The following is a 144,179-nucleotide window of genomic DNA, read 5'->3' as shown; positions in this document are numbered from 1 at the left end:
ACGCGAGCCTCCTCCCACCCCTCTTCATCTAACCCTATCAGCGTAACAAATCTGAGGATTTCCGTAGCGGTGAGGGAGAGGTAGAGACAGAGGTGGGCACTATTTTGGGGATGGAAGAAAGCATGGTTTCAGCTGCCAGTTGGATAGATTCCAAAGCAGTGGAACAGAGGTGTTGCTGGAAGGCAAAGTGGCTGGTTTAAATTTTACTGATATTAAACATGAAGAAATTATGACTCACCCAGAGCTTAATCTTGGAAAGGGTGGCAGAATGGTAGGTGAAATCCCTTCTGTTTCCTCCCTACATTTGCTTCCAATTGGTAATCGTCATACAATTCCTACAGTGAGCTATAAACAAGGTGTGATCGGGAAATTCTGCTACTTACAACCTTAAGAGCTAATGTTTGCTGTATTACCCAGTTCTGTAATGTGGTGGGAGTCCTATTGTGTAAACGGGGTGGTAGCAATTCCTTTTGAATGGAGCAAGAAGGTTAGCAGATAATATTTCCACAGTAACTCCCCACCATAGCACATTTAAAACCTAGAGCAGCAACTTGCATTTATATAGTACCTTTAATGTAGTAAAAACATCACAAGGCGATTCAGAGGAGGCAACAGAGAAAAGGAGAGAGAAGGCCATGCAGGGATTTAAACACGAGGACCAGAATTTTAAAAATGGGGCAGGGGACCATTGTAGGTCAGAGAGGACAGGGGTGATGAGCGCCCGGGACTCCGTGCAGGATAGGATGCAGACAGCGGAGTTTCAGGTGAGCCCAAGTTTACGGAGAGCGAAGGATGGGAAACCGGCCCGGAGAGCATTTGAGTCATCGAGTCTAGTGGTGACAGAGGCAAAAATGAGGATTTCAGTGACCAAATGAGCTGAGATAGGAGCAGAGGTGGGTGATGTTATGGAGGTGGATGTAGGCATTCATTTTGTGATTGAAAGATTATGGGGCCAGAAGCTCAATTGAGGTAGCGAAGTGTTGGCTTCAGCTTGAGACTGGCCGGGAGGGAGATTAAGTTAATGGGGAGAGCTCGTAGTTTGTGGCAGGGCAAAGACGATGGCTTTGGTCTTCCTGATGTTCGACTGGAGGAAATTGCGGCTCTTGCAAGACTGGATGTCAGGCAAGTGGTCTCACAGCACAGAGGTAGCAGAGGGTTTGAGAAAGGTGGTGGTGACTTGAGCTGAGCGGCTTCAGCCTACAAGACGACAGTGTGGGGAGTGGGAAGAAAAGCCATTGCTATGATCAGCTAGGTCAGAGTGGAATCAAGCTGAAGAATGGTTGGAGAAGGAATAATATGGTTGATAATGTCAGAGGCCACGGGGAGGTTGAGGGGATGACTAGAGATAATGTACCATGTCACAGTCATAGAATTATGACATAAATTTTGTTTTATATATTGTATTTCCAGATTAAGAGCGTTGTACTGGTGTAATCCTGGCATACAAGCTGATACAATCTTCTCCATTGAAGTAAAATGCAATAACTTGCACTTCATTGTATTGTGGTTAATGATAGCGAAAGGGTCATTGGCATGGTTTGTTCTGTAACTGTTGAGTGGTCTGCCAATTCTGCACGCCTCATAGTGATAATGTCGAGCATCCCCTCACCATCACTGCGCTTAACAACCTTTTTCCTTTTGCTGTAAAGAAATGTAAGTGAGAAGGGATCATTTGGTGGAATGCAAAACTTTCACTTTGGTGCTATTTAATATTGGACTTCTTGTGGAAACGGTATCACATTTTCACACTACAGGAAACTCTTTTAACCAGCACCTAAATAACCGGAAATCTCTGAACCGGCAAAATTCAGGAGTCGGTTCAGGTAAGTTTTACTTCATATTAGTGGCAGTTCCTGGATCTGTGGCTGTGTAACTGGGGTTCGTGCACTTGTTGCAAAGCAACAGGGACGCTTGGTCTGTGGCCGGAGTTCCTGCACATGTTGCTAAGCAACAGGGAAGCCTGGATTTGTTGCTGTGTACGGAGCTCTCGTACCTTTTAAACTATACCTCTCTGTAATCCGGACTTCTTGATAAACCGGCACCACGCCGGTCCCGTTGGTGCCGGATAGTAGAGTTTCCTGTAAATGACTGTAGATAAAACAGCTTTGAAACGTGATGCAATTTCTACAGCAACCAACTGAATAACACATTATTACATAAGAACATAAGAAGTAGGAGCAGGAGTAGGCCATACGGCCCCTCGGGCCTGCTCCGCCATTCAATAGGATCATGGCTGATCCGAACTTAGACTCACGTCCACTTCCCTGCCCTTTCCCCGTAACCCCTTATTCCCTTATCAGCTAGGAAACTGTCTACCTCCGTTTTAAATTTATTTAATGTTGCAACTTCCACAGCTCTGAGGTAGCAAATTCCATAGATTTACCACCCTCTGAGTGAAGAAGTTTCTCCTCCTCTCAGTTTTGAAAGGGCAGCCCCTTATTCTAAGATTATGCCCCCTAGTTCTAGTCTCACCCATCAGTGGAAACATCCTCACCGCATCCACCTGATCAAGCCCCCTCACAATCTTATATGTTTCGATAAGATCACCTCTCATTCTTCTGAATTCCAATGAGTAGAGGCCCAACCTACTCAACCTTTCCTCATACGTCAACCCCCTCATCTCCGGAATCAACCGAGTGAACCTTCTCTGAACTGCCTCGAGAGCAAGTATATCTTTTCTTAAATATGGAAACCAAAACTGTACGCAGTATTCCAGGTGTGGCCTCACCAGTACCCTGTATAACTGCAACAAGACTTCCCTGCTTTTATACTCCATCCCCCTTGCAATAAAAGCCAAGATTCCATTGGCCTTCCTGATCACCTGCTGTACTTGCATACTAACCCCCTGTGTTTCATGCACCAGGACCCCCAGATCCCTTTGTACTGTAGTACTTTGCAGTTTCTCTCCATTTAGATAATAACTTGCTCTTTGATTTTTTTTCTGCCAAAGTGCATAATCTCACACTTTCCAACATTATATTCCATCTGCCAAATTTTTGTCCACTCACTTAGCCTGTCTATGTCCTTTTGCATGTTTTTTATGTCCTCCTCACTCACTGCTTTCCCTCCCATCTTTGTATCGTCGGCAAACTTGGATACGTTGCACTCGGTCCCTTCCTCCAAATCGTTAATATAGATTGTAAAGAGTTGGGGTCCCAGCACTGACCCCTGCGGAACACCACCAGTTACTGATTGCCAACCCGAGAATGAACCATTTATCCCAACTTTGTTTTCTGTTAGATAGCCAATCTTCCACCCATGCCAGTATATTGCCCCCAATCCTGTGATTTTTTTTATCTTGTGCAGTAATCTTTTGTGTGGCACCTTGTCAAATGCCTTTTGGAACTCCAAATACACTACATCCACTGGTTCCCCTTTATCCACCCTGTTTGTTACGTCCTCAAAGAATTCGAGCAAATTTGTCAAACATGACTTCCCCTTCCATGCTGACTCTGTCCGATTAAATTATGCTTATCCAAATGTCCTGTTACTGCTTCCTTAATAATGGACTCCAACATTTTACCAACCACAGATGTTAGGCTAACTGGTCTATAGTTTCCAGCCTTTTGTCTGCCTCCCTTTTTAAATAAGGGAGGCAGACAAAGACATTAGCAGTTTTCCAATCTGCTGGGACCTTTCCTGAATCCAGGGAGTTTTGGAAAATTACCACCAATGCATCCACAATCCCTACCGCTACTTCTCTCGACCCTAGGATGTAAGCCATCAGGTCCAGGGGATTTATCCGCCTTTAGTCCCATTATCTTACCGAGTACCACCTCCTTAGTGATTTTAATCGTGTTTAGCTCCTCCCCCCCCCCCCCCCCCCCCCATAGCCCCCTGTTTGTCCAGTGCTGGGATATTTTTAGTGTCCTCTACTGTAAAGACTGATACAAAATATTTGTTCAGCGTTTTTGCCATCTCCATGTTCCCCACCACTAATTTCCCGGTCTCGTCCTCTAAGGGACCAACATTCACTTTAGCTACCCTTTTTCTTTTTATATAACTGTAGAAACTCTTGCTATCTGTTTTTATATTTTTTGCTAGTTTACTTTCATAATCTATCTTCCCTTTCTTAATTAATCTTTTAGTTATTCTTTGCTGGCTTTTAAATGCTTCCCTATCTTCTATCCTCCCACTAGATTTGGCTACTTTATATGCCCTTGTTTTCAGTCGGATACTATCCTTTATTACTTTATACTTAGCCACAGATGGCTGTCTTTTCTTTTACGCCCCTTTTTCCTCACTGGAATATAATTTTTCTTAAGTTGTGAAATATCTCCTTGAATGTACACCACTGCTCATGTACCGTCTTACACTTTAATCTATTTTCCCAGTCCACTTTAGTCAACTCTGCTCTCATACCTTCATAGTCTCCTTTATTTAAGCTTAGTACGCTGGTTTGAGATCCAACTCTCTCACCCTCCAACTGAATTTGGAATTCAACCATGTTGTGGTCACTCATTCCAAGGGGATCCTTTACTAGGACATTTTTTATTAATCCTGTCTCATTACACAGGACTAGATCTAAGATTGCCTGCCCCCTGGTTGGTTCAGTTACATACTGCTCAAGGAACCTGTCCCTAATACACTCTATGAACTCTTCCTCAAGTCTGCCCTGCCCAATTTGATTTGTCTAGTCAATATGAAAGTTAAAATCCCCCATGATTATAGCTGTTCCCTTATTACAAGCCCCAACTATTTCCTGATTTGTACTCCGACCAACAGAGTTGCAACTGTTAGGAGGCCTGTAGACTACGCCCACTAGTGACTTTTTCCCCTTATTATTCCTTATCTCCACCCAAACTGTTTCACTATCCTGATCCTTTGACCCAATATCATTTCTTACTATTGCAGTGATTCCATCCTTTTATTAACATAGCCACCCCACCTCCCTTTCCTTCCTGTCTGTCCTTCCTAATTGTCAAATACCCCTGGATGTTTAGTTCCCAGTCATGGTCACCTTGCAGCCATGTTTCTGTAATGGCCACCAGATCATACTCGTGTAGTTATTTGTACCGTCAACTCGTCTATTTTGTTACGAATGCTGCGTGCATTCAGATAAAGAACTTTTAAATATGTTTTGTGACAATTTATTCCTGCTTTTACCCCCTTACTCTACCTTTATCTTTATACATTCTGTCCCTTCCTGACACTCTGGTTTTTAATTCCCCCACTGCTACCTTGCTCTATTGCCTTCTCTGCTGACATTTTTATTTTTCGCTCTCTTGAAACCTCCCCCCCACTAATTAGTTTAAAGCCCTCTCTACAGCCCTAGTTATTCGATTCGCCAGGATTCTAGTCCCAGCACTGACCAAGTGAAGTCCGTCCCAACGGAACAGCTCTCTCCCGTCCCAGTACTGGTGCCAGTGTCCCAAGAAGCAAAACCCATTTCTCCCACACCAGTCTTTGAGCCATGCATTTAACTCTCTGATTTTATTTGCCCTAGCCAAATTTGCTTGTGGCTCAGGTAGTAATCCAGAGATTATTACCCTTGTGGTTCTGCTTTTTAATTTGGCCCCTAGCTGCTCATATTCCCTCAGCAGAACCTCTTTCCTTGTCCTATCTATGTCGTTGGTACCAACATGAACCACGACAACTGGATCCTCCCCCTCCAAGTTTCTCTCCAGCCCAGAAGAGATGTCCTTAACCCTGGCACTGGGCAGGCAACACAGCCTTCGGGTCTCTCGCTCTCGGCTGCAAAGAACCCTATCTATCCCCCTAATGATACTATCCCCTACCACTACAACATTTCTTTTTACTCCCCCCCCACTTGAATGGCCCCTCGTTCCACGGTGCTGTGGCCAGGTTGCTCATCCTCCCTGCAGTCCCTGTTCCTGTCCTCGCAGAGTAAGAGCCTCGAACCTGTTGGACAAGAGCAAGGGCTGCGGCTCCTCCAACACTACCTCCTGGATCCCCGTACCTGCCTCACTCATAGTCACACCCTCCTGTCCCTGACCACGGAATACATCTGAATTAGTTAATCTAATTGGTGTGACTACTTCCTGGAACACAGGGTCCAGGTAACACTCCCCCTCCGATGTGTCGCAGTGTTTGAAGCTCGGACTCCAGCTCATCAACACGGAGCCGGAGTTCCTCGAGCAGCCAACACTTACTGCAAATGTGATCACCGTGAACATCAATGGTGTCCACCAGCTCCCACATATTGCAGCAGTAACACATCACCTGCTCTGCCATTCTATGTAATTAATTAAATTTATTATTTTTAAATACCCTCTGCCCCGATTCTAGATGATGAATATCACACCTCTATTTAATTGAACTTACCAACTTATAAAGGTTTAAAAGGGAAGGAAAAGTACTCACCAACCAGCCAATCACCTACCAGCTTGGCTGTGATGTCACTTTTGAATTCTGACCTCCCTTTGGAATGTTGCCTGTTTAGGCTGCCTCGCCTCGCTGCTCCGGCTCGACACCCCCGGCTGCCTCAACTGGGCCTCGCCTCGCTGCTCCGCCTCCGCGATGTCTGCTAATCCTGAGACTGGCAGGAAAAACAAAACAAAAACTGCACCTCACACCCCACTTACCCTAACTCTCTCATTTACCCAAACTCTCAAAAGGCACTCTATTGCCTGGCTGGAGGCTTTATGTTTGGCTTCACTGTTTTTATAGGTATTTGTGACTAAATAGCTCAATCATTGATATGCCTGTTGTATTTTAACAAACACAAAAGTTCCTTGTGAAACTGAATTCAAGTAGGAATGCTGTACAGTTAGCCGTGCCTGTATAGTATGTGTATTTTCATTCAAGATGCAATTTACTGATACAATCAGAGCTGAATTTACAAGGAGAGAAAGATGCAAAAAAGGCCAAATGTTGAGAAAAGGCATTTGGGCTTTTCACAACTTGTCCTTCTAATACTCCAATCCACCCAATCTCTCATCCAGCTGCTACATTATTCCAAATGTTCATTACCTTTAAAACAAATATTCAATTTGCTTTTGACTCATTTTAAATTCATGGTCTCCGGTCTGACTTGAAGCAATACACTGGGTTCACCTTGAACTATCCATCCCTCCCTCTTTCCCTGAATGAAGCTTTTCACTCCATGTCTGGCTGAATCAGGCAGTGAGTAATCTTGGCACCATGTTTGTTCCTAAGTTGAGATTTCAAGAACACATTCTCCTGTCTCCTGTAATTTGCCTGCTTATCTTTATCTCTCTTTCTTCCCCCTTCCACTGCCACACTGCTGCTGAAATCCAAATTCATGCCTTCATCTTCTGAATTGAAAGAGTCTCAAATGCACCTCTCCACTTCCAGCCTTTATAAACTACAGCTAATACAGAACTCTGGCTGGTATCCTACAGCCAAAATGAAAAGTGAGGAACTTGCATTTATATAGTGCCAACTCGCGTCTCTTGAGGAGCATCACAAAGCACTGCATGTACAGGGAGTTACTTTGAAGTAGGATGACTGTTCTGTATTCAGCAAAATCCCACCAACAGCAACAAGATGAGCAGTTATTTTCTTGTGGTATTGGTTAACGGTTGGCATTCCAAGCTCCTCTTTGAATAGTGCCGTGCGATCGTTGTCCAGCACAACAGATCGAAAGAACCTTGGTTTAGCATCTTATTCGAATCATGGTACCTCCAACAATGCAACAGTGTCAGCCTACATCCTTAAGTGAGGCAGTGGGACTTGAGCCAATAGCCCTCTGACTCGGGTGAGAGTGCTACCAACTGAGCCAAGCTGACACTTGCCAAACTTCTCTGGCTCCTTGTGCCCCAGCAAATCCACTACTGAGATCCAAGTCTTCAAACCCCGCAATGTCCCCACTCCATAATATGAATGATTTTTCTTCCGCCATGGGCTGTTCTCTGTTTCCCCTGCTCCTTTGACCAGATTATTGCTTGTTTTTGCTTCCTCTAGTCCATCATTGGAGTCCTGCCCTCTGGAATTCTCTCCCAAAATCACTTCACTTCTATACTGCCATTTCTGTCTTCAGAAACCTTCGATAAACCCTTCTGATTGACCATGCCTTCAAAAGGGGGGTCTATTTTTTTCCCCTTTCCTCCCCCCCCCCCCCCCCCCCAAAAAAAAATGCCTTCCTTATTGCCCTTGTTAAGCACTCTCCAGTATTTCCCTTTCTGTGAAGAGTGCCATGGCACTTAAGTAGAATATTGATTCTTCCTTATTAGTTTAGTTGCATGGAGTAGTAGGAAGACAAGGTGTCCCTTTAAAGCTTTGCTATTCTACACCATGCTGTCAAATCAATATGTAGCGTAAAAATTCAAACTTAATTGAATGAAACTGCTAAGTATCATGCTCTTGAACTACTGCAAACACTATATTAAGTCCTAACGGTTAAATATTCTTCCTTTTGTGTCAGTAATGGGAATGGTGACTTGCATCAAGTTCTGATGGCAAGCAGTCGAGTAGCACAACTTGGAGACCACTAAGTACAATAACCTGTTTTTAAAAAAATGCATTTTGAAAAATGTAAATGCACAGCTTGACTGAAGATGAATTTAAAATGAGGCACCCCGGGGGAATCATGAGCACAGCAGTGATTTAAAAAAAATGTAGATCTGGCAACACTCATTTTCAGACTATTCTGTGAGGACATTACAGGCATTCGTTGCCGTACATACAACAAGTAAAAGCCAGAATCTGCTGCACAGCATTCAAAATGATTCAGAACATCCATTTTAAGAGTTTCTGTCGCAAATGTGTGGATTTACATGCTGCTTTTTAATTAAAGAGCAGGCGGTGCCTATTGATACAAAGATGAAAATCGGATGTTGTGTCATCTCGAGCATGATTGGAAGTTTTCTTCGCTCCACCATTGGCGGCCATGCCTTCTGTTGCCTAGGCCTTAAGCTCTGGAATTCCCTGCCTAAACCGAATTCCCTCGCTACCTCTCCTCCTTTCTCCTCTTCTTCTTGGGCAGTCCCTCGGAACCGAGGATGACTTGCTTCCACATTAAAAATGAGTTCTCAGGTGACAGATTAGTCCAATGCGAGACCTACAGTCTCTGTCACAGGTGGGGCAGACGGTGGTTGAAGGGGCGAGCGGGTGGGGTGCTTGGGTTGATGTGCGCTCCTTGCGCTTGGCTTCTGCTTGCTCCCGGCGAAGAGACTTGAGGTGTTCGGCGCCTTCCCGGATGCTTCTCCTCCACTTTGTGCGTGATATACCTATCAATTCAGTTCATGAAAAGCGACGAGTTAAGTTAGTAACTATAGGTTTTTATTGGCTAAATAACAGAGCCCACCCTCGTGGGTGATCGGATCCAACAAGGAGGAATACCAGCCAGTCGACCACCTTTATACCTGGGCAAGCAGGCGGAGCCATGGGCGGAGTCAGCTGTGGTCAGCCCAGGTATAACAGCGTGACAAGAGGTGACCTTGTGTAGTGATACAACAGTGTAAACAGTGATAACCATAGTGTAACGATATAAACAGTGATAACCATAGTGTAACGATAGTGAACGATAAAAGTGGTTTACCACAGTGCGGTTCTGGGCCAGGGATTCCCAGGTGTCGGTGGGGATGTTGCACTTTTTCAAGGAGGCTCTGAGGGTGTCCTTGAAGCGTTTCCTCTGCCCACCTGGGGCTCTTTTGCCGTGTCAGAGCTCCGAGTAGAGCGCTTGTTTTGGGAGTCTCGTATCGGGCATGGCGGACGATGTGACCCACCCATCGGAGCTGATCGAGCGTGGTCAAAGCTTCGATGCTGGGGATGTTGGCCTTTACAACGCTCCTTAAAACCTACCTCTTTGACCAAGCTTTTGGTCACCTGTCCTAATGTTTCCTTTTGTGGCTCGGTGTCAAATTTTGTTCCTCTGAAGTACCTTGGGATGTTTTACTAAATTAAAGGCACTATATAAATGCATGGTGGTGGTGTTTGCAGACAGGGATGATTTTAACCCCGGAAGACTTGCCCGTCAATGTCCCGCAGTCTTCATTTTTAAACAATGAAGAGCTGCTTCTGGTGCATTGTAACAAATTACTGTGCACCAGAAGCAGCTCTGTGGTCCAACTTCTGCTTTGAGAAATCAGCAGTAATTCAAACATCCCGCACTGTGCTGACACGGCCCTGTGCGAGGCTGCATCCATTTATACTTTTTCTTTGAAATTAAACTTGCATTTGCTCTGTTTTCACCCTTCCCCTAGCCCACCAAATGCCCCAGCCATCCCCATGCCCAAGCCTTGAACCCTTGTCTCCCTAGTTTTTCTCCCATTGCTCCTCATGTCCTCTCCGAGTCCATCTCCTCAATGACAGCCACCTCTTGTTTCCTTGATCTCATTTCCACTAAATTGCTGACTACCCAACTTCCCTTCCTGCCCCCCCCCCCCATGCTACTTGACATTCTATATGGTTCCCTCTCTCTTCAGGTACTGTACCCCTCCCTTTTAAAATCAACATCATCCCCTTCCTCAAAACATTTTCTTGAAAAAAACTTGGTCTGTCTCATCCAGTTGGACTGAAATCACAAGAGTTTATTTTTGTTAAAACAATGAGGAACTCGAGTGATTTGAAGGGTGTGACCTTACCTCAACAGCCAGAAGATGGTTAGAAACTCTTACTATTTGCTATTGTGTATGATGATGGATTTTTCTAATACTTTTTAGTACAGTATTTGACATTGCAATGAATAGAAATTACATAACTTGTCAATGAAACTTTGTCATTGACAATTTAGCGTGGGAATTTACTGTGCTTTTTGTTTACATTGTGCTGTGAACTTGCTATTTGATTCAGACACCATCATGCTTTTGTTTAACAGGTTTTAATCCGGATTTTATGTTGAGAATCACAGTGAGGCCATCAGCGCTCACTTATTATAGAGTAAATTGGACAGCAACTTCCGGAGTCCACACATGCGCAGTTAAACGTAGAAATTCGGAAGTTGCTGTCCGAGTTACACTGCTCCTCCAAGGGCTGCGCTATAACAGTACCTCGCCGATAGACGTGGCATTGAAATCAATGCAAGGGCATGACATTGCGGTACGTACCCACTAAAATGTTAAGGCTGGTGCAGTCAGGTGTAAGGGATAAGTCATAATTACTGCCAAACAACCTCTCCGGCCCTGAAAATGTAATTTTACAAGTGCGGCGTCTCCGTTCTTCAGAATTTAATTAGTGTTGGAGATTTTTTACTTTTTCTGTCTATCTCTTTTATCTCTCTCCCTTAATCCCATCTTTCTTTCCCAGTCTTTATTTTGCTTTGGGTACATGATTTAAATATCGTTGAAAATTCCTGGTTTAGACTCTGCCCACTTCCTGATGGGCTAATCTTCTTGGTTGAAGAGCTTTGCTGTTGCTTGTCCTGCTAACACACGCCACAGATCCCCTGTAGAGGGCGCCATGCTGGAACAGATGCCTGATGACAGCAAGTTTACGCTCAAAGGCCTGCGAAAGCTGTGTTTAGTTGTCAGCGTAGTGAACGGCACGTGCCATTCCTTCCGCTGACCGCAAAATCCGGGCCATTGACTTTACTTTTAACAACTTCTAACTCTTGTCCTCCTCAGTCGGAACTGGATGGTTTTAATTTTAACTTAACTTGTACAAACCCTGTTAAACTTTTCCTCGTTCCCTTGTTCAGAACCTTCAACTGTACTAATTCTACAAAGCAATGTTTCTCTTTTTTAAACCTATTTGCATTCTAGTCCAAAGGGTTCACTATTTGGAGAGACCTTACTCACAACAATGTATTAAATGATTGATTCTCTTTGTTCTGCAGTTGCAGCTGCATCCTAAAGGAGCATGTTGCTAGTGACATATGGCAACAAATAACCAGAATGAAAGGCTGTCAACTGAACAGCAACTGCAGTAATTTAACAAATTGACAAGTAATGGAGCCCTTATTTAAAACCTTCTCATGTTTAGAATCCTACACTTTTATTTTGCCAAATTGATGTTTGCCAGGTGCTCTCATGACCTACCCGAATAGCTGAACCACACAGACCGGGAATGTTCCGGGTCTGTGCTGAGTGAATCGATCCATGGCTACAGGGAAGCGTGTGCTAGGGGAGTGGGGCTAATTGGAGAGCTCTTTCAAAGAGCCGGCACAGGCACGGTGGGCTGAATGGCCTCCTTCTGTGCTGTATGATTCCATCTCTGCCAGGGCAGCAGTGTGTCGGGGTCTTGTCAGTATTCCCGCATCCTGATGGGCATCCAATCACCTCTGCTGAAGTGTGCATGTATGGATGTCATACGAGGAGCATGTGTTATTGTGATCCCCCCCCCCCCCCCCGCCCATGGTTGAACAGCCCGCTGACACTCCCAGTCACAGCTCACATGTCCAGTTGCAGTTTGGGCAAGCTGTGTTTTGGCGCCCTTGAAACCGTCCCCCAACAAAGTGGCTGTATTTAGACGAAGGGCGAGGATAACAATGGGAAAAGTACCGTCACCCTTGCTTTCAGTGGATGCATTCTGGATGTCAGTGATTGAATCTCAACTTTACATTTATTCAATTTACAACCTCATCCAGCGGAACATGTGAAAAATGCACAACAACATAATCAGCATTGTGCGTCAAGTTATGATTAAACAGATTTTTTTTCAGCTTTTGGAATGGGGAAGACATTTGGTCAGAATTGTGATTTTATTTTTGCCATAAATTAGTGTAAAGGTTATGTCTGCATTATGAGGAAGCGAATTGGGCAAAATTTACCACAGTTGCGATTTACCTTGAATTTACAACACAGAAACAGGACATTCGGCCCAACAGGTCTGTGCCAGTGTTTATGCTCCACCTGAGCCTCCTCCCACCCCTCTTCATCTCACCCTATCAGCATATCCTTCTATTCCTTTCTCCCTCGTTTATCTAGCTTCCCCTTTCATGTCGTCACTGTCTTTGAAGGCCACATTGTATGGTTTTTGTCTTAAGTTACCAGTTTAAAAAAAAAAATCATCAAATTGCTGCACTCTGTTCGGATAAGTGTTCCCGATCTTGTTTGTGGTTTTGGGAGAAGCTGAGTATAGGTTGGGTATTGCCTGATCATGGGGGCAGGCAAAATGAAAGCACAAGTAATCCTGACTGCTCTTGAGCAACTCCTGAGCTGGCTCCAAAGCAAGAGGTTCTGCAGAGCAGCTTGACGGTTCTCTCGTCAGCCAGGTAATGATGCGTGAGTTATGGAGGGACCTCTTGAATTTTTCATGATGTGCGTAATGCAGTGTCATTGGTTTGGTTTCATTTCGGTAAGACATCACATCATAGTTTTTGTCAAAAGGTTGCATTTCTTAGAGGGTAAAACGTGCTTACTGAGAGAACAAACTATTGCTTATAAAACACAGGTCAAGTAACCCTCTTGTCTTTGTTGCAGGTTAGTGAACTAGAGCAGGCCTGCTTTGCTTCTAACTGCAGGGAGTGTGATCAAAAGACGGTATCCCTCGACAGGTGTGTGACAGCAGGTCCCTACGCACAGTCCGACCATGCTGGAAGAGGATATCGAAGTGGCCATCAAGGTGGTGGTTGTTGGCAATGGGGCTGTTGGTAAATCAAGCATGATACAGCGGTACTGCAAGGGTATTTTCACCAAGGACTACAAGAAAACCATTGGAGTGGATTTCCTGGAAAGACAGATTCAGTGAGTAAAGACCTCTACTGTACTGTAATGCATTTAGGATCGATCTGTTCTTTCTGAGGCACTTGATTAGGGGGGGGCAATAGAAAAGCAATGGAAAACTTAGCATCATAGAATCTTATAGCACAGAAGAGGCCTTTCAGCCCATCGTGTCTGTGCCGGCTCTTTGAAAGCGTTTTCCAATTAGTCCCACTCCCCCGCTCTTTCCCCATAGCCCTGTAGTTTTTTCACCTTCAAGTATGTATCCAGTTCCCTTTCGAAAGTTACCATTGAATCTGCTTCCACCACCCTTTTCAAGCAGTGTATTCCAGATCATTACAACTCGCTGTGTTACTTAAAAAAAAAAATTAAAAAAAAATTTTTTTTTAATTAAAAAATTTGTCCTCTCGCCTCTGGTTCCTTTGCCAAATATCTTAAAACTTCTCTCAATGGCACAACTGGTTAAGCCAGTGAACAGCTGAGCCATATACACTTGCTAAGTCCCAGCTTTGATCCCCAGTCTTGACTGAGTTAGCTGGTTTGGGCATGCCTAGGTTAGGAAAGGGAAAGGTGGCCAGGCTTCCCACTCTGACTGACGAGCCTCCGAGCCCTCCTGCTGAAAGGGAACATCTGGCCCAGAGAGAGCAAGATCGAGCTTAGCCGTGATTGCACCTCGTTAAATAGTCTGCCGACACTCGCAGTCTAGGCTTATACATGAAGAAATCTAATTTAGCCCACATACTGGAGGGTGACCCACAACTGTGGAAGCGCACTCTAAGAATGTGTCGATGCTTTCAGGACAGGGCCGGGGTTGGGGGGGGGGGGAAAGAGGAGAAAATGTCCCTGGAAAGAAAGGGGGCAATTTCAGGAGAGGAAGGGGAGTAAATGTCGCTGGAAAGAAGGGGGCAGTTTCAGGAGAGGTGGGGGTAGGGAAGGGGAGAAAATGTCCCTGGAAAGAAAGGGGGGGAATTTCAGGAGGAGGGAATAGGGATGGGGAAAAAATGCCCCTGGAAAGAAAGGGGAATTTCAGGAGAGGAGTGGGGTAGAGAAAGGAAAAAATGCCCCTGGAAAGAAAGGGGAATCTCAGGAGAGGAGTGGGGTAGAGAAAGGAGAAAATGTCCCTGGAAAGAAAGGGGGGAATTTCAGGAGAGGAGCAGGTAGGGAAGGGGAGAAAATGTCCCTGGAAATAAAGAGGATAATTTCAGGAGAGGAGGGGATAGGGAAGATGAGTAAATTGCTCAGGAAAGTAGGGGAAATAATGTAAAAGCTAAGAAAGGTGGTAGTGGGTTCTGAAAGTTGGAGTTGGTTGACTGAATTTTGTTTTCCTTGGATTCCTCAATTTAAATTCAGACTAAAAGGACGTGAGTCTCCTCTTTCTGCCACTTGTAAGACGATCCTGTCTGCAATTATTTCAGCAAGCCTCTACTCAGTTCCTAATGGATGCTGGCCCACAATATAGAAATGGCAACATGTTGGCAGGAAGTTAACATTCTCACTACAGGAAATTTCAGGAGCGGAGCAGGTAGGGAAGGGGAGAAAATTTCTCTGGAAAGCAGGGAGGAATTATCAGGGTGTTTGGTGTGAATTTCACAGTGGTGCAGAAGAGAGCATACTGGTGAGTTTGGGTTTAAAACAATGTTGGAACAGAGGAGCGCTACTTTATAATCTGCACCTGGCCTTTGATAACAAGAATTCGGAGCAGGAGTAGGCCATGATGACACTCGAGCCTGCTCCGCCATTCAATAAGAATCTTTGACCTCCACTCCACTTTCCCGCCCAATCTCCATACGTAATGTAACTGATTTAATAATACTTTGAGTTGACACTGGTAGTAAAACTGAAACATCTGCCCCATAGACTGACATACAAATCTTCCGGAGCACAAAAATGCACTAAAAGTTATAGTTTTAAAAATAAACTAACACAAGTTCATTTTTATTTGTTTTAAAAATGGCTTGCATTTATATTCCTCAGAACATCCCAAAATGCTTCTCGCTCACTGAATTACTGTTTAAGTTGTGTGAGGAAAATGCGGCAACAGTGTATGCACAGCAAGATCCCACTGCCGCAAATTAGATGCTCGACTAGTTAGTTATTTTTGCTGGTGTAGGTTGAGGAAGAACAGCTGCCTCGGGCACCTGGACAACTCCTTGCTCTTTGAGCAGTGCCACTGTACTTCTTTTGAATTCAACCTGGGCCTCAGTTTTTCAGTACCTGACCTGAAAGATGGCACCTCTGACAGTGCAACAATCCTTCGGTACGGCACTGAAGAGTTGGCCTAAATTAGATGCTCTAGCCCCTGGAGTGGGGCTTCAGCCCACCACCTTGTGGTTCAGAAGTTGAGAGTGCTCCTCACTGAGCCAAGCTGACCTGGGTAGTAAAATCTTCATGTGGTAATAATGGTAGTGCTACATGTTGGCGTTTTAACAAGTTACCTTGTGGCGAGAGGGAATATGTATTCCTCATATAAGGAGATCCCTCACCTGGATTACGAGGGACAGTTGAAGGATTGTTCACTTGGGTTGCTCTTGCACATCTCCCAGTAGCTGGCAGTGAGTTTATTTCTCCCTACCCTCTGAATGAAAGAGCAATTCTGCGGAGAGATCTTGCAATAAAGTGGTTGAGGAGAACAAACTGCGTTTCATAAACAACCCTATAATAAAGCATCAGCTACTAATTGAATAGATATGTTCCTTTTATTGGTAATTACTTTGAGCCTGATTAAGCACAAGGGTTCTCAATCCATTATCCTTTGAAAGTAGCCTCTGTAATAAGCAAGCAAATTGGTGTATAATATTGAAGCAAACTATAGAAGGCAGTCGTAAAATACCAGTCTGAGCATGTGATGTGGTGATTGTTCTTGTTGATGCCAAACAGCTGTGGTCTTGAGATCAGAGCTGGTTGGATGTGGCGAGCTGTCTGTAATTAAGCACGGTTAGACTAAATAAACGCTCCATTAAATGTTCCGCACGGACAGCAGTTACAAGCTAATTTTGGGGTTTCGAAGACAAAAGATTTCATCTCAAGTGTTGCATTTATCTTTCAGAGTTAATGATGAGGATGTCAGATTAATGTTATGGGATACAGCAGGCCAAGAGGAGTTTGATGCTATAACGAAGGCATATTACAGAGGTGAGTCTAGTTAGTCTTAATAGGATACATTTGTAAGAGGATGCCTGTTTGAGTTCTCCTCTGGTCTGTCTTTTAACCCGAGTATTCATCTGTTATAGAATCCTGGGAAAAAATAACTTTTGTAAAAATGTTTTTTGACTGTATCTTCTCTTTCACAGGGCATTTTATAACTTGCGCTTTTATAGGGTGAAATAGCATATTGCCCGTAACTGGCACACACAGGTCAACAATTTATCATAACAAATAAGAGCAGGAGTTGGTCATTCGACCATTCTGTTAGTGCAGCAGATGGGGGCTTAAGAATCAATCCATTGCACACTATATGTAGGGTAGATTCAATAATACGTGCCGAAAATCAGAATTTTAAGTACAGCATCAATCTCTGAAAACTGCTTCTTTCACTTATTTCAGCAAATGGGTGCTTTAAATCCGCCATCTCTCATCCCTGCCATTGAAAGGAGTGTCACTTAGTCGAGATATATAGACTTGACTTCATGGAGCAATCTAGTGAGTTTTTCCTGTTCCTGTGTGAAACGTTGTGCAAACCCAATACTAAGCTGAGGTTAGTAAATTGTGCTCGAGCATGTTGCAATGTAGCCGAGCAAGACTTTCAAGGAAAAAGTTGGTGCTGTTTCTAGTTGTGCAGTGAACGTTTCCTGTACCAATGTGTGGAGGATTCCTTGAAGGTATCTGGAGCAGTTCGCGTACTTTCACCAAGTATTATTCTCCTGGCCCAAGGAGGTGATTGCTTTGGTGATGCAATGCAATTCATCAAGTAATATTGTGCAAATTTATATTGTTGAACATTTTCAGTGGGACAATTCAAATTGCTACAGTTATATGTTGCAACACTCATCAGAGGTCAGTCGCAATTCTAATGTGATGGTTTTGGTGTTTTATCACAGGTGCTCAGGCATGTGTGCTGGTGTTCTCCACCATCGACAGAGAGTCTTTTGAGGCTATCCCAAGTTGGAAGGAGAAAGTCGAGGCTGAAGTCGGAGATATCCCTACGGTCCTGGTACAGAACAAAATTGACCTCCTGGATGAAACTGTACTTAAAAAGTATGTAGATAATAGTTTTATTCAATTTAAGTTGACTGGTGTTATAAATTGTTGGTTAGACTCACTCAAAATATATACAACAACTTGCATTTATATAGTGCATTTAACATAATAAAACATCCCATAGCGCTTCATAGGAGCACTTTCAAACAAAATTTTACACCGAGCCGCATAAGGGGACAGGTGATCAAAAGCTTTGTCGAAGAGGGAGGTTTTAAGCAACATCTTAAAGGAGGAGAGAGGTGGCGAGGTTTTGGGAGGAATTCCAGAGCTTAGGGCCTGGGCAGCTGAAGGCACAACTGCCAAAAGTGGAGCGAAGGAAATCGGTGATGTGCAAGAGGCTAGAATTGGAGGAGCGCAGAGATTTTAGGTACAAAATGCCACGAGGACATTTCTGCAGAGTTATTAATCTGTAACCTGAGACCTGAGTGGTGTGGCAGAGGGGAAAAGAGAGGCATTCGAAAGGTGAATGGAAAAACACAATACTGCAGAGCTACAGGTAACGTCAACCGGGATAATTTGCACATAGACCAAGAGCATTTCTCGGCACCAGGAGAATATTGTCAATGCATTAGCTGGGCTTCTTACACTGTGATGGTTTTGCTTTGCACCACTGCCACAGTTAAAAGTGTAAATGCAGTCTGAACCAGTCCCTCGAGGAGGGAGTCTCTGTGGAACTTCACTGATGCAGATAAGGAGACTGAAATTTGTGTAACAAATCCGCTTGCAGTTGTAAAATTGGAAAGGTTATAATAGTAGGAGTTGGAAGTCTTGATCATGATTTGTAAAATGTTGCCTTCATTTTCGAAAGGTATTTTGGATCCAGCAAGAAGTAGCAAGTTTTGGTTTAAGCCATTTGCTGCACGAGCCAAATAAATAAGATTCACTCTTTATCACAATTCCATTCTCGCTTGTCGCTCATTTTCCCAACACTCGCTGAGGGAGAGATTTGAGCTTGATTGACAATGAATGATTAAAATCGAAGTCTAAGAATCAGGAGGGAGGGCAGAAGAGATTGCTAAGTACCTGGACACCATTGATAGCTCAGTACGTTATGTGAAAGACCATGGCATCCCATTCAAAAGAACCAAAAACAAGTTCAGCATTGACCAGAAAGTGAATGGGAGGGCAGAATTTTAGACAGTGGAGACAAAGAATTTGCACACTGAAAAGCTCATTTTTATTAACAATTTGGATAGAATTTATCCAGGATAAGCCAAAGGTGCAAAGGGGGGAAATCAAATATCGGGACACCAACATAGGAACAGGAGTAAGCCATTCAGCCCCTCGAGCCTATTCCACCATTCAATTAGATCATGGCTGATCTGTGTCTTAACTCCATCTACCCGCCTTGGTAGCATAACCCTTAATACCATTGCCTAACAAGAATCGACCAACCTCCGTTTTGACATTTTCAATTGACCTCCAGCCTCAACAGCTTTTTGGGGAAGAGAGTTCCAGATTCCCATTACCCTTGGTGTGAAGAAGTGCTTCCTGATATCAGCACCTCAGCAGTGCAAAGGCAACAATTGATGCAGAGGAAGGGGAAGGCTTGCATTTGTGGACTGTTAAATTTACAGAACCAGTGTAAATCGATGCACATTAATGTAGGAACTGTGGTAACTTGTAACCTGAAAACTGCTAAAGTATATCTTCAAAAAAAGAATGTGCTAATCTTTGTGTTTTTCTTTGTTTTGAAATGTAGTGAAGAGGCAGAGGGTCTAGCTAAAAAACTGAAGCTAAGGTTTTATCGGGCTTCTGTGAAGGAGGATCTGAATGTGAACGAAGGTGAGTACCTAGTGGCTCTTTCCTGTCTAATCTTGCATTTTGTCATTACTTTATTAGTCATTTTTTTTGCAATTGAAAACCTTGCCTTGGTAATATTGGAGCTGTACCACAATTTGCTTACATTAATTATAGATTACCTCATAGAAATTTGGACAACGCTGGCATAGTGGTTATGTTACTGGACTAGTAATCCAGAGGCCTGGACTAATAATTCTGGGACCATGAGTTCAAATCCCACTTTGGCAGTTTGAGAATTTTAATCCAATTGAAACAAAATCTGGAAATAAAAAGTTATTGGCCCTGAATTTGCAGTTGGCGGCTTCCCACGGGGAAATGACCCCGATCCGCAAATAAAATGCCCACATACCTGGGGCCTCGGGATCCACAGAGACTCACGGTCCTGGGCCTCCCCGGGTACCCGCAGGCAGAGGCCCACGTGTCCCAGGGACCAATGTTCCCTGTAAGCTGCACAGCCGCGGAGCACTCCAGGGGTCCATGTTTGTACCCTGATCGGTGAAATGCTCAGATGATATTTTCATGGTTCCAGGAAAGTTGAAACCCATACAGTATTTAACCATGTAACCTCTGTTTATTTAATAATCAGTGCTTATTCCTTTAGTCTGCAATCGTAGAAATTTGTACACCTTTTCTAAAATTGTTTTTGGAAACTTCGTCATTGTGCATTTTATTTACAGCGGTATAGAATCGTAGAGCACAAAAGGAGGGCATTCGGCCCGTTGTGCATATTTAGAGCTCTCTGAAAGAGCTATACAATCAGTCCTACTCCCCTGCTCTTTGCCCATAGACCTGCACATTTTTCCTTTTGTTAGTAACATTTAATTTAAATACAGAGATGAGCCTATTTGGATAGTATGCATTACAGCTATTGAGACAGCTGATAATGGCACTGGGACTGAGGGTATGTGGTCCTTCCAATATTGTTTTTGGGTGGACAGTGTCTGGTGTTGCAGCTTTTACTTGCTGTTTGAGGATTCATTGAAGCTTTCATGGGGGAGAATTGGCTGTTTTGGATGGCCGTGGTGGTCAGTCCCAATAATGAGGTCAGTAGAGGCTGTGTATCACCTGGACGATCAGAGAGAGGGGAGTACTAAGGGTGGTCATATCTGCTCCTTAGTTGGACGGGGAACTGTGGCTGTTGGTACCTAATGGTGGCGAGTTAGGATTTTGATCTGATTCCTGAATGGTCTTGGGTGACACATTCTCAAAAGCACAGACAAGAGGAAGATCCATTTGATCAGCTGTGCATCATATCTCGTAAGAGCATCAGGGTAGGGGTGTTTGAGCTGTTGCATTGAGTAGTGGTATCCCGAGTAATGACGGTGCGTTTACCCAATTGGTTTGGGTGTACCTAGCCCACAGATGTTTTGCTGCCATTCATTGAGAGTGACTATTCCTCACAGCATGGATGCTACCAAGTCTTCAGGGGACCACTGGAGGGCAGAATCCCAGCCAGTATTTTCATGCCATTATTCATATGGGAAATATATACATTGGGGGTCTTTGGCATTATGCATCAGCATAGCTGGAGCTGCATTGAATAGGTTTGGGAGAGCACAACACAATTGAGGAGTTTGAGCAGCAGCAACTTCAGCTTGGAAACTAGGGCTTTGTAGAAACCAGCGAGAAACCCAACGTCCGTGCTCCTTGGATCTTGTTGACGGTGGTTGGATTGTCCAGTGTCTGAGCCTGCCTGAGACAGCTGGAGGAAAGAGTGGTGTGCTAATTGTACGGCTTTAAAATAAAATCACACTGCTGTATTTTAAGGCATATGTCAAGCATTTTGTACTTGGTAAATACCAGGTGATTTATAGTGTGAATATATTAACATTTATTTTGGGTTCATGTTTGATGCTTTTGGGTTAAGTGTATATATTGATAGGAAAATTAACAAAACATGAATTTTGTACTAATGGGTGCACTGCAAATTTCAATAGGGAGCATCACTTCTTTCAGAATGCTTTTGCAGTTTCCTTTTTTGGATGTATTAACTTTTCAAGTCTGCTGAACTCATCTATTCTTGAAATTAATATGATGTTTTCACACTGTCAAAATAAATCATTGTTTCAGTATCTCTAGGAGACGGGGTTTTCAACAAAATAGTCTTCGACAAGTTAGATACAGTGTATTCAATAATGACTTTAGAAAACATAGACAGAAGTTCCAAGTTCAAGTTATTTTGTCTTCACAGTTTTCAAGTATCTGGCTGAGAAGTACCTTCAGCGACTCAAACAGCAAACCACTGAAGAACAGGAACAAGTGCACACGACAAGCAACCGCATAGGTACCTTGTGCCTCACTAGCTCATTAAAAAACTACCTCCGAGTTGTGATTTTAAACGTTTCTGATAACCTCAAGTGCTGTATTCATCTGAGCTGTCAAAGGGTTTCAATGTTAAAGGGAACTATCTGAGACCAGGTGATGAGATAGGCTAGACAAAAACCTTACATCTGGAACTTAATTCAGATCGAGGGATGAAAGTCTGCTCGAGCTGTTGATTGTAAAGGTCCTATACAAAACAAACCAGTTTCTTGTGGGCAGCCCCTCTGCCAACCCTCCACCCCAGGAAATATTGAACCCACAGCTTCCTCTCCCTTGGCCCTCTCTGCACCATGACACGATTGCATTTGTTGACCAACTCAACAGCTCCATTGCCTCTGCCTTTGATGCCCTCATTCCCTCCAAGTCCCTCAGTCGCACATCTCCACTGTTAGCCTGGTACAACTCTCACCTCTGCAGCTGGTGGCCTGGCTGTTCACTGCCAGATCGGAATGATTCACCTCAAGCAATAGAAAGACTTAAATTTATATTGTGCCTTTCACAACCTCAGGACGTCCCAAAGCGCTGTACAGACAATGAAGTACTTTTGAAGTGTCATTGTTGTAATGTAAGAAACACAGCCGCCAATTTGCGCACAGCAAGCTCCCAATAACAGCAATGTGATAATGACCAGATGATCTGTTTCGTGATGTTGATGGAGGGATAAATATTGGCCAGGACACTGGGGAGGATTCCTCTGCTCCTCTTCAAAACAGTGCCTTGGGATCTTTTTACTTCCACCTGAGACAGCAGATAGAACCTCAGTTTAACCTCTCATCCGAAAGGTGGCACTTCCGACAGTGCAGGACTCCCTCAGTACTGCACTGGGCATGTCAGCCTAGATTTTTCTGTTCAAGGGTATAACTTGAACCCACAACCGTCTGACTCCGGCGAGAGTGCTATCCACAGCTGACACTATCAATCCTCTTCCCTCTACAGCCAAATCCTCCAACTCTAGATCATCTAGAAAATGTCAACACTGAGATTGATAGATTTTTGTTAGCAAGTGTATTCAGGGTTATGGAACCAAGGCGGGTAGATGGAGTTAAGATACATTCAGCCTTGATCTCATTGAATGGCAGGTCATTGTCGAGGGGCTGAATGGCCAACTCCTGTTCCTATTTAATATAAACTAAGCTGGCTGTCATGTTCCATCAACAAGGAGTAGGAGCAGGAAGCTTCACAAGGAAAGATGCGTGTGATACACACACAATTACAATGTTTGGCTGTAAGGCAGGACTTTGTTCCTCCTCCTTTTCACTCCACGCACTGTTTTTGTACATCCTCAGGATGAAGGACAAGCCCAGACTCCTCCTCTTTGATGTCACACCACTGCCTCCCATTTCTGCCCTCGCCTCCAGTCGATTGTGAGGAGCTGGTGATTTGTTTTTTGTCGAAGGCAAATACTTTTTGATAGGCTCCCTCAGCCTGCTTCCAACCCCCTCCAGTTCCTTATATCTCTCCTGCCGATGCATACAGAGTCACAGAATCATACAGCACAGAAGGCAGCCATTCGGCCCATTGCACCTATGAACATAAGTAGGCCATTCAGCCCTTCGAGTCTGCTCCGCTATTCAATGAGATCATGGTTGATCTGCGACCTAACTCCATATACCTGCCTTTGGCCCACATACCTTAATACCTTTGGTTAACTGAAAGCTATCAATCTCCGATTTAAAATTAACACTTGATCCAGCATCAATTGCCGTTTGTGGAAGAGAGTTCCAAACTTCTCCCACCCTTTGTGTGTAGAAGTGTTTGCTAATTTCACTCCTGAAAGGTCTGGCTCTAATTTTTAGACTATGCCCCCTAGTCCTAGAATTCCCAACCAGCGGAAATAGTTTCTCTCTATCGACCCTATCTGTTCCCCTTAATATCTTGAAAACTGCAATCAGATCACCCCTTAACCATCTAGAAGCAAGGGAATACAATCCTAATTTGTGTAATCTCGCCTCGTAACTTAACCCTTGAAGTTCGGGTATCATTCTGGTTCTGTGCCAATTCTTTGAAAGAGCTATCCAATAATTCCATTCACCTGCTCTTTCCCCATAGCCATGTAAATTTCTCCTTTCTTTCAAGTATTTCTCCGATTCCCTTTTGAAAGTTACTATTGAATCTGCTTCCACCAGCCTTCCAGGCAGTGCGTTCCAGATCACAACTCGCTGACTTAAAAAAAAGTTTCCTCATGTCACCTCTGGTTCTTTTGCCAATTACCTTAAATCTGTGTCCTCTGGTTACTGACCCTTCCGTCACTGGAAACAGTTTCTCCTTATCAAAACATTCATGATTTTTGAACACCTCTAACAAATCCCCTCTTAACCTTATCTGCTCGAAGGAGAACAACCCCGGCTTCTGTAGTCTGTCCACATAACTGAAGTCACTCATCCCTGGTACCATTCTGGTAAATCTCTTCTGGATTGTATGAGGATCAATCTTGGGGCCTCCTGCCATTCTCCCTTTGGAGAAAGGACAGCCCAGATCCCAGTCCCAGGAGCCAATGCAAATCAACCCAATTAGAGCAGTCCTTCTGGAAAGCAGAGCTGCTCCACAGGGTATATCTTGACCTCTACTCAATTCTGTGCACACCGTTGAACAGTATTGAGTAGAGGCGGAGGTATACCCTGTGGTGCAGCTCTGCTTTGCAGAAGGTCTGCTCTGATTGGGTTGATTTGCATTAGATTTTAGATCATCGAGGGAAAAAAGAAAGTGCTGTGGGATCTTTTACAGCCACCTGCGAGGGCAGACAGGGCCACAGTTCAACGTCTCATCCAAAAGACAGCTCCTCCGACAGTGCAGCATTCCCTCAGTACTGCACTGGAGTGTCAGCCTAGATTTTTGTGTTCAAGTCTCTGGAGTGGGACTTGAACCCGCAGCCTTCTGACTCGGAGGCGAGAGTGCTACCTACTGAGCCACGGCTGATACTGTGGCCCTAGTAAAGTGGCGGACCTTATGACAGTAGAAGTAGTCGTGTTGGACGCTGTGAAATTTGTCGAGCAGTTGCTGGAAGAACATGATTTGAATCTGGTGGCACAGCTTGTCCAAACCAGTGATGCTCTTTTCCTGCCACACGTATTGAAGCTGTCTCAGAAATCCTCTGGGAATTTGCTGCTGTGCCAAAGCAGGGAGAGAGCCAACAGGCAACTTCAGTCTGGTGCAGACTTCCCGGCAAATCGTCAGGGTGAGATACACTATGGGGAGATTCAAGGCACCTGCTTGCACTTTCTGCTGAGGGGAGTTTGGGGGGGGCGGGGGCAGGGAACAGGTTAGCATTTTGCTCCCATTTGGTGGGGCGGGGGGGGGCCATCTGGGAGGCAATAAATGCATTGAAGCTAGGCTGCCAGTAATAACCATTAACGTTTGAGGAAACACCATCCAATCTCTCTTGGGCAGCTGACAAGAGATTAATTGTGTTGATGGCTAAGTTGCACAAGTTATTTTAAAAAAAAAACAGCTGTAGTTGCAGCTGTTTTATGAAAGGGTAAACCTTAATGCAAGATTGTGCATGACCAGTTTTAGAATAGATTTGAGACCAAGGCAGAGGATCAGTGAAGGAGAGGAATTATTTCTAGCGCGATCATTCTTCAGTAGTAAATGTTCATTTTATACCTGGTTAATTATAAAAAGGTTTCCTCCTTCGACATGCATGAACAGTGAGAACTGTCGTACAATGCAGTTAGTCGTGACTGTACTTAACTTGTATTGCATTACATCACTGAAATTCCTCTCTTCTCCCAGGAGTATTTAACACGGCTGGCGGCAGTCACTGTGGCCAGAATTCCAGCACGATCAATGGCGGCGAGGTTATCAGTCTTAGGCCAAACAAGCAGAGGACCAAGAAGAGCAGAAGCCTCATGGGCCGCTGCGGAAAACTCTAGCCGTTCCATTGCACTACAGAATCCACGTGTACCGGCTGTACAACTGTTCAGATCAGTAAGGGTTTTTAATTTAGATATTCTGACACTTCAGTGGTAGGTTATAATTATGGACACTGCAGTACTTGGCTAACCCAGAGCTCTGCTAGTGCGGAGGCATCGGAAAACAAATCACTCGGTCCGAATTTGGTTGAGGGTGGTGATAGTTTAAAAGGAGAGCCATGCCCGGCTGTAAACGGAACGATCACTGGCTTGTCTGATTGCTGCGGCTTTGTATGGATTGGTTGAGATTTTAGATTTGTTTACAAGTTAGTCGCCTGCTATATTCCGAAAATCAATGTGCTCAAGTTGTGCTACATTTCTGCATCCAGCCAGATCTACCGTGTTATCTAAAAGGAAACCAGTAATGAATGCAGTGTGATTGATACGTGAAAGCACTTCCTTCAAGTGAGAGAGTAGTCCAGTTACCGGGACCAAGAATCACCAGACCAAGCTTATAATACTTTCCTTTAGGGAATTTACTAAAAACCCTTTTTTTTAAAGAAAAAAAGTTGTAATGAATTATGAAATTCTATTATCATTTTAACAGATGTAACGAACGCATTGCCATTTGTGCTTTACATTTGTGATTGTTAATTGACGGAACTAACTCTTATGAATTGTGCAATATTTCAGTGTTGAATGCAGCCTGAAGCAAGATATTTTGCTACTAGGAGTAGTTTTTTCATATTCAGATGGTTTGAGTTGATTGTACTGTTTAGATATTTTATGTGTAAAAAAAGAAATTGCCATTTGATATTTTAATGTTTGTAGTCATAAATTTCTGTTTGTATGCTTAAGACATTTTTCTATTGAATGTAATCATGTCTGTGGATTGTGTGCATGCAAACTTTGGATAATTTCCTTCACGGGCTTTATTATTCAGAGCAAGAGATTTGCTCGAGTGCCAAGTCAGTACTGCAATTATTGCCTTTGCCTTTGCCTTTCATTGTTTCTAACAAGTATATAAGAAATTCCATACCAGGGTCCTGAATGACATGCTAAGTCCAACCTGCAGCAGGGGCCTGTATCTGGATTTGCTTTACCTGATCGCTGAAAACACTACAATCATTCTACCACTCTGCATATCTCGTGACTGCATGATTTTTTATTTACGTCGATTAAAACTTGCTATACATCCCCGCCCAGGCTTTTTGGCAGGTTTGTTGTGTTCGGTCCGCAGTTAGCCATATTTCCCAAGCGACTGCAGTCAGTGCAGTTAATGGATGACACTATAAATTTGCAGGGTTTTGTGAATTTTGACACAATCTGAACTTTCACTGCCCGCATAGCCTAACTAGCATGTATGGAATTGACGGGCAGGAAAAGGCCAGCTGGTCCGGCGAGCCTGTCCCACCCTCATGATGGACAGATCATCATGACACAACACTTCTTCCCTCCACCCCCCCCCTGCCCCCCGCAGCCATGTAGTCTCTTGGGAGAGGCAGAAGAAACCCAGGGCTAATGAGGGGAAAATTCCTCTCCAACCCCATCAGGTGATCGAAACCAGTCCGGGAGATCTCGCAGACTGGTATTATTTCTCAGCCACCCTCAAGTTTCAGATTTTTAAACCTGCTGTTCGAATCACTGCCAGGAAACGGGCACCTTGCGTAGAATCGCCCCCTACGCTGATGTCAGGAGCATAAAACTGATGCTACCGCCCATTCATGTCACTACAGAGGAAGTTTTGCACTGCGTTTTTCCGTCCTGCTTCTAGCCAGGAGTGTTCAAGGTTAAAAGACTGAAATAAGAGCACCAGCTAATTATTCAGCCATTCACAAGAACATGGGACCACCCCTTAAAGTTGCTCATAATTTGTCTGTATATATGAGGAGTCGGATGTTTTTCCTGGGCTATGTAGTTCAGTGTGAATTTTAATCTAAATATAAGAGCATTTAAGAAGTTCATTTGGCCTATCAGGCGCACTATTTCCCACAGATGATGTACAATCCTCGATCATAAACTCTATCCAATGCCTTTGATCTCTGGAGGAAAGGTTCCCTCCTGTTCCCTTGAAGACAATCTGTACTGACAGTATCTGTTATTTAGCCAATGATGTTTGGGAGGGGACCCTCAGATTATTTTTTTTGCTAGGTTCTGGGACAGTATTCTCTCCTGACTAGAATATATGGGATTCTAGGCTCCTGAGGACTTTATGGTCTGATGAGACTGGAGGTTATTAACTGAGACCTAACAAGTGCTACAGATCTAATAGTTTGCAGGAACATTCATTTGTTGATTCTTCTGGTAAATTATGGTGCCCATCAGATTTTTAACTTGTACCACAACTTAAATTCCTCCAGTAGATTTAAAGCATTCCACGTTAGTCAGTGAAAGATGGTTTCCTCCCCATTTTAGTCTTTTAAAGAAAAGTATCCCCCTGTTGGGGGTTAAACTCGCAATTATTTGACTGAGTTTACATTTTCAGATTCTGTGAATGAAGGGGATGTTTATCCCTTTATGGACTGCAATAGTTTTAATGCACCAAAATTTAAAAAGCAAAATCTTCACAGTTCAAGTTTTAAAAAAATTTTTAAAAAATGCATATGTTACAAATCTAAAATAAGAAAAGCTGGATATGCGCTGCAAGTGGCTCAGGTTCTGAGGGAGAAAGATGGGTTTAACTTTTTGAAGTTCCGATGAGTTGCACTGAAAAGCAGACTTAAATTTCTCCAGCCCAAGCTGACTGATCACCTGTGCTTTTCCTGTATTTTCTTTTCCTCCTTATTTTGAGTAAATACCTGGTAAGATGTCCTTGGGTTCTGTGCGCATTTCTTTGCAAGAAAATAACGCTCACCATCAGGCCAAAACCAAAGAGATATGCATTTGGAAAGCTGGATGTCTCTTGTGTCCAGATGGTTAAATATAAAACATTTGGCTGCCATTTTCATCGCATTACATGGAACGTACAGCACAGGAACAGGCCACTTGGCCCAACTGCTCCGTGCTGGTGTTTCGGCTCCACTCGAGCATAAACACACTGCGAGAATTACCATTCACTGCTGAAGATTTTTTTTAGTAACAGATCTTTATAACAAAGCTATTGTATATTATATATATTACATATATATAGGTTGAGATTTGATGCAAGTAGTTTTAAAACCAACCTTGTGCATAGGCCCACAATGTGGGCTTATTGCAGCTTCGACATTCCTACCTGTGCTTCAGGTAAAGGGTTTAGTTGGGGTCCCTATCTACTGTCACTAGACGACCAATGGTACAGGGTAGTAATGAGAAGGGACAAAATGCAAATGCTCGAAATCTGAAATCAAAAGAGATACGCAACTGGTCAATTGAGGATTGGAAGAGGAGGAGGGTAGAGACTTGGGCTTTTTGGATGAAATCCTGCTTGAAAGCTTTAGCTAATCTTTCTCTACGCTGATCGGTCTGCTGTACGTTTCCACGTTATTCTGGTTTGGTTTTATGAGGGCTGGCTCAACTCAATGCACACTCCTTGACACACAGCTTTGCACATGAATTTTAATGGACAGAAATCATGAGCATGTCCACGATCTCCCAGTGATTGAGACACCGTGCTTGGGAGTGCGCATTGATAAAACCAGCCCCGTAGCAGCAACCTCTAGTTTCCTTGATGTTGCTGCTATGACATTTTGTACAGTTTGTCATCTTCACTGCTGCATATCTATAGAATATGTAATTTTCTCATTACCCACAGCTGTGACTTCCGAGGGCTTGCGTTACAGAATCATCGAATAATACAGCGCAGAAGGAGGCCATTCGGCCCATTACATCTGTGCTGGCTCTTTGACAGCGCTGTCCAATTAGTTCCACTACCCCTGCTCGTTCCCCGTAGCCCTGCAATTTTTTTCCCCTTAGATATGCCTCTTTTCTCATTGCGTGCTGCAAAAGCTGCTGTCACATTCACAAGACATACGGTGGACTTGGCACCTGCTGGCAGCCAGTCTGAATGTTGAGTTCTGGAGAATGAATACCGCAGCACCTATAGAATAAGTCGATTGGAGTGAGTTATAAGTAACAACCTCCAGAGTTCTGATCGCTGTACAAGAATTATACAAGAATGATTTTTGTACATTGAATAAAGTATTCCCCATTCCTATCCCCTGCATTCTGCATCACTGCTCGAGCACGAGGACTGTATGGCCTGGTTTTTGAATTCTATTCTTGCTATTCCCCACTCATCTCTGCTGTTATAAGTCCCATGAAGACTGGACATTCATTAGCCCAGTAATTCCGGGCACAGCGCGTGAGTACGGACGGGGTACTCACGCGTGTGACCGGAGGAATTGACGGTTTTCAGCATGCGCTGAAAACCGGCATTTCCTGTCCTCTGACCCAAGGGGTTAAGAGGCAGAACGCGCGCGACTGCACAGGCAACGCGTGCGCAGTGAAATTCCTTTTTTTTTTCCCCCCAGAGTTGCACGCATGTAAAGGCCTCCGGTCTTTACGCATTCAAAAACCACACGTAAGTACTTAGTTTTTCAGGTAAGTGGGCTTTTAGTACAATTGAGAAAAAAATTTTCCACAGGTTTGTTATTTTTAAAGAATTTACAGTAAGGTAAGTTTAGTTTTAGCCCCGATTTTTTTTTATATAATTTTTATTTTCAAATTTTAAAATTATTGTTTAAATTAGTTTTTCAGAGTTCTTTATTGTTCATTTAAGTAGTGCAATGTTTTTTTAAATTTTCTTTCAGGTTTAAGTAGTGTTTTGGGGCCAGGAGTTTTCATGAGTTTGACAGCTCTTACTGTCAAACTCATGAATGAGTTTCCCCTCCCCTGATTGGCTGCACAGTGCTCACCTGATCCCAGTCGGCACATCGCACTAAGTACGCCGCTGGATCAGGTAAGCACATCGCACCAACATCTGAACCGGGCCAGTGACAGGAAATGCAAGCAGGCCCGGGCTTCAGATGTTGGCGCGCAGGGTGAGTGCACATCGGGGGCTTGCATGCGCGGCAAGCTCCCGATCCTAATTTCAGGGCCAATATGTGGAAAACCCAGGGGCAGATCACCATTTGTTTGAGTATATCGATGCACCTTGGGGGCAGTTGCTGGTCAGCATTTTCAGATGCAAAATATAGGGGGAGAAATTCCCCATGAGGGCCATTTGAGGCACTAAGTCAAAAAAAATTTGAAAAGTTAGCACCAGGTGCTAACCTTTTCAAACATTTAAGAAATTCCCATTTTTTGCTCCAAGAGGGAAGTGGAACGCTAAATCAAGCACTCCACTTGTATCTTGGAGTGTAAGAGGTGGGAATGTCCCGATCCGGGGCGATGTGCTCATGGTGCTGCCGCGTTGCAGGGGCTCTTCCCTCAATTAAAGGGAAGGGCTCCCCGCTGCGAGCTCTGCATTTTTTATTGGCATCTGCTGGAGCACCGGGGAACGGGCTGACCGATCGTGGCACTTAACCCACATCCGGTGCTCAGAAAAAATTTTCAACAAAAATCGGCGGTATTTTTTCATGTTGACCGGCCACCGCGCCTTTAAATGGCGCCCTGCGAGCGGCTGGCCTCACTGTTCGCGACCCCTGCAGTGGTCAGTAATATCGCCCGGCACTCCCACGGGACACGAGGGGGAATTTTTCTCCCAGGCGCTGCACCCAGAGATGACGTCATGACGTCCAGGCGCAGAAAATTGGGGCGATACTCAGTAGCGCCGCCGCTAACATGTAGAATTTCGCAGGAGGCGCGCGCGGTTAGTGCCTCGGGGGGCGAAAAGCATGAAGGGAAGTAACAGGTAAAAGTCACAAGTCCATTATGCAACCTGCTAGTACAAAAGAGCAGTTAATGGGATCAGAAGTGTGAAACCTATAGTTATTTCCCTCCTCCCCCATAGATTTGATCCAGTTGTAGTGTTTACACTCCTGCTCCAGTTGTAGTGTTCACACTACACTGCTGCTCCAGTTGCGGTGTCCGCGCTACGCTCCTGCTCCAGTTGCGGTGTCCGCGCTGCGCTCCTGCTCCAGTTGCGGCGTCCGCGCCGCGCTCCTGCTCCAGTTGCGGCGTCCGCGCCGCGCTCCTGCTCCAGTTGCGGCGTCCGCGCCGCGCTCCTGCTCCAGTTGCGGCGTCCGCGCCGCGCTCCTGCTCCAGTTGCGGCGTCCGCGCTCCTGCTCCAGTTGCGGCCTCCGCGCCGCGCTCCTGCTCCAGTTGCGGCCTCCGCGCCGCGCTCCTGCTCCAGTTGCGGCCTCCGCGCCGCGCTCCTGCTCCAGTTGCGGCCTCCGCGCCGCGCTCCTGCTCCAGTTGCGGCGTCCGCGCCGCGCTCCTGCTCCAGCTGCGGCGTCCGCGCCGCGCTCCAGCTGCGGCGTCCGCGCCGCGCTCCAGCTGCGGCGTCCGCGCCGCGCTCCAGCTGCGGCCGCCGCGCCGCGCTCCAGCTGCGGCGTCCGCGCCGCGCTCCTGCTCCAGCTGCGGCGTCCGCGCCGCGCTCCTGCTCCAGCTGCGGCGTCCGCGCTCCTGCTCCAGCTGCGGCGTCCCTGCTCCAGCTGCGGCGTCCGCGCCGCGCTCCAGCTGCGGCGTCCGCGCCGCGCTCCTGCTCCAGCTGCGGCGTCCGCGCCGCGCTCCTGCTCCAGCTGCGGCGTCCGCGCCGCGCTCCTGCTCCAGCTGCGGCGTCCGCGCCGCGCTCCTGCTCCAGCTGACATCAGCACAAACAATCAATCCTGGCATTTTTCTGGTTTGTATGACATCAGATGTTGCACTTTCTTGCTGAACCACGAAGTGCACTCATCCTTTCAGGATCTAATCCACAACTTAAACCTCTTCAGACTACAGGGATGGTTTTCTGATGTCAACCTCCCAGCAAGCAGCCTTGCCCATTGGAGGTGCCTATTGGAATTTATCGGGAAATGCAATGCCTCTGGTTTTCAAGTGATTTCAATTAATGGCCATTGTGCATCAGAATTTCCAATGTGCAGACAGGAAGCATCAAGTCCCTGAAATACTCCCTTGGTTTAAACTACTCTTGCTAATACAAGTCAGAAAATCGTGTTTAATTTTGGTTTTAAAATAGACTGCCTCTATACACACACAGCATACTTTCTCAAAGCAGGAAATAGTTTGGTATATACGAATAGAATCCCAATAAATAAATGGAACAGAATTGCTGCTGTATACTTTTTGCTAACTAAATCCAATTATACAAGCACTGTGTATTGCCTTGGTTTATTTTTTCTGAAGGTGTGGACTCTTGGTTTCTATGTGCTCCCAATTTTGCTGAGATGTGATCAGGTACGGTTATGCTCTGCATAGTAAACGCCTCCTTTTGCAGACAGACCACTGTTAGCATTTTCAGAATGGGCTGTTCCACATTCAATGGAGCCAATTCACTTTTGCATCATGACTGTACTGGTGTCATTGTTCAAACATGCATGGATTGACTTACCACCCTTCCACTGATGCATACCGAGATCTCCCAGCATACCAGTCATACTGAATTTGTTACTGGGTTTGTACTTTAAGGTGTGTAATAAATCTGTTTTGTGACTGTAGCTGGTAAGATTTATTTAGTAAGTGTTCCTTATTTGTTACTCCCAACTGCTGATATGCATGTATCGATGTTACATAGTGCCACACTAAAACTAATCACACTACAATTTTAGCACAGTTTTTTTTATTGTCATATCTGTAACAATCTTAATAAAAATAAAAAACCCACCAAGTTCTTTGACTTGTGAATTCTTTGCTGTTTTCTTCTGTCAAACACATTCAGGCTCAGGAGCCAAGGCATTCGCTCTGACTGGTAACACACAGCCTGTGGTTTCTATACTCAGCAAAGTAAAGGTGCCTCACACACACACTTTTTGACTATTAATCCTTGCTGGCCATTTCCCCCCTGCTGTTACCCTTTGCACTTTGTAAGTCGCATCGACTTCACCCTATGGTTCTCATGGGACAGATCTCTAGTTATATGATGCTGTAAGTCTTGCTGGTTCAAGACAAGCTAAAACGGTTCACCAATTTTTTTCTAAAAACACATTTACATTTTTTTTCTATCTTGTCTGTTGAACATTTTACGCAGTTTGATAACTGGCAAGAAGCAGTTAGTCATTCCTACAGTGGGAGTTGGGGTGGGGAAAGAGCTGAATAGATGCATTTGAATTGACAGCATTTGCTCCAGAGTCAGGCCAGTCCTTAACTACAGTCGCACGATACAAGTTTAGCACAGAATCCGTGTCATACCAGTGCTAAACTTGTACTGTAAATATGCCCTATTAGGTTCTGTAAACAGACCACAGTGTTTCTAAGCAATAAATGGTAGTGTACCACTTTCTTCGCTGGAGTCATGCTGTGGCCTGTACCTTTTCCTGGTAATGATCCTAGATCAGTATAAAGTGAAGTGTAAAGATTGAAATTCTCTGCTGTTACATGATAATTTTTAAGATATTAAGCACATTAGCCTTGGCCTTAGAAACACATGCTTGAGTGGTCACAGTTGCTTGGTGCTTTAGGGAAGAGCAGGAAACTTTTGTAGCAAAAAATGGAAATAGCCAAGTAGTGTACCATCAAAACTAATTCCCAGCTCGACAGCTGCTCTGGAATCTCTCCAATGCTGCTCCCCAGCTCGCAGCCGGAAGGCGTGCGAGTGGCCTGAGGTCACCAGTCCTTTGATTTTTTTTCTTTGGCCTACGCTTGGCAGCTCGCCAGGGCAGAATGGTTGAGATCAGCAAGTCACCATGTCAGGGATCACTGACACGAACACACTCCCTGTGGCAACCACTCGCAATTCATTCTTTGTCAACAAAGTATTAAATCGCAAAGTAATTTTTGTTCTGGATATTTTGAATGGATTGAAAGCTGTCAAGGGGGTGCCAACCCTCCAGGATTGACCTGGAGTCTCCAGGGATGAAAGATTCATCTCCATGACACTGCTGCGAGCAACACCCAGGAGAAAAATCATAGGATGAATTTCAAAAAATGTCTTTTTATTTTCTTTTGAGCACTGTCATTTATTAGTTGCAAATATATTGGGAGTAGGGAAAGTGGGCTGTTTGACTGACAATCAAGAACCATCCAATCGAGTAACAACGAATCTTCACTTTACACATGGTGTGGGAAGGCGGGGCTCCACAAGGATGGAAGTGTTTGGTGACCAATGGCGGGAAACATAAACATAGAGGGGCAGCACGGTGGCATAGTGGTTAGCACTGTTGCCTCACAGCGCCAGGGACCCGGGTTCGAATCCAGCCTCGGGCGACTGTCTGTGTGGAGTTTGCACATTCTCCCTGTGTTTGCGTGGGTTTCCTCCAGGTGCTCCGGTTTCCTCCCACAGTCCAAAGATGTGCGGGTTAGGTTGATTGGTTATGATAAATTGACCCTCAGTGTTAGGGGGATTAAATACGTGGGGTTACGGGGATAGGGTGGGATATGTGTTGGTGTAGGGGTTATGGGGATCGGGTGGGATATGTGTCGGTGCAGGCTCGATGGGCCGAAATGGCCTCTATCTGCATTGTGGGGTTTCTGTGATTCTGTGAAGATAGGAGCAGGAGTAGGCCATTCGGCCCCTCGAGCCTGCTCCGCCATTCAATGAGATCATGGCTGATCATCCAAATTCAGTACCCTGTCCCTGCCTTCTCCCCATATCCCTTGATCCCTTTAGCCTTAAGAAATATATCTAACTCCTTCTTGAATATATTTAATGAATTGGCCTCAACTGCCTTGTGTGGTAGAGAATTCCACAGGTTCACCACTCTCTGGGTGAAGAAATTCCTCCTCATCTCAGTCCTAAATGGCTTACCCCTTATCCTTAGACTGTGACCCCTGGTTCTGGACTCCCCTGCCATCGGGAACACCCTTCCTGCATCTAGTCTGTCTAGTCCTGTTAGAATTTTATAAGTTTCAATGAGATCCCCTCTCATTCTTCTAAACTCCAGTGAGTATAAGCCTAGTCGACCCAATCTCTCCTCATACGTCATTCCTGCCATCCCAGGTATCAGCCTGGTGAATCTTCGCTGCACTCCCTCCATGGCAAGAACATCCTTCCTCAGATAAGGCGACCAAAACTGCACACAATACTCCAGATGTGGTTTCACCAAGGCCCTGTACAACTGCAGCAGGATATCCTTGCTCCTGTACTCAAACCCTTTCGCTATGAAGGCCAACATACCATTTGCCTTCTTCACCGCCTGCTGCACCTGCATGCTTACCTTCAGCGACTGGTGCACAAGGACACCCAGGTCTCGTTGCACTTCCCCTTCTCCCAATCTATTGCCATTCAGATAATAATCTGCCTTCCTGTTTTTGACACCAAAGTGGATAACCTCGCATTTACTCACGTTATAGTGCATCTGCCATGCTTCTGCACAATCACCCAACCTGTCCAAATCATACTGGAGTTTCTCGGCATCCTCCTCACAGCACAGCTTTGTGTCTTCTGCAAACTTGGAGATATTACATCTAGTTCTCTCATCTAGATCATTAATATATATTGTGAATAGCTGGGGTCCAAGGACCAATCCCTGCGGTACCCCACTAGTCACTGCCTGCCACTTGGAAAAAGACCCATTTATTCCAACTCTTTGCTTTCTGTCTGCCAACCAGTTCTCTATCCAAGTCAATACCTTGCCCCCAATCCCATGTGCCTTAACTTTACAAGCTAATTTCTTATGCGGGACCTTAACGAACGCCTTTTGAAAGTCCAAATACACCACATCCACTGGTTCTCCCTTATCTATTTTACCAGTTACATCCTCAAAAAATTCCAGTAGATTAGTCAAGCACGATTTACCCTTTGTAAATCCATGTTGACTTTGTCCGATCCTGTCACTGTTTTCCAAGTGCTCTGCTATTACATCTTTTATAATGGGCTCTAGCATTTTCCCCACTACCGATGTCAGGCTTACCGGTCTGTAATTCCCCGTTTTCTCTCTACCACCTTTTTTGAATAGTGGGGTAACATTAGCTACCTCCAATCCATGGGAACTGTTCCAGAGTCTATTGAATTTTGGAAGATGACCAGCAATGCATCTACTATTTCTAGGGCCACTTCCTTAATACCCTAGTATGTAGATTATCAGGCTCTGGGGATTTATCGGCCTTCAATCCCGTCAATTTCCCTAACACCATTTCCCTACAAATTCTGATTTCTTTCAGTTCCTCCCTTTCATTAGACCCTATGTTCCCCGACATCTCTGGGAGGTTATTTGTGTCCTCCTTTGTGTAGACAGAACCAAAGTATGTATTTAATTGGTCTGCCATTTCTTTGTTCCCCATTATAAATTCCCGATTCTGACTGCAAGGGACCTACGCTTGACTTCACCAATCCTTTTCTCTTCACATATCTATAAAAGCTTTTACAGTCAGTTTTTATGTTCCCTGAAAGCTTACTCTCATACTCTATTTTCCCCCTCTTAATTAATCCCTTTGTCCTTCTTTGTTGAATCCTAAACTGCTCCCAATCCTCAGGTTTACTGCTTTTTCTGGCCAATTTATATGTCCTCTCCTTGGATCTTATGCTATCCCTAATTTCCCTTGTTCGCCATGGTTGAGTCACCTTTTTTGTTTTATTTTTATGTCAAACTGGGATGAACAAATTCTGTAGTTCATCCATGCAATCTTTGAATGTTTGCCATTGCCTATCCACCGTCAACCCTTTGAGTGACATTCCCCAATCAATCCTACCCAACTCGCACCTCATACCATCGTAGTTTCCTTTATTTAAAATCAGGACCCCAGTCTCTGAGTCAACTACTTCACTCTCCATCTTAATGAAGAATTCTATCATATTATGATCGCTCCGACCCAAGGGGCCTCGCACAACAAGATTACTAATTAATCCTTTCTCATTACATAATACCCAGTCCAAGATGGCCTGATCTCTAGTTGGTTCCTTGACATATTGGTCCAGGAAACCATCCCGTAACCACTCCAGGAATTCCTCCTCCACAGTATTGTTACTAATTTGGTTAGCCCAATCTATATGTAGATTAAAGTCACCCATGATAACTGCTGTGTCCTTATTGCACGCTTCTCTAATTTCCCTTTTAATGCCATCCCCAACCTCCACATTACTGTTTGGAGGTCTATATACCACTCCCACTAATGTTTTCTGCCCCTTGGTATTTCTCAGTTCTACCCATACAGATTCCACATCATCAGAGCTAATATCCTTCCTTACAATTGTGTTAATTGTGGGAGTATTGGGGCCGGGCACTTAGAGCTGAGACGTGATGAAACCTCCAGGAGTACATCAAACCAGAACTGGCAACACTAAAAGCTATCCCATCACCTCGGTGTCCAGCTGAAGAAAGCCCATTCACTTCCATCCTTCCAGTATACCAAACCTGACTGTCACATTACCACATCTAGCTGGGGTATTTTTAACGGCTTCGACCAGTCTACCTGGCAGCCTATTCTATTTCGATAGCAAAATACTGCAGATGTTGGAAATCCGAAATAACGAGTTCAACAATTTCAGATCATAACCTCAGCCCCTATTACATTTTTTCTTGTAATTTTTCCACTCCTTTCCCCCCCCTTTCCTTTTGTTTCTCTCTCACACCTGGCAGCTATCTCTTGCCCTGCCAGTACACTTTACACCTAATCTCAGCCTATTACCATCTCGTCTAGCTTCTAATACCTTTTATTGTCTCTTTTACTTCTTTTGTTTCTTTCACTTCTTTTGTCCAATCGCAGCCCTGCCTTCGATCTATTTTCTTTTCTTTCCAGATTTGAAGAAGCGCTCGACCCGAAACGTCAACTCAAATTTCTCTCCACGGATGTTGCCTGACCTGCTGAGTTTTTCCAGCATTTTCTGTTGTTATTTAGCCTATTCTATTTGTTGATTTCACCTCTGGAAAGAAGTGCTTTCTGATACCTGTCCTGAACTAGCCCCTCACAATCCTGATCCAGTACACAATCCCGAGCCACTACAAAATCCTGAGCCTTTTTTTATTCGTTCCTGGGATGTGGGCGTCGCAGGCAAGGCCAGCATTTATTGCCCATCTCTAATTGCCCTTGAGAAGGTGGTGGTGAGCCGCCCCCTTGAACCGCTGCAGCCCGTGTGGTGAAGGTACTCCCATAGTGCAGTTAGGCAGGGAGTTCCAGGATTTTGACTCAGCGACGATGAAGGAATGGCGATATATTTCCAAGTCAAGATGGTGTGTGACTTGGAGGGGAACTTGGAGGTTATGGTGTTCCCATGCGCTTGCTGCCCTTGTCTTTCTCAGTGGTAGTGGTCGCGAGTTTGAGAGGTGCTGCCGAAGGAACCTTGGCGAGTTGCTGCAGTGCATTTTGTAGATGGTACACACTGCAGCCACGGTACGCCGGTGGTGGAGGGGGTGAATGTTTAAGGTGGTGGATGGGGTGCCGATCAAGTAGGCTGCTTTGTACTGGATGGTGTTGAGTTTCTTGAGTGTTGTTGGAGCTGCACTCATCCAGGCAAGTGGAGAGTATTCCATCACACTCCTGACTTGTGCCTTGTAGATGGTGGAAAGGTTTTGGTAAGTCAGGAGGTGAGACACTCACACAGAATACCCAGCCTCTGACCTGCTCTTGTTGCCACAGTATTTATGTGGCTGATCCAGTTAGGTTTCTGGACAATGGTAACCCCCAGGATGTTGGTGTGGGAATCGGCGATGGTAATGCCATTAAATGTCAAGGAGCGGTGTTAGACTCTCTTTTGTTGGAGATAGTCATTGCCTGGTACTTGTGTGACGTAAATGTTAGTTACCACTTATCAGCCCAAGCTTGAATGTCGTCCAGGTCTTGTTGCATGCAAGCATAGACTGCTTCATTATCTGAGGAGTTGCGAATGGAACTGAACACTGTACAGTCATCAGTGAACATCCCCACTTCTGACCTTATGATGGAGGGAAAGTCATTGATGAAGCAACAACAACTTGAATTTATATAGTGCCTTTAATGTGGTAAAACATCCAAAGGCGCTGCACAGGAGTATTTTAAGACAAAGAAAAATTTGACACTGATCCACATAAGGAGAAATTAGGGCAGGTGACCAAAAGCTTGATCAAAGAGGTAGGTTTTAAGGAGCGTCTTAAAGGAGGAAAGAGAGGTAGCGAGGCGGAGAGGTTTAGGCAGGGAATTCCAGAGCTTGGGGCCAAGGCAACAGAAGGCACGGTCACCAAAGGTTGAGCGATTATAATCAGGGATCCTCAAGAGCGCAGAATTAGAGGAGCGCAGATATCTCGGGGGGGGGGGTGGTGTTGTGGGGCTGAAGGAGATTGCAGAGATAGGAAGGGGCGAGGCCATGGAGGGATTTGAAAACAAGGATGAGACTTTTGAAATCGAGGCGCTGCTTAACCAGGAGCCAATGTAGGTCAGCGAGCACAGGTGATGGGTGAACGGGACTTGGCGCAAGTTAGGACACGGGCAGCCGAGTTTTGGATGACCTCAAGTTTACATAGTATGGAATGTGGGAGGCCAGCCAGGAGTGCGTTGGAATAGTCAAGTGTACAGGTAACAAAGGCATGGATGAGGGTTTCAGCAGCGGATGAGCTGAGGCAAGGGCGGAGATGGGCAATGTTACAGAGGTGGAAGTAGGCGGTCTTTGTTATGCTGCAGATGTGTGGTCGGAAGCTCATTTCAGGGTCAAATATGACACTGTGGGGGACTACGGTCTCCCGCGTAAAGAAATAGGCAACACAGCGAGCTACAAGAAATAGGTCTTTACTCCAACTCTCACAATACAGTACTGAATTCGTGAAGCCCGCGAACCTGTGATGACTCACGGATTGGCCACCTGCTGGAACCTGATTGGTTTTCCTTCTCTCAGCAGCAGGCAAGTCTGAACGTGCCTTATTCCTCTCAGCTTGCAACTGTCTTGCGGGGGAGGGGAATACAGCAGTTAAAAGGGGATTATACAGGTTTATCTACATACACACAGTGTTTCCCCAATGTGGCAACGCCACATACGCCCCCCCAGAATCCTCGCTAACTGTAAAAGTCAGTCTCTGCGGAGGTTTGACCAAGCGGCTGTAGTAGCCATCTGGCGTGTGAGGAGGGCTGTCTGGGAGGTCGGCCGGTTGGTTCGTCGGCTGGTCTGCCGGTGGGCTGGCTGGACGGGCTGCCGACGAAGGTGGGGCGGCGGCCGGGAAGTAAGGTTCTGGCGTGTCTTGGTCCTCTTGTGGGGCCGCCGCCAACGCGGGAGGTCTGCCCCGCCGTGGGGGAAGAGCCGGCCGAAACGGGACGCTGAGGTCCAAGTGCGCCGGTTTGAGGCGGTCTACTGAAATAAGGTCCGGCTTCCCGCCGACGTCGATAAGAAAAGCTTTGTCCCCTGTCTCCAATACTGGGAAGGGGCCGGTGTATGGTGCCTGCAGCAGGCCTCTGTGCGCGTCCCGGCGCACGAAGACGAACTCCGCATGTCGTAAGTCTCGAGGCATGTAGGACGGCTGCGGGCCGTGTTGCGAAGTGGGCACTGGACGGAATTGCTGGGCCGCGTCCTGGTGCAGGGAAAGCTGTCTGGCGGCCGACCATGGCTCCGTTGTCAGGGGGAGGAAGTCGCCTGGTACTCTGAGCGGTTGGCCGTAGACCATCTCGGCCGCGGAGGTCCTCTTTGGGCGCGGTGCGCAATCCCAGGAGAACCCAGGGTAGTTTGTCGATCCAGCTGGTGTCGGCCAGGCTGGCGCGGAGGGAGGCTTTCAAAGAACGATGAAAGCGCTCGCAGAGCCCGTTGGCCTGCGGGTGGTAGGCTGTTGTCCTGTGCAACTTGGTGCCGAGGCCGGCGGTGATGGCATTCCACAAGTGGGAGGTGAACTGGGGGCCTCTGTCCGAGGATATGTCGGTCGGCACGCCGAACCGGGCCACCCATGTCGAGACGAATGCTCGGGCGACGTCGGTCATGGTGGTGGAGGTGAGGGGAACCACCTCGGGCCATCTGGTGGTGCGGTCGACGATCGTGAGCAGGTGTGTAAAACCGTGCGACAGCGGCAAGGGGCCTACCAGATCGACGTGGTCGAAACACATCTCGGGCACCGGGAAACACTCCAATGGCGCCTTGGTGTGCTGCTGGACCTTAGCGTGCTGACACGCCACGCATGTGTTGGTCCAGTCTCTCACATCCTTGTGGAGTCCAGGCCAGATGAACTTGGCGGACATAAGTTTCTGAGACGTACGCATCCCTGGATGTGAGAGGCCGTGGATGATGTCGAAAACTCGCTTGCGGCAGGCGGATGGGATGACCGGCCTAGGCGAGGGGACTGAGACGTCGCACAGGAGGGTTGTGCCGGCTGCGTGGAAGTGGATGTCGGCCAGGGTGAGGCTGGTAGTTGACGTCCTGAGGGCCTGGATCTCCGCGTCGGCGGCCTGGTCTCTCGCCATGCTGGCGTAGTAAACGCCCAGGTGCACTGCGTGGAGCGAGGGTCTTGAGAGGCAGTCGGCCACCAAATTGTCCTTGCCGGCGACGTGGCGGATGTCCGTGGTGAACTCCGAGATGAAGTTGAGTTGGCGCTGTTGGCGCGCGGACCAGGGTTCGGTTACTTTGGCCATGGCGAAAGTGAGCAGCTTGTGGTCCACGAATGCGGTGAACGGCCGGCCTTCCAGGAGGAAACGGAAGTGCCGGATTGCCAGGAACAGGGCCAGGAGCTCTCTGTCGAACGTGCTGTAGGCCTGCTCGTTCTTGCACAGCTGTCGGCTGAAAAATGCTAGTGGCTGCCACGCGCCTTCGACCCACTGTTGCTGGACGGCGCCGACGGCATAATCCGAGGCGTCCGTGGTGAGGGCAGTCTTGGCGCCCGGGATGGGGTGGGCCAGTAGTGTGGCGTTGGCCAAGGCGCTTTTGGTCTGGTGGAAGGCTGTCGCCATCTCGCTGGACCAGGTGAGTTGCTCTTTACCGGTTTTGCCCCTGGTGGCTTCGTAGAGGGGGCGCATGAGTGCGGCGGCCTTGGGCACGAACCGGTGATAGAAATTGACCATCCCCAAAAATTCCTGCAGCGCCTTGACCGAGGTGGGCTGGGGAAAGTCCGCCACCGCCTGCACCTTGGAAGGTAGGGGAATGGCTCCCCTTGGCGAGATTCTGTGGCCGAGAAAGTCAATTTGGGCTGCTCCGAACTGGCATTTGGCCGGGTTGATGATTAGCCTGTGTTGGCTGAGGCGCTGGAAAAGGGAGCGCAAATGCGCGATGTGCTCGGCCTTGCTGGTGCTGGCCACGAGGATATCGTCCAGATAGACGAACAGGAAGCTCAGGTCCCGTAGGACGGAGTCCATGAGCCGTTGGAAGGCCTGTGCGGCGTTCTTAAGCCCGAAGGGCATGCGCAGGAACTCGAACAGTCTGAAGGGGGTGATGACCGCCGTCTTCTGAACGTCTGCGTGGTGGACGGGGACCTGATGGTAGCCGCGAATCAGGTCGACCTTGGAAAAGACGGACTTTCCTGCTAGGTGTGCCGCGAAGTCTTGGATGTGCGGAATGGGGTATCTATCGGGTGTGGTGGCGTCGTTGAGCCGTCTGTAGTCGCCGCAGGGGCGCCAGCCACCGCCCGGCTTGGGCACAATATGGAGGGGGGACAACCAAGGGCTGCTCGAGCGGCGGATGATGCCCAGTTTTTCCATCGTGGCGAATTCTTCCTTGGCCACCGCCATCTTGGCTGGGTCCAGGCGTCTGGCTCAAGCGAACACTGGTGTTCCCGTAGTGGCGATGTGGTGCTCGACCCCATGCTTGGCTGCCGCGGCTGAGAAAGTCGGTTGTGTGAGCCTCGGGAAATCTGCGAGTAGGCGGGCGTAGTCGTCATGCGCCGGGGCGGAGCAGGACCCAACGAGGGCCGGGCTGTTGCTCTGCTGGCAGGCCAGTGAAGCGAAAGTTGCTGCGTCGATCAGGCGCCTGTCGCGGACGTCGACCAGGAGTCCGTGGGCGCAAAGAAAATCGGCGCCCAGCAAGGGATGTGCCACCAAGGCTGTCACGAAATCCCACGTAAATCGCTGGCCGTTGAAACAAACCTCGGCCCGTCGCTTTCCGAAAGTAGCGATGGCTGTGCCATTTGCCGCCACGAGGGGTGGGCCGCTGCGGCCTGCCTGGATGTCGAGCTGGGAGGCAGGAATTATGCTGCATTGGGCTCCGGTGTCGCAAAGGAATCTGCGCCCTGAAAGAGAGTCGGTTATGTACAGCAGTTTACCTGCGGTGCCGATGGCCATCGTGGCGGCGGGGGTGCGGTCGAGCGGGCCTAGGCGGCGGCGCGGGGCTGGTGCGTTGGTCCGGGCGGCCATCTTGGTTTGATCGAAAGAGCAGGGCGCTCTGCAGCGTTGGGCCTTGTGGCCGAAACGCGCGTGGTAGTAGCATAGTTCTGCGGCCTGGCGTGGCGGCGCGCGCTCGGTGGTGTCGGGGAGCCTCGCGGCTGCACAGCCGAGTTGGGCGATGGCGAAGACTTTGTCCGCGGCGGCTGCCAGTTGTACGCAGTCCGTGATCGGGGACCCCGCGAGGGCAGTCTGTACCTGCTGAGGAAACAGGCTGAGGAAAAGGGCCCGAAACAAGAAGCACTGCGGTTCAGAGCCCAGGAGCGCAAGCATCCGGCTCATCAACTGGGTCGGGGTAGAATCGCCGAGGCCTGGTAGTGAGAGAAGCCTGCGGGCCCTCTCCTCCCCGGACAGGCCGTAAGCCTGCAGCAAGCGGCCCTTAATGGTCGAGTACTTGCCGGTCTGTGGTGGGTTCCCCAGCAGGTCGAGAACTTCAGCGGCGGTAGAGCTTGCTAGTGCTGAGACTACGTGGAGGTACCTTTCTTCATCGTCTTGAACCCTGCGAAGGGTGAATTGGGCCTCCGAGTGCGCGAACCAAGCTGGTGCTTGGTGTTCCCAGAAGGTGGGGAGCTTCAAGGACGCGGCGCCGGCCGACATCAGGCTGCTGCTGGTTGCCATCGGGTCGTTGCTGGCCTCTGTAGGGCTGCGTGAGTCGGGGGCTTCGGCCGCCGTCATTCGGGGTCACCAATGTGGGGGACTATGGTCTCCCGTGTAAAGAAATAGGCAACACAGCGAGCTACAAGAAATAGGTCTTTACTCCAACTCTCACAATACAGTACTGAATTCGTGAAGCCCGCGAACCTGTCATGACTCACGGATTGGTCACCTGCTGGAACCTGATTGGTTTTCCTTCTCTCAGCAGCAGGCAAGTCTGAACGTGCCTTATTCCTCTCAGCTTGCAACTGTCTTGCGGGGGGAGGGGAATACAGCAGTTAAAAGGGGATTATACAGGTTTATCTACATACACACAGTGTTTCCCCAATCACCAAGGTTGCGAATAGTGTGGTTCAGCCTCAGACAGATGTTAGGGAGAGGGATGGAGTCAGTGGCTAGGAAACAGGGACCAAAAACAATGGCTTCGGGTTTCCCAATAGCAGCTGAAGATGGTTGGCCCTAGGACACTGCCCTGGGGAACTCCTGCAGCGATGTCCTGGGGCTGAAGTGATTGGCCTCCAACAACCACAACCATCTTCCTTTGTGCTAAGTATGACTCCAGCCAGTGGCGAGTTTGCCCCCCGATTCCCACGGACTTCAATTTTACTAGGGCTCCTTGATGCCACACTCGGTCAAATGTTGCCTTGATGTCAACGACAGTCTCTCTCATCTCACCTCTGGAATTCAACAAACATTCCTAAGACCCTCTCAACAACTTCTTTTGCAACTTCTATCCCATCCATGGAATGCGCATGCTTCCTATTTTGATTTTACCATCTATTTATCCATTTTGAATTTCATTTGACAGTGGTCAGCCCAGGTTTAGATTTGTACAGCCGTTTAATCGCAAGTTGCCTGATGGGATACTTTGCACATCGGGACAGGGGTAGATCATTCCATTCAGCCCCTCGAGCCTGCTCTGCCATTCAATCTGTACCTCAACTCCATTTTCCTACCTCAGCTTCATATCCCTCGATACCCTTACCTAACAAGAGTCTTATTGACCTCAGCCTTGAAAGCTCCAATTGTCCCCCAGTATCCACAGCCTTTTGGGAGAATTCCAAATTTCTGCTACCCTTTATGTGGAAAAAGTGCTTCCTGATTTCCCTCCTTTGAGTTTAAAAGGGATGCTCTCTACTGCCAAGTTAAGATACTGTGGGGTTAGACTAGTTTTGAACTAGAATCAGGTCGGCAGTGCGTGATCCCACACAGTCTTGTGCCAATAGTGCAAACATCTGTATTTTTGTACACAAATGTACTCTGGACTATTTTTCAACAGATCGTTTCTCAAAATCTTTCAGCCACTGTATATGAAGCAAATTGTTTCACTTTGAGCACCAATACCAATTCTCAAAGGAACTTGAGTCTGCAGACAGCTAAGGCCTGTTTTCCACCAATCACACCAAATATTATCTTTCTCACTTTATTCCAATTTGGTGAAAGTGCATCATACAGAAGAATGCATGTGTGTTTTCACAGTAACAATTGTTAAAAAGAGCCCTAGAATTTAGACAGGAATGTAAAAGATTATTTATGCGTACAACTGTAAACGGAACATACTGCAAGGTTTTACTGCATACCAGAAGGCCTATCATCTAGTGAACTTTATTTTCAACAAGACCTATCCTAACTTCATAATGGAACAATGACTTCTGAATCAGTTATTTATTCTCTTCTGCTCTTTCACACTATGTTAGTCACTAGTTTTATCACTCTCATGAACCGGCTGGGGCTCCTCTCTCGAAAAGAGAAGGCTGAGGGGTGACCTAACAGAGGTCTTTAAAATTATGAAAGGGTTCAATAGAGTAGATGTAGAGAAGTTGTTTCTACCTGTGGGGGAGACCAAACCTAGAAGTCATTAATATAAGATAGTCACCATTAAATCCAATAGAGAATTCAGGATAAACTTCTTTACTCAGAGAGTGGTTAGAATGTGCACCTCGCTACCACAAGGAGTAGTTGAGGCAAATAGCATAGATGCATTTAAGGGGAAGCTAGATAAGTACATGAGGGAGAAAGGAATCGAGGGTTACACTGATAGGGTTAGATGAAGAAGGTGGGAGGAGGCTTGTGTGGAGCATAAACACCAGCATGGACCTGTTGGGCCAAATGGCCTCTTTCTGTGCTATAGGCTCTACGTAATTCTATGCAATGATGCCAAATGAAACCTATTTACAATTCTTGCCAACCAATTTCTGCCACTTTTCGACCGGTAGGAAGTGATATGAAGTCAGGTTGGGGCAAATTCTAACGAGGCTTAAAGTTGGAATTAATAACGTAGTGAAAATGATTAATAATGTGATATGAACTGGGGAAGGTATACAACTTAAAAAGTTGGCTGGACCTTCAGCAAGATGCCAAACTCTGCTTTGTGTTACTGTTATATTAGCAACAAAGCTGTGACGTGTTTAGATAAATAGCAAGCAAACCTATGATGCAGTTTATTCATAGAATGAACTTAAATTTCCGACAAGCTCCTTTTTAATTTATTTTATTTGAGGAAGAACAACTGAGTATCACAACTTCTCCATTAATTTGTCTTATCTGCAAAATAATACAAGCAGCTTGTTTTTCATTTTGTATCTGCAGATTTCTAAAAGATGAATAGAAACAGAAATAAAGAACATTGTTTAATTTGCAACATTTTAACTAATGCCAAATCGGAGTCTTTTCTGCACACAAATGAAATTAAACTTAAACAGGAATTCTATAGAAAGGCCCTCGCCTGTCTATAGTGAGTAACTCATGTGTACGGTAATTATTCAGGGTTGTACCTGTCGGAAGAAACCAACTATCTATTAAAGACCATTTTCACTTTTGTGTAGAAACGTTAGTGCCCATTTGAGTCCGAATATTTAAATAACTCCTGAGCTTAAAAGCTTTTAAGACCTGAAGCTAAACATGATGGGGCAGGAGTTTCGGCTAGTTTGCACTGGTTTTTTCAGCGCAATTTGCCCAAAATCAACCAAACCAGGGGGGAAAAAAAAGAGGCATTTCAAGCACAAATTACATTCAGCGCAAATCGAGTTTTCGTAATCTTTTGCACGAGTTTAAAAAAACATCACGCTGGAAGCTGGCCCCCACCCCCTGATCAGGCCATGCCCCAGGATGAATTGATCAGCATGGCAAGTTTCGGGTAATTGCTTCCGTTTGTGAGCCTTCGAGGAGTCTCTGAAAATTAAGCTTTTTTTTTAAAAAGGCGCAAGGACACTATTACGGCACTTTTTAAAAGCTTTTAAATATTTAAAAAAAATAATTTACTAAGAAACTGACTAGTGTACACCAATATAGCTAGTAAATGGTTCTGTATAGTTTTTTAAAGTCATTTTCAGTTATTTAAAGTCAGATTACTCACAGGTGGAAGACTGGACACTCTGACTAAAAATGCTTATTGTTTTGTGATTAAACCCATTTTCAGCTGTATTAATTAAGCTGCACCAGGTTACCACTCTTCAATACATCAAGGAATAATTTTTAGTGCGGGGGGGGGAAAAAAATTACTAAAACGCTGCCCGATTGCGCTGGTTCATGGAAGATTTTACGTTTGTGATTATGTAAATGAGTTTGAACAGAAACGTGAACCATAACTTCACATTGGAAAACGAGTGCAATTTGTGGCTGGATTTCCGATTGCACCCGAAGCGGAAACTCTACCCCAATGTGTCAAATGTATTTCCATCAGACTACTGCTGCATAGTGTGAGTATCCCAACCACAGCATTAACAATAACAAAGTTCTGGATAGAGTCATCATTGACGGTATAAGTAACAAACCTGTTCAGCAGTGAAACAATCCTAATCAAGAACTTCTAAATATAAAATCAAGAACCTCTAAATATAAAGAACAAAGTCCACTCGATGATCAATCCACCCAGGAAAAGTCCTCAGTGGTGAAGCATTAGTAAATCTGCCAAGACATCTTTCATGAACCTTCTTGAACATCTTTCTCCCCTGTTGGTGTTGACTCCTGCTGGGGGGATAGTTCTATGGGTGCTGGTGGTCCTCCCAACTTTTGCTTGAAAATAGTTAATTGTGTTCCATTTTGGACTGGGAAACATCTTGCGTAAACCCTCTCCTCCCCGAAGATACTGCATTGGGTAATGTGCTTGCTGTGGGGAGAGACAAGAAATCAAGCGATGACTCCTGGTTGACGAATCTTTCTCTCTGCAGTAAATCCGTTTGCATTATCAGGTGGCCTGTCAAGTGGCCTCTCTTCACGAGAGCAAAAGCAGGAAGTGTGTCACATTTTTCAACCATGGACAGTATCGCAGTCAAGGCCCAATCCCCTCGTCACTAGAAACCTTCTTTTCAATAGGGGTTACTGGGTAGTGATCAGGAAAGAGGAGCCTGGAGGACTTGTCCTCTCTCTCTCTCTTGAGCCTCTCAGCAATGAGGCCAACTGCAGTGCCCTGCTCGAAATGAGTTAACTCAACCAGACTGGGGAATCACAGCTCGGACATTCTGATCCAAGTGGTTTACTGCTGCAGCAGGCAGTATATCTAATTACTAATCCACCAGGGGAGCTTCTTTCAGTATCGTTGGGAAAGATTTACCAGTTAAGATTCATGTTATCTCAAGGGGTTGTCTCCAGCAGCATCTACGGGCTCTGAAGTCATCTGACCTATCTGGGATTCCTTTCTCGGGGTTGTTTCACTAATGGGCATGCCTGCTTTATTATTATATTTGTTATGTCTTGTCAGCAAACCCTAAAGGGTTAGACTGTGTATGCTTCCTAATGGCCTCATGTTTAAATATAGGCTGCATGTAGTGACACCACAAGTCCTGGGCAGATGATTGGGTAATTCCCCCATCAATCACGCCTGGAGACAGCACTGCTGTAAGTGACTGGGATTGATTTTATGCACATAATATAAATTATGTAACTATCCTCCACTCACTGCATTTTGCTGGAGAAATAATCCTGCTTTTATCAGGAGAATTTGCTACAGTTTTGGTCAGGAGTTCTGTTTTCTGTGATTCATAGAGACTATTTAAATAGACTCTGTAGGCTGTTTGCTGTAGTGCACTGTTTAAATTGACTCTGTTTGCTGAATAAATAGACTCTGCTGAGTAAATTGGCTCTGTTTGCTGTGAGTCCTGCCGTAAGTTCCGCCCCACCTCCAACTTATTGGCTGACACAGTGCTGTCAATACTCACTTAGTTAAATATATTTTGTATATAGCACAGGCACAGAGTGTTTCATTAGACATGATTGTAGTTGCCAGGCTTTGTTTTCTGCTGATCCAAGAGGGTGATTGATCTATCAGCATTGGACACATTTCTAATCAGCCTTTCCAGTCTGTTTTTGATTTTCTTCTGATCTTCCAAAGCGCAGCCTATGATTATGGATTGAAATTTCTGGTCGACTGGGCCCCGTGGTGCCTCGGAGGAGCAGGCATTGTAGAGAGCCATCAAGCTGTTCTTAGCACTTCCCAAATTCTCCAGGACCTTATTGACCACCTCATCAATCAACGCTGTGGCTTTGCTGAGGAACTCCTCCTGCTGAAGGTTCCGGATCGTCTCCACGGAAACTGCCACAGTCAGGGTTCGGCCTATGAGGCGATTGGCTGTCAAATTGAGTTCTTCCCGCTCCCCTGTGTAAAGATTGCATAGACTGATTACTGGCACTAACAAAAACACTCTCAAATTATAACTCGTACCTCCAGCTATGTTCATATCTACATATATGTAATAAAAATCATGATTAATTTCACTGTCAAAAAATTAGTGGGAGAAAGAAATTTTACAAATTAAACTATGATTAAACATAACTCATTCCTTTAATTATCATTATAGTCTCCCCATTACATGGGGAGAGAAGCAGGTAAGAAGTAAAATATGGAACGGAGTCAGATAAAGCCTGGAGTGCTGTGCGCAGTTTTGGTCTCCTTACCTAAAAAAGGATATACTTTCCATAGAGGGAGTGCAGCGAAGGTTCACCAGACTGATTCCTAGGATGGCAGGAATGACGTATGAGGAGAGATTGGGTCGACTAGGCCTGTATTCACTAGAGTTTAGAAGAATGAGAGGGGATCTCATTGAAACGTATAAAATTCTGACAGGGCGATGCAGGATGTTTCCCCTGGGTGGGGGGTCGAGAACGAGGGGTCACAGTCTCAGGATACGGGGTAGGACATTTAAGACTGAGAGGAGGAGAAATTTCTTCACTCAGAGGGCAGTGAACCTATGGAATTCTCTACCACAGAAGGCTGTGGAGGCCAAGTCAATGAATATACTTAAGGAGATAGATAGATTTCTAGACTCAAAAGGCATCAAGGGGTATGGGGAGAGAGCGGGAAATGGTATCGAGATGGAGGATCTGCCATGATCATATTGAATGGCAGAGCAGGTTCGAAGGGCCGAATGGCCTACTCCTGCTCCTATTGTTCTATGTTTCTAAAGTCATTCAGGCCCAATGTATCCACTGCAGCATGTACAGGTTTAATGGGAAAAGATAACACACTGGGTAAATTGTAAGTATTTAAGTACAGATATCCTCCATCTAACTTTTAAAGTTTTTTACATTTAAAACATTTATATTTACAGAAACATCCCTGATGGTTTAGTTGATGTAATGCACCGTTAACATAGTAAAACGTCCCAAGGCGCTTCACAGGAATGTAATCAGACACCAAGCCAAAGAATGAGATATTAGGACAGTTGACCAAATGCTTAGTCAAAGAGTTAGGTTTTAAGGAGTATATTAAAGGAGGAGAGAGGTAGAGATGCGGAGAGGTTTAGGGAGGGAATTCCAGATATAAGGCCTAGCTGACTTAAGACATCTGAAGGATGTTAATGATAATTAAAGCTGTAGTTTATGAATGAGTATTTTGTAAGCTCTGGAGTTCCCTCACTAGCTCTGGAGTTCCCTCCCTAAACCTCTCCACCATTCTACCTTTAAACTAAACCATATGGGATGTTTCCGTAATTATATGGGGCCGTATTTTGCGACCCCTACGGGTGCTTACGAGGTGCACACGCGCTGAAACCCGGCACTTGCGATCTGTCAAGAATCTTCTCGGCAGATCCTCCGCATCCCTCGGTTAAGGGCCTCTGCGGGGGGGAGAGTTGCGCTATTTGCCCAACTTCCGCCCGCTGAAAGGACGTGGAATTCTTTCGCCTGGTAAAAGCAAACGTAAGGCCTGCATAAGAGTTTTAAAAAATAGAAAAATAAAATGTTATCACTCACTTATACATTAAAAACCCTGTCCAATAAGGTAAGTTTATTTTTAGCCCCATTAAAACATATTAAAAAAAAATTCAAAAAATTACATTTGTTTAAAATATTTAATTAAATGCCATTTTAATTAATTTTATATATGTAATATTTTTTAATTTATTTCATGTGTTCGTGTATTTTTTAAATCATCTCCATTCATACTTATGACAGTTCCGTACATACAGAACTGTCAAAAGTATGAATGGGGATTCCCTTCTTTCATTGGTTGGCCTGGCCCACATGATCCCAGGGGTGCTTGCGAACTGCATGCGTCCCTGGGATACGTGGGCCTGTATGCATTTCAACCAGGAGAGGCCCAGGATCACAAGCCTCCGTATCTCCCGGACCACCAGGTAAATGCGTAGAAAATGTAATGATCGGAGGCATCCGCCCACAGGAATCCTCCGATCGCAAATTCAGGCCCATGATATTGTGTTGTATCTCCCTTGCCTGAGTCCCCACTGATTTGTTACCTCTCTCCCACGCCGAGTCCCAACTCATTAATATAGAGGAAGAGAGTTTGGGGCCATAATACTGCTGAAATAGTCAGTAAGAACATAGCAATTGCGAGACGACAAACGACCAAGGTCCATCTAGTTTGCCTTCTACCATGCTGGCAGTCCCACGATACAACGATAATGGAATTGTTGACTAACCATAGCAATCAATCTCTATCAACAGACCCAGTCAGGAGACGAGGAAGCTCCCAGTGATGGAGAGCTTTGGGAACCATAGGTTCAAAGTCAAACCAAATTCTAAATCTGAAAATGTAATTCAAGCAGCTTAATTAACTTTTGCAATCGCTAAATACTTTATCTGATGGAGTTCCACTTCCTACCTGCTTCTCTCCCCACCATGTTGTGTTGTGTCTCCTTGCCTGAGTCCCCACTGTTTAATTACCTCTCTTCCACCTTGAGTCCCAGAATCAGAATGATTGTGGGGCTAAAAGGGTTAAATTATAAGGGCAGGCTGCATAGACTAGGCTTGTATTCCCTTGAGTGTAGAAGATTAAGGGATGATCTAATTGAGGTGTTTAAGATGATTAAAGGAGTTAATATGGTAGAGAGAAACTATTTCCTCTGGTGGCGGAGTGCAGAACAAGGGGGAATAGCCTTAAAATTAGAGCTAGGCTGTTCAGGGGTGATGTCAGGAAAAACTTCTTCACACAAAGGGTAGTGGGAATCTGGAACTCTCCCCCAAAAAGCTGTTGAGGCTAGGGGTCAATTGAAAATTTCAAAACTGAGATTGATAGATTTTTGTTAGGCAAGGGTATTAAGGGTTACAGAACCAAGGCGGGTAGATGGAGTTAAGATACAGATCAGCCATGATCTAATTTAGCAGACTCAGGGGGCTGAATGACCTACTCCTCCTGTTCCTATGTTGCTTCCTTTGTTCCTAAATAACTCCCTAATAAGCAATGGTTTGGTAAAAACAAATGAAACAAGAAGGAAGCACGTGCCATATTGGAAGCCTCCAGGTGTAGTATTACATAATATTTATAGCACAGAAACAGGCCATTCGGCACAGTAGGTCTGTGCCGGTGTTTATGTTCCACAGGAGCTTCCTCCCAACCTACTTCATCTAACCCCATCAGCATATCCTTCTATTCCTTTCTCCCTCAATTACTTATCTAGCTTCTCCTTAAATGCATCTATGCTATTCGCCTCAACTGCTCCCTGTGGTAGCGCGTTGCACATTCTCACCACTTTTGGCGCAGACTTGAGCGGGAGCAGTGGCAACAGCATAAAGGGAGAGGCAGAGAAGGCCCAGTACAGAGCACGGATCCGAGCGGGAGCAGAGGCAGCTGCAGAAAGGGAGCTGAGTGGTGATTCAAAAAAAAAGATAAGGAGTGACATCACAGGATAGCTGGTAACTGATTGGTTGGCAAACGTCACACCGTTTTTTTTCTCTTCAAGTTAGGGGCCGGGATTAAATAGCTTTTTAGGGATAAAGCAGGAGCTTGGAGATTAGTAACTGTTAATACTATATTAAATTAGTAACTGTTAATACTATATTGTAGGAATGTCTAGTTCCTATCCAAAAGACTGAGGTCCACTCAGGCGATCAAATAAATGAGGTTTAATGAAAAGTAACAGTTTAACAGTTAACTACAGGAGAACATCGAATATAGGTCTAGTCAGTTCGGAAGCTCCACGAGGACTGCTAGGGCGGTCCCGTGGCTGACGTCATGATGTCATCACGTTTACCCGCGCTATTAAAGTGATCGCGCTCTGTACATGTGAACAGTGAAAACAAAGATACAGACTCAGGCTGTAGCCAACATATTATTAAAGGGAATTATATACAATTGACTGGAGTCCCTTAGTGGCTCTGCCACATGCGCCCCCCCAGAATTGTCTTTAATAGCAAAAATAAAACGGCGAGGAGGCCTGACAAGCCTGTCAGAACGACTTCTGTAGCCTTGAAGTGGAAGCTGATGGACGGCGGGCGAGCTAGCAGGTGGTTGTGTTTGATCTGGCATGGCGACTGTGGGCGGTCGGCCACGTTTCGACGGTTGTGCGATCTCGACTGGGCGGTCAAGGTCCAAGTGAGCCGGCTTCAACCGGTCAACCGAAATGTGGTCCGGTTTACCACCGACATCGACCGAAAAAGATTTGTCTCCTGGCTCTATCACACAGAAGGGACCAGTGTAAGGCGGTTTGAGCGGGTCCCGATGAGCGTCGTGGCGGATAAACACAGTCGGCGTTCTTCAGCTCAGCTGGGACGTGGGACTTCTGCAAGCCGTGATGCGACGTAGGCACTGGAGCGAAACTTCTGGCTGCCTCCTGGTGGCTGATGAGCAACCATGGCTCTGTTGGAGACGGAAGGAAATCCCCTGGTACGCGTAGCAGTTGGCCATATACGAGCTCCGCCGAAGACGATTGAAGATCTTCTTTAGGTGCCGTACGAAGACCCAAAAAGGACCCATGGAAGCCTGTCCACCCAGCCCGCGCCTTGAAAGCTGGCTCGCAGTGCGGCTTTGAGCGACCTGTGGAATCGTTCGCTCAAGCCGTTCGCCTGCAGATGGTAGACGGTGGTGCAATGTAGCTTGACGCCGAGCCCCTGAGCCACAGCGTTCCAGAGCTCCGAAGAAAACTGCGGCCCACGATCGGACGAGATGTCTGCCGGTACCCCGAAACGGGCAACCCAAGAGGAGATGAATGCCCTGGCAACGTCTGCGGGAGTGGTGGAAGACAGAGGAACCGCCTCCGGCCCTCGAGTGGTGCGGTCCACCATTGTAAGCAGATGAGTAAACCCGTGCGAAGGCGGAAGTGGCCCCACCAGGTCCACATGATCAAACCTACGTTCCGGAACGGCGAAAGTGGCCAATGGAGCCTTGACGTGACGCTGCACCTTGGCCTTTTGGCAGACCACGCAGGTGTTGGCCCAGTCGCGAACATCCATGTGCATGCCCCGCCACACGAACTTGGACGGCATCAACCGTTGCGAGGCCTTCATACCAGGGTGCGACAACCCGTGGATGGCGTCAAAAACTTTTTGGCGCCAGGCGACCGGGACGATAGGGCAAGGAGCTCCTACGGAGATGTCGCAGAGTAGCATAGTGCCCGCGGCATGGAATTTGGCGTCGGCCGCTTGGAGGCTAGAGGGGTTGGTTCTGTAAGATTGGACCTCATGATCCTAGGCTTGATCCGCAGCCATGAGGGCATAGTCGATACCGAGCTGGACTGCATGAACGGTCGCGTGGGAGAGGCAATCCGCCGCCAGGTTGTCCTTACTGGACACATGCTGAATGTCAGTGGTGAATTCTGAGATAAACGTCAACTGACGTTGTTGCCGAGCTGAACACGGTTCGGCGGTCTTGGCCATAGCGAACGTTAGTGGCTTATGGTCCACAAAAGCCGTGAACGGGCGTCCCTCTAGTAAGAACCAGAAATGGCGGATGGCCAGAAAAAGGGCCAGCAACTCCCGGTTGAACGTGCTGTACTTTCGTTCGTTTCGCCGTAGTTGACGGCTGAAAAACGCCAGCGGTTGCCACGTCCCATGCACCCACTGTTCCTGCACTGCGCCGATGGTGTAGTCTGATGCGTCGGTGGTAAGGGCGATGGTGGCACCTGCCAGCGGGTGTGCCAGCATGGTTGCGTTGGCTAAAGCGCCTTTTGTGTCGACAAACGCCCGGTCCATACCGACCGTCCAGCTGATCGGATCCTTGCCGGACTTGCCCTTGAGGGCCTCGTACAGGGGCTGCATGAGCCGAGCTGCATTAGGGATGAACCGGTGATAAAAATTTACCATCCCGAGGAACTCCTGCAGGGCCTTGACGGACTGCGGGCGCGGGAACGAAGTAACTGCCTCCACCTTCGTTTGCAGGGGAACTGCGCCATCTGATGTGATGTGATGGCCTAAAAAATCAATCTGCTGCAGGCCAAACTGGCACTTGGCCGGGTTGATGATCAAGCCGTGTTGACTGAGGCGTCTAAAGTGGGTGCACAAATGGCAGATGTGCTCTTTATTAGGGCTGGCGATGAGGATGTTGTTGAGGTAGACGAAGAGAAACCTGAGGTCCCGAAGCACAGAATCCATCAAGCGCTGGAAAGCCTGTGCAGCGTTCTTCAATCCAAACGGCATCCGCAGAAATTCAAGCAGGCCGAATGGGGTGATGACTGCAGTTTTCGGGATGTCTTGCGGGTGTACGGGGACCTGGTGGTAGCCACGGACGAGGTCGACTTTTGAAAAAATGGTATTTCCCACCAAATGTGCAGAGAAATCCTGAATATGAGGGATCGGGTACCAATCAGGAGTAGTGGCGTCGTTCAGGCGTCGGTAGTCGCCGCATGGCCGCCATCCGCCGCCGGGTTTCGGAACAATGTGGAGAGGCGAAGACCAGGGACTATTTGACCGGCGAATAATCCCTAGCCGCTCCATCGTGTTGAACTCCGCTTTCGCAGCCGCGAGCTTGCCAGGTTCGAGGCGCCGGGCCCGTGCGTAGACCGGGGAGCCAGTAGTGGTGATGTGGTGTTCGACACCATGTTTCGTGGCCGTGGAAGAGAAAGTGGGTCTGGTCGGGTCTGGGAAATCTCCGAGGAGGCGAGTGAAGTCATCCGGAGGTGGGGACGCGCAGGAGACAGTGCGCGCCACGGTGTTACCGCGGTAGCACGGGATGGAGTGAAAAGTGGCCGCATTGATCAACCGGTGGTGCCGTACATCCACCAGGAGGCCGTTGGCACACAAAACATCCATCCGAGGATGGCTTGAGAGACTTTGGCCGTGATGAAATCCCAATAAAACCGCTGGCCGCCGAAGCACATCTGGACCCGCCGGCTTCCGAAGGTCCGAATGGCCCCGCCATTAGCCGCCTGGAGGGAGGGGCCGTGCCCCCCAACTTGTAGATCAAGATCTGACGCAGGTAGGATGCTACACTGCGCCCCGGTGTCGCAAAGGAAATGTCGATGAGATAGGGAGTCGTTGAAGAGTTTTCCTGAATTACCGATTGCCATCACAGCCGCAGGGCGCTCATTATAACCGGTCCTCTTTCGCCAGGGTTGCTGTTGGCTTTTTTTGACCGAAAAACTGCAGGGAGCGCGGCAGCATCATGCTTTCGCGCCAAAATGGGCGTGGTAGAAGCACAACCCCACAGGTTGAGGGCTGGAGCGGCGTCTGTGGGGGATGGGCGCCTCGTGGCAGCGCAGTACTGCTGTGTCATCGCGAAAATCTTGTCCGCATCGGCAGCCAGCTCTGCGCAGTCGGTGACTTCCGACCTGGCTGGGGCAGCCTGAACTTGCTCCGGTAGCTGGCTGAGGAATAGCTCCCTGAAGAGGAAGCATTCCGGTTCAGAGCCCAGGAGCGTGAGCATTTGGCTCATGAGCTCGGACGGTTTGGAGTCCTAGAGCCGAGCATATTGAGCAGCCGGCGGACGCGCTACGACTTCGTGAGCCCGAAAACCTATAGCAACCGCGCCTTTATCGTATCATACTTGCGATCTTCTGGTGGATTACCAAGCAGGCTGACGATCCGCGAGGCTGTGGCGCTGTCGAGGGCGGAGACCACGTGATAGTAACAGGTCTGATCCGCAACGATGTTCCTGATTGCGAACTGGGCTTCAGCCTGGATGAACCACGCGGCTGGCTGTTGCTCCCAGAACTGTGGTAGCTTCAAAGCAACGGCGTTCGATTCCATGTTCAGTAACTTCTGCAAAAACCGTTCGCAAAAGTCGGGGTCACCAATGTAGGAATGTCTAGTTCCTATCCAAAAGACTGAGGTCCACTCAGGCGATCAAATAAACGAGGTTTAGTGAAAAGTAACAGAGTTTAACAGATAACTACAGGAGAACATCGAATATAGGTCTAGTCAGTTCGGAGGCTCCACGAGGACTGCTAAGGCGGTCCCATGGCTGACGTCATCACGTTTTTCCCGCCAGTGGGGGATCACGTGATGAACGGCGTGACGTCATCGCGTTTACCCACGCTATTAAAGTGATCGCGCTCTGTACATGTAAACAGTGAAAACAAAGATACACAGTCAGGCTGTAGCCAACATATTATTAAAGGGAATTATATACAATTGACTGGAGTCCCTTAGTGGCTCTGCCACAATATTATATTAATAACTTGAATTAGATACATCTTAGTCTTAAGTTTCTGTAAAGTTAGTTAATAGTCGAATAAATAAAGGCATGGCAGGGCAGCTCAGTCCAGCGGAATGCACATCCTGTGCCATGTGGGAACTCCAGGATGCTTCCTGTGTCCTGGACAACTACATGTGCAGGTGTTGTCAGCTGGAGGAGCTCGAGCTCCAAGAGCTTGAACAGCAGCTGGCATCACTGCGGTGCATCCACAAGGCTGAGAGCTGCATGCACAGCACGTTTCAGGAGGTGGTCACCCCGCAGCTAAGGAGTGTGCAGGCAGAGAGGGAATGGGTGACTACCAATCAGAAGAGGAGGAGGAGGCAGGTAATGCAGGAGTCCCCGGAGTGCACTGCACTCTCCAATCAGTATTTTGTTCTGAGTACTGATGAGGGTGATGGTTCCTCTGGGGAGTACAGCAAGAGCCAAGTCCATGGCACCACGGGTGGCTCAGCTGTACAGGGGGGAGGAAGAAGATAGGGAAAGCAATTGTGGTGAGGGATTCGATAGTTAGGGGAGCAGACAGGCATTTCTGCGGCTGCAGACGTGACTCTAGGATGGTATGCTGTCTCCCTGGTGCCAGGGTTAAGGATGTCACTGAGCGGCTGCAGAACATTCTGAGGGGGGAGGGTGAACAGCCAGATAAGTGGGCTGATAAGTGGCAGGTAACATTCGCGCCACACAAGTGCCAGGCAATGACTATCTCTCACAAGCGAGAGTCTAACCACCGCCCCATGACATTCATCGGCATTACCATCGCCGAATCCCCCACCATCAACATCCTAGGGGTTACCACTGATCAGAAACTTAACTGGACCAGCCACATAAATACTGTGGCTACAAGAGCAGGTCAGAGCCTAGGTATTCTGCGGCGAGTGTCTCATCTCCTGACTCCCCAAAGCCTTTCCACCATCTACAAGGCACAAGTAAGGAGTGTGATGGAATACTCTCCACTTGCCTGAATGAGTGCAGTTCCAACACCACTCAAGAAGCTCGACACCATCCAAGACAAAGCAGCCCGTTTGATTGGCATCCCATCCACCACCTTAAACATTCACTCCCTCCACCACCAGCATACCGTGGCTGCAGTGTGTACGATTTACAAGATGCACTGCAGCAACTCGCCAAGTCTTCTTCGGCAGCACCTCCCAAACCCGTGACCTCTTCCACCTAGAAGGACAAGGGCAGCAGGCGCATGGGAACACCACCACCTCCAAGTTCCCCTCCAAGTCACACACCATCCTGTCTTGGAAGTATATAGCCATTCCTTCATCGTCGCTGGGTCAAAATCCAGGAACTCCCTCCCTGACAGCACTGTGGGAGTACCTTCACCACATGGACAGCATCGGTTCAAGAAGGTGGCTCACCACCACCTTCTCAAGGACAATTAGGGATGGGCAATAAATGCTGGCCTTGCCAGTGACGCCCACATCCCATGAACGAATAAAAAAAAGGTCGTGGTCCATATCGGTACCAACGACATAGGTAGAAAGAGGGATGAGGTCCTGCAGGCAGATTTCAAGGAGCTAGGAAAGAGATTAAAAAGCAGGCCCTCAAAGGTAGTAATCTCTGGATTACTCCCAGTGCCACGCGCGAGTGAGTATAGAAATAGGAGGGTAGAGCAGATGAATGCATGGCTGGAGAGATGGTGCAGGAGGGAGGGCTTTAGATTCCTGGGGCATTGGGGCCGGTTCTGGGGGAGGTGGGACCTGTACAGGCCGGACAGGTTGCACCTCAACAGAGCCAGGACCAATATCCTTGCGGGGAGGTTTGCTACTGCTGTTGGGGAGGATGTAAACTAATTTAGCTGGGGGGGGTGGGCACCAGGATGTTGTTAAATCTGTGAATCTTGAGGTATGGTGTTCTTCAATAAATAGACGGAGACTGCAGATGAACAATCAACAGGTGTTTACTGGATGAGGGTATTCTAAAAACTAACAGTACAGATCCCTACTCAGGGTTTATATACAGGTGTGGTCACTGCCGGTACTACAGTATACAGGAGCTGTAAAAGTAGTTCTCCCCTTAAAGGTACATCCACTACAATTCCTCCCCTTTTAGATTAACAGTACCATAACATTCATTTAACAGTTAACACTTTTAACATGCACATTAACTGAAATAGTCCATTTATAAATTCAGTCTTTGGGGCGGCTTCCTGATCCTTTCTGGATAGCGCCTTTCCTGAGTGTCTTGCTCTTGGTGCAGAGGCGATTCTGGCCCCCTGTCGTCGGTTAGTTCATCAGCTTCCGATGCTACTGTTTCTGGGGTAGATGCTACCGGTATGTCGGGTTCATCACCAGGTACGCGAGACATGGGGTTGACTCGTTCCTGTGACGCTAGGATCTGGTCGACATGGTGTCTCACAATGTTCTCCCCAACATCCACTGTGTACATTAGTGGCCCCTGCCGTGTGCATATCGTTCCTGGCTGCCATTTCTCTGTTCAGTAGTCGCGGGCCAAGACTGGTTGTCCTACATTGAAGCTCCTTGTCAGCTTCTCATTGATGTGCTGGAATTGCTTATTCTCAACATTTCTTCGTACATTTGGTCTGGGCAAATCCAGACGAGATCTCAACCTTCGGTTAAAGAACATCATGGCTGGGGTCTGGTTCGTAACTGCATGCGTCACATTTCTGTAGGCTAACAGGAAATTGTCCACCTTATGCTGCAGTGGAATGTCGTCATCGCACGTGGCCCTTACTGCCTTTTTAAAGGTTTGTACGAACCTCTCAGCCAATCCATTTATGGCTGGATGATACGGGGCGGATGTGTAATGCCTTACCCCATTCCTTCTCATAAATTTCCGAAACTCTTCGGACACAAACTGTGGTCCGTTATCAGAGCAAATCTGCTCTGGCAAGCCGTTCCTGGCAAATATGGTCCGTAGGACTGCAATCGTTTTCTCCATAGTGGTGGAGGACATTTTGATCACCTCAGGCCGTTTCGAGTGTGCATCCACTGCTATTAAGAACATTGAGTCCATGAATGCACCCGTTGCCATGGAGAGGAGGGCCACTCCCATGGGTGTAGAGGGGCATGTGGTGGTGCATTTTGGACCTTCTGGCATCCTGAGCAGCTCTTTGTCAGGTCCTCGATTTGTTGATCGATCCCCGGCCACCACACAAGCCCTAGCAAGGCTTTTCATTTTCACCCCTCCCAGATGGCCTTCGTGAAGCTCATTGAGCACTCTCTCCCTTAACTTGGGTGGAATTACCACTCGGGATCCACACATCAATGTCCCCTGGCATACTGATAGCTGTTCTCTTCTGGATGAGAATGCTGGCAACAGTGAGTCGCCATGTGTTGGCCATCCCTTCACCGTCAAATCATATACCCGAGACAGTGTCGGATCATTTCGGGTCTCCTTCTCTATATTCGCGTTAGTTACTGGCAAGCGTTCAATTATAGTTGAATAAAATATTTCGACAGGGTCCACTGCTGGTACTTCCTCCGCAGTAGGCAGGCGTGATAGCCTATCAGCGTTTCAATGCTGTTTCATTCCCTTATATTCTATTTCATATTGGTTCGCCCCTAGAAAAAGGGACCATCTTTGTAGCCGTTGCGCAGTCATCACCGGAACGCCCTTCTTTGGATTAAAGATGGAGACAAGTGGTTGGTGGTCAGTCAGCAAGGTGAACTTCTGCCCGTGCAGATAGTGGTTGAACTTTTTCACTCCCCACACTAGGCTGAGGGCCTCCCTGTCAATCTGGGCGTAGTTGCGCTCGGCTGAGGTTAGTGACCGAGACGCAAAGGCTACTGGCCTCTCCAAGCCGTCTGGGAATTTGTGCGACAGCACCGCTCCAATACCACAGGGTGATGCATCACACGCCAATCGAATTGGTAGTGCTGGGTTGAAATGAGCCAACACCTCTTTTGATGTGATCAATTCTTTGCACTTCTGGAAAGCTCGTTTACATTCGTCATTCCACTTCCATGGTACCCCCGTTTGCAGTAGGGTGTTCAGTGGGTGTAATACTGTAGACAAATTTGGCAAGAACTCATGGTAGTAGTTCACCAGCCCGAGGAACGACCTCAGTTGTGACACATTTTCCGGTGCTGGAGCCTTGACTACTGCCTCAATCTTTTCAGGGGACTTATGTAACCCCTCTTCATCAATAACGTGGCCACAATATGAGATCTGCTTCTGGAAAAGCTCGCATTTGTGGCGATTAGCTCGGAGCCCATATTCCTTCAATCTAGTGAGCACCTGCTCCAGGTTGGCGAGGTGATCACTGTCATTTTCGCCCGTGACCAGGATGTCGTCCAAATAACACTGGGTCCCTGGAATCCCTTGCAGGACTTGATCCATTGCCCTTTGCCAAATATCCGGAGCTGATGCTACCCCGAACACCAGCCGGTTGTATTGGTAGAGACCTTTGTGAGTGTTGATCGTGAGGTATTGTTTCGAGGCTTCTTCTACCTCCATTTGCAGGTACGCCTGGGCCAGATCAATCTTAGTGAAGCGTTTTCCTCCAGATAGCGAGGCAAAAATATCTTCAATCCGCAGAAGCGGATATTGTACAGTGTGAAGGACTGGGTTCACTGTCACCTTAAAGTCCCCACAGATGCGAACCTTCTTTGGTTCCCCAGGCGTATTACTCAACGACCTCTTCATTACAGGAACGATGGGTGTAGCCCACTCACTCCAGTCCACTTTGGACAGTACTCCTGAACGTTCCAAACCTTCCAGCTCTGCTTCGACGGCTGGGCGGATCGCATAAGGCACCGGTCTGGCCTTAAAAACTTTGGGCTTGCATTTTCCTCTATTTTGATCGTCGCTGTTATGCCTTTTAGTGTTCCGAGTCCCTCCTGGAACACTTCTTGTGTGTCAGTTAGCATTTTTGACAGTCGTCCAGGTGTGACGTCGTCATCCTTTTTGGCCTCTACCGTCAGTGCTTGAATGGAATGTCAATCTAACTGTATCTTCCGGATCCATTCACGTCCTAGTAGTGGTGGTCCTCCATCTGGCAATACATATAGGTCCATTTTTGGTATTTTCTTGCCGTTGTATATCACGTTCACCCTTATTTTTCCTTTGGGGTAGACTTTTTTGCCCCGTGTACGTCTTCAAGACAATCTCTGTATCTCTCAAGGGTATATGTGAGAATAGCCGCTTGTAGTCCCTTCGGTTTATGACTGTTAGGGCTGGTCCTGTGTCCAATTCCATTTTCACTTGGACTCCGTCTATCTTGAGCGTGACCCAGATAGTTTGGTGATCCTCCATTTTGATTACATTATGTAGTTTCAGACAACCCAGCTCCTTGCTTCCGGAGTCTGTATCACTTTTCTGTTCGTCTGAACTACTCTCTGTCACCTTATGTACCTTTTTGTACTTCTCCGGTGGAGATTTCTTGCTGCTGGTTTTCTTTCCCGACCTGCAGACTCTTGCTATGTGTCCTGCTTTTCCATACTGTCTGCACACTTGGTCCTTGAACCAACAATCCTTCTGGTCGTGTGTTGTTCTGCCGCAGCGATAACACTTCACTGCTGCATATGACATTTCATTGGTGCCATATTCTTGCGGTCTCCGTTGTATCTCTGCAGCGCCCCGTGCGGCTGCTTCCTGTGATACTGCCATGCTGAAAGCCTTGTCCAGCGTAAGATCCTTTTCTGATAGAAGCCGTTTCTGGGTTCCTTCACTTTGAAGCCCACACACAAACTTGTCCCTTAATGTATCTGCTGGTCCCGTTCCAAACTGGCAGTGTTTCGATAGCTTGTGCAGTTCCGTTAAATACTCAGCATTACTTTCATCTTTATGCTGGTTCCTTTTGTGAAACTTAAATCTTTCTGCTATCAGCAGCGGTGTGGGGTTTAAGTGGTCCTGTAGGATTGCCACTATGCTTTCAAAATCCTTATCCACTGGCTTCTCTGGGGTTACTCGGTTTCACAGTAAGCCATACGTTTTTGCACCCATCGAATTCAACAATACCAGTGCTTTCCTGGCATCTGGCACTTCATTCGCCTTGCAGTACACTTCAATGCGTTCTACATATGTCGCCCAATCTTCGACTTCATTGTCGAACGCTGTGACACTGCCACTCTTCGGCATCCCCGGGTGTGGTTAGACTGGCTAAAAATGGCGTCTCCCGCGCTCTCCCTTCTTCTCCGCTGGCTCAAAATGGCGTCTCCCGCGCTTCCCTTTCTTCCCGCGCTCGCCCTTCTTCTCCGCTGCGGCTTCAAAAATGGCGTCTCCCGCGCTCTCCCTTCTTCTCCGCTGCGGCTCAAATGGCGTCTCCCGCGCTTCCTTTCTTCCCCGCGGACGCTGCTCAGCCCTTGAGCACTGGCTGCGCTCTGCGCATTTTCCTGCGCGCCTCTCTCGTTGACGCCGCTCGGTCCTGAACCCCAGCTGTGCTTTACCCTCTCTCTCTTTTTGTTTTCCGTCGACGCCGCTCGGTCTTCAACCCCCGGCTGCGCCCTGTGCGCTTTACCCTCTCTCTTACCCCGTCGACGCTGCTCGGCCTTTTCTGTGCCGTCGGTCAGCTCCAGCCGCCGCTGTCCGGGAAGGGTCTGCGCCGTACCTGTTGCCAGCCTGTTGCGCTGGATCGTCGTGACTGAAGAACCAAGCCCAGCTCTCAACAGCCTCCCCTGCGACGCTCAATCTCTGCTGGATGACTGGGCGGTTGCTCGTGGTCGACGCCCGTGCTTCTGGCCTCGACTTTCTTCCACTGTTCTCCAGGAGCGAATCCCTAGGAGGAAATGCAGAGTTGCAGGTAGGTTCGAATCTGCCTCGTCGCCACTGTTAAATCCGTGAATCTTGAGGTATGGTGTTCTTCAATAAATAGACGGAGACTGCAGATGAACAATCAACAGGTGTTTACTGGATGAGGGTATTCTAAAAACTAACAGTACAGATCCCTACTCAGGGTTTATATACAGGTGTGGTCACTGCCGGTACTACAGTATACAGGAGCTGTAAAAGTAGTTCTCCTCTTAAAAGGTACATACACTACAGATGTAGCATTAGAAAGGAGAAACAAAGGAGTGGGAGAGACAGATAGCACTAGAGTAAGAAATTGTATGGTATTAGGTGGGGTCAGACTAAGAGAGAACACAGGATGGTCTAAGATAGGTTTACAGTGTATGCATGTGAACACATGAAGTGTGGTGAATAAGGTTGGTGAGCATAGCCACATGGGAATATGATGTCGTGGCAATAACAGAGACCTGGTTCAAAAAAGGGCAGAATTGGGTATTAAATATTCCTGGATGTAAGGTGTTCAGGAAAGATAGGGAAGGAAAGAAAGGAGGTGGTGTGGCAGTATTGGTTAAGGAGAATGTTACAGTGCTGGAGAGCGAGGATGTCCTGGAGGGGTCAAGGACAGAATCTATATGGCTAGAGTTAAGAAATGCTACTACTAGGTGTATTCTATAGGCCATCAACTAGTAGGAAAAATATGGAGGAGCAAATTTGCAGAGAAATTACAGAGAGCTGCAAGAACTGTAGAGCAGTGATAATGGGGGACTTCAACTATCCTAATATAGACTGGGATAGTAATAGTGTAAAGGGCAGAGAGGGGGGGAGAATTTCTTAAGTGTGTTCAGGAGAACTCTCTTGATCAGTATGTTTCCAGCCCAGCGAGGAAGGAGGCATTGCTGGATCTGGTTCTGGGGAATGAGGTGGGTCAAGTGGAGCAAGTGTCAGTAGATGAACATTTAGCGAACAGTGATCATAATATCATAAGGTTTAGATTAGCTATAGAAAAGGACAGTGAGCAATCTAGTATAAAAATACAGATCTGGCCTGGGTAAATTGGAATCAAAGATTGGCAGGCAAAACTGTAATCGAACAATGGGTTGCCTTTAAAGAGGAGATGGTTCAGGTACAGTCGAGGTACATTCCCACGAAGGGGAAAGGTAGGGCAACTAAAGCCAGAGCTCCCTGGATGACGAACGAGATAGAGAGTAAGATGAAGCAGAAAAAGAGCACGTATGACAGATGTGAGGTTGAGAATACATCTGAGAATCAGGCTAAATATAGAAAGTTCAGAGGCGAAGTGAAAAAGAAAATAAGAGGGGCAAAGAGAATGGAGCTAACATAAAAGGTAATCCAAAAGTCATCCATAGGCATATAAATAGTAAACGGGTAGTAAGAGACAAAATGAAGGAGGAAGTAGAGGAGATACTGGATGGGATAAAAATTGATAAAGAGGAAGTACTAGAATGGCCAGCTGTACCAGGACCAGATGGGATGCATCCTAGGACGCTGAGTGAAGTGAAGGAAGAAATTGCAGAGGTACTGGCCATAATCTTCCCATCTTCCTTAGAAATGGGGGTGATGCCAGAGGACTGGAGAATTGCAAATGTTACACCCTTGTTCAAAAAAGGGTGTAAAGATAAACCCAGCAAATGCAGGTCAGTCCGTTTAACCTTGGTAGTGGGGAAGCTTTCAGAAACAATAATCAGGGACAAAATTAACAGTCACTTGGACAAGTGTGGATTAATTAAGGAAAGCCAGCATAGATTTGCTAAAGGCAAATTATATTTAACTAACTTGATCGAGTTTTTTGATGAGGGCAATGCGGTGTACATGGATTTCCAAAAGGCGTTCAACAAAGCCACATAATAGGCTTGCCAGCAAAGTTGAAGCCCATGGAATAAAAGGGACAGAAGCAGCATGGATACAAAATTGGCTAAGTGACAGGAAATAGAGAGTAGAGGTGAACGGTTGTTTTTCGGACTGGAGGAAGGTGGTGTTCCCCAGGGGTCAGTGCTGGGACCATTGCTTTTCTTGATATATATTAATGACTTAGACTTGGGTGTACAGGGCATAATTTCAAAATTTGCAGATGACACAAAACTTGGAAGTATAGTGAACAGTGAGGAGGATGGTGATAGAGTTCAAGAGGATATAGACAGGCTGGTGGAATGGGTGGACACGTGGCAGATGAAATTTAATGCAGGAAAGTGCGAAGTGATATATTTTGGTAGAAAGAATGAGGAGGAAATATAAACTAAAGGGTACAATCCTAAAGGGGGTGCATGAACAGAGATCTAGGGGTATATGTGCACAAATCGTTGAAGGTGACATGGCAGGTTGAGAAAGCAGTTAAAAAAGCTTATGGGATCCTGGGCTTCATGAATAGAGGTATAGAGTACAAAATTATGATGAACCTGTATAAAACACTGGTTCGGCCTCAACTGGAGTATTGTGTCCAATTCTGGGCACTGCACTTTCGGAAGGATGTGAAGGCCTTAGAGAGAGTGCAGAAAAGATTTACGAAAATGATTCCAGGGATGAGGGACTTCAGTTACGTGGATAGACTAGAGAAGCTGGGGTTGTTCTCCCTAGAGCAGAGAAGATTGAAAGGAGATTTGATAGAGGTGTTCAAAATCATAAAGGTTCTGGACAGAGTAGATAGAAACTGTTCCAATTGGCAGAAGTGTCGAGAACCAGAGGACACAGATTTAAGGTGATTGGCAGAAGAACCAAAGGTGACGTAAGGAATAACTTTTTTTTTTACTCAGTGAGTGGTTAGGATCTGGAATGCACTGCCTGAAAGGGTGGTGGAGGCAGACTCAGTCACGGCTTTCAAAAGGGAGTTGGATAAGTACCTGAAGGAAAAAAATTTGCATGGCTGCTGGGAAAGGGCAGGAGAGTGGGACTAGCTGAAATGCTCTTGCAGAGAGCCGGCACGGGCTCGACGAGCCGAATGGCCTTCTTCCGTGCTGTAACCATTCTATGGTTCTATGAATCTATAATTCCTTTGTGCCCGTTATCACTGGAATGGTATCCTTCAAAGGCCATGGGTTCGAGACAAGTAAATATCTGCAGGATGTGGTTTGAACCATTTGTACTTTAAACTTGTGGAGAGGAAAATTTCCTCTGTAAAATTGTTTAAAAATCATAAACCTGCTCTTCATTCAATTTCGTCACACATAATCACTCACAGGAAATCTCCCCCCCTGGTGTCCAGCTTTATATTGAATTGTCAGATTTTAACTTGTGTATTTATTTGATAAATGTTAACAAAAATATGAGACAGCTGAATTTTAGTTACAACGGCTGAGCTTCAATATACTGTACATGGCAAGGTTTTGAAAAAAAATTCAAAAATATTAATTTGTGCAACAGTGTTTGAATTTATTCTCTGGGAATAGGCGATACCCTAAATTGACTGACAATTGTATCTGATGCACAATTAGAAAATGGTGCAGGAGAGAATGGAACCAGCAAAGAATTATGGCAAAATTTTCATAATTTAAAATCTTACACTTTTTTTTTTATTGCCAGCAACTACTGTTGGGAATAAAGTACAATTTTAAAGGGGGTGCAGGAACAGAGCGACCTGGGGTGTGTGTACACAAGGCTTTGAAGGTGGCGGGGCAAGTTGAGAAGGCTGTTAAAAAAGCATACGGGATCCTTGGCTTTATAAATAGAGGCATAGAGTACAAAAACAAGGAAGTTTATAAATCACTGGTTAGGCCTCAGCTAGAGCAGTGTGTTCAATTCTGGGCACCACACTTTAGGAAGTATGTCAAGGCCTTTTGGAGGGTGCAGAAGAGATTTACTAGAATGGTACCAGCGATGAAGGACATCAGTTCTGTCGAGAGACCAGAGAAGCAGGGGTTGTTCTCCTTAGAGCAGAGAAGGTTAAGGGGAGATTTAATAGAGGTGTTCAAAATCATGATGGGTTTTGATAGAGTAGATAGGTAGAAACCGTCAGGAGGGTCAGTAACCAGAGGACACAGATTTAAGGTAATTGGCAAAAGAACCAGAGATGAGATGAGAATTCTTTTTATGCAGCGAGTTGTTATGATCTGAAATGCACTGCCTGAAAGGGTAGTGGAAGCAAATTCAATAGTAACTTTCAAAAGCGAATTGGATAAATATTTGAAGGGAAAGAATTTGCAGGGCTATGGGGAAAGGGCAGGAAGGGTAGGTCTAATTGGATAGCTCTTTCAAAGAGCCGGCATAGGCATGATGGGCCGAATTACCTCCTTCCGTGCTGTAAGATTTTATGAATTATTCTCACTTTTTATCATAAATTTGGGGGGAACAAAATCATTTATGGCAAATAGGGATTGGAACGATATGGCTATCAAAGGCCAGGGACTGAATACACGTTGAGGGATTTTTTAAAAAGTAAGATGCAAGAAAAAGTAACTTTTTTGTTTTCTAAAACTTATTTTGCCCTGGTTACAAAATACCAGCTGCTACTGAGGGAAACTAAAATTCAGTTTGTGGGGAAAAATAGAGAAGACGACCAGGGAAAGGGGATGATGAAGACCATTGCTCCCTCTCAGATGTCAGTTTGGCTCAGTGGGTCGCTCTCTCATCTCTGAGTCAGGACGTTAAGGGTTCATAGCTCCACTCCAGGACTTGAGCACAAAATCTAGGCTGACGCTCCAGTCCAGTAGTGAGGGAGTGCTGTATTACTGGAAGTGAGAAGATGTTAAATTGAGCTTGCTCAGGTGGATGTGAAAGATTCTCATTCACACTATTTGAAGAAAAGCAGAAGATTCTGGCCATCATTCATCCTTCAGCCAACGCTATTAAACTACTTTAATCAAGAGTAGGCTGTGTTACAGAAGAGTAAAACAAGCTTCTATTTGTTAATTGTCATACAATGTCTGCAATAAGGATATTGAATTAAAAGTATAATTCTTTTGTTTTATCTTCAATTTCTTTGTAACCATCCGATAGCGCCCTGTTTACAGTTACAATGACCCCCATTGACTGGCAGTCCCTCTGGTCTCCGACCTCTTGCTCTCTCTTCTCCATTTTGTGGATACTACATTGCTCTACTGAAATGTCTTGCTCTGTTCCTCCCTAGTTGCAAATACTCCACACTGAGGTTTCACTGCATAGGAACAGGAGTAGGCCATTCAGCCCCTCGAGCCTGTTCCGCCATTCAATTATATTACAGCTGAACTGTCTCCTACTCCAGGTCACTCTTTCCCAGGAACCCCATAAAACTGCGGAATTCCATACAATCTTTTCATTTAGGATTCCTAACAACAAAAAACAGGACAAGGACTCACCATCGCTGATATGCTTCATGTCCTGGCTGTTCTGCACACTCTGGATCAGTTCTAGTAGGGTCTCTTTCTCCTGCTCGATCGAAGCTGCTGCTTCCCGCAAAGCTTCCACCCTAAAATTAAAATGTTAACATTGTGCAGCGGAACACGCAGTGGATGGAAAGGAGAAAATCAGTGACTCCAGTAATGTGTTGTAGGTACTTCATATTCCTGAATGATCACCTCATAGGATCATAGAGCACAGGAGAAGGCCACTCAGCCCATTGTGTTTTTCCCATAGCCCTGCAATACTTTTCCTTTTCAAGAATTTATCCAATTCCCTTTTGAAAGTAACTATTGAATCTGCTTCCACCACCCTTTCAGGCAGTGCATTCCAGATTATAACAACTCACTGTGTAAAAAATTCTCCTTATCTCGCCCCCCTCACCCCCGGTTCTTTTGCTAATTATCTTAAATCTGTGTCCTCTGGTTACCGACCCTCCTGCCAGTGGAAACAGTTTCTCCTTATTTACTCTGTCAAAACCCTTCATAATTTTGAACACCTCTATTAAATATCCCCAGAACTTTCTCTGCTCTAAGGAGAACAACCCCAGTTTCTCTTCTGTCCAGTTTACATCATATATATACACATATATTTCAATATACTTAGAACAAAACCATAGATTGAAATAAATACCAAAGAAAGGTAATAAAATCAATTTATTTGAATAATTGCTCCGCTGATTTATGCTGGAGACATTATAGGCAGTACTCCATTCTACATTACAATATGAAATATGTGTATGTTGTATCTTTTCACATGGATCTGACCTAGTCCTGGGTGGCAGGACTTTGAAAATGAAAGTCCTGGCTGCTGTGTCTGATCAGATTGCCCTTTCCTTTTGCCTGGACAGCCTTTGGTGGAGGCAAATAAACAATTGTCTGGAGGCATTAAACGGTAGTGGTACAGAAATTCTCTCTGTTGTGTGTGTGACGTCTGATGGCATGCAGTGGCTTGCTAACACATAGTGAGGTAATTTTAAGTTTTGGTGATAGTGTAAACAACAACAATGTGCATCAGTTATAATAGTGCTTTACACAGGCAAATTTAACCTGTATTTATTGTATTATGCATTGTAAAGTTAGAAAGAAGAACTTACATTTATATAACACCTTTCACAACCTTAAGACTTCCCAAAGCTACTGTGCTGCCTTTCTTTAGGAATTTATGTTAGTTTTCCAGTTAATTCAGGGGTTTGAGTAATTTGGGTCGATTCCCATTGTGTGCCGCCACCTAGTGGATATTTGGTACCTAGCAACTGCAGTAAAACGCAGTAAAGCACAGTAAAGTAAACTACTGTACAGCACAGACCTGCAGCCACACATGGTCTGGGAAGTTATATTGTTGTCACACTTCAGCCTTGGACACTATTTGTCTGTAAGTACTTGAGAATGTTATAGATGATTAGTGTACACTATATTTTGCAGAAAATGTTTAGTTTGTAACTTTTCTTTGTAAGCAAACTTACACAGCTAGCCGTGAAGTGCTCGCTCTCTGTCTAGCTGGTTAGCTTGTAGCTGTATTTTGATGCACTATGTACAGGGCTAATTTAAAGAGAATGCCTTCCAGTTTGCTAAATGTATATTCACAGTAAGCTGTGTTTCCACGTGTTTGGTAAGTTACATGCCAAATGTACTGTGTTGCTCAGGCGTACCTAAATTTGTGTATGCATATCAGTTATGTGCTTGTATACTAATGTGTGCTTCCATTTCTGTATTGTATTTCAGTTTCACAATAAGAATCTTTCAGTAAAGTTTACAAGAAAAGTCAAGTCTTGTGATTTTTATGGGAAGATATCAAGTTGTTAGCTACCTGTCTAGCTCTGCATAGGAACGCGCTGCAAGGGCAGAATAGCTACCTTACAGACAATTAGCACTTTTTGAAATATTGTCACTGTTGTAATGTGGGGAATGTAATTATAAGCAGAGAGTGTATGGTGTGAGTAAATCAGGACAATCACTCTGGATAAGTTGGAATTGGTATCGATTAATAAATAGTAATTTGCACCCATATTATAAACTGGGTTTTCAAGTCTGAACAGTTAAGAACTCTCAGTATACATCGTAGTTCACATTTAGTGTCAATATATTTCTGTGTATCTCAATTAAATCTTCCCTTAATCTTCTCTGCTCTGAGCACGACCCCAGCTGTTTAGATTTGAGACTGAAAATTGCAGGATGACACATACCATTTGTTGCTAGTTCGAAGGTACAGAATATCCACTCACGGCTAAAGGGGGTGAGCTGTTAAGTGTATTCAGTGAGAACAGGACTCTGGATCATTGAGATATGACAGCACCTCAATGGACACGGGCGGCACGGTGGCATAGTGGTTAGCACTGTTGCCTCACAGCGCCAGGAACCCGGGTTCGAATCCGGCCTCGGGTGACTGTCTGTGTGGAGTTTGCGCATTCTCCCCGTGTTTGCGTGGGTTTCCTCCGGGTGCTCCGGTTTCCTCCCACAGTCCAAAGATGTGCGGGTTAGGTTGATTGGCTATGATAAATTGACCCTTAGTGTTAGGGGGATTAAATACGTGGGGTTACGGGGATAGGGTGGGACATGTCTTGGTGTAGGGGTTACGGGGATCGGGTGGGATATGTGTCGGTGCAGGCTCGATGGGCCGAAATGGCCTCTATCTGCACTGTGGGGTTTCTGTGATTCTGACACAACAAAGGGAAAAAAGTCTTTGCTAAAAATAGAAAGACAGAAATCTTTCCTGCTCGTGAAAGGCCGATCCTGGCCTGCAAAGCTATTTTTAGGATGCCTGACAGTGGTGCAAAGGACGGTGCTAGAATATTAAAAACACATGACATTTTTAATTTAAAAAAAACAAACGAGGAGGCAAGCCCCTTTTTTCCACTTGGCTGTTTTCTGTTTCTACATTGGTCGGTTTAAAAGAAGTGACTGGAGTCCTTACCTCAGCTCCAAATCATCGAGAGTCTCCAGTAATCGTCCCGATCGGTCTGCCATGGACGTGGAGCGAAGGAACTTGTTCGCTGCATCGCTGCCCTTGGCGTGGTTGACCTTAACTTGGGCCATGGTGGGGAGAAGGTAGAGGCTGTTGACTTCGCTCTCTCTCCTTCCTCTGGGAGACTTGGCAAACGGCTCCACTTGCCGCAGGATCTGCTCGTCACCCTGCAGGGAGATGAGGATTTCCAAACATGGTGAAGAAACCCCCAGGGGCCAACCCTTCTGCTCAGGGGGAAATGAAGATGCAGAGCCGAACCGAGCAAGACTCAAACACAGCCGTTCGCTCACATTTGTCTCTATCCGGTGTTTTTTTTTTACTAGCTTCTGAAAGAAGAACTCTTGACAGGAGACAAGCAAGACTTTAGCCAGGTGCAATCTGCATTTTCTCCTGTGAATTGTTGGAGATTGTAAAAAAGTGAAATTTTTAAAACATTCTTGTTTTTCCCCATTTTTCTCTTAATCCAATCTTTCTTTCCCTCTCTTTCTGTACCGGGTTTGACTCTATTTCACACGATTTCCTTCTCCGTCATTCCCGTTTCTTTCTTAACCCTTAAAGCTCATTGGTTAAGGAGATATAGACTGTTGTTCACCAAGGTCCCAGATGCCCCGTCGCCCTCGCCATTATCTTCTTGCACCTTCAAGATATGGCACAAAAAAATTATACATTATGCTTCAGCCTTAGCTCAGTAGGTAGCATTCTCGCCTCTGAGTCACAAGATTGTCCCACTCCACAGACTTGAGCACATAATCTAGGCTGACATACCCAGTGTAGTACTGAAGGAGTGTTGCATTGTTTGAGATGCTGTCTTTCAGATGAGATGTTAAACCAAGGCCCTATCTACTCTCTCAGGTGGACGCAAAAGATCCCATAGCACTATTTCTAAGTTGAGCAGGGGAGTTCTCTCAGGTCTCGTGGACAATATTTATCCCTCAACCAACACGTAAACAGATCTGATCATTAGCTCATTGCTGTGTGCAAATTGGCTGCCATGTTTCCTACACTTCAAAAATTGGCTATAAAGTGCTTTGGGACGTCCTGATTGTGAAAGGCGCTTTGTAAATGCCAGTTCTTTCTAACTTCCTATGGGCATCAATGTACACTACAAAAAGTAGTTTAAATGTGTCTGTGTAAAGCATGCATACTGTAAAAACTGATGCATGAACTTAGCCTGAAGATTTGGGTCAGAAATAGTTTCTTACCAACATTTCTTTACCAGGCCATTTGCCTCATTACTGTTCATAGGCTGTTGCTGACACAGTGATTCATTCTGCAAATCACTTTAAGATGTTTAAATAATTTGCATTTATATAGCACCCATCAAATCAACAGACCTCCCCCACACTTTTCAACACTTTGGAAGTGCAGTGACTGTTATGTAGGCAAACACAGAAGCCACTTTGCACAGAGCAAGATCCCATTACAGGCAAATGAATGACCAGATAAGTTGTTTTTGCTGTCATATTTGGCTGAGTTTCTGACCCCATAGCCTCTCCATCAGCAAGATCAACTACTTCCATCTCCATAATAGTGACCGTCTCCACCTCTGCTGCTGAAACTATCATTATGCCTTTATTACCTCCAGGCTTGACTATTCCAATACTCTCCTGGCCAGCCTCCCAACTTCCATCAACTCCAGCTCATTTAAAACTGCTGCCTCTATCCTAACTCACACCAAAGCCCATTCACCCATCACCTCCCCCGCCCCGTGCTTGCTAACCTACATTTGACTCCCAGTCCCCAAAAGCCTCATCCTTGTTTTCAAATCCCTCATGGTCTCGCTCCATCCTATTTCTGTAACCTCCTCCAACTCTGAGAAATCCTCTAAATCTGGCCTCTTGTGCATCACCCACTCCACCATTGGCAGCTATGCCTTCAGCAGCCTAGGTCCCAAGCTCTGGCATGCCCTCTCTAAACCTCTCCACCCTCCTTAAATCCTACCACTTCCACCAAGCTTTTGGTCTCCGGTCTTAATATTTCTTCCTTTGGCTCGGTGTCAAATTTTGTCCAACGCTCCTGTGAAGCACTGTGGGATGTTTTACTATGTTAAAGGTGCTATATAAATGCAAGTTGTTTTTGGTTGAGGGAGGAATGACTTGGTCAGGATACCGAGAGAATTCACTGCTCTTCACTGGATCTTTTACTTTCACCTGAGCTAGAAGACAGGGCCTTGGTTTAACATCTCATCCAAAAGACAGCACTTTGGATAATGCAGCACACCCTCAATACTGCTTTGAAATACCAGCCCAAATTATATACTGAAGTTCATGGTTACACTCAAACCCACAACTTTCTAATTCAAAAGATGACAGAACTAGTATGTGAGCTTATGATCTGATGTTTGTGATAAGATACTATGTAAATACAATTATCTTTCGCAGCATGTTACAGAAAATCTCCTCACGAGCCTGGATAAAGAAAATAACTTGCATTTATACAGCACCTTTCACGACCTCAGGATGTCCCAAAGCACTTTACACCCAATGAAGTACTTTTTGGAAGTGTAGTTACTGTTGTAATGTAGTAAACACAGCAGCCAATTTGCACACAGCAAGCTCCCACAAATGTGTTTTACACATATGCTTCTTCAATCTCTCTGAAAGAAGATCAAGTGAGCACTAAATGAGGCTTGGTTCAAATTGTTAAGCCACTTTATTCCATGTTACAGTCTATGTAGAGCAACAGTTACGATCAGATTCACTTACTTCAATCAATATACAACTTATCTCTGTCCAAAGGCAAGTGATAAGCAGAGAGCTGGTTTCTGATCCTGCACCATTGGTGAGTGAGACACATTCTGGAGAGTTAATAACCCTTGCATCGTGAAGCAACAAACTTTTCAACGTTAACAGGATGGCTTTGAAGTAAACAAATGACAGTAATGACAGCAGGCAAGAGTGATTAAAGTGTAACTTTAGTAGCTTGGGTAATAAACGTAGAGATCGCCATTAACTATACCATAGAAAGTGACGGTTAATAAAGCCTGCCGTCAGACATTAAGAACAGTTAAGTCAAAGTCTTGTTGAAGGGAAGTAGCTTTGGAGTAATTACGACAACTGTTTACACCAATATATAGAGTCTTCGTTGGATTGGGGAATAGAGATTTCCTGAGGTCTTCTCTCTAACATGTACCTCTGATGTCGGCAAAATGTGTGGATAAAGGAGAATGGTTTTCAACAGTTCTAGAGAGGGCTCAAAAGATAGAACTAGAAAAAGCCACTCTTTGATCCGGGTGGAGTCGATCCCTTGTCCTAGCTGTTAATAAGTCTGTTCCGTATACTAAAGTGTCAGGTGTTTCGTTGAGGCATGTTGTTGTGAACCTTAGAAGGAAGGAGGTTGAATGCTAACAGTAAGCAAGACAAAAATCACTAAGACACAAGTTTCGTGGAATCAATGAAGAACATCTGCTATTTAGCACAAGCTGCGAGCTGAAAACTCGAGGTTGGTCAGGCTTTGGTCTCACACAATCGATTCCTCTTGTGGTTAGTTAGACTGAGCCTCGCTCAATCAATCAGTCACTAGATCCTGTTTACACACAATTATTTACTCTAGAATGATACTTCTAGTACAACAGTGAGGGAGTGCTGCACCTTTGGAGGTGCCGCTTTCCAAATGAGATTTTAAACAAAGGCTCCCCTTCAGGTAGACGTAAAAGATCCCACAACACTATTTCAAAGAACAGGGGCTCACTGCAGTATCCTGGTTAATATTTATACCTCAACCAACATCACTCAAATAGAGATTATCTGGTCATTTATCACACTGCTACCTCTGGGACCTTGCTGTGTGTATATTGACTATTCCAACATTACATCAGTAAGACTTCTAAACGTGGTAAATTGGCATGAAAGCACTTTGGAACATTAAGATCGTAAAAGGCGCTATATAAATGCAAATTCCTTTTTTCCACTAAGGTGCAACGCTAGGCCTGCTGGTGTGACAAACACACACAACCAGGATTTGTGCATAGGATTTCCCCCTTTTCCTATAGGACAGAGGAGGTAGGATTTCTTTCTTGAGAGGTACCACCACAGAGGTGAACTTTGACACACGCAGATACTCTGCCCATAAACCATCTCATCAAACAAAATGAAGTACAACACAAACAAAAAAACCTTTTATTTTCCAGTCAACACACCAAATAAAATCTCAACAAACCGATAGAGTTGTTCATGAACACATACAACATGAAAAAAAATATATATTTATATTTAAAAAAGGCTCGTCTTTATCACTCCCGCAAAAGTGACAAGTTAGAAAACCGAAGGCGGCAAACAGCAGGAAGGTTCCTGGATTGGAATGTTACTATTACAGATTTCAACAGAAGGAATGAATCAACCACACATTTTAACATCTTCAGCTTCAATAAAGGAAACAAAATGGGAAAAAGCCAGTTAATTGTGTAATCTCTAATCTGTGAAAGAAGCCAGTAAACGCAGCCGTGATGAAGGCAGCTTGCTCCAAACACAAGAGTTGAACAGTAAGGGGATTGATCCACCACAAACATACCAGTAACAGCTCCAATGCGAACTGTTTTTTGGGTTCCACTGTCATGAGCACTGTAACCAAGCACTTTAACCTTCCGTATGTTTAAACGCACTCATTCTGGCTCCTCTGCATTTATGTAGGTTTCTATTCTCTCACTGTGCAGAAGTTTTGTTTTTTTTAAATCCTTTCTTCCTTCCAGGGGCTGTGAAAAACTCTGCTTGACAACTAGCTAAGAGTAACACTACTTCCCAGCATCGGTGATCTGGAAAAGAAAGCCAGCTCTCCGGCTTGGAAGGAACACTCGAGCACTTTTCCTTCCTTCCATCGCCAGCGGTTTGCTTTCCTCCTCTGCATTCTTGCCGATTTGATCCATTGGGGTTTTTCCACTCATCCCCATCATTTTTCCTCCAGGCTGCGCAAAATGGCTTCTTCAATTTTGGCATCTGAAACAAATAACACAGACATCAAGAAACTTTATGCCTTTGGTAAGATAGCATCATAGAATCTTACAGCACAGGAGGACATTCGGCCCAGCGTGCCTGGGCCGGCTCTTTGAAAGAACTATCCAATTATTCCCACTCCCCCCCCCCGCTCTTTCCCCATAGCCCTGCAATTTTTTCCTTTTTAAATATACAGTATATCTAATTGACTTTTGAAAGTTACTCTTGAATCTTCTTCCACCATCCTTTCAGGCATTGCATTCCAGATCATAACAACTCACTGTGTAAAAAAAATTCTCATCTCCCCATGTTCTTTTGCCAATGACCTTAAATCTGTGTCCTCTGGTTACTGACATTTATGCCAGTGGAAATGGTTTCTTCCTTATTTACTCGATCAAAACCCTTCATGATTTTGAACACCTCCTACAAATCTCCCTTCATCATTCTCTGCTCCAAGGAGAACAATCCCAGCTTCTCCAGTCTTTCCACACAACCGAAGTCCCTCATCCCTGGTACCATTCTAGTAAATCTTCTCTGCACCCTCTCCAAGGCCTTGACATCCTTCCTAAAGTGGGGTGCCTAGAATTGGCCCACAATACTGCAGCTGAGGCCTAACCAATTCAACACAGTTCCCGAACTCCACTGGGTCACCAGTGTGTTGAGTTTCTTCACCAGCAGAGAACGAAGGCTGTTTTTTGCAGACTTAGCAGCCAGATTTATTTATAGAAGTGCATGGAATCCTAGGGGACACAGTAATGGGATGCAGTGTTTGAATCTAGAAATCCAATTTACTCAAAAGAAAACAAGGCCATTCACTCATTTTCTCCTTCCACCCATTCCATGCCTTTGATAAACCCCATCCCCTCTGCTGATCTTGGCCCTGTGAAACATAGAATAATACAGCACAGAAGGAGGCCACTCGGCCCATTGAGTCTGCGCCAGCTCTTTCGAAGAGTTAGTCCCACTCCCCTGCTCTCTCCCCATATCCTGCATTTTTTTCTCCTTCAAGTATCTATCCAAGTCCCTTTTGAAGGCTACGACTGAATCTGTATCCACCACCCTATCAGGCAATGTATCTTAAATCCTAACCACTCATTGCGTAAATAAGTTTTTCCTCATGGCACCTCTGGTTCTTTTCACCTTAAATCTGTGCCCTCTGGTTATCAACCCTTCAGCCATTGGAAACAGTTTCTCTTTATTTACTCTATCTAAACCCTTCACGATTTTAAACACAAATCATGCTGTTTATTCTTAATGTGCTCAGAGATTATTATTCCTAATGGTGTGGGGCTTGAACCCACACCGGTTTAAGAGCTACTAACTAGGCCTAAGATGTACTTTTAATAAAGACAGTTACCTTCAGGAAGAACACTTTAGCTAAAAAAGCTATAAATTATGAAAATCAAGAGTGCACCTTCAATAACTGTTTCCTGCGTTTCCATAGCCTCTTGCAAGCTCAACGCCAGTGTTTTTTGGAGGGCTTCATCTTCATCATCACTATCTGCAGTCCAATAAAGAAAAGAAAGTTAACAGTGAAACTATCGCAGCGGAGAGGCCAAGTGGGAACCAGGACCGTTTAATATCCAACTAGACGATGACAAACTTCCAGCTCTGTTCCCACCAATTCTACCTAAGAAAAAATAGCTGCATTTCCACATAAGAACATAACAGGAGTAGGCTACCTGGCCCTTTGAACCATTGCTTCAATAGTCCTCCAAGAACAGTTTGGTTCTCGTGAAGTTGTGTCGATTACCCCTTTTTATTTCCATTAACAGCTTGCCTGCCACTGTTACACTATCCTCAGTATGGTATAAAAGTCCAGGTTTGCAGTACTTAAGCAGCCCACCCACACACCATTCCCCCAGCCCTCACTAGACCTGCCACTCTGCGCTCCAATTTGCTGCCCACCAACTCTGGAAAAAAGGGTACAAGAGAAAGACCTGAAAAGCCCTTAGCACAGACGGCAGAGGGGAGAGCCATACAAGAGTGGGGCTGGTCTAACACTCTTCCAGGAGTGGACCCATTCTTGGAGGTTCTAAACAAGAGGAAGACCATAAGCTGGAGAACTGTTCGCGCACGCCAGCTGTCCGTCCAATCGGGACCGGTACCAGCTGCTCGTCACAGTCGTGTGTTTTTGCTGTATAACTAGTCTGTTATATTCCATCTTAAACTCTGATAAAACACAACATTTCCACCATATTGGCTTGCAGTCGCACTCTTCCAGGAGTGGACCCATTCTTGGAGGTTCTAAACAAGAGGAAGACCATAAGCTGGAGAACTGTTCGCGCACGCCAGCTGTCCGTCCAATCGGGACCGGTACCAGCTGCTCGTCACAGTCGTGTGTTTTTGCTGTATAACTAGTCTGTTATATTCCATCTTAAACTCTGATAAAACACAACATTTCCACCATATTGGCTTGCAGTCGATCCTGATTATTTGAAAGACCAGAAATAATCTAATCTCTACAGGACGCTATAATGTTGCGTCAGTGTGTTCTCCTGGTCGAGAAGGAAGGGGTTTCAGTTATGAGGCGAGACTAGAAAAGCTGGGATTGTTCACTTGAGAGCAGAGAAGGTTACTAGGAGTATAAAAGGAGATTTGATAAAGGTGTTCAAAATGATATGGGGCTTTGATAGAGTAAACAAGGAACAACAGTTTCCACTGGCAGGAGGGTCAGAAACCAGAGGACACAGATGTAAGATCATTAGCAAGAGAGCCAGGGAGATGAGGAGAACTTTTTTTTTTTTTTTTTAATAAATGAGAGTTGTTACAATCTGGAATGCAATGCCTGAAGGGGTGGTGGAAGCAGATTCAAAGTAACTTTCAAAGGGGAATTAGATATATATTTTAAAAAAAGGAAAAATTTGCAGGGCTACAGGGAGAGCAGAGGGAGTGGGACTAATTGGACAGCTCTTTCAAAGAGCCAGCAGAGATTCTCCACAGCGGTCAACAAATCAACACAATCGCAGTGATAGGTGTCCCTGCTAGCTTCTCTTCTCAGAGTAGGCACTCCAGAGGAGAGAGAGCACTGAAGAGCATCTCAGGTGGAGGATGGAAGTATCTGCTGTCTTGGACACCTACACAGAATCATACAATAGTACAGCATAGGCGGCTATTCGGCCCATCCAGCCTGCTGTGGCTCTTTCCTACATCAATCCAGTTCGTCCCACTGTCCTGCTCTTTCCCCATATCGCTGTAATTTTTTCTCCTTCAAGTATTTATCCAATTCCCTTTTGAAGGCTACTATTTAATCTGTTTGCACCACCCTATCAGGCAGCACATTCCATATCCTAACCACCCGTTGCGTAAAAAAGTTTTTCCTCATGTCGCCTCTGGTTCTTTTGCCAATCACCTTAAATCTGTGCCCTCTGGTTATCAAGCATTCAGCCATTGGAAACAGTTTCTCTTTATTTACTCGATCATGACTTTGAACACCGCTATCAAATCTCCTCTTAGCCTTCTCTGCTATAAGGAGTACAGCCCGTTTCTCCAGACAATCCATGTAACTGTAATCCATCATCTTTTTTTGCTGAATAACTTAATAGGTTCTATTCTGGAAAAACCAGACAAGAAACACGAGCAAGATTTCGTCCCCCTCACCCCCGTCGAAAATAAAATACTGACTGTAGCCAAATTTTCCAAAATTCAAATCACCGCCTATAAAGCTTACCCAAATACCAGATAGCACAGGCACAGAGATCATAGCCTTTCCACTCAGTCAGTGTCCTGTGTACTACTTATATTTGTTCATGTTATTCCCTGAACATCAGCCCAGGCTGTTGGAGCAAGGAACTATTGTACAGGAGGGAAGAAGCCACTAGGACAGCCATGAATTGGACAAGCTGTGGGAGTACCATTAGGATAAAGCATGCGAGAGAATTCCGGTGCACTTATATTGGGAGACTTTTCCCATGCAAGTTCGAATTTCTTCTCCCCTTTTTAAATTTGTCAATAATCAAGTTTAGGATCTCAAAAAATGTATGCCTGGAAACTGCACAGTAGCAAGAAACTGTTGAAATTTAGTCTTTTTATATTTCACCAATCTACAGATACCAAGTGAGGGTCCATGGTTAGTTAAACATGCTTTGCACCATCAGCCTTTTTGTCATTAAACCACTGCACCCGATCACAAACTTCTTCTCTTTTGGTCTTTTCTCCCCTTCCCCTCACACTTTCCCCCAGCCTCCATACTTGCTGAAAATCTACCAAATCTCTAACTTCTTCCAGTTCTGACAAAAGGTTATCAACTTGAAACGTTAACTCTGTTCCTCTCTCCACAGATGCTGTCTGACCGGCTTGAGTATTTTCCCAGCATTTTCTGCTTTTCTATCAGATTTCCAGCATCCGCAGTATTTCGCTTCGGTTTCCGCAGCTAGTTAGGTGGCTGCTTTCTGAAGAAAACTTAGCAACCAAATGCAAAAACGCATACTTACAGCCAACGTTCTCTCCAAGCTGTGCGGCCACACAGCTCTCTGCTGGTCCCGCGCGGCTCGGGATGAGCTCTCTAAATGTTACATTTCGTGCACTCGTGAAACTGAAGGGGCCGCACACCCAAAAAAAATTACGGGAACATTGCTTACAGCTACGTTTCACAACTTTAAAACACCACGTTCAGAAAAGCATCTCAAAAAACCCAACTGTTGCCAAAAGTACAAAATTACATCAAACTTCAATGTAGGAATCATAGACGCATTTATTCCAATTAAGCAGTGCCATGGGATTTAACTTTTCTTTATCATCTTACGGCTTCTGCCCCACCTTTCCCAATATCTGATATACTATTCAGTAAGGCACACATCAGCTCCCCTTCCATCTGGTGAGGGTTCAGAATGTGGCCCGGACGCATGGTTTTCTTCAACTGGTTCTTCAACTCCTCGAAGCCCTTGTCTCCAGAGAGTACGGTGAAAGGGATATGCTTTGGCAACTGCTCATCCATACGCCCAGCCTGTAAGTGGTTGTGGGGGGGGGGGGGGGGGAAATAGGTAGGAGCAAGGAGGGGGAAGGTCACAGAAGTAAGGAGGCGTTGGAGAGGAGAGAAAAGAGAACATAAAATAAAACTTCACGTTTCTTCCATTAGTCACGAGTTCTGCAACTGCTCTATTCCCCAATGGTATAATTTACATGGCACAATTTTAAAAGGGGTGCAGGAACAGAGAGACCTGGGGGTTCATGTCCACAAGTCTTTGAAGGTGGTGGGACAAGTTGAGAAGGCTGGTAAAAAAAAAACCATACGGGATCCTTGGCTTTATAGAGGCAGAGAGTACAAAAGCAAGGAAGTTATGCTCAAACTTTATAAAATCACCAGTTAAGCCTCAGCTAGAGTATGGTGTTCAATTCTGGGCACCACACTTCAGGAAGGACGGTGCTTTAGAGAGGGTGCAGAGGAGATTTACTAGAATCATACCGGGGATGAAGGACTTCAGTTATGTGGAGAGACGGGAGAAGTTGGGATTGTTCTCCTCACAACAGAGAAGGTAAAGTGAGATTGAATAGAGGTGTTCAAAATGATGAGTTTTGATAGCAAATAAGGAGAAAGTGTCAGAAGGCTGGCACAGAGACAATGGGCCAAATGGCCTCCTTCTGTGCTATACAATTCTATGTTTTTTATTGCCTTCTGTCTGGTACTAATTTTGATTGAAGCGAATCGTTACAAACAAACACACTTGTTGGATTATCCGAGATTTACATAGGGTTTAGCAAATAAATTGCTGAACAGCTTTTGGAAAAAAAGGACTGTTCCAATTAGATAAATTTGTGACTGCCCTTCCTCTCAACGAGCCTCCATTGACAGCGTCATGGGTTGAATCTTCGCCCAGATTGAAGTGCATGCAACAGCCTCAACTACAGTCCCCCTCGCATATAGCGGCTGCATTGGTGTTTACGCGATTTGCCCGCAATATGCGGTGGGTGGTAAAAATCAAAAAGCGAAGTCACAGTTAGCAACTGCTACGTGATGAGGACTGCACTTTGTTTACAAATACACAGGCAATGACATAAGCAATATCAAAAAATTCATGACCATCATCTGTTGAAAATTAGAATAATTACAGACGAGGAAGGCCATTTGGCCCATCTTAATTCATTCATCCAGAAAAGGCCCTACACTTCCCTCTCCTCCTCCTCCCATTGCAGCATCCAATGGTTTCTTAAATTATTGCAGTGTTTTAACCTCCAGGACTCCATCTGCCCTCTCAGGTGGATGCAATAGATCCCACGGCCACTATTTCGAAGAAGAATGGGGGAGTTATCCCGACCAAAATATTTATCCCTCAACCAACACCTAAAACAGATGATCTGGACACTATCATATTGCCGTTTGTGGGAGCTTGCTGTGCACAGAATTGGCTGCCGCGTTTCCCACATTACAACAGTGACTACACTTCAAAAGGACTCCATTGGCTGTAAAGCGCTTTGGGAAGTCCAGAAATCACGAACGGCAGGATATAAGTGTAAGTTCCTCTTTCATCTGCCACTACTCTGCCCACATACATAGTTATGTCCCAACTCTGGTCATTTTTGAGTTGCCTCCTTGCATTACCCCCCCCCCCCCCCAAGCTTGTTATCACCTGCAGATCTTTACCACTTGGCGTTTGAATTTCTGAATCTAAGTCAGCGATGTAAATTAGAAACAGTAGTGACACCATCAATTACAACTTAAAAAATAAAGGCAAGGCATGGCTTTTCTCTCGCCCCCTAAACATGAACGGCATTGATTCGTATAAAAGAACCGGGTTTAAAAAGACAAAGAACACGAACATGCATGCAGATGGCAAAATCAGCAGCATCCTTCCTTGCACTGCACCGTGGATGAAGAAAAAAACATCCAGTGTTGACGAGAAAATTGTAGATAGAACAGTTTTCTGGCGCTTTCCAATGAGTCTTTCCACCTAAGGGAAAAAAAATTAATTAAAAAAACTATGAATTGTATTAAAATGAGGATCTTTAAAAAGACACAAGTCCAAGATAAGAAAAGAACACCGAGATTCACCCTTCTCGTAGTCAAACACTCAAATAAAGCATCCAGCTGCATTGCTTACATCTCGGATGCTCTCGCTCGCTAATCAGACATTTATTACTTCTTCCCCGATAATACGTTTTAAATTTGATTTTCATTAAGTTAGAATTTGTTTTCCCAACTCAGTCCAACTTTATTTTGAAGTAATAAGGTTTACTTTAATGGGTATAACACTACTGGGGAGGACAGCAAGCAGGATTAAAAATTGGTTCGAAGGAACCAGAGTTGAGAGCTTTTCCAGGATGCTTGGAGGTGTCCCAGAGAGTTCACTTCCGAGGCCACTTTTGTGTGTCAAATTTTGCTCGATAACGCTCCTGTGAAGCGCTTTCAGATGTTTTACTATTGTAAAGACATTATATAAATGCAAGTTGTTGTATATCCATGATCTGGATATAGGCCAGATGTTGTAATTTGCAAATGACACAAAAATAGGAGGTGTAGTTAATTCTTAAGACCAATGGAAACTGCAAAGGGATACGGATAAGTTGGAGGAAAAAGTGGCAGATGGAATTCAAAGTCATTAAGTGAAAAGAGATGTCTTTTCATAATAAAAAAAGTGATTATACTCTGACTGGAAGTAGGCTCGGTGCTGTGGAAGAGAGGTTTGCGGGTACAGGCTCACAGTGGAATTAAAGGCAGCACTAGAGGTTGATAAGGCTGTAAAACACAAGAGGTATAGAATATAAAGAGAGAGGTAATAATGATTCTATACTGAACCTTAATAAGACCTGTTAGAGAAGTGTGTGTAGTATTGGGCTCCACACTATAGGAAGGATATTGAGGATACAACACCAATTCTCCAGGATGCTGCCTGGTATAAGGAAATACAAATATGAAGAAAGGCTGGCAAAATTGGGCTCTCTGTTAGGACAGTGCGTTTAATTGATTCCATCGTATTGTGTGTTTAGCCAGGGCTCAATGGGTAGAGCACTCTCGTCTGAGTCAGTGGGTTCAAGGCCCCCTCCAAAGACATAACCACATAATCTAGGCCAACACTCCCAGTGCACTATGGAGAGTGCGCTGCACTGTCGGAGGTGCCGTCTTTTGGATGAGACGTTAAACCGAGGCCCCGTCTGCCCTCTCAAGTGGACGTAAAAGATCCCACGGCACTATTCCGGAGAAGAGCAGGGCGCTCTCCCCGGTGTCCTGATCATTATTTATTCGACATGTATTTGAAGAGAATTAATTTGCAGGGTGATGGGGAAAAAGCTGGGGTGTGAGACTAAATTGGACAGCTCTTTCAAAGAGACAGCACAGGCACAATGGGCCGAATAGCTTTAAGATTCTATGATTTTAAGCATTTAAAATTATGAAAGGATGGGACAGGGTTGATAGAAGCAGACTGTTTGCAGTAGTTGAGGGGTCTAAAACGAGGAGTCAGAGACACAAGATTAAATGCAAGAGATTTAGAACAGAGGGCAGGAGAAACCTCTTCAGAGTTGTGAGGCTGTGGAATTCACTTCCAGGGTTAGTGCTTGACACAGAAACTCAACACAAGATTAGATTGGATAGGTGGGAGAAAGAGAGCAGAGTCAAATGTGATCAGAACTACTTGCTCGCGGGGAGGGTAAACGCCAACATGGGCTGGATGGATCGAATGGCCCAGTACCGTGTTGTAACTTCTATGTATTTTTCAGTCACAACCATAATATACAGCAAGATGGTTTTCCCCTTTCAAAATAAAAAAGTCGACATATTGAACTAACCTTGAAAGCCCCAGAAAAATGTGCCTTGGTTAAGATGTCCCGGTAAATGGTTGAAGAAGCCTGCCCAATTATCTAAATCGATAAAGACAAGGTGAGTCATTGTGCGGAGCAGGTCCAAGTCGGGCAACTCAATGTCTTCTTCCTGGATTGTGGCTTCCTTTTCTATTAGTTTGTAAAATAGATCAACGGGGGGGGGAAGAAGAAAATTAAACAAAAGCTTAAAAATTGTTGCAAAGTAACAACTTCTAAAAGTTTTCGAATAAACTAAACATACAATGGACCCATCCAGGAAGCACTTCGTTTGTTAATTCAATGGGATAGACCTTGCTGGAAAAATAATGGTGTGTTAACAACACACTGTTATTAATGCACAAATTTTATATTTTTAATCTTACTTTGCCTTTCTATCTCTTTTCTCCGTCTATCCAATCTCCCTTTCACGGTCTTTAGTTCTCTTTCTGTACCTGATTTGACTCTAATTCACCCCATTTCCTTCTCTGTTTTTCCTGTTTCTTTATCCTTAAATCTCATTGGTTGAGAAGCTAGACTGTTGGTCCTATTTTCACCAAGGTCCCAGATGCCCTGTTGCCCTCGCCGCGCCGTTATCAGCTCGCACTTCCAGCAAGTTAGGGTGCAAAAACATTTTTGAGTTGAAGGGCGAGGGAAAAAGTCTAATGGGGCATGCCACGAGATGCCCCGCTCCTGCGAGATCCAGCCCATTGTTACCAAGTGCAGCCAGACCTGATTGTTTAAAGGAGACATATTGGGGATAATTTTAACCCAAGCTGCCCAATAGAGCAGAAAATCGTGTAAAACAGGCATCTGACCCAAACCCGCCCCGTTCCCTCAGAGGGGGTTAGGTTAAAATTACCCCCATTAGGTTTGGCAGGGGTTAAGAGAGCTGCAACAGCTGGAATCAGTGCTACCTTTGCACAATGAATTCCCACACAAATGGAGCGTAGAATGAAACCTCCCAAAAGTAGCTTTGTATTTTCCACATAGTGCAATACCAGATAAAATCAATTTCCCCGAGCGAGCACAGGTGATGACTGAACGGAACGGGAGTTTTGGATGAGCTGAAGTTTACGGCGGGTGGAAGATGGGTGGCTGCCCAAGAGAGCATTGGAAGTCAAATATCGAGGGAACAAAGGCATGGATGAGTGTTTCAGCAACTGATGGGTTAAGGCAGGGCCGGAGACGGGCGATGTTATGCAGGTGGAAATAGGCGGCCTTGGTGACGGAGAGGATATGGGGTCGGAATCTCAACTCAGGGTCAAATAGGAGGTCACAGTTGCAAAGTCTGGTCCAGCCTCAGACAGTGGCCAGAGAGGGTGGAGTTGGTGGCTAGGGAATGGAATTAGTGACGGCGACCAAAGATAATGGCTTTGGTCTTCCCAATATTTAATCAACATGCAAGAAACACTTTGCTCAAGTAAATTCCGTTTCACTGGAACTTCAAATTAAGCAGCTCCATTTATTGTACATGCTGGTTTGCTTTGCTCAGCTGAAGACTATTACAGCACATAGGCTTGTTCAGACAAGGTTTATCATCATCCATGAAGAATGAGTGAGCCAGTCTCGTTGACCATGTGCAACTCTTAAGACATCTGTAACACACCCTAGTTCTTAAACCATGACAGAAAAAAAAAACCCAGATACACAGCTGAGAAAGACTCCAAAATAAATATCCATACGTTTGGAGCATTCAAACTGCCTTGGGGCGTGTTTAACAAGCAACAGCTAGGAGCCAAATTTAAACAAAAAGACACGTCTGCCACGGTGATCAAACAAAGAAGTCAGTATCAAATCCATCTGGAGAACTGCATTCAGTTCTGTGCACACCTCAGGAAGGATATATTGGCCTTGGAGGGGGTGCAACGCAGATTCACCAGAATGACACCAGGGCTTAAAGGGTTAAATTATGAGGACAGGCTGCATAGACTAGGCTTGTATTGCCTCGAGTTTAGAAGATTAAGGGGTGATCTAATTGAGGTGTTTAAGATGATTCAAGGATTTGATAGGAGAGAGAAACTATTTCCTCTAGTGGGGGAGTTAAGAACAAGGGGGCATAACCTTAAAATTAGAGCTAGGCTGTTTAGTGGTTATGTCAAGAAGCACTTCTTCACACACAGGGTAGTGGGAATCTGGAACTCGCTCCCCAAAAAGCAGTTGAGGCTGCGGGTCAACTGAAAATTTCAAAACTGAGGTTTATAGATAGGCAAGGGTATTAAGGGTTACGGAACCAAGGTGGGTAGATGGAGCCAAAATACAGATCAGTCATGATCTAACTGAATGGCGAACAGGCTGCAGGCCCTACTCCTGTTCCTGTAACTTGGTAAGGATATACTGTTGTCACTGGAACAAGTATATTGCTGATTCAAATGATGGATAGACTGAAGCGAACTCTGCTTCTATTTACTCTACTTTATGGTGGGATTATTCCACCTCGGCAATCACCAGCTTGGGATCTTCCAGTTGCAGAGTGGAAAACTCCAGTCTATGTTCCTTCAACAGTCGAAACACTGATACTACAGTGAAACCCGTATACACCCGCCGCCCCCACACACAGATACTTACTGACAGTTCCAAATAACTTGCATGGTAAAACAAAGAGGTACTCTGAAACCACGAACTACAGACAGGCTTCAACGCACCAAGCCCTTTTACAACTTAAAACACGGGGCGCACACAGCCTGTTGCGAAGCTGCTGCATTGGGATCTTTCACGGAGTCTCTCTCGCTTCCCCTTGCAGCTTGCTTCCTTTCTGCCCCCAAATTCCCGTGAGGTCAGTGTATGCAGGGCAGTGCGAGGCCGCAGCGCATTTATGAGAAAAAAACCGGCTTGTGTGGAATGGCGAGCCCTTTTACCCAGCATGCACCGCGGCAGAGAAACTGCTCTATCTCTGGGATTGAATGCTTGCACAGCTCCATCCCAGAGATGGAGTGTTTTCTCTGCCGCTATGAATGCTGGGAAGGACTCTCCATTGTACCGATTCCAACCCCCCCCTCCCCCACACTACATACAATGACAGTTATAACACCAAGGACAACTGCAAAAAAAGGCAGCGGATGCCAGCCCCAAGGTGTCCGTAATTTACAGATTTCACTGTCAAGAGCGAGAGACACGCACAAAAACGACAGAGCAAACGTGAGAAAACGACAGAGCAAGCGCGAGAAAAAACAACAGAGCAAACGAGAAAGAGCGAGTGAAACAGAGGGAGAAAGAAAGAGACAGCCGGCCAAAGGGAAAGAAAAAGACAGCGCGGGAGAGAGCTCCTTTAAACTTCTTCTTCGGCAGTCCCTTGGAACCGAGGATGACTTGCTTCCACATTAAAAATGAGCTCGCATGTGACTGATGAGTCCAATGCAGGACCTACAGTCTCTGTCACAGGTGGGGCAGACAGTGGTTGAAGGGGCGGGTGGGGTGCTTGGGTTGACGTGCGCTCCTTGCACTGCCTGCGCTTGGCTTCCGCTTGCTCCCGGTGAAGAGACTCGAGGAGTTCGGCGCCTTTAAACTATACTTGGTCAGCTGTAGAACAGGTTATAGGATTAGTAGTTTACAATTTTGTGCTAAACTTGTCCTCCCTTAATTCAATCCATAGCTCACTACCTTTTCTGCTAAGTCTCTCGGCACAATAAGCGACCTCCCTGTCTTTCTGAGGAACAGTTGCCACTGACCAACTCGCTGGTATAGACTGGGCAAGCGTAATACGAAGGCTACCTTTGGTGGTTATAAACATCGGCTGACTTGTCGAGGCCTCAGAGTTGTTGTCTCGCGGTGTTTCCTTGGCGATGCCGCACTGCGCGGCTTCACCGTCAGCCGACGAAGAGGTTGCCAGCTGTGTCTCCTGCACAGTGCAGTGCTTGCAGTGGTAGTGCATTTGGGCGCTTTCGCAGTCGTTGAAAGCCTTGCCGCAGATGCATTTGACGGCAAAGGTCCCGGCGCCCATCCCTCTCGCCCCGTGGCGCTCCGCCAGATGATTCCGCACGTCTTCCTCGGACTGGGCTGTCGCGGAACACGAGCAGCGGAACCACAGCTTCCCTTGGTCGAACAGGTTTCTCATGCACACGCCGCGATCCTCCTCCTTAAACTTTTTGATGTTGTAGTGTAGCCGACACCCACAGGACAAATGCGCGTGCTCCACTGGAGCCTCCGTCTCCCCTTCCACCTCTTTATCAGTAGCTGCATCCTGGTGCTCCACAAAGACATAATCAGTGCTGTGGAACGCCTTGTAATGCTCAAGAAATTCATCTTCGGAATTGAACTCAATATCGTCGCACAGTCCGCAGAAATACTTGACGCTCAGCTCGCTGTCATGCTGATCCCGACTGTGACGGTACAAGGTTTCCACTCTGTGGAAGTGCTTCTTGCAAAAGCCGCAGCTGTATTTATGAAACTGGTGGTTTGCCAGGCAGCTGCAGTGCCGAGCGACGCTTTCCTCCGACTCAAACATCTCCTCACACAACCGGCATTGCCACGAGCCATCGGCTGCGACAGCTTCCTGTTCGGGGCTGTTCGGTTCCAGCTGCAACCCTTCGCCGTCTTTGCCTTCCAAATCCGCCGAGCGCCACGCCAATTTGGACGAAGAAGGCTCAAAAGCCATCAACTCATCTTCGTCCACTTCCTTCTCATAATAATAAGCGTGGCCACTGTGGCACTCCACAATGTGGGACATCAGATCGTCTCGCTTTAGCATTTCCGCCTGGCAGCCTTCACACCAGAAGCGGTAGTGGGTCAAGTGAGCTCCCCCATGACTGCGGCTCATGTGCAAGCCAATAATCCCGGCATCGAGCGCCAATTTGCCGCAGACCAAACACTTGTGGCGGATTCCATTGGCTGCCATGACATGCTTCTCCACCGCCTTTTCGGTGTCGAATCGCTGGCAGCATTCACAAAACCACAGCTTGACTCCCAGGCCGTTGTCACGCTCCACCTTTTCTTCCTTCACGTGCATGTCGTTGCATTCTTTCCGGCTCCTCTTGCTGGAAGTGGGCATGGTGGGCTCCCTGGTGCCAGGGCACGTCTCGGCCAGAGGTCTTTTGAACGGAGAGTTCTTCTTGGCCTTCGACTGATCCAACATCATGCGGAGGTCAGAGGGGGTTTTGCTCTTCTCGTTGAACTGGCAGAATTTCAAGATGGCCTTCTCCATGGTGCGTATCCACTGGATGTTGTGCATCGTTTGCTGGGTGTGCTGATTAATCTGATTCTCATCCACAAATAGCTTGCTGCAGTCCAGACAGCATCCCCTCGCTTTGAATATCACAGCAACCTGGCTAATATCTTTCGCAGACACAGCGACAGGACCAGCCTTTCTGCATCGCGTTCTGCAAAAGAAAAAAAAAACAGAAAGTTAAACATTTATAAAAAGGGAGTAGGCCATTCAGCCCCTCAAGCCTGTTCCGCCATTCAATTAGATCAACGATGACCTGTATCTTAACTTTATTTACCCGCCTTTGCTCCACATCTCTCGATACCCTTGCCTAACAAAAATCTTTCAATGCCAGTCCCGAAATCTCCAAATGACCCCCAGCATCCACAGCCTTTTGGGAGAGAGTTCCAGATTTCTACTGCCCTGTGTGATAAAGTGCTTCCTGATTTCCATCCTAAATGGCCCAGCTCAAATTTTAAGATAATGTTGCCTTCGATCTTGATTTCCCCCACAAGAGGAAATACATTTCTCTGAATCTATCCTATCGATTCCTTTTAACATTTTAAAACCTCGGTCAGATCACCCCTCAATCCTCTACAAGGAGAACAAGGCTTTCGAAAATCAATGAAATTGAGAGTTAGGGAGCCAATAAAGGTGGTCGAGCATAGAGATGATAGGGAAACAGGACTTGGTGCAGGAGAGGGTGTGGGTGACAGAGTTTTGGATGAGTTACAATTTGTGAAGGGTTCAATTGACAAGGCTGGCAAGGACAGCGTTGGAGCAATCAAGGTTGGAAGTGAAGCCAAAGGCAAGGATAAGGGTTTTGTCCGCAGTAGGGCGAGACTGGGGCAGAAGTGGGCAATATTGTGCAGGTGGAAATCTAGGGCCTTGGGCTTGCAAGCTCAGCACAGGGTCAATCAGCACACCGAGGTTGCATGCCACAATCAAGAGGGAAGTGTCAGAAGCCAGTTGTGTGGAGTATACCTTACTTCAAAGTGTGTAAGTAATGTGCCTTTCTTCATCATCCTAATGGGTAACAGCTGGATTTCTAAGGAGGTAGGAGGTCCTATCAGACACACGCTAAGAGCTGTAAAGCGAGGCTGTTGAGCTCCAAGGAGATCATTGTGGTGGTTAAAACCTGCTGTGAAGTCACCTCTGCTCTAAAATTATGGTTCTTGCAAAATGTTCGAGACATGCTCTGGGACACTGTCGGACTTCAGCTTTCACAACGAAGTCAGGAACTACTTCCAGTCAATTAGCCACCAGGATATGGATCAGACAAGCTCAAAGTGGACCTGCACAACCAGACAACAATTACAGCATTCAAAAAGGACTGCCGTCTTCGCTCCGGGTCCTTATTAAATCCTTGCAAACATGAAAATTGGCAGTAGGGATCTTGCTTCAGCTGAACTGTACCTTCACTGTGTGTAGGAACATGGCCTTTCACCCAATCGAGCCGGTTCTGCAATTTTTTTAAATATTCATTCACGGGATGTGGACGTCGCTGGCAAGGTCAGCAGTTTTTGCCAATCCCGAATTGCCCTCGAGAAGGTGGTGAGCCACCTGCTTGAACCGCAGGGGTCCGTGTGGTGAAGGTACTTCCATAGTGCTGTTAGGGAGGGAGTTCCAGGATATTAACCCAGTGACGATAAAGGAACGGCGATATATTTCCAAGTCAGGATGGTGCGTCTTGGAATGAGTTGGTGGTGTTCCCATGCTGCCCTGGTCCTTCTAGGTGGTAGAGGTCACGGTTTGGGAGGTGTTGTCAAAGAAGCTTTGGCGAGTTGCTGCAATGCATTTTGTAGATGGTATACACTGCAGCCACGGTATGCTGGTGGTGGAGGGAGTGAATGTTTAAGGTGGTGGATGGGGTGCCAATCAAGTGGGCTGCTTTGTCCTGGATGGTGTCAAGCCTTCTTGAGTGTTGTTGGAGCTGCACTCATCCAGGCAAGTTGAGAGTTTTCCATCATATTCAATTAATATCATGGTTAACTCCTTAACCCTTAATACCCTTGCCTAACAAGTGTAGAACCCAACTTACAAAAAAAAAGACATCTTCAAAAACATATGTTCTAAAATAAAAACAGAAAATGCTGGAAATACTCAGCAGGTCAGGCAGCATCTGTGGCGAGAGAAACAGAGTTAACATTTCAGGGCGATGACCCTTCATCAGAACTGGAAAAAGCTGGAGATGGAACAGGTTTTTAAGCAAGTGCAGGGACAGGGGGATGGGGAGGAAATAATAAAAAGGGAAGGTCTGATAGGAGGAAGGCAGGAGAGATGAAGAGACAAAAGGGATGATGGTGCAAGGCAAAAGGAGATGGTAATGGGACAGGTTAAGAAACAAAAGATGGCTCCAGATGACGTGTAAATGGCACTGGCAGAAAGAAAGACAGCTGCCATGTGAGAGAGAAAAATAAATAAATGGAAAAAAAAAGATTGAGGCAGAGGTTATGGTTCAAAAAGTTAGTTTAACTGAGTAGCAAGTTGGCTTGTTGAACCTACATGGCTTGTCAAGATAAGAATTGGTGCAATCCAATTCTCAGGAAAAACCAAGATCACCCATTGGGATCATTAAAATAGGCCCATTTTTCTTTGATGGTGGTAGTGGAAGAGGCCAGAGTATTTGACATAAGCAAAACATCGAGTGAGAAGCAGTATCTGTGTGAAAGGTCCCAGCCGGAATGGCTTGTAGTCCCTTGTGTATAGAAGATTACAGGGGTGATCTAATTGAGTTGATAGAGTAGATTGAGAGAAACTATTTCCTCTGGTGGCTGAGTCCTGAACAAGGGGACATAATGTTAAAATTATAGCTTGCCCATTCTGGGGTGATGTTAGGAAGCACTTCTTCACACAAAGGGTAGTGGAAATCTGGAATTTTCTCCCCCCCCCCCCCAAAAAAAAACTGTTGAGGCTGGGGGTCAATTGAAAATTTCAAAACTGGGATGATATATTGGTTAGGCAAGGGTATTAAGGGTTACGGAACCAAAGTGGGTAGATGGAGTTAAGATACAGATCAGCCATGATCTAACTGAATGGCAGAACAGGCTCAAGAGGCTGAATGGCCTACTCCTGTTCCGGTGTATGGACCAAATAAATCTTTGTGCCTCTCAAGTGCACACGACACAGAAATCAAATTTAGGCACCCAACTCCCCCCCCAACCAGTACATCCCAAGTGTCTGTTATGTGGTTTAAAACAAATTACCCCGTGACCCTATCTTTCAGAATAAAAATTGGCCTCCAATTCAAATTATGTGAAATATATAGTAAACAAAGTAAAAGTTAAATCTTCAGTTGTGGCCCATTTCCCCCAGTTTCAAATTATAGCTCACTGCTTAGGAACTTCTGAAGACAAGATTACACTTTGGAGAAAGAAAATAAAATTGTAGGAAAATAGGATGCTTGAGGCCTCCTCTGACAGTTGAGAGATTGTCAAAGGTCAGTGTGCTGAAGTGAGTAACTGCACCATAGAGAAGGTCCCAGGTTGACACTACTCGTCATGCATCTCAGTTGAGGTACCACAACGGATCTCAACATCCCTGGGTTAGGGAGGGGGAAATAAATCAGCCAGTCTTCACACTCCTGATGGCTGCTTTGCTGGTTCCACATATGTGTGGACATCAGGTGAGGACAGGATTAGGCCTGACCATGACTGTTTCCATTGTCAAATAGCCTACTAACACGCACGGTCAAGGAGCTGGAGGGTTCCAGTGCCAATGCCACTGTACCCCAGCAAGGAGTCAACATGGAAGAGGAGAGAGAGGAACCCCGTGATTAATCTAACCCCGCTATCCTTGCCAATTCATTAGAGTCGAGGAAAAATAAACAATTCTATTATCAAACTCTCGGATGAACAATAACTTGAATTATATCGCACCTTTAACACAGTAAGACGTCACAGGACCGTAATCAGACAAGAATTGACATCAAGCCAAAGGACAGGTGACTAAAGGTTTGATCATAGAGGTAGCTTTTGAGGAGTGTCTTAAAGGAGGAGAGAGAGAGAGAGAGAGACACACACACACACAGAGGTATTTAGGGTGGGAAATTCCAGAGCACAGGGCCCAGGCAGCTGAAGGCACGGCCACCAATGGTGGGGGGAAGGGAATGGGAAAGGAACACACATACACGCACCTGAAATGTGCTGTCAATTCGACATGGGTGCGTAGCATCTGTTGGCAAGCTGTACATTTAACCTGGAAAGGAACTTCCTGGCATAACGAGATCAACAACTTCTTTGCATAGTTAGGAAATGGAAGAGGGCAGCGTGTTCCCTGCTCACCTAGGAGAGAGAAATTGGGGGAAAGACAAAAGGGAAAAAAATTGGATTAGTCTTCAGACAAGAAATTTGAGTGTTTCAAAGTTTAATTTGGCTTTAAATGAATGAATGTAAATATCTGAAAACCCTGGAGAGTTTATAAATAGTTAATAGGGCTAAAAAAAAGCTTAATGTTGAATTGAAGCCAATAGGAAGTAGCTGGCTCTGCAATAGACTCCCAGCTAAAACTGTCATCTTTTAAGTTCAGATGAAAGGTCAATGACCTAAAATATTAACTCGATTTCTCACCACAGATGATGTCGGACCTGCTGAGTGTATCCAGCATTTTCTGTTTTAATTTCAGATTCACCCGTGTTACTAAATACCAGTAGAATGACCCATTTTATGGTGCGCAGAACCACACAGATGCAGAAGGTTCGAGGCTCAACCCTTACTGTGCAGGGTGAGTCAATCTTAACCGGCCTGACATTTCTTGGGGGTTGGTGAGGTGGAAGAAGAAATACCTAGATCGGACTAGCATTCCCAGGTGAGGGAAGGTTTCACTCAAGGGCTGACTGGCAATACCTGCTTTAAAAAAAATCACTCAGGATGTGGGTGTCGTTGCCAAGGCCAGCATTTATTGCCCATCTCAAGTTGCCCTCAAGGTGGTGAATCACCTTCTTGAGCTGCTGCAGTCCATGTGGTGAAGGTACCCCCACAGTGCTGTTAGGTAGGGAATTCCAGGATTTTGACCCAGTGACGATAAAGGAATGGCCGATATATTTCCAAGTCAGGATGGTGTGCGACTTGGAGGTGATGGTGTTCCCATGCACCTGCTGCCATTGTCCTTCTAGGTGGTAGAGGTCACGAGTTTGGGAGGTGGCTTCTTTATTTGGTGAAACTAGGTACAGAAAGGATCATGTTCAGCTCTTCTCAACTCCCAACTACCTTTCAATCCACTACAAATTATGTTGTCCTATATGTTGCACCTAGGGCTGTGCCGAGGCAAGCTGTGTGTCAGCCATGGGTCAGTGGTAACACTCTCGCCTCGGAGTAAGAAGGTTGTGGGTTCAAGTCCCACTCCAGAGACTTGAGCACAAAAATCTAGGCTAACACCACATTACAGTACTGAGGTGCCGTCTTTTGGATGAGACGTTAAGCCTCTCAGGTGGATGCAATACATCCCATGGCACTATTTTCAAGAGGAGCAGGGGAGTTCTCCTCAGTGTCCCGGCCAATATTCATCCCTCAACCAACATCACCAACACAGATTATCTGGTCATTATCTTATTGCTGTTTGTGGGAGCTTGCTGTGCGCAAATTGGCTGCTGCGTTTCCTACATTTCGACACGGACTACAGTTCAAAAGTACTTCATTGGCTGAAAAGCACTTTGGGACGTCCCGATAGCATGAAAGGTATTATACAAATGCAGGTTCTTTCTTTAGGAAAAATCAGGGCTTAGTCACTGTGAAAAAGGTCAAGAGTCACAAATCATACTAAAACTCAGCAGCTTGTTAATGGGGCTATTCCTGCTGATACTGTGGTAGGAGCTTTGGTACCGTTTCCCTCTGCAGATCGCATCAGGCGCGGGCTCTCTCATCTGGGTCTTGGCAGACCAGGTTAGTAGAGATGCTGTTGTGTGTCTGGGGCAGGTGGGTTGGGGCTGGGCCGGGCGGTGGGGTTAATTTAGAAGGGACCAGGACAGTTTGAAGATGGTGATTTTCTAAATGGAGCGGAGGGAAGTGGGGCTGTTAGGTTTTGGTTCAGGGGTGCTGTGTGAACCTTGAAGATTGCTTGGGGTGGGGGATTATTTCTGTTACATTCAGATGCCTGGAATACGCCACTGGTTACCAGTGATTGGTAATCAACAATCACTTTCACGTGTTGTCTATTGTATAACTAATTCATTATTGTAAGCCGCTTAACCCTCAACTAAAAACTGCTACCCGGAAAAATCTGCATCACCAGTCACTGACAGATTATGTTAGATCCCCAAAGAATTGCAATATGACCTGCCCTTTCATAACTTGGATATTTTGCTTTTATTCAGATCAGACCCATTTGTTTTGATGACGATACACAAAATGATGGAAATGCGGTTGGTCAGAAGCCCGCACAGGTACCAGTGAGGTCTCGGGGTAGAGAGTTCAGACGTGCAACGGATCTTTGTCACAAATGAACAAGAGTGTGAAGTTTAAAAAAAATACATGCAGATGAGTTTAATGCTTTTACTGAAGCAAACAATTTGGGTGGACAGAGAACATGATGTTTTGGATTTACCAGAATGGTACCAGGGATGAAGGACTTCAGTTGTGTGGAGAAACTGGAGAAGCTGGGATTGTTCTCCTTAGAGCAGAGAAGGTTATGGGGAGATTCAATAGAGGTTCAAAACCATGAAGGGTTTTGAGAGAGAAACCGTTTCCACTGGCAGAAGGATCGATAATCAGAGGACACAGATTTAAGATATTTGGCAAAAGAACCCGGGGGGGGGGCGGAAGGGGAAAGAAGATGGAGAATTTTGTTTTTACTCAGCGAGTTATGATGATCTGGAATGCACTGTCTGAAAGGGTGGTGGAAGCAGATTCAATAGTAACTTTCAGAAGGGAATTGGATAAATATTTAAAAAAGGAGAAATTTGCAGGGTAATGGGGAAAGAGCAGGGGGAGTGGGACTAATTGGACAGCTCTTTCAAAGAGCCGGCACAGGCACGATGAGCCAAATGGCCTCCTTCTGTGCTGTAAGATTCTATCACATTACAATATATATATATGTAGCTTCTATCTTCTGACCGCGACTCCCTGTGGGGTATGGTTCCACAGCACTGGGCTACCTTAACAATTTTGATATACGACATCAATGATTTATTAGACCAACGAAAGTGCATTCCTTGCTTAGAGCTGCATCTGTTTTAAGTACTGCGTTTTAAAAAGTTGTTTCCAGTCTTGCATTCAGTGGTGAAAACTCCACGCACAAACCTTTTATTTTGCACCTGCCCCTAAAACCTACCACTCAATTTGTGCCTTTGAAGGAAGTGGTTTGTCTTGGCCATATGCTGCAGGCATTCATCCCTCAAGTTAAAGAGCAGGTAACAGCTCGGGCAAGCGAAGCACTGAGTGATCTGTGGCTCAAGGTCAAGCCGATGGTCTTCAGGGTCCAAGGAATCAACCTACAAATTAAAAAGGGCAATCTTTTAATAAATGTATGCTTCTTTTAAAACTACATGGTCTTCATTAACTGGCAGTTGACAGCAAGTCACAGAATCATACAGCATACAGGAGGCCATTCAGCCCATCGTGCCTGTGCCGGCTCCATGGACAAACTATCCAATTACCCCAATCCCACTGCTCTTTCCCCAAAGCCCTGCAAATGTTTTCCCCTTCAAGTATTTAATCCAATTCCCTTTTGAAAATTACTACTGAATTTACTTCCACCACCCGTTCAGGCTGTGCATTTCAGATCATAACAACTCGCTGCGTTAAAAATGTCTGCTCCCCTCTGGTTCTTTTGCCAATTATCTTAAATCTGTGTCCTCTGATTACCAACCTCAGCCTGTGAAAACAGTTTCTCCCCCATCATAAAACCACCAACAAAGCTGCCCCAGGCTGGTTGTACATTAATGGAACATCTTCACCTGCAGATACACAGACTCTTCCAGTAAACGACCCAACGCCCGAAGATCGCCTTGCAAGTGGAGTTTGAGTCTCCAATAAAAAGTCAGAATTACTACTGGCCATTCATTTCTGGGATCTTGCTGTGCACAAAGTGGTTGTCAAGCTTGCTTACCTAACAGTCAATGAACTCCAAAGTAGCCAATTGTACCCTTTGAAGAGAAACATTTTGATTCGAGAACTGTGATATAGGTACCACATAACTCAAAATATTTCACTGGTTACCAAGTTACAGTCATAGCATTCTGAATAGTTTAGATACACTGTAGTAGCGAGATACTGAGTGTGCTTCACCGAGTGCCTTAGTTTGTGGGTGGCATCACTCACTGATTCCAGGGAGGAGCAGTGGTGTGTTCTCTATTTTCAAAAAAGCTTCAGCTTATTGAAGAAGCAAAGATGATACAAAAATTGGCCGTGTGGTTGATAGTGAGGAAGAAAGCTGTAGATTGCAGGAAGACATCAATGGACTGGTCAGGTGGGCAGAAAAGTGGCAAATGGAATTCAATCTGGAAAAGTGTGAGGTAATGCATTTGTGGAGGGCTAACAAGGCAAGAGAATACACAATAAATGGTAGGATACTGAGAAGTGTAGAGGAACAGAGGGGCCTTGGAGTGCATTTCCACAGATCCCAACAGGTAGATAAGGTTGTTAAGGAGGCATATGGGATACTTTCCTTTATTAGCCAAGGCACAGAATACAAGAGCAGGGAGGTTATGCTTGAACTGTATAAAACACTAGTTAGGGCACAGCTAGAGTACTGTGTACAGTTCTGGTCACCACATTACAAGATGTGATTGCACTAAAGAGGGTACAGAGGAGATGTACGAGGATGTAGCCAGGACTGGAGTATTTTAGCTATGAGGAAAGATTGGATAGGCTGGGGTTGTTTTCTTTGGAACAAAGGAGGCCGAGGGAGAGACTTGTAAGAGGTGTACAAAATTATGAAATGCCTAGTTAGAAAGGACCTATTTCCCTTAGCAGAGGTCAATAACCAGGGGGCATAGATTTAAAGTCATTGGTAAAAGGATTCGAGGGGCGTTCATAGAGTCAGAGTTTTACAGCACAGAAAGAGGCCCTTCGGCCCATCGTGTCTGCGCCGCCCATCCATCCCTGTCCAGTCTAATCCCATTTTCCAGCATTTGGTCCATAGCCTTGTATGCAATGGCATTTCAAGTGCTCATCCAAATGCTTCTTGAATGTTGTGAGGGTTCCTGCCTCTACCACCCTTTCAGGCATTGAGTTCCACATTCCAACCACCCTCTGGGTGAAAAAGTTCCTCCTCAAATCCCCTCTAAATCTCCTGCCCCTTACCCTGAATCTATGCCCCCTTGTTATTGACCCCCCTACTAAGGGGAAAAGTTCCTCTTTGTCTACCCTATCTATGCCCCTCATCATTTTGTACACCTCAATCAGGTCCCCCCTCAGCCTTCTTTGCTCCAAGGAAAAACAACCCCAGCCTGTTTAGTCTTTCTACATAGCTGAGGCGCTCCATCCCAGGTAACATCCTGGTGAATCTTCTCTGCACCCTCTCCAAAGCAATCACATCCTTCCTATAGTGAGGCGACCAGAACTGCACACAGTACTCCAGCTGTGGCCTCACCAGCGTTTTGTACAGCTCCATCATAACCTCCCTGCTCTTATATTCTATGCCTCGGCTAATGAAGGCAAGTATCCCATGTGCCTTTTTAACCACCTTATCTACCTGTTCCGCTGCCTTCAGGGATCTATGTACATGTACACCAAGGTCCCTCTGTACTTCCTAGGGTCCTACCACTCATTGTGTATTCCCTTGCCTTATTTGTTCGTCCAAAATGCATCACCTCGCACTTTTCAGGGTTAAATTCCATTTGCCACTTTTCCGCCCATCTGACCAACCCGTTTATATCGTCCTGTAGCCTGAGGCTTTCCTCCTCGCAATTTACCACCCCACCAATTTTCGTGTCATCTGCGAACTTACTGAGGAGAACTTTTTTCACCCAGAGGGTGGTGGGGGTCTGGAGCTCACTGCCTGAAAAGGGTGGTAGAGGCAGAAACCCTCATCACAATTAAAAAGTACTTGGATATGCACGTGACGAAGTGCCATAACCTACAAGGCTACAGACCAAGGGCTGGAAAATGAGATTAGGCTGGATGGTTCTTTTTCGGTTGGCAGACACGATGGGAGGGGGCGAGAGAGGAAGGGGGGGGGGGGGGGGCGAGCGAGAGATTAACAAAACAAAAAAAAGTTAGCTACTTGGGAGAATCCATCAAAAATTTAGAAACTTATATACTGAAGCATGTAAATGAGCAATGGCTACCATGGTTAACTTAATAAAAAGGGAAAAAATAATTATAGATATATTAACTATGAATCTTATTCATCATGCAAGCTTTTGTCACATGTACCTTTAATGCCAAATGACCTTCATATTTCTGCAGGTTTATAAATCGTTGGCAGCACGCAACACAAACATACGAAGTGGATGGAGACCCATGAAGTGTAATCGTGGGATCACAGGGAGAATGGTCAAACCTTTTTAAAAAAAAAAAACATTTAAGTTACCACAGTGCATGATTACACAGATCACAGACTGTACAGCACAGAAACAGAGAAGTCAGCCCAACTGGTCTGGACTTCCTGTAAGACAGACTAGTAGCAAAGGTCAGATTACAGCGTCCAACAAAAAAGTTGCAGAGAATCGGATTATAAGGATGATCCTGTTCCATCCGTCAGCTCGTGTGATCATCACATGGAAACATAAAAATTACACAGGTCCTTCATCAGAGCATCTATAACATTCTGTAAAATCTATACAATGTGTAAACCTCATCTGAAGTGGCTGCGTAATCTGCAGCCAGTCTTGTAGAGCTGTGAAGACTGCCCACCCACACCACTCCAACATTTTTAAAGATCACTCTTCCAGCAAGGGGCCCATAGTCAACAGGGCACTCAGACGGATTTTCTCTGCCTGCCTGCCGTAGAGGGCAACGCTATTTCATCAATGGACAGATTCAAGGTTTCATAAAACACCAAAGTTGCTGACAGTGCAAGTAGGACCGAGCCTTCTTTTGCGATCCCCACTCCCAACTTTTCCGGCAATTGTTGCCGCATATTTGCTCCAAAACAGGCCTAATTTCCCAACGTCGATCGTAATCCACTTCAAGCATTACGGCTGACCCCCAGGTCCAGTCCTCACCATCTCCCATCCACATTCCCGCCTGGGAGTTAAAATAGAGCTCAGGGTGTTACCCATTAACTTATCAAATGTTCCCTGTGCTCCTTCTGTGAGGAACATAGGAACAGGAGTTGGCCATTCAGCCCCTCGAGCCTGTTCCGTCATTCAATGAGATCATGGCTGATCTGTAACCTAATTCCACATACCCGCCTTTGGCTCATATCTCTTGTTCTGGACTCCATCAAAATAAATAGTTTCTCTCCATCTATCCTAGCAACTCCTTTAATCAACTTAAACACCTCAATTAGATCACCCCTTAATCTTCTATACTCGAGGGACCAAAAGCCTAGTCTGTGCACCCCGTCCCCATAATTTAACCCTTTTAGCCCCGGTATTCTGGTGAATCTGCGTTGCATCCCCTCCAAGGCCAATATTTCCTTCCTGATGTGCCCCGAACTAAACGGAGAGCAGAGGGGAAAATGGTGAAGCTCAACCACAACAGGCCAATGAAGTCATACACAGGTATTCCCTGAATGAGACGGTCAATTCAGTACCATTAGGACAAATTTAGACAGATCAAGTTGGCAAGAAATTAATTTTCCTCAGTATTTATCCAGTTGGTTAGTTGCTACTCTGCAGTATTTAGATTTCTTAAAGCAGTCTTACACAGCTATAAACTGACATTACTTTCACTATCAAGTTTCAAAGAAAGCGGGTACCTTTTTAAGTGTCCTAAAAGCAGATGTCTATTGTCAAACTTCCTGTTACAGTTCATTATTGGGCAGTCGATGGGATCAGGAGTCACTGTTGCATCCGTGCACCTTTTACCTGCTCCACGCCCAAAACTGACAATCCCAGGTTTTGGCCCTGTTTGACAAGCACATTGGGAAGTGAGAGGGGGAGGGAGGGGAGGGGGCGGGAAGGGGAGAGGAGGGAGGAGAGCGAAGGGGGGTGGAGGAGAAGAAAGAGCAGGGGGAAGGGGAAGCCAAATAAAATCAAAAAATTAAGAGCGAAAGAAAATATAAAACTGTCAACTTGATCAGATGAACCAGAATAAGATTAATTTTTGTGAGCTTTCCATATAAATTGTTTTCAATCTGAACTAAAGAGCTTGGAAATTTTCCTCATCCTTCGAGCATAATTTTCCACTGAAGAATAAATTGCAGCAGATGTGTTTACCAAAGGATTATGGTCCTGGATGTTGTCGGAAGGTGGGATCCAAATACAGGACCAAATGTACAGGATTTCCTTGTGTTTAGTATTTTTACCACTCCCCAATCTTTTTCCCTCCTCTCCTGAAAACACTGAATATTGCAGCAACACCGTTCCATGGATGCGAGCCATCTTCCAAGTGCCTCATCCAAGTAGTTATGCTTCACATGTACCCAGCTCCAATCCTCGCCCAACACCCACCCACATCCAGCAGGAGTCAACAAAAACGTGCAGTTATATAGCACCTTTAACATAGAAAAACAGCCCAAGGCACTTCACAGGAGCGTTATTGGAGAAAAACATTTTTTCTTTTTGACACCGAGCCAAAGGAGGAAATATTAGGACAGGTGAACATAAGCTTGGTCAGAGGGAAGTTTTAAGGAGCATTGGAGAGGTTGAGGGAGGGAATTCTAGAGTTTATGGTTTAGACAACTTAAGAGACGGCCACCAATGAAGGAGCGAAGGAATTCAGGGATACACAAGAGGCCAGAGTTGGAAGAACGCAGCGTTCTCAATGATACCTGGTACTTTCAGCCATCCGTCGACACACCTTCTCGCTTCTTCCGTCACAGTTTGTCCTTGAATGAACTTCAACTCTTGCACGCCATGAGCATGCTGCGAATCCACCTTCTCCTGCGCAAACACACAATGTAAAAACCTAAGAAGCAAACTCATCAATAACAGCAAACAGCTTCCAGCATCAGCCCAGACACTGCTTAAAAAAAAATTAAAAATTAAGGCAAGCAGAGCGATAAGTATATCCAATATAATGACTGTTTCTATGAAAAGAAAGGATTTATAAATTCCTACATGGAAGAAATATCTTAATTTAATAGAAGCAAGCTTTATGCAAACTCATGACATTGAGCCTCCTGGCTTGAAAACGTGTGGTAGATACGTACACCTTGGTTAGACCACAATTTGTGGACAGTTCTGGCCTCCATATTATAAAAAGGATATAGGGGCACTGGGGAAAGTGCAAAAAAGATTTACAAGAATAATACCAGAACGGAGAGGTTATAACGATCAGGAAAGACTCAACAGGCTGGGGCTCCTTTCTCTTGAAAAGAGAAGGCTGAGGGGGTGACCTGATCGAGGTCTTTAAAATTATGAAAGAGTTTGATAGGGTAGACACAGAAGATGTTTCCACTTGTGGGGCAGACCAAAACTAGGGGTCATTAATATAAAGTAGTTACCAATCAATCCACTAGGGAATTCAGGAGAAACTTCTTTACCCAGAAAGTGGTGAGAATGTGGAACTCGCGACCACAAGGAGTAGTTGAGGCAAATAGCATTGATGCATTTATGGGGAAGCTTTATAAACACAGGAAGGCAAAAGGAATAGAAGGATATGCTGATGGGGTGAGAAGAGGCTCGTGTGGAGCATAAACATCGGCATAGAGCAGCTGGGCCAAATGGCCCGTTTCTGTGCTGCAAATTCTATGCAGTGTGGGCGACATGTCCCTGAAAAGGACAGTTTTACCTGTCCTGTCTGTTCCATTAGTTTCACTGTGCTCTTGATTCCTTTGTGCACAACACCAATATCTGCCTGCATGTGTGTGTGCATATATAATATAAATATATATATGTTAGGCTGTTACTGCCTCCATACTTCTTGTGAAAGGGCCTCGTTGTCACTTTACGAGATGTAGCCCTTTCAATTGCCCCAAGAACATGCGCTAAGAATGATTAATGAGCACCAATTTAAAGAAAGGAGAATGAACAAACTTGCATTTATATAGCGCCTTTCACAACCTCAGGACGTCCCAAAGTGTTTCAGTCAATTAAATATTTTTGAAGTAAAGTCACTGTTGTAATGTGGGAAAATGCGGCAGCCAACTTGTGCACAGCAGGGTCCAAAAATCAGCAATGAGATCAATGACCAGGTAATCTGTTTTAGTGATGCTGATTGGTCTGGCCAATCACCAATCAAGCATTTTTGTAAAGAAATATTGAATGATCAGTCTTGATGACTCGACATCATGACGGGGAGCTGATCATTAACTCAAATACCTTAAACTGTCAGGTTACGCAATAGTAAAATGGGTGGGTGTACTAATGTGCTTATCCATCAGTAACACATTTAAGGTATGCTCTTTCAGTTCCTCACACAAGAGGATTATGCTTACCAAACTGCCTGTTCTACACCAGATCTCCCCCAGATATAGATCACGATGGAAGGAACCCTCAAATCAACAGTCTACCAATGGGCGGGAATGGAACTGAGACATGGTCATCAGCAACCTCCCCTTCATGGCAGGCTAAGCATTCTGAATACATGACAATAGGACCCCCATTGGCCAGGATCTTATCAGAATACAACGTATCGGGTGCAACAGACCCATTTGGCTCATCAAGTCAATCTCCATCCATTAGACATATACAAATTGCATTGTTGTGGAATCTGCTAAATTTATTTAACCTCCTAAGGGGAAACTGTAGGTTAAACTTCCAGGATGGAAGTCCGTGAAATCCGAGCCTGAATATAGTCCATCCCAGTGAAATTCCAGGATATCAATCTAATATTACAATCCACACTATCCAGCCATGATCAGCTGCATTCCACAAATGAAATTTCCATCATCTCAACCACACAGAAACCACACCACACATGCTGCATTTCTTTGATTTACATTGATGCTCAAATCAAAAACTACTGTCCGTATAAAATGTGCCAATGATTGTACAACTATTCAAGGCTGCAGGATGATGTTATGATTTACACACTATTTTCATCTCATGCCCCATTCAAAACACCACTTCTATAGACAAGGCTTTGCCCCTTTACAAAGCAGAACTTGACCTTCTGTGCAAAGCCATCGGAAATGCATGACCCAGAAGGACAGCAAATTTTACCTCGATTCTACAAAACCTCAAAACTCTCTGCCTCGTTCAAAAAAAAAGTCAAGGACACTACAATATTTCAAACAATCTGTATCCTTAATAAAACTTGAGAAAGACAACGTCCCATCCATTCTTAACCTCCACCCGTAGAATGGTAATGAGATCTGAAAAACCAAGTGCTACCATGCAAAGTTACATCTTGGTCTTTCCCTTTGATGTTAGGCTGGTACAAAAGGATGTGAAGGAATAGCCATGAATCAGAGAAATATATGACACCATGAACAGATTTCTAATATTATTAATAATAAAAGGCTTACTGGGTTTAAAAGACACAAGTCTCAGCAGACAGGCTGTAAACAGAAATACAGGCTTCTGAGATCAGAACAATTGATAACAAAGTTATAAACAAGCTTTGAAATGGGAATTAGTTAAGTACTAAAACAATGAAAGATTGAAGCATACCATTGGTGCTTCCGAAAGGTCTACGGTTTGCAACGAACACAATGAGAATGTCCAATTTAAGTGTGAAGAGCTAACACGATAAAACAGAAATACAGACATTAAAAGAGGCACGTGCCTTTGAAACATGACATCAAGTAAAGAAACATCTGCTGGTCAAATAGTTTTATGTTAAACTTGGAAAACAGGAACCATAAGATTAAATATGCAACCAATTGAGATAGCTAGAAATGCATGAAACATTCAGTTGAAGTGTCTTTAATTTAGATATAGTAAAAACCATACCAACAAGGAGGCTTTATATAACTTCAATAGGGACACCAAGCAATTGCAGTGGGTTTGTATTGAACATGGAGAATAAGGAAAGACACAGGCCTAGAAATTCAGTTCGGACGCTATTGCGGTGCTAAAGTCGGGCGCTCGGCAAATTTAGCGGCCGCCGGAAAGTGCAGGCGAGCTCGCCGAAATTCAGTAGATTTGGCCAACTTTTTGGCCGAGTGCTGCAAAAGGCGTTGGAACCCTGTGTTCAGGCGCTAATCCGGCGATGCAGCCTGATAACGCCGATTCCGGGCGCAGCGCAGGTGCGATCATGTGGTGAGTGTCAGCAGACACCCTGACGCCGGCCAGCTCTTAAAGGGGGAAGGGTCAACTTTGACTGCAGTCACGCCCTGCATGCTGTAGCCCTGCAACTAGGCCTCAGGACTGGTTGTGTACCAAATCAACGCCTGGAGGTCATGGAGAGGGCCCGTGAAAGAGCCCAGCGGTTCTCTGAGCATGCGCTGGGTGTGCTCCTTCATGGGGTACGCAAGAGAAGACGGGTCGTGTGCCTGGCTAGTGGCAGGAAGGCTCCCAGGAGCCAGTTCAGGGAGGCGTGGACCAAAATTGCCCGGAGGGTCTCCTCCAACTCCGATGTTCCCAGGAGTGCGGACCAGTGCCGCAAGAAATACAATGACCTATGTCGGCTGGTCAAGGTGAGTACCCTTTCCAGTGTCCCCCTCATCCTTGCATGTGCACCTCCCATTAGGGCCAAAGGGACATCCAAGGTCTAATGCCCAGCCCTGCTGCCGCTGCAATGGCACTTGCATGTTAATCAATAGCTCTTTCTGCACTTATCACACTGTGCAAGCTATTCCACCATGGGAGGCCTCACACACAGCAACAGGGCACCACACTGTGCAAGCTATTCCACCACGGGAGGCCTCACACACAGCAACAGGGCACCACACTGTGCAAGCTATTCCACCATGGGAGGCCTCACACACAGCAACAGGGCACCACACTGTGCAAGCTATTCCACCATGGGAGGCCTCACACACAGCAACAGGGCACCACACTGTGCAAGCTATTCCACCATGGGAGGCCTCACACACAGCAACAGGGCACCACACTGTGCAAGCTATTCCACCATGGGAGGCCTCACACACAGCAACAGGGCACCACACTGTGCAAGCTATTCCACCATGGGAGGCCTCACACACAGCAACAGGGCACCACACTGTGCAAGCTATTCCACCATGGGAGGCCTCACACACAGCAACGGGGCACCACACTGTGCAAGCTATTCCACCATGGGAGGCCTCACACACAACAACGGGGCACCACACTGTACTTAGACGCCCTCCTTTCTCTTGCAGGCCAAGCTGGCGAGGAACGCCAGGAGCCTGCGTGTCACTGGTGGAGGCCCTCGCGATTACCAGGAGCTAACGGTTCTGGAAGAGAGGGTGGCCCGACTGCTGAGTCACCCGATGATTGGGCCTGTGGCGCTCGGCGACGCCGACCCTATACTGGAACCCACTGGTAAGGACAGGACCGGGTGCACCTCTCTCCTTGCCCTCGCGCATCAGATCTACATCCTTCCCCACTGGCCGAAAAATGCGCATAATGCACCAGTGCGGCCTCCCTCGCTGTCGGCCTGTCCTCACTCTAAAGCTACACTTGTGCCTTCCTGCTTTCAGCTGGTGAGGAGGAGGTGCTCCCTGAAGCCCAGACAGCCAGGCCCTCGGAGGAGGAGGACGTCGAGGAGCAGCAGGAAGGCGCCACCTCGGGGGAACCCTCCTCCGCTCCAGGAGATGGCAATGAAGGGGAGACGTCTGGCGTGCCGGAGAGCCAGGGGGAGGGGAGCCCCGAACCTGGTCCCAGTGGCATGGACGCACGCGGCAAGGCTCCGGCGGCACACCAGCCTTCTGCCCAGAGGGGGGAGGCGGTGGAGGGGAGGGCAGAACCTGGTCCCAGTGGCGTGGCCGCACGCGGCAAGGCTCCGGCGGCACGCCAGCCTTCTGGCCAGAGGGTGGAGGCGCCCTCCAGTCCGGACTCGGACGTCGCCCAGGAGGTGCGCCTCCTGGACGAGATGTCGGCGGCGGCGTCGGAGCGGCGGCACGTCGAAATCATGGAGGTGGTGGCACAGATGCCTCACGCCATCGAAAGCCTCGCACAAAGTGTGGTGGCTTTCGGCCAATCCCAGGCCAGGGGCCTAGAGCAATTTGCAGCAGCGCACGCCAGGGGGGTGGAGCTCCTTGTGGCAGCGCATGAGAGGGGGGTGCAACAACTCGAGGCAGCGCAACACGCCAGTCGCCAGCTGAGAGGTGCTGTGCAGACAATGGCACTGCAGATGCGGGCACATGCCGGCGCAGTTGGGGCACTGACTTCTGCCACCCTCGCACTGGCGCGGAGGCGTCGCCAGGCCAGCCGCCGCCCTGCTGCCGCACACCGGTCTGGCGACCAACAGTTTGGCGCGCTTGCTCCCCGGCCAGGCCGCCCGAGTGCACGTGTGTCTGGCGACCAGCGCGCGCCTGGCATCACCCACCTTGTCCCCATTGGTGCAGGCGAGCCTGCCACTCCCCCAGCCAGGGTGCAAGGAGCTGCTGCAGGCAGTGAAGAGGGCCACCCACAGCTGCAGCAGCCACCAGTCGGCCCCTCCCGGGCCCGCCCTCGTGTAGGCCGACCCCCAAGGGCATCTGGCGAGACGCCTTGTCGCCCTGAAGATCCTTCCCCCAGCCTCGCCACAGCCTCACGGCCCAGCTTGAGGCGCAGCAGCAGGACGGGCCGGGGCAAAAGACGGCTGTCGACAGACTCGCCCTCTCGCCACACCGAATAGAGTGTGTTGAGCGAGGGTTTGGGTGATGCGGGGGCTTCTGTTCTGGGGGGCATTATGTGGTTTGGTTTTATGGGGGTGTTTGTGTTGTGGGGGGGGGCTTGTTTTTGTTAGGCCAGTGAGGAAGGCCATTTGGATGGTGATGTTTTGTTAGTCCTCCCCAGGTTTTGGGAGTGACAGAAGTTTGTGACTGTTTTTTGGGGGTCTTCTCTGTTTTGCTCTTCCATGTGGGAAGGGCCCTGAGTTTTTGAAATAAAGATGTTTATTTGTTCACCATGTGCAGGTGTCATGTTTCAAGTGGTTGTTGGGTTAACCGGCTGAGGGCTTGCGGAGCGGCTGCGTTCAGTGGCCCAGGCCATTCCCTGACAGGGGGCCTAGAAGTGTCGAGCAATAAGCCCCCGGCGGACGGCCCTTGGACCTTGTCGCTCCCTCCTGGCCTGGTGCTCCTCCTCCTCAGGGTCCTCCTGCTCGTCCTCCTGAGGTGGTGGGGCAATGTCAGGTGGCAGTGCCTGAGTCCTGCGGATAGCCAGGTTGTGGAGCATGCAGCACACCACGACGAACTGGGAGACTCTATCCGGCGAATACTGAAGAGACCCGCCCGAACGATCCAGGCAACGGAACCGTTGCTTGAGGACGCCTATCGTTTGCTCTATTAGGTTCCTTGTGGCTTGATGGTTTTCGTTGTATGCCAGCTCCGCTGGGGTCCTGGGCGCGCGGAGCGGGGTCATGAGCCATCTGCACAAAGGGTAGCCCTTGTCCCCGATAAGCCATCCCCTTGGTGGAGGCTGTGCCTGGAACATGTCAGCCACAGTAGTCTGGCGCAGGATAAAGGCATCGTGGCTGCTTCCTGGGAAGCGGGCATTGACAGCTAGGATGCGCTGCCTGTGGTCACACACCAGCTGCACATTTAGGGAATGGTAGCCCTTCCGGTTGCGGTATTGCTCGGCATTGTGGATAGGTGCCCGCATAGCCACATGCGTGCAGTCAATGGCGCCCTGCACCATGGGGAAGCCCGCGATCCTGGCAAATCCGACTGCACGCTGCTCCTGCTTGTGTTGGGTCATGGGGAAGGAGATGAATTGGTGCCTCCTCGCGAAAAGTGCTTCGGTGACCTGTCGGATGCAGCGATGCGTGGCGAACTGGGAGATGTTCGCAATGTCCCCAGCAGCGGCTTGGAAGGAGCCGCTTGCATAAAAGCTGAGAGCCACCGTGACCTTCACTTCCACCGAGAGAGACGCCCTGGACATGAGCTGTGGCTGCAAATCTGCATGAAGCAGCTGGCAGATCTCTCCAACCACCTCCCTTCTGAAGCGCAGCCTCTTAACACAATGCGCCGCAGTCATGGTGAGATATGAGACCTGCTCCCGGTATTGCCTGACTGGGTAAGGCCTACGTTGGCGACGCCTAATGGCCCCTCTGCGTCTAGGCATGCCTGGCCCTCTCTCAAAGCATCTGCGAGCCCTTCGCACAAAATGTAGCAACTGAGGGTTGGCCCCCCATGCAGCCCCCATTACAAAGTTCCAAACAGCAAAATCACAAGGATGCAAATGTCAAAGCACTGGCTAGAAGCCAAAAATACCTCTCCTATGGTGTCCGAAATCAGTAATCTCTGTGCCTTGCTCTCTGTGCAGAAATCCAAACCAGTCAAGTCATTGCAGCGAAATGGCTGGCTTTTATGGGTGAGTGGATGTGCCCTTTAATTAGCGCTCCCCGAATCCCACAGGGCCTCTGTTGAGTTCCATTTCACAGTTCTTAGCAGCGCCACGCCCACATCGGCCGGGCGCCACTGAATTTCCGGTTTGGGGCGCACAAACGGCGTTGCACGACGGAATGACGTCATAAGATGCGCGCGCAGCTGAGTGGGCGCTAACACTTTGCGCCGGCGCTAAAGCCCAGCTGAATTTCGGCGTAGGCGCAGATCCGGCGGTGCCCGGGCGCTAAGTGGATAGCGCCGGAAATCTGGCGCTAACGGCTGGCGCAAACAGCTGAATTTCTAGGCCACAATGTCTGCAAAAAAGCAGTTAAGCCAAAATTAAGAAATGAATGAAGAATCTTCAGTAAGAATGACATCAAACAGAAACCATAGCTGTCATTGTTTTTATGAAGGTTTTTGGAACGCCTAAAAGTAGAGAAATAATTATGCATGCAATAGTTGAATTGATGGTAACATAGAAAGCATTCAAACAGAGGTTTCAATAAAGACAATTAGCTGACATCAGCAGAGAACATCAAAGAAGAAACCAAAGCCAAAAGGGTATAAAATAAGACCTTTAACAGAACGTCAGAGCACGCTGAACGGGCAGGGCGTCTCAACTTTTCAGAGGCATCTCTAAGTTTTAAACTATGAGTCTCGGGAAGTTAAAGTATTGATTTTTGGTGGATGTTCTGGATTTAGAAATAAGAAATGTAAGGATTTAGAAATAAGAAATGTAATGCAGAAATATAACGAAGTAAAGATTTGAGAATAAGGATCTCTGAGAAATAAGAAATGTAAGCTAATTGTACTTTGAATTGTTAATGTTGCGACTGATTCAACAGATGTTAACTGAATGCCGGCTCTTAAATAAAACTATATATTTCTAGAATTGTCTGAATAATTCTGTATAGACTCGCAGACCCACAAATTTTTTTTGTAAGGAGTTGCAGAAATCTGGGGGGTATTCCGGAGGGTTACAGTCTAGTTCAACTTATTAGAAGTACTATCCGGAGGACGGTAACATCTTTAGTCGTTCCTTTCCTTTAGGGAGAGATAACCTGAACCTTTAGACCCATTTAAGCATCTTATGGAATTCGGCTATCTCTAACTTAAGTTGAAGGTGAACGTCTGGGGAATACGCCTGGTCTGGAATAGCCCAAAAGGGCTGGGACTGTAATTATCCCTTCAAGGAAAATGAAAAAAGTATCTTACACAATTAGGCAAAGTAGCCCCCCAGTAACGAGACAAGATCACCTTGCAGGACACTGCAATTGGATGTCCCATCAGGTCCTTGGCTAAGGCCATGGACCGGCATAAACAATTGTTGCTCTGCAGTCAATATCAATTGTCTACATCTTGCACTTGTTAATCAATCCATCTAAATAGCGGGGATTCATCCACCTTCGAAGTGATATCCACACGAGCCAGCGATGAAGGAGTCCTGGTACAGATAGCTGTATTCCAGATTAGGCAAGGTGCTCCTGGCAGTGCAATAACCAACCTGAAGTGGCCAAAATATTGGCACAGCTTTAATTACTCCACCCAACCTCCCAAAAAAAGTGATTATTCGATTAAACAGATAGAGCTTTGATCCATCACAGGAGTCTTTGGAGAAATGATCAAGAGGTTCTACTTCAGAACCTACTACAGGAAACTTGTTTTATCCGGCACCGACTGGACCGGCATGGTGCCGGCTGATTAAAAAGTCCGGATTACAGAGAGGTATACTTACCAAGGTACAAGAGCTCCGTACACGGCCACAGGTGCAGGAGTCCCGGTTACACGACCACAGATCCAGGTGTCCCTGTTGCACGGCCACAGGTGCAGGAACCCCAGTTACACGGCCACAGATCCAGGAACCCCGGTTACACGGCCACTAATATATAGTAAAACTTACCTGAACCTACTCCTGAATTTTGCTGGTTAAGAGAGATTTCCGGATATTTAGGTGCCGGTAAAAAAGAGTTTCCTGTAATTACTGTTAGAAGTATTTGGTTAAGTAAGCAATCAAAAAGGAACACTGATTTTTATCTGAAGGGGCTGGAATACAAAAAGGTGGAAGTTATGTTTCGGTTGTACAGAGACTTGGTCAGACTCTATCTGGAGTACTGCGTTCAGTTCTGGGCACCACACCTCATGAAGGATATATTGGCCTTGGAGGGGATGCAGTGCAGATTCACCAAAACGATACCGGGGACGAAGGGGTTAAATTACAAGGCCAGGTTGAATAAATTTAGCTCGTATTCCTTGGAATTTAGATGGTTCAGGGGAGATTTAATTGAGTTGTTTAAAATGATTAAGGGATTCAATAGAGTAGTTAGAGAGAAACTATTTCCTCCGGTGGGGGAATCCAGAGCAAGGGGGCACAATCCTAAAATTAGAGCCTGGCCATTTAGGAGTGAAATCCGGAAGCACTTTTCCCCACAGAGGGTAGTATTAATCTGGAACATTTTCAAGACTGATATTGATAGACTATTGTTAGGTAAGGGCATCAAGGGAAATGGAGCAAAGGTGGGTAAATGGAGTTGAGCTACAGCTCAGTCTTGATCTAACTGAATGGCCGAACAGGCTAGAGGAGCTGAATGGCCTACTCCTATTTCTATGCAAGTTGGAACAATGCAGTCTTAAATTTTATATTTCTTGAGCTTCAAGCCTAAATACATAGGCAGTAAAGCCATAGAGCTGATCTAAATATTACATGCAGCGATCAATATATTTACTGGCAGCAAGGTGGATGCTATTTACGTATCTATTTTCCAGAAACCAATCAGAAAGCAATTACTGCACCATTTCCGAGATCTCTTACAAATGCCTTGCCAAAATCTTCCAGCGAATGTGCACTCCTTGCGTATTTCCACACCAGTGTCATCCCTGCCAACAGTTTAACCCCGGACGCTCAGATGTTTAAGTATTCCTTCACCAAGCAGTTGGGAGTTGAAATACCAGCTTACCAAGAGTTACGTTGAGACTACAACGCAGAAACAGGCCACTCGGCCCAACTGGTCTATCTATGGCAGTGATTATTCTTCACATGAGCCTCCTCTGATCCCTCTTCATCTCACCCTAGCTGCATATCCTTCTCTTCCCTTCTCCCTCATCTAGTTATCTAGCTTCCCCTTAAATGCATCTATGCTATTCACCTCAACCGCTCCCTGTGCTAGCGAGTTCCACATTCTCACCACTCTCTGCGTAAAGAATCTTCTGAATTCCCGATTGGATTTATTGGTGACTATCTTATATTTATGGCCCCACCCTATCAAATTTTAAAGACCTCCATCAGGTTACGCCTCCGCCTTCTCTTTTCTGGAGGAAAGAGCCCCAACTTGTTCAGCCTTTCCTTATAAGAGTATCCTCTCAGTTTTGGTATTGTTCTTGTGATTCATTTTTGCACCTTCTCCAGTGCCTCTATATGGAGACGACCAGAACTGTGCACAGTACTCCAAATGTGGTCTAACGAAGGTCCTATACAAGTTTAGCATAACGTCACTGCTTTTCAATCTACCCCTGTAAAATTAACCCCAGTGCTTGGTTTGCTTTTTTTTTTTAATGGCCCGATTAATCTACGTCGCTACTTTTAGTGTATCTGTACCCAAAGATCCCCTTTGCACCTCTACCCCATTTAGACTCTTATTATCCAAGCAGTATGTGGTTTAATCAATAGTCTTGGGATGCATCCCAGTACTTGATTCAATGAAATTTCTGTTCACGTAGCCAAACCCTCTCCTTTGCAACCTTCGCTAAAGGAAACCCATGCACTTCATCCTACCTTGGTCACAGCACATTACTTAACATTTATTCACATTAAGTGCCACCATTCTTTTGTCTATGAGTATCCACGGTTTTGGTCCTGATGGGCCACAGTGCACACTATGGAGTCTCGAGGAAATCAGCGTAAGTCTAAATCCAGGTTTGCATTCATTCATATGAATCTCAAATTGCTGATACAGACAGGTCTTTGTGTTCCGATTTAGGATTTATCTAATGACGCAATAACGCTGAAACCACCTTCTCAAACCTCCAGCTCTACCAAGTTGTGATAAAGGGAGCGGATAATTTAAACAGCACCTTTCACAACCTCAGGACGACCGAAACACTTTATAGCCAATTAAGTACTTTTGAAGTGTAGTCACTGTTGAAGTACAAAACGCGGAAGTCAATTTGGGCACAGCAAGGTCCCACAAACAACAATGTGAAAATGACCAGATAATCTGTTTTCGCGATGTTGGTTGATGGATAAATATTGGCCGGGACACCAGGGAGAACTCCCCTGCTCTTCCTTAAAATAGTTCCGTTATAACAGTGACTACAATTCAAAAAAAGTACTTCACTGGCTGTGGAGTGCTTTGGGACATCCTGAGGTCATGACAGGCGCTATATAAATGCAAGTCTTTTTGTCATACAGCACGAGCATCAGTGCCCTCTATTTCCCCCAGTCCAATTTTGTCCCTTCCTCTCCTAAAGCAGGACACTCATATGGGTACAGGGTTCCATGGGCACCAATCACCCTAAGGAGTAAACTTTCATCAGATGTTGGAAAACAGAGGAGGAGATCAAGCCAGTGTAAAGATACCGTGGATACTAGCTTTAGGCATGTCAGGGGAGTTCTAGTCTCGGTTTAGTACTTTTATCACTGCTCTCAGGAAGTTTGTACACAACTCCCACCAAAGTCTTGCATCTTTTTCTATTCCTCAATTTTACCCAGAGTTCCGACTGCCTGCTCGCCCATACGGATAGCCTCTCTTTCTAATGCTGGAATAGCGTCCTTTATCAATATTACTACTCCTGCTCCTTTTCCGATTTCCCTGACCTTTCTGAAGACCTGATCACCTGGGACATTTATCTCCCAGTAATGCCCAGCTTGTAGCCCGGTCTCTGATGGCCACTACATCATACCCTTTAAGCTGGATTTGCACTTCCAATTCACTCGTTTCATTCCTTATGCAACGTGCATTAGCGTTTACAACTCTTATTTGGGTAACAGATGCTACTCTGCCCCGATACTGATTTTCCTCACATTTTAAACTTGTTGCATTACTCAAACTATATATTTTTTTAATCATTTATTTTATTAATTCCAAAATTTTTATCTGAACCTGAAGTATTTATAGTGGACCGGATTTTGCGGTCATTGGCAAAGGAACGGCACTCGTCGTTCACTACGCTGACAGCTGCCCAGAGTTTGAGAGCGTAAGCTTGCTGTCATCGGGCATCTGATCCAGTGCGGTGCCCTCTACAGGGAATCTGTAGCATCTGCTCGCAGGAAAAGCAACAGCAAGGCTCTTCAACCAATCATATTAAATTATGACATATCACGCAGTTAAAAATTCATTTACTCCTGAATGCACCAGTCCTAACTTTTTCTGGCATGTTTAGTGGATAACACTGTGGCAAGTACAAAAACTTCACACCCATATATTGATTTCAATGCCGAGTCTATCGGCGAGATACTGTTACAGGGAAGCCTGTGGAGGAGCAGGACATCTCTGACAGCAACTTCTGGATTTCCACATTTAACTGTGCGTATGTGGACTCCGGAAGTCTGATTTATTCCATAGTAACAGTGACCGCTGATACCCTCACCGTTATCAACGCAAAATCTGGGCCAATACCTTTACAGGAAACTTTTTTTAATTTTTTATCCGGCACCAACGGGACCGACGTGGTGCCGGTTCATCAAAAATTCCAGATAACCGAAAGCTATAGTAAAAGATACGGAGCTGAGAGCTCCGTATAAAGCAACAAACCCTGTTGCTTACAGGTTCAGAACAATGGCCACAAGTTACAAGCGTCTCTGTAGCTTAGCAACAGCTGCAGCCACACCCTTGCACAGCAACAGAGCAAGGAAGGCAAGTAATAAAACTTACCTGAACCTACTCCTGAATTTTGCCGGTTAACTGAGATTTCCGTTTATTTAGGTGCCGGTAAATCGAAAGTTTCCTGTACCACTATCGATGATCTTGACCTCACTTTTTCTTATCTTTAATTTTTAAATGCCAAAGTCTATTTGATTCGGTTTTGCTCCAGGTTGTGCCTCGTCCTTATCCCTCCACTCCAGGATGAAGCAAGACCCTGCCCATTTTTAAAGCTACTCTGCACTAGGTGGCAGTCTATCCTACACTATGAACCCAGCCACAAGTGTGGGCAATCCAAGCTTATTTACCTGCTGCTACTTGATATTTGGAACTTATTATCCACAACGGCATCTCAATCCACATTTAGCCCATTTGGAATAAATCAAAACTTTCAAAAAAAAAATACCATACATAACTACAAGCAGAGACCAAATCATCTTATTTTGGTTTCTAGCAGCCCCTCTCCAACTAGCATTTATAAAATTATTGTAAATGTTTGTCCTTCAAAGTTATAGTCAGGTTGAGATTCCCTCAGCATCCAGGACAAAGCAGTCTGCTTCATTGGGACCTCACCCAATAGCCTACTCATCCATTCCCTCCACCACCAGCGCACCGTGGTGTAGTGTGTACTAATTACAAGATGCACTGCAGCAACTCGCCAACGTTTCTTTGACAGCACTTCCTAAATCCGCAACCTCCACCACCTAGAAGGACAAGGGCAGCAGGCACATGGGAACACCACCACCTCAAAGTTCCCCTCCAAGTCACACAGACTTGGGAAATATATCGCCATTCCTTCATCATTGCTGGAACTTGCTGCCTAACAGCACTGAGGGGAAGTACCTTCACCACACTAACTGCAGTAGTGCAGGAAGGCAGCTCACCACCACCTTCAAGGGTAATTAGTGATGGACAATAAATGCTGGCCTTGCCCACAGAGAACGACTTCCAAAGCCTTGATCAATGTGTTACTGTGTCAGCAACTTACTTGAAAAGCTTTGCATTTCTCTTCCTTCAGCTGTTTTTCAACTTCCACATGACGTGCCAATCGATCCAATGTTGACAAAACTCTTTCCTTCTGCCAATCAATGTGATCTTTTGGTTTCTGTATGATTATGCAAAAAAAAGACACAAAACAGCAATTGTTGACTATGTTTTACAACAAACAGGAAACAAATATAGAGAGAATCTTGGAACAAAAGTTGTTATATAATTTTTTTTTTTTTTTTTTTTTTTTTTTTTTTTTTTTTAATTCATTCTCGGGGATGTAGGTATCTCCGGCATCTATTGCCCATCCCCTAGTTGCCGAGGTGGTAGTGGTCCTTCTTGAACCACAGCGGTTTCCTAGAATCTTAGAACACAGAAGGCAGCCATTCGGCCTATCGTGCCTGCTCTTTGGTAGAGCTATCCAACGAGTCCACCTCCCCCACTCTATCCTAATACCCGTGCAAGTTTTCTCCCTTCAAGTATTTATCCAATTCCCTTTTGAATGCTACTATTGAATCTGTTTCCACCACCCTTTCAGGAAGAACATTCCAGATCAGAACAACTCGCTGTGTACAAAGGAGTTTCCTCAGGTCTTTTACCAATTACCTTAAATCGGTGTCCTCTGGTTACCAACCATTATGCCACTGGAAACAGTTTCCCCTTGTTTACTCCATCAAAACCCTTCATTATTTTGAACACCTCTATCAAATTTCCTCTTAACCTTCTCTACTGCAAGGAGAATAATCCCAACTTCTCCAATCTCCCCACATAACTGAAGTTCCTCATCCTGGTAACATTCTACAAAATCTCCTCCACATCCTCTCTAAGGCCTCGACATCCTTCTTGGTGTGGTGCCCAAAATTGGACAATACTCCGGTGAGGCCTAACCAGCATTTTATAAAGGTTTTTTTTTTTTTTTTTTTAAATTCGTTTATGGGATGTGGGCGTCGCTGGCAAAGCCAGCATTTATTGCCCATCCCCAATTGCCCTTGAGAAGGCGGTGGTGAGCCGCCTTGAACCGCTGCAGTCCGTGTGGTGAAGGTACTCCTACAGTGCTGTTAGGTAGGGAGTTCCAGGATTTTGACTCAGCGACGATGAGGGAATCGGTGATATATTTCTAAGTCAGGCTGGTGTGTGACTCTGAGGGGAACTTGGATGTGGTGGTGTCCTTCTAGGTGGAAGAGGTCGCAGGTGTGGGAGGTGCTGCTGAAGAAGCCTTGGCGAGTTGCTGCAGTGCATCTTGTAAATGGTACACACTGCAGCCACAGTACGCAGGTGGTTGAGGGAGTGAATAGAACATAGAAAAAGAGTAGGCCATTCGAGCCTGTTCCGCCATTCCATATGATCATGGCTGATCCTCTTATCTAAATACCATATCTCCACTCGCTCCCCCTACCCCTTGATGCCTTTTGTGTCAAGAAATCTATTTCCTTCTTAAATATACTCAGTGACATGGCCTCCACAGCCTTCTGTGGTAGAGAATTTCACAGGTTCACCACCCTCTGAGTGAAGAAATTTCTCATCAGTCCTAAATGTCCTACCTCTTATCCTGAGACTGTGACCCCTTGTTCTAGACCCCCAAGCCAGGGGAAACATCCTCCCTGCATCCAGTCTGTCTAACCTTATAGAAACAATGTTTAAGGTGGTGGATGGGGTGCCAATCAAGCAGGCTGCTTTGTCCTGAATGGTGTCGAGCTTCTTGAGTGTTGTTGCAGCTGCACTCATCCAGGCAAGTGGAGAGTATTCCATCACACTCCTTACTTGTGCCTTGTAGATAGTAGAAAGGCTTTGGGGAGTCAGAAGGTGAGACACTCGCCAGAGAATACCTAGCCTCTGACCTGCTCTTGTTGCCACAGTATTTATGTGGCTGGTCCAGTTAAGTTTCTGGTCAATAGTGACCCCCAGGATGTTAATGGTGGGGGATTCAGCAATGGCAATGCCCTTGAATGGCAAGGTGAGGTGGTTAGACTCTCGCTTGTTGGAGATAGTCATTGCCTGGCACTTCTGTGGCACGAATGTTACCTGCCACTTATCAGCCCAAGCCTGGTCATCCAGGTCTTCTTGCATGCAGGCATGGACTGCTTCATTATCTGAGGAGTTGTGAATGGCACTGTGCAGTCATCCGCGAACATCCCCATTTCTGACCTTATGTTGGAGGGAAGGTCATTGGCAAAGCAGCTGAAGATGGTTGGGCCTAGGACACTGCCCTGAGGAGCTCCTACAGCAATGTCCTGGGGCTGTGATGATTGACCTCCAACCACAACCATCTTCCTTTGAGCTAGGTATGACTCCAGCCAGTGGAGCGTTTTCGCCCCGATTTCCATTGATTTCAGTTTTACTAGGGCTCCTTGATGCCACACTCGGTCAAATGCTGCCTTGATGTCAAGGGCAGTCACGCTCACCTCACCTCTGGAATTCAGCCCCTTTGTCCATGTTTGGACCAAGGCTGTAATGAGGTCGGAAGCAGAGTGGTCTTGGCGGAACTCAAACTGGGCATCGGTGAGCAGGTTATTGCGGAGTTCAGTGCTGCTCGATAGCACGGTCGATGACACCTTCCATCACTTTGCTGATGGTTGAGTAGACTGATGGGGCGGTAATTGGCCAGATTGGATTTGTCCTGATTTTTGTGGACAGGACATACCCGGGATTTTTCCACGGGGCCAGGGATGCCTTTGTCACATCCAAATCCGATGCCTTGGTCGAAGCCGAGTGGTCCGTCCGGTTTTATTCTTGTAATTTTTTGTAGCGGTTGGGACCTCTGGTGGGTCGGTCCTGCCGGTGGGATAGGACTAACCCAGGGATGGTGATGGAGAAGTCTGGGATGTTGGCTGAAAGGTATGATTCTGTGAGGATGACTATGCCAGGCTGTTGCTCGATTAGTCTCTCCCAATTTTGACACAAATCCCCAGATGTTAGTGAGGAGGGCCTTGAAGGGTCGGCTGGGCTGGGTGTGTTTTTGTCGTGTCCAAATCTGATGCGTAGGTTGAAACCGAGTAGTTTGTCTGGTTTTCTTCTTATTGTACTTTTCTGTAGTGGTTTGGTACAACTGAGCGGCCCGCTAGACCATTTCAGAGGGCAGTTAAGAGTCAGCCACATTGGTGCGGGTCTGGAGTCACATCTAGGCCAGACCAGGTAACAACGGCAGGTTTCCTTCCCGAAAAAGACATTAGTGAACCAGTTGGGTTTTGAACGACAATCCGATAGTTTCATGGTCACTTTTCTTTTTACTGACAGCAGCAGCATTTTATTACCAGATTTCTTTTTTTTTTATAAATTGAATTCCAATTCTCAAAACTTCCACTGTGGGATTTGAACTCGCATTCTCTAGATTATTAGTCTAGGTCCCTGATTAGCAGTCCAGTAATGTAACCACTACGTCACCGTACCCCAATTTCAAAGATCTTTATTATCAATATCCCCAAAACCACTAAACCATATCTCTATTGGAAATGAAACAATGGAACCTCACCAAATCACCAGGACAGCTTGACTCGTGTCCAAAATCTGGTACATAGCCAAGGGCTTTTTTCCTCATTGGAAAAATCAAATGGTAAAGAGAATTTCTACAACAACTTGCATTTATGTAGCACCTTTAACGTAGTAGAATGTTACAACCCCCCTCAGCCAATTTTGTATCCACCCTACTACCACTTTCAAATGACGGGAAAAGCTTATACAGGAAACTTTCTGGTATCCGGCACGGACGGGACCGACGTGGTGCCGATTCAGCAACAATTCCGGATAACCGAACGCTATAGTGAAAGATACGGACCTTAGAGCTCCGTATGAAGCAACAAACCTGTTGCTTCAGAAGAACGTCCACAAGTTGCAAGCGTCTCTGTAGCTTAGCAACAGCTGCAGCCAAACCCTTGCCTTCCTCAATTTGTTGCTGTGCAAGTAATAAAAGTTATAAAAAAGTTAGCTGAAACAGACTCCTGAATTTTGCCGGTTAACCGACATTTCCGGTTAATCAAAAGTTTCCTATAATGGGCTGTCTAGTTTGGCGATCCATTCGATGACCTCCCGGAGATGCCGAGTGGAGAAATGAGGTGCCTCCTACAACAGATCTCAGTGGGCAGGTTGATGTGATGTGTTCCATGGCCTGGGACTGATGGCCACAGTCGCACTTCGGGTCGTCCCTCATCTTCCACTTGTGGAGCAGATGGCCGCATCGTCCACGCCCTGTGCGGATTGAGTTGAGCGCTGTCCACCATCTTCGAGGGAGGTCGAAGCCAGGCACCTCTGCTGTTGGGCGAGTGACGAGATACTGGTTCTTCATGTTGCACGCATTCCACAGTTCCATCCATCTAAATATTGGGTCGATACCAGCCGCATGAATATTGGCTGCTGTTTCCCAGAATGGCTGGTGTGATTTTAAGCGCTTTCGTGGTTGGTTTTTCCAAGTCTTTGTGAATGGTATCCACATTGTCGTTGCCCCTTTAATCCCATGGGCTTCACTAATTGAACAGAAGTCCATATACACGTGACCTGGGAGGATTTTATGCCTCACTTACCTTGGGGGATGGCAGATCAGCTGATTTTCCAAGGATGGAGAAATGGTAGGAGTGGTGCTGAGGGCAAATCGAGTTGGCGATCCAGACACAGAAGTTTGGTTATGAGCCATTTGATTTTTCTTTTTGTTTGGCCCAGTATGCCCGTCTCGCACAAGCACAAACTAGGACAACTTTTCTACTGGGACACATAGGGTGCAGGGGAGATTTACTAGAAATGGTACCAGGGATGAAAGACTTCAGTTATGTGGAGAGACTTGAGAAGCTGGGATTGTTCTCCTTAGAGCAGAGGAGATTTGATAGAGGTGAACAAAATCATGAAAGTTTTTGAAAGAGTAAATAAGGAGAAACAGTTTCCAGTGGCAGGAGGGTCAGTAACCAGAGGACATAAGAACATAAAAATATAAAACGCAGGAGGTGGTCATTTGGCCCCTCGAGCCTGCTCTGCCATTCAATAAGATCATGGCTGATCTGATCTTGGCCTCAACTCCACTTCCCTGCCCGCTGCCCATAACCCTCGACTCCCTTATCGTTCAAAAATCTGTCTATCTCCATCTTAAATATACTCAAAGACCCAGCCTCCACAGCTCTCTGGGGAAGAGAATTCCAAAGATTCACGACCCTCAGAAGAAATTCCTCCCCATTTCCGATTTAAAAGGGTGCCCCCTTATTCTGAAATTATGCCCCCCTAGTTCTAGATTCCCCGAGGGGAAACAGCCTCTCTGTATCTACCCTGTCAAGCCCCTTCAGAATCCTATATGTTTCAATAAGATCCCCTCTCATTCTTCTAAACTCCAATGAGTATAGGCCCAACCGGCTCAACCTTTCTTCAGAAGCTAACCCCTTCATCTCCGGAATCAACCTCGTGAACCTTCTCAGAGCTGCCTCCAATGCAAGTATATCCTTCCTTAAATAAGGAGATCAAAACTGTACGCAGTCCTCCAGGTGTGGTCTCACCAACGCCCTGTACAGTTGCAACAGGACTTGCTTACTTTTATACTCCATTCCCTTTGCAATAAAGGCCAACACTCCAATTGCCTTCCTAATTACTAGCTGTACCTGCATGCTAACTTTGTGATTCATGTACAAGGACCCCCCGATCCCTCAGCATTTTGTAATCTCTCCCCATTAAATAATAATTAGCTTTTTTATTTTTCCTACCAAGTGGATAACCTCACATTTTCCCACATTAAACTCCATCTGCCAGATTTTTGCCCACTCACTTAGCCTATCTATATCCCTTTGGAGATTCTTTGTGTCCTCCACACAATTTGCTTTCCCACCTTTCTTTGTATCAGCAGCAAATTTGGCTACATTACACTCAGTCCCTTCATCCAAGTCATTAATATAGATTGTAAATAGTTGAGGCCCCAGCACCGATCCCTGCAGCACCCCCACTAGTTACAGTTTGCCAACCGAAAATGACCCACTTATCCCGACTCTCTGTTTTCTGTTAGTTAGCCAATCCTCTATCCATGCTAATATATTACCCCCAACCCCGTGAGCTCTTATCTTGTGTAGTAACCTTTTATGTGGCACCTTATCGAATGCCTTCTAGAAATCCAAATACACATCTACTGGTTCCCCTTTATCCACCCTGCTCGTTACATCCTCAAAGAACTCCTACAAATTTGTCAAACATTATTTCCCTTTCATAAAACTATGCTGACTCTGCTTGACTATATTATGATTTTCTAAATGACCTGCTATCACTTCCTTAATGATGGACTCCAGCATTTTCCCAATGACAGATGTTAGGCTAACTGGTCAATAGTTGCCTGCTTTCTGTCTCCCTCCTTTCTTAAATAGGGGTGTTACATTTGCGGTTTTCCAGTCCATTGGGGCCTCTCCAGAATCTAGGGAATTTTGGTAATTATAACCAATGCATCCACTATGTCTACAGCCACCTCTTAAAATTCTAGGATGCACGCCATTGGGTCCAGGAGACTTGTCCACCTTTAGTCCCATTAGTTTGCCTCGTACTTTCTCTCTAGTGATTGTTTAAAGTGCCCCCACCCCAATAGCCCCTTGATTATCCATTATTGGGATGCTTTTAGTGTCTTCTACCGTGAAGACCGATACAATATATTTGTTCAAGGTCTCCGCCATTTCCCTGTATCCCATTAATTCATTCCTCAGACTCATCCTCTAGGAGACCAACGTTTACTTCAGCTACTCTCTTGCTTTTTATATACTTGTAGAAACTCTTACTGTCTGTTTTTATATTTCTTGCTAGCTTACTCGCATAAGCTATCTTCTCTATCATTTTTTTAGTCATCCTTAGCTGCTTTTTAAAAATTTCCCAATCCTCTGGCCTTTCACTATTTTTTGTAACATTGTATGCTTTTGTTTTCAATTTCATACCATCTGTTATAAATCTCATCATTCATCAAGAAACTACTCATGAAATAACACTGGACGGCCAGCTGGTGGCGCCGTCCAAGGAGTATAAATACTCAGGCGTGGGCCCAGCTTACCAGGGACATTTTGTAAGACAAGGAACTAGTGAAGTACAACTAGACCTCCATGTTCTGAAACAAGTTGATTAAAGCCTTGCTTTATGCTCAAACCAAGTGTGCAGTGAGTTTTATTACGTCACCATCCTTTACTTCCTTAGTTAGCCACGGATGGTTCATCCTTCTCTTAAGAGTCTTTCTAGGACGCAGATTTAAGATAATTGGCAAAAGAACCAGAGGGGAGATGAGGAGAATCTTTTTTACGCAGCAAGTTATAATGCTCTGCAATGCACTGCCTGAAAATGTGGTGGAAGCAGATTCAATAATAGTGGATATGTACTTGAAAAGGATAAATTAGCAGGGCTATGGGGAAAGAGCAGGGGAGTGGGACTAATTGGACAGAGCCAGCACAGGCACGTTGGGCTGAATGGCCTCCTTCTGTGCTGTATGGTTCTATGAAAATCAACTAAATAAAAAGGATATTTGCCAGCATTTAACAGGCAAACTAAATCAAGTTGCACATTAACTTGCATTCATACACTATCTTTCACATCCTCAAGATGTCCCTAAACAGTTGTCAGCCAATGAATTGTTTTTGAAGTGTACTCGTATATGGCAACCAATGTGTACAAAGCAAGGTCCCACTAACAGCACAGATAATGACTAGTTGGTCTCTATTTTATGTTGTTGCGTATGGGATAAGTGTTGGTTAGGACATTGGGGAGGACGCACCTGTTCTCCATTGAAATAATGCCACGAGATTTATTACGTCCACCTCTCCTCAGTGCTCCCCCCCCTCTATCAGCATATCCTTCTATTCCTTTCTCCGTCATGCACTTATCTAGCTTCCCCTTAAATACATCTATATATGCTATTTGCCTCAACTGCTCGTGGTAGCAAGTTCCAAATTCTAATCACTCTCTGGTTAAAGAAGTTTCTCCGAAGTTCCCTATTGGATTGATCAGTGACTACAGGAAACCTTTTTTTAAATCCGGCACCGACGGGACCAACGTGGTGCCAGTTCATCAAAAATTCCGGATCACCGAGCGCTATAGTAAAAGATACGGAGCTGAGAGCTCCGTATAAAGCAACAAACCCTGTTGCTTAGCAACAGGTTCAGAACAATGGCCACAAGTTACAAGCGTCTCTGTAGCTTAGCAACAGCTGCAGCCACACCCTTGCACAGCAACAGATGGAGGAAAGCAAATTATATGAAGTATGAACCTACTCCTGAATTTTGCCGGTTAACCGAGATTTCAGGTTATTTAGGTGCCGGTAAATCGAAAATTTCCTGTATCTTATATTTATGACCTCTTGTTTTGGTCTCCCCCACAAGCAAAAACATCTTCTCTAGGTCTGTCCCCGTCTATCCCCTTCATATTAATGAGTACGATCAAGTACTCACCCTGTTGTGCCGTACAATGTTCCCTTCGCTGTCTTCATCACTCGACAGATCGATACATTCCAACACAGGCCTTACTGGTTGCTCCTTTTATCGCAAAAGAAAGGGTAATCACTCCACAGACACGTTTCAACACAAATCTGCTGCACTCACCTTCACAATTAATGCATCACAAACACCAAACCCAATCCAGTGCAGAAGGCATTGCACAGCTACGAAGAATCCTTCAGACAAAAGAGCTGTGAAATAAGCGAGCACATTGGCACAAGTAAAGATTACCCAACAGTACTGTAAATCTCGCGTTGGCCCAAAGACTGCATGCCACCAAGTGTACTTGCACACTTGACCCATGCCAAGCCCTCACACAAACTTACAATTCTTCCTTTGCATTTCATGCATACCCATACATCCAGAGGGCATCCCTTCAAGATGCAAGGTAGAATGAAAACTTTGCCACACTTGCATCTTCCGAGGGCCCCAATACCTCAAGTCTTTTTGAAATGACCTACCTGCATGATATAGTCACTGACTGATGAGTCAGGTTACTGTGCAGGCGAGACATTCCAGTCAATGGGCAGGCTTCCAACCTCTCAAAATGGGTTGGCTGCTGGCATAACAGGATAGCACTCCAAAGGCACAGGCCTGAAGAAAGGCATCCTTGATGAAGCACTGGTGCCAACAGCACATCTTCTGACATGCCCAAAGGAGCTCTGGCAATGTCACTGGACACACCTAGGTGGGGTCTACGCAACCTGCCTCATGTAAAGGCAGACCTCCCTCTGATCATTCTTCTGGAACCCCCGCTTGTGGGCAAGAGTTCCAAAAGAATACCCATCACATCAGCAGGGGGTCCGTTGACTGGTGAGAAACAGGAAGGGGTGGGGAGAAGGGAGAATAAGAGGCAAAATTAAGTCTAAAATGCCATTACAAAAATGCTCAACAAGTGCAACAAAATCAACCAAAAATTCAACAAACAAGTCAGCCAACCAACCCAGGGAGACACAGTTTTCTCCGTGCTGTATAGCCAACACAGTAGAGTACAGGTCTCTGGTCAGACCACACTTTAAGCACGGTGTCCGGTTTTGGTCACTGAGACATGAAGTGGACGTTCAGCTCCCAGAAGGTGGTTCAGAGAATAACCAGGAAATTGATCCTTCGCACCAGACAAGGTCACTTCTGGTGACTGTGAGCCCGAGTGGTACTGTGCCCGCTCCCCGCCCACACCCTCCACTTGGTGCTGAACCCGATGACCTGGTACTAGAAGAGCAAATCACAGGAAAATACAGGGACGAGATGCCCACCTCCACTCCAGGTAGGTCTCCCAAAGTATATCCTGTGGTCAAGAGACCAGAGAGAGGGGAAAAAAAAGTACCAACCAGTCAGAAAAATGTACAGCATTAGAATACGTACACTCACAAATATCACTTCCTCTTCACTTTCACGTTTTTCTGCTGACATCAACCCATCACTGGATGACATGATAGAAAATGGGGTTCTGCATGGAGAAAAAAACACAAAACATGGAACTTGTTTTCCGATACCTTTGAAAATAGACAAAGAACTATCTTGCAGACTTGTCTAAAAACGTGCCTTCTATCCATGGGCCACCATTTCTAAAGCAAGCGAAGAAGTGAAATAGCCATTTGAAAACTGCATCTCGGAGAGTCAGCAACATTACCAGTTGTACAAGTTTGCCAAACCTTTCCCTGAACCAGCTTTCGATACTCGTATAGTCGCCGCAGCCCAGGACCTCGACACTGTGGGACTCGTTACCTCCTTCAGCTTTCCCTCCCTCAAACAGCCCACAGGCTTTTAAAACTCAAGCTTCGTAGACTTTGGGGACGTCATGTACTATGGACTTTGATCCTTTCCCAGGGTTCTCATAGGAACAGGAGTAGGCCACGCAGCCACTCGAGCCTGTTCCACCATAGCTGATCTGTATCTTAACTCCATCTACCCGCCTTGGTTCCATAACCCTCAATACCCGTGCATAACAAAAAATGATTGATCTCACTTTTGAAAGTATCAACAGCTTTTTAGGGGAGATGGACGAAAAAGATCCCAGGAGTTCTCCCCAGTGTTTTGGCAAATATTTATCCCTCAACCTGCATCACTAAAAACAGATTATCTGGTCATTTATTTCACTGCTGTTGGTGGAAGCTTGCTGTGTGCAAATTGGCTGCCACGTTTCCTACATTACAAAAGTGACAACACTTCAAAACTACGAGTGGGAGTCGAGAATAGCCTTGAGGGGGTGATACGCATCACAGGACCACATCTTCAGTCTTCTGCCTCCCTCAGATATGTTACGTAGAGAATAATGGGTCACAGGGAGGGATGACAAAGTAATGATGAAATTATTCTGCTGACTGCACAATCATCTGAAATAAAGATTGCTGGAGTACAATCACTCCCATAGAATCGTAGATTGATACAGCACAGGAGGCGGCTATTCGGTCCATCATGCCTGTGCCAGCTCTTTGAAAGAGCTCTCCAATGAGTCCCACTCCCCTGCTCTTTCCCCATAGACCTACATATAAGAACATAAGAACGTAAGAAATAGGAGCAGGAGTAGGCCAATCGGCCCCTCGAGCCTGCTCCGCCATTCAATAAGATCATGGCTGATCTGATCCTAACCGCCAATCTACTATCACAGAACCATCTCCTGAATCTAACAGAATTAGACACACGAAATAGGAGCAGGATCAGGCTACACGACCCCTGGGCCCGCTCCGCTACCCACAGGGCCATGACCGATCCGAACCTAGACTCATGTCCAAATTCCTGCCCGCTCCCCGTAACCCTTAATTCCCTTTACTTTTAAGAAACTGTCTATTTCTGTTTTAAATTTATGTAATGATATAGCTTCTACAGCTTTTTGGGGCAGCATATTCCATGGACCTACCACCCTCTGAGTGAAGTAGTTCCTCCTCATCTCAGTTTTGAAAGAGCAGCCCCTTATTCCAAAACTATGCCCTCTAGTTCTAGTTTCACCCATCATCGGGAACATCCTCCCTGCATCCACCGATCCAACCCCTTCACAATCTTATATGTTTCAATAAGATCGCCTCTCATTCTTCTGAACTCCAATGAGTAGAGTCCCAATCTACTCAACCTCTCCTCATATGTCCATCCCCTCATCCCCGGGATTAACCGAGTGAACCTTCTTTGTACTGACTCGAGAGCAAGTATGTCCTTTCTTAAGTATGGACACCAAAACTGTACGCAGTATTCCAGGTGCGGTCTCACCAATACCTTGTACAACTGAAGCAATACCTCCCTATTTTTATATTCTATGCCCCTAGCAATGAAAGCCAACATTCCATTGGCCTTCTTAATCACTTGCCGCACCTGCATACTAACCTTCTGAGTTTCGTGCACCAGGACCCCCAGATCCCTTTGTACTTCAGTACTTTCAGTTTCTTGCCATTAAGATAATAACTTGCTCTATGATTTTTCCTGCCAAAGTGCATAACCTCACACTTTCCAGTATTGTATTCCATCTGCCAAATCTCTGCCCACTTACTTAGCCTGTCTATGTCCCCTTGCAGGTTTTTTATGTCCTCCTCACTCACTACTTTCCCCCCCCCCATCTTAGTATCATCTGCAAACTTTGATATGTTACACTCGGTCCCCTCCTCCAAATCGTTAATATAGATTGTAAAGAGTTGGGGACCCAGCACCGACCCCTGCGGAACACCACTAGTTACTGATTGCCAGTCTGAGAATGAACCATTTATCCCAACTCTCTGCCTTCTGTTAGATAGCCAATCCTCTATCCATGTCAGAATATTACCCCCAATCCCGTGATTTTTTATCTTAAGCAATAATCTTGTGTGGCACCTTGTCAAATGCCTTTTGGAAGTCTAAATACACTACGTCCACTGGTTCCCCTTTATCCACCCTATGTTACTTCCTCAAAGAACTCCAGCAAATTTGTCAAACATGACTTCCCCTTCATAAAACCATGCTGACTTTGTCCTATTAAATTATTATCCAAATGTCCTGTTACTGTCTCCTTAATAATGGACTCCAAAAGTTTACCTACCACAGATGTTAGGCTATAGGTCTATAGTTTCCAGCCTTCTGTCTACTGCCCTTTTCAAATAAGGGTGTTACATTAGTAGTTTTCCAGTCTGCCGGGACCTTTGCCGAGTCCAGGGAGTTTTGGAAAATTATTACCAATGCATCCACAATCCCTACCGCCATTTCCCTCAAGACCCTAGGATGTCAGCCATCCGGTTCAGGTGATTTATCCGCCTGGAGTCCCATTATTTTACCGAGTGCCACTTCCTTAGTGATTTTGATCGTGTTTAGCTCCTCCCCCCCCTATAGCCCCCTGTTTGTCCAGTGTTGGGATATTCTTAGTGTCCTCTACTGTAAAGACTGATACAAAATATTCATTCAGTGTTTTTGCCATCTCCATATTTCCCACCATTAATTTCCCGGTCTCATCCTCTAAGGGACCAACATTTACTTTAGCCACCCTTTTTCTTTTTATATAACTATAAAAACTCTTGCTATCTGTTTTTATATTTTTTGCTAATTTACTTTCATAATCTATCTTCCCTTTCTTAATCAATCTTTTTGTTATTTTTTGCTGTCTTTTAAAGTTTTCCCAATCCTCTATCCTCCCACTAGATTTGGCTACCTTATATGCCCTTGTTTTTAGATGAATACTATCCTTAATTTCTTTACTTAGCCACGGATGGCTGTCTTTTCTTTTACACCCTTTTCTTCAGTGGAATATATATTTTTTGGAAGTTGTAAAATAACTCCTTAAATGTACACCACTGATCATGTATCGTCTTTCCCTTTAATCTATTTTCCCAATCCACTCTACTCAATTCCGCTCTCATACCTTCATAGTCTCCTTTATTCAAGCTTAGCACGCTTGTTTGAGATCCAACCTTCTCACCCTCTAACTGAATATGGAATTCAACCATGTTATGGTCACTCATTCCAAGGGGATCCTTTACTGGGACATTTTTAATTAATCCTGTCTCGTTACACAGGACCAGATCTAAGGTTGCTTGCCCCCTGGTCGGTTCAGTTACATACTGCTCAAGAAACCCATCCCTAATACACTCAATGAACTCATCCTCAAGGCAGCCCTGCCCAATTTGATTTGTCCAATTAATATGATAGTTAAAATCCCCCATAATTATAGATGTTCCCTTATTACAAGCCTCAACTATTTCCTGATTGATACTCCGTCCAACATAGTTGCAACTGTTCGGAGGCCTATAGGCTACGCCCACTAGTGTTTTTTTCCCCTTATTATTCCTCATCTCCACCCAAACTGTTTCATTATCCTGATCTTTTGACCCAATATCATTTCTCTGTATTACAGTGATCCCTTCCTTTATTAACATATAGCCACCCCACCTCCCCTTCCTTCCTGCCTGTCCTTCCTGATCGTTAAATAACCTGGTATGTTTAATTCCCAGGCATTGTCACCCTGCAGCCATGTTTCTGTAATGGCCACAAGATCATACCCATATGTAGTTATTTGTGCCATTAACTCGTCTATTTTGTTACGAATGCTACGTACATTCAGATAGAGAACTTTCAAATATGTTTTGTGACACTTAGTTCCTGCTTTTGCCCTTTTCATTACTTTACCTTTTACTCCATACCTTCTGCCCCTTCCTGACACGCTCTGGTTTTTAATTTCCCCACTGCTACCTAAGTCTATGACCTTTTCTGTTGTCATTTGTATTATTTGCTCTCTAGGAACCTCCCCCCCACTAGTTAGTTTAAAGCCCTCTCTACAGCCCTAGTTATATGATCCACCAGGACTCTAGTCCCAGCACTGGCCAAGTGAAGCCCGTCCCAACGGAACAGCTCCCTCCTGCCCCAGTACTGGTGCCAGTGTCCCAGGAAGCAAAACCCATTTCTCCCACACCAGTCTTTGAGCCACGCAGTTAACTCTCTAATTTTATTTGTCCTAGCCAAATTCGCTCGTGGCTGATTATTACCCTTGAGGTTCTGTCTTTTAATTTGACCCCTAGCTGCTCATACTCCTTTAACAGAACCGGCTTCCTAGTCCTATCTATGTCGTTTGTACCAACATGGACCACGACAACTGGATCCACCCCCTCCCACTGCAAGTTTCTTTCCAGCCCAGAGGAGATGTCCTTAACCCTGGCACCGGGTAGGCAACACAGCCTACGGGACTCTCGCTCTCGGCTGCAGAGAACTCTATCTATCCCCCTAATAATACTATCCCCTACCACTACAACATTTCTATTTACTCCCCCCTCTTGAATGGCCCCCTGTTCCACAGTGCTGTGGCCAGGTTGCTCATCCTCCCTGCAGTCCCTGCTCCTGTCCCCACAGGGAGTAAGAACCTCGAACCTGTTGGACAAGAGCAAGAGCTGCGGCTCCTCCAACACAACCTCCTGGATCCCCGTACCTGCCTCACTCGTAGTCACACCGTCCTGTCCCTGACCATGGGCTACATCTGAATTAATTAACTTCATAGGTGTGACCACCTCCTGATACACAGAGTCCAGGTACTTCTCCCCCTCCCTGATGTGTCGCAGTGTCTGAAGCTCAAACTCCAGCTCATCAACACGGAGCTGGAGTTCCTGTAGCAGCAGACACTTGTCACAGACGTAATCACCGTGAGCCTCAATGGGATTCACCGGCTCCCACATCTCAACAGTAACACATCACCTGCTCCATTCCATGTAATTAATTAAATTTTTTATTGTTAGTTATGGACACCCTCTGCCCGATTATAGATGCTAGTATCCCCTTTAATTTATTGGATTTAAATTAAATCAATCCCTCTAATTACACCTGAAAATGTTTTCTTTTCAACTATATATCCAATTCCCTTTTGAAAGTTATGATTGAATCTGCTTCCGCCAACCTTTCAGGCAGTGCATTCCAGATCATAAGAACCCTACGCGTCAATTTTCTTTCCTCATGTCGCCTCTGGTTCTTTTGCCAATTACCTTAAATCGGTGTCCTCTGGTTACCAACCCTCCTGCCAGCAGAAACAGTTTCTCCCCATCCACTATCAAAACCCCTCAATTTTAAAACACCGCTATTAAATTTCCCCTTAACCTTCCCTGCTCCAAGGACATCTATCTTTACAATAAAAACAGATCATGCAGGCTGCTCATCATCTCAGAAAGGTGAACATTTCAGATTATAGAGTCGTGAGAGGAAGAATACCACCCAAAACACTGCGGAGGTATTTAACTTTTGTCTCTCTCAGTATCGGTTCAGCATCACTCTTGCCCAATTTGGAAGGTTGTAGCTTCATGACTCTAGGGTGACATTTCAGTGCAATAGAGGGAGTGCTGCATTGTCAAAGGTGCTGTCTTTGCAATAGACACTACGCCACAGTGGTCGAGGACGGATTCTCAAGATCCAATGGCACTATTTGAAATCGAGGGTTCCCCTCCTGTCCTTGAAAGAGAAGTAAAGCTGAGGCCTTGTCTACTTGTGGTGGCGAAGGCTCAAGATACAGCGGCACAATTTGAATATTGTGTTACCCCAGATGTTCTGGCCTACCTTCCCCCCTCAAGTAATGCCACCCAAAAATAATTAGTCATCCACAGCTTCGGGACCTTGTGTGCATACTGGACGCTATGTTTAACAGCATAGCAACAGTAACTGGGCACTGTAGTTCACTCCATATAAAGCACTTTGAACATTTCTGGTTGTTTCCACTCCTGGGGAGACCAAAACTAGGGGCCATACATACAAGATAGTCACTAATAAATCCAATAAGGAACTCAGGAAAAAGTTCTTTACCCAGAGAATGGTGAGGATGTGGAACTCGCTACCACATGGAGTAGTTGAGACGAATAGCATTGGTGCATTTAAGAGGAAGCTAGATAAACACAGGAGGGAGAAAGGAATAGAAGGACATGCGGATAGGGTGAGATGAAGAGGGGTGGGTGAAGGCTCATGTGGAGCATAACCATGTTACAACATGAACCAGTTGTGCCGAATGGGCTGTAAACAATATAAATATTAAAAATTGAACTGCAAAACATAACATAGGAATTCAGCACAAAGAGTTTGCACTTTTCTAAGAAAACTAATCTCTTGTCTTGTGTGAAATGCTACCCTGTCTCCGTTAGTATTAAATACAGCATAAGAATTAGAAGCTGCAATAGGCCATGATGCCACTCGAGCCTGCTCCGCCATGCAATAAGATCATGGCTGATCTTCACCTCAACTCCACTTTCCCACCTGATCCCCATTTCCCTCGATTCCCCGAGTGTCCAAAAACCTATCTCAGCCTTGAATGATTCAGCATTCACAGCACTTTGGGGCAGAGAATTCCAAAGATTCACAACTCTCGAGTGAAGAAATTCCTCCTCATCTCAGTCTTAAATGGCTGACCCTTATCCTGAGAGTATGCCCCCTAGTTCTAGACTCTCCAGCCAGGGGAAACAACCTCTCAGTATCTACACTGTTAATTCCCCTCAGACTCTCATATGTTTCAATGAGATCACCTCTCACTCTTCTAAACTCCAGAAACTATAGGCCCAATCTACTCAATCTCTCCTCATAGGACAACCCTCTTATCCCAGGGATAAAGACCTATCGGAAAACATTGAACACGCTGGGGCTCTATTCTCTGGCAAAGAGAAGGCTGAGGAGTGACCTAATACAGGTCTTTAAGCTAACAAAAGGGCCCGATAGTGTAGAGGGAGAGAAAATGTTCCTACCCAGCCCCGTGTTATGCTCCTCTTGCTCTATGTGGGAATTCAGGGACACTGCCGGTGTCCCTGATGACCATGTGTGCCGGAAATGTATCCAGCTGCAGCTACTAGCAGACCGCATTGAGGCGCTGGAGCTGTGGGTGGATGAGTTTTGGAGCATTCGCGATGCTGAGAGGGTCGTGGAGAACACGTTTAGTGAGTTGGTCACACCACAGGTAAGGGTTGCACAGGCAGAAGGGAAATGGGTGACCATCAGGCGGAGCAGTAGAAGCAGGCAGGTAGTGCAGGGGACCCCTGTGGCCATCCCCCTCTCAAACAGGTATACCGATTTGGATATTGTTGAGGGGGATGACTTACCAGGGGAAGGCAGCAGCAGCCAACTTCCTGGCACTGGGGGTATTTCTGCTGCTCAGGAAGGGAGGAAAAAGAGTGGGAGAGCAATAGTGGTAGGGGATTCTATCGTAAGGGGAACAGATAGGCGTTTCTGTGGCCGTAGATGTGACTCCAGGATGGTTTGTTGCCTCCCTGGTGCCAGGGTCAAGGATGTCACTGAACGGCTGCAGGGCATTCTGAAGGGGGAGGGTGAACAGTCAGAGGTCGTGGTTCACATTGGGACCAACGACATGGGTAGGAAGATGGAGGAGGTCCTGCAGCAAGAATTTAGGGAGCTAGGTAGCAGATTAAAGAGCAGGACCTCAAAGGTTGTAATCTCTGGATTACTCCTGGTGCCACGTGCTAGTGAGTATAGGAATAGGAGGATAGAGCAGATGAATGCGTGGCTAAAAAGTTGGTGCAGGAGGGAGGGCTTTAGTTTCCTGGATCACTGGGTCTGCTTCTGGGGAAGGTGGGACTTGTACAAGTCGGACAGGTTGCACCTGAACTAGAACGGGACAAATATCCTTGCGGGGAGGTTTGCTAGCACTGTTGGGGGGGGGGGGGGGGGTTTAAACTAACTTGGCAGAGGGATGGGATACAGAGTGGAGCTATAATAGGGGGTGATGTACAGCCAAATAGAGGAAAAAACACAAGTCAGCTTGGAAGGCAGAGCAAATATGTAACAGCACAAGGGAGTAGGGCAAGGCTGGATGGCATTTATTTTAATGCAAGGAGTCTTGCAAATAAGGTGGATGAACTGAAGGTGTTGATGAACACATGGCAGTATGATATTGTTGCTATCACACAGACATGGTTGAGGGAGGGGCAAGACTGGCAGCTCAATATTCCAGGGTATAGAATCTTCCAGCGAGACAGAGGGGGGGGTAAAAGGAGGGGGTGTCGCAATATTAATAAAGAAATATTAATATAATAAATTACTGCTGTAAGGAGGGATGATATATTAACAGGTTCCTCTAATGAGGCCATATGGGTAGAACTTAAAAACAAAAAGGGGGCAAGCACTTTGCTGGGAGTGTACTATAGGCCCCCCAAACAGTCAGGGGGAGATAGAGGAACAGATATGTAGGCAAATCTCAGAAATGTGCAAATAATAGGGTAATAATAGTGGGGGATTTCAACTTCCCCAATATTAACTGGGATAGTCAGTGTGAGAAAGGCTTAGAGGGTGCAGAATTCTTAGTGCATCCAGGAGAGCTTTTTGAGCCAGCATGTAGAAAGTCCTACAAGAGAGGGGGCGGTACCGGACCTAATTCTAGGGAATTTGGTGAGATTTAAGGTAGTCATGGAAAAGGACAGAGATGGACCGGAAATAAAGGTTCTAAATTGGGGGAAGGCCGATTTTAATATAAGGCAGGATCTGGCCAAAGTGGACTGGGATCAGCTACTTGTAGGAATATCCACATCGGAGCAATGGGAGTCTTTCAGAAAGGAAATTGAGAGAGTACAATGGCAACACGTTCCCGTAAAGGTCAAGGGTGGGACCAACAAGCCCAGGGAAACTTGGATGTCAAGGGATATACGAGAATGGATTAGGAAAAAAAGGGGGGCTTTTGGCAGATACAAAGGGACTAAAGACAGAGGAAGCCCTAGAGGAGTATAAAAAGTGCAGGGGGATACTTAAAAAAGAAATTAGGAGAGCGAGGAGGGGCCATGAAATAACACTGGCGAGCAAAATAAAGGAAAATCCTAAGGTGTTTTATAAGTATATTAAGGGCAAGAGGATAACTAGGGAAAGAGTAGGGCCCATTAGGGACCAAAGTGGCAATCTGTGTGTAGAGCCAGAAGATGTAGGTGGGGTTTTAAATGAATTTTTTGCATCTGAGTTCACTATGGAGAAGAACGATGTAGTCATAGAAATCGGGCAGGGGGACTGTGATATACTTGAACATATTAACATCGAGAGGGAGGAGGTACTAACGGTTTTAGCAGGCTTAAAAGTGGATAAATCCCCAGGCCCAGACGAGATGTATCCCAGGCTATGTGAGGCAAAGGAGGAGATTGCAGAGGCTCTGACACAAATTTTCAGAACCTCTCTGGCAACAGGGGATGTGCCAGAGGACTGGAGAACAGCAAACGTAGTACCATTATTCAAGAAGGGTAGTAGGGATAAACCAGGGAATTACAGGCCAGTGAGCCTAACATCAGTGGTAGGGAAATTATTGGAAAAAATTCTGAGGGACAGAATTAGTCTCCACTTGGAGAGGCAAGGATTAATCAGGGATAGTCAGCATGGCTTTGTCAAGGGAAGATCATGTCTGACTAACTTGATTGAATTTTTCGAGGGGGTGACTAGGTGCGTGGATGAGGGTAGTGCAGTGGATGTGGTATACGTGGATTTCAGTAAGGCTTTCGATAAAGTCCCGCATAGGAGACTGGTCAAGAAGGTAAGAGCCCATGGGATCCAGGGTGCCTTGGCACCGTGGATCCAAAACTGGCTTAGTGGCAGAAGGCAGAGGGTGATGGTCGAAGGTTGTTTTTGTGACTGGAAGCCTGTGTCCAGTGGGGTACCGCAGGGATTGGTGCTGGGTCCCTTGCTGTTTGTGGTCTACATTAATGATTTGGATGTGAATGTAAAAGGTATGATCAGTAAGTTCGCAGATGACACGAAAATTGGTGGGGTGGTAAATAGCGAGGAGGGTAGCCTCAGTCTGCAGGACGACATAGATGGGTTGGTCAGATGGGCAGAACAGTGGCAAATGGAATTTAACCCTGAAAAGTGTGAGGTGATGCATTTTGGAGGGACTAACAAGGCAAGGGAATACACAATGAATGGTAAGACCCTAGGAAAGGCAGAGGATCCTTGGTGTGCATGTACATAGATCCCTGAAGGCGGCAGAACAAGTGGATAACGTGGTTAAAAAGGCATATGGGATACTTGCCTTCATTAGCCGAGGCATAGAATATAAGAGCAGGGAGCTTATGATGGAGCTGCACAAAACGCTGGTTAGGCCACAGCTGGAATACTGTGTGCAGTTCTGGTCGCCACACTATAGGAAGGATGTGATTGCTTTGGAGAGGGTGCAGAGGAGATTCACCAGGATGTTACCTGGGCTGGAGCACTGCAGCTATGAAGACTGGACAGGCTGGGGTTGTTTTCCTTGAAGCAGAGAAGGCTGAGGGGGGACCTGATTGAGGTGTACAAAATTATGAGGGGCATAGATAGGGTAGATAGAAAGGAACTTTTTCCCTTAGTAGAGGGGTCAATAACAAGGGGGCATAGATTCAAGGTAAGGGGCAGGAGGTTTAAAGGGGATTTGAAGAAGAACTTTTTCACCCAGAGGGTGGTTGGAATCTGGAACTCACTGCCTGAAAGGGTGGTAGAGGCAGGAACCCTCAACATTCAAAAAGCATTTGGATGAGCACTTAAAATGCCATAGCATACAAGGCTACGGACCAAATGCTGGAAAATGGGATTAGATTAGACAGGGCTTGATGGCCGGCACGGACGCGATGGGCCTCTTTCTGTGCTGTATAACTCGGACTTGTCGGGGGAGACCAAAACTAGGGCCCATAAACATAAGATAGTCACTAATAATTCTAATAGGGAATTCAGGAGAAACTTCTTTACCCAGAGAGTGGTTAAAATATGGAATGCGCTACCACACGGAGTAGCAAATATCATAGATGCATTTAAAGGGAAGCAAAATACGAGGGAGAAAAGGATATGCTGATAGGGTTAGATGAAGGGCGGTGGGAGGAGGTGTTGAGCATAAAGACCGGCATAGACCAGTTGGGCCGAGTGGCCTTTTTCTATGCTGTACATTCTATGTAATTCGGAGAGATGTGACGCAGCACTCTACAAATGCAAGTTCTTTTCTCCCCTCTCTAAAGTAGGCTTTTCATTCACATTCAGCCATCAGGGCTTGTATTTTCTGTTAACATGAAGACTGACTGCCAGAATTTGCAATGTTGCTCTGCATCAGACGACAAGAGGAGGAAGGTGTTTGATCAGGATGCTGGATCTGGCTCATCATCAGATCAACCAATAACCTTTTATTGATAATACAGATTTTTCCAACTGCTTTTAACTGGTAAATGTAGCATATTTGGGAGGAACAGGTGACTTTGGACCTATGGTTCCCAAAGCTCTCCACCACTGGGGTTTTGCTCCACTCATGCCTGGGTCTGTTGCCACCTGACGCCTTCCTTCAATTCTTTGTAATGACAGCTTGCATTTATATAGTACCTTTAACGTAGTAAAGCATCCCAAGGGACTTCACAGGAGCATAATCAGACAGAAAATGACAGAGGCAAAGGAGATTAGGACAGGTGACTAAAAGCTTGGTCAAAGAGGTACATTTTAAGGAGCGTCTTAAAGGAGGAGAGGTAGAGCTGCAGAGTTTTAGGGAGGAAACATAGCAGTAAGCCATTCAGCCCCTCGAGCCTCTTCCGCCATTCAATTAGATCCGCCTTGGTTCCGTAACCCTGAATACCCTTGCCTAACAAAAATCTATCAATCTCAGTTTTGAACTTCTCAAATGAACCTCAGCCTCAACAGCTTTTCTGGGGGAGAGTGTTCCAGATTTCCACTACATTTTGTGTAGAAGTGCTCCCCGACATCCTAGCTCTAATTTTAAGGTTATGCCCCCTTGTCCTGGACTTCCCCAGCAGAAGAAACAGTTTGTCTCCATCAACCCTATCAACTCCCATTAATCATAGAATGGTTACAGCACAGGAGGCCATTCGGCCTGTCGAGCCCATGCTGGCTCTCTGCAAGAGCACTTTAGCGAGTCTTACTTGCCCGTCCTTTGCCTGTAGCCCTACAAATTTTTCTTTCATGTACTTATCCAAATCCCTTTTGAAAGCCACAATTGAACCTACCTCCATCACCCTTTCAGGTAGTGAATTCCAGATCCTAACTAACTCACTGCATAAGAAAGTATTTCCTCATGTCACCTTTGGTTCTTGCCAATCACCTTAAATCTGTGTCCTCTGGTTCTCGACTCTTCTGCCAGTGGGAACAGTTTCTCGCTATCTACTGTCTAGACCCCTCATGATTTTAAGCACCTCTATCAAATCTCCTCTCAACCTTCTCTGCTCCAAAGAGAACAACCCCAGCTTCTCCAGTCTATCAATATAACTGAAGTCCCCCATCCCTGGAACCATTCTTGTAAATATTTTCTGCAGCCTCTCTAAGGCCTTCACATCCTTCCTAAAGTGTGGTGCCCAAAAGTGCACACAATACTCCAGTTGAGGCCAAACCAGTGTTTTATAAAAAGGTTCTTTATAACTTCCTTGCTTTTGTACTCCATACCTCTATTTATGAAGCCCAGGATCTCATATGCTTTCTTAACCGCTTTCTCAATCTGCCCTGCCACCTTCAACAATTTGTGCACATATACCCCCGGGTCTCTGTTCATACACCCTTTAGAATTGTACCCTTTTTACCCCCAAGGTCTAGCCGGCTGACAGCATAGTCACCTGTGGTGGGGCGATGGAAGTGGGGGATACACCAAGGGCCAGAGTGGGAGGACAGCACAGTTCTTAGAGGGCTATAGGAGAATAGAGATACACATTCAGAGTCATTATTAAGAAATAAACTGCATGATTGATGCAATCGCCTTGTGATTTAAAAACAAACACCTTGCTAATTTTTTTTTAAGTAGATGTAAAAATACTGAACTTTCCCGTCCCTGCAGCTCGTCTTCTTCGGATCCAGCACGCCTTCCCCCAGCTCAGCTTTAATCTCTGCACCGACCTCCAGCACAACACAAACTTCCTTCTTCACCTCCTCCTCCCAGCTTGCAAACTTGCTCACAGTCGAAGAGGGGTTCGGTGCCCTGCTCCTGCTACCGCCGCCGGATTGCACGCTGTTGTCAGCAAATAACGCATTGCATTTAGGCCGCGGCGACGGTTTGCGCGCCTTTTGCCGAATAGTTAATTAACAATCACATTAATTAACGAATGAATGAATAACAAACAGAATAAAAAGCAAGGCTCCGAGCCACAGCCACGAGCAGCGCGCCGTCGCCAGTTTCCTCACAATCACATTAGAACCTGACCCGCAGCACAAGCCCGCTCCGTCTTCCCCCCCTCCCGCCCCCTGGTCACTGCGCCTGCGCCGCCCTCTCCACTATTTCTGCAGAGCGTGAGCTTCCCCCACCTCCCCCCGGTCACTGCGCCTGCGCCGCCGTCTCCAGCGCTGCACAGAGGCGGCGCCTCGCTCACAATGCCTACGTCACCTGTGTGTGCAGGCATGCATCAAACATAGTAAAAAGCATCAACACAGGTTGGTGCAAGTAGATAGTTTTAAATCTTAATTTTTTTTTCTTAAATAACCCGCCAATATTGGAAATTTAAAAAAAATTCCTTGCAAATTCACAGCATGCAGCCCTGTATAAGAGAGACATTTCTATTTATTTATTGGGGAGGGGGGAAACGGTTGCACCAAAAATATTTGTTGTGTCAGCTCAGTTGGGTAGCATTCTCCTCTTTGAGTCAGAAGGTCGTGGGTTCATAGCCCCACTTCAGCACATAATCTAGGCTGACACTCCCAGTGCAGTACTGAGGGAGCGCTGCACTGCCGGAGGTGTCGTCTTTTGGATGAGACGTTAAACCGAGGCCCCATCTGCCCTCTCAGGTGGACATAAAAGATCCCGTGGCCCTATTTCGAAGATGTAGACAAGGGAACTAGATGTAATATCTCCAAATTTGCAGACGACACAAAGCTGGGTGGGCGTGTGTGCTGTGAGGAGGATGCCGAGAAACTCCAGGATGATTTGGACAGGTTGGGTGATTGGGCAAAAGCATGGCAGATGCAATATAACGTGGATAAATGTGAGGTTATCCACTTTGGTGGCAAAAACAGGAAGGCAGATTATTATCTGAATGGCAATAGATTGGGAGAAGGGGAAGTTCAACGAGACCTGGGTGTCCTTGTGCACCAGTCGCTGAAGGTAAGCATGCAGGTGCAGCAGGCGGTTAAGAAGGCAAATGGTATGTTGGCCTTCGTAGCGAGAGGGTTTGAGTACAGGAACAAGGATGTCTTGCTGCAGTTGTACAGGGCCTTGGTGAGACCACATCTTGAGTATTGTGTGCAGTTTTGGTCGCCTTATCTGAGGAAAGATGTTCTTGCCATGGAAGGAGTTCAGTGAAGATTCACCAAGCTGATACCTGGGATGGCAGGAATGACATATGAGGAGAGATTGGGACGATTGAGCTTATACTCGCTGGAGTTTAGAAGAATGAGAGGGGATCTCATTGAAACTTATAAAATTCTGACAGGACTGGACAGACTAGATGCAGGAAGGATGTTCCCAATGGTCGGGGAGTCCAGAACCAGGGGTCACAGTCTAAGGATAAGGGGTAGGCCATTTAGGACTGAAATGAGGAGGAATTGAGGAGGAATTTCTTCAC

The 144,179-nt window shown here is 45.9% G+C and overlaps 3 protein-coding genes across 9 annotated transcripts in view; 1 reads left to right on the top strand and 2 right to left on the bottom strand.

Moving 5' to 3' along the window:
* The window catches only part of rab23 (RAB23, member RAS oncogene family), a 44,754-nt gene extending 11,371 nt beyond the window's left edge, over positions 1-33,383 (top strand). For both annotated transcript variants that reach the window (XM_085996532.1, XM_085996531.1), the window contains exons 2-7: positions 13,284-13,547; positions 16,570-16,655; positions 17,561-17,717; positions 19,423-19,505; positions 21,715-21,807; positions 25,578-33,383. In XM_085996532.1, the coding sequence (XP_085852658.1) occupies positions 13,393-13,547; positions 16,570-16,655; positions 17,561-17,717; positions 19,423-19,505; positions 21,715-21,807; positions 25,578-25,717 (714 nt within the window). In that variant the 5' untranslated portion in view covers positions 13,284-13,392 and the 3' untranslated portion in view covers positions 25,718-33,383. The remainder of the gene's footprint in view (positions 1-13,283; positions 13,548-16,569; positions 16,656-17,560; positions 17,718-19,422; positions 19,506-21,714; positions 21,808-25,577) is intronic.
* Positions 33,384-47,032: 13,649 nt separating this feature from the next.
* On the bottom strand, positions 47,033-77,354 carry bag2 (BCL2 associated athanogene 2). Of its 3 annotated transcripts, XM_085996529.1 has the most exons (5): positions 73,293-77,354; positions 70,340-70,449; positions 51,525-51,698; positions 49,714-50,150; positions 47,033-48,665 (listed from the first exon to the last, which is right to left on the bottom strand). In XM_085996529.1, exons 1-4 carry the CDS (start codon positions 73,412-73,414, stop codon positions 49,759-49,761), a joined length of 798 nt encoding a protein of 265 aa, XP_085852655.1. In that variant the 5' UTR covers positions 73,415-77,354; the 3' UTR covers positions 47,033-48,665; positions 49,714-49,758. The 3 variants fall into 3 exon arrangements, with proteins under 3 accessions (XP_085852655.1, XP_085852654.1, XP_085852656.1); XM_085996528.1 differs by having other exon boundaries at positions 47,033-50,150; XM_085996530.1 differs by lacking the exon at positions 51,525-51,698 and having other exon boundaries at positions 47,033-50,150.
* Positions 77,355-77,447: 93 nt separating this feature from the next.
* Positions 77,448-142,848, bottom strand: znf451 (zinc finger protein 451). 4 transcript variants are annotated; one of them, XM_085996524.1, is made up of 15 exons: positions 142,448-142,848; positions 129,145-129,231; positions 127,738-127,821; positions 119,367-119,483; positions 104,958-105,069; positions 103,944-104,091; positions 102,455-102,581; positions 99,408-99,567; positions 96,277-96,424; positions 90,713-92,316; positions 86,993-87,154; positions 85,028-85,158; positions 83,030-83,216; positions 79,686-79,772; positions 77,448-78,274 (listed from the first exon to the last, which is right to left on the bottom strand). In XM_085996524.1, exons 2-15 carry the CDS (start codon positions 129,211-129,213, stop codon positions 78,228-78,230), a joined length of 3,183 nt encoding a protein of 1,060 aa, XP_085852650.1. In that variant the 5' UTR covers positions 129,214-129,231; positions 142,448-142,848; the 3' UTR covers positions 77,448-78,227. The 4 variants fall into 4 exon arrangements, with proteins under 4 accessions (XP_085852650.1, XP_085852652.1, XP_085852651.1 ...); XM_085996526.1 differs by having other exon boundaries at positions 129,151-129,231; XM_085996525.1 differs by lacking the exon at positions 142,448-142,848 and adding an exon at positions 142,245-142,408 and having other exon boundaries at positions 129,145-129,229.
* Positions 142,849-144,179: the final 1,331 nt, after the last annotated feature.

Source organism: Somniosus microcephalus, chromosome 9 (genome assembly GCF_052327205.1).
Source record: "Somniosus microcephalus isolate GS21.2 chromosome 9, FLI_Smic_1.0, whole genome shotgun sequence".
NCBI classification, from domain to species: domain Eukaryota; kingdom Metazoa; phylum Chordata; class Chondrichthyes; order Squaliformes; family Somniosidae; genus Somniosus; species Somniosus microcephalus.
Note: the sequence above shows the minus strand (reverse complement) of the source record. Positions and strands in the feature narration are given on the sequence as shown.

Excerpts from the sequence above, each read along its gene's own strand:
- bag2 (XM_085996528.1), bottom strand. The coding sequence starts at position 73,414 with ATGGCCCAAGTTAAGGTCAACCACGCCAAGGGCAGCGATGCAGCGAAC. Across the intron at positions 51,699-70,339 it reads CATGAAGCATATCAGCGATG|GCCTTACGTTTGCTTTTACC; the intron begins GTGAGTCCTTGT and ends ACTCTTATGCAG. Across the intron at positions 50,151-51,524 it reads TTTCAGCGCGTGTGCACCTC|GGGAGCGGGAAGAACTCAAT; the intron begins GTAAGCACCCGT and ends ATCTTTACACAG.
- znf451 (XM_085996524.1), bottom strand. The coding sequence starts at position 129,213 with ATGTCATCCAGTGATGGGTTGATGTCAGCAGAAAAACGTGAAAGTGAA. Across the intron at positions 105,070-119,366 it reads AGAAATGCAAAGCTTTTCAA|GAGAAGGTGGATTCGCAGCA; the intron begins GTAAGTTGCTGA and ends GTGTTTGCGCAG. Across the intron at positions 92,317-96,276 it reads GAATTGACAGCACATTTCAG|AACGCGATGCAGAAAGGCTG; the intron begins GTGCGTGTATGT and ends TTTCTTTTGCAG.